Source organism: Leptosomus discolor, chromosome 3 (genome assembly GCF_034619465.1).
Source record: "Leptosomus discolor isolate bLepDis1 chromosome 3, bLepDis1.hap2, whole genome shotgun sequence".
NCBI classification, from domain to species: Eukaryota; Metazoa; Chordata; class Aves; order Leptosomiformes; family Leptosomidae; genus Leptosomus; species Leptosomus discolor.
Window position 1 is genome coordinate 77,427,575 of NC_141393.1, and position 121,896 is coordinate 77,549,470.

Consider the following 121,896-nt stretch of genomic DNA (forward strand, 5'->3'; position numbering starts at 1 on the left):
ATTCAGAGACCTTACTGAGGTCAAAAGGTAGAAGACAGTTTGCATAAATCTCAATGTAATTCCTCTGAATTCTCTGTGAGTGCAATTCTTCAGGCAGATTATTGCCACACTATTGTCTCTCAATAGTATATGTGTGTATATGTATGTACACACTCTCCTCCAATTATATTAAATTCTCTGCCTACAAAGTTAGCACAGACTGTCAGCTACGATGGTTTAGACCCACATCTGCCACCACATAGTACTGCACATCCTACTACAACTAACTTCAGTGTGCGTGTACCTCTAGGCAGGCTGCTGCGCCAGTCATGTTGACACAGGCGGGAGAAATCCATTTGCAATTGTTTGTACCCACAGTCATCATGACAACACCGCAGCACTTTATGTTCAGAGTCAGGCTGAAACACAGCCGTCTTTACCCTGTGGAGTTAAAGTCTTTCAGAAAAACATCAACACAAGGACACATACCAAGTTACTGCTAATGGAGTGGCTGAAAGGGGTCACAGAAAGGAGGTCCTGCAGATCAAAGAATCGAAGGACACTTGCAAGACAGCCAAGAACAGATCAAAACAAGACAGACTTCTGGCAACGATGAGGCTACTTGTCAATACTACAGGGCACATGCAGAATCCCCTCCCAGCTGAGGCACAGTACATAGGTCACTGAGGACTCCTAAACTGATGGCGGCTGGGAAGGAAAATCTCAACTGCTACTCCGTTCCCAGATGAACACAAGAGCCAGAGGCAGTCTAAACTTTAGGAAATACTTTGTTGAGTGCATTTTGCTGAGACGGGTTCCACTGCACGTTGGGGCAGGGGGGAACGTTTCATAGCACTGCATCCTACCACAGGAGAAAGCACAGGCCACAGCACTCTGTCCCAGTATTTTAACATGTGTATTTGATGGCATTTTAGCAGGGTATCTCAGGTTGCACAACATACTAACAGGCAGGAGTGATTCTTTTGGGAGAGCATGATGTAGCAGTGATTTTCATTCACATGAGAATTCACAAAAGCAAAGAGGTATCAGCATGGCAGGAGCAAGAGGCTGAGAACACTTACCCCTCCTGTTCAAAGCATTTTCGTGCAGAACTGTATTTTAGCATATTTGCCAAAGACACAAAATGGAATTTTACAAAACATGTTTTCTAATGGTGGTAACATTACAAGGCAGAACTGCCCTGCCATTTGCTCTAGAGGAGACAGCTATGCTTTTTCTGTACCTCAGGGGAACTAGTCTGGCAAATTATTTCATCTGTATCTTTTTGTGCTTTGACATCTAAACAAACATCCTTCCAGCTTCCTTGGCACAAAAAAGGTAATAAATCCTTCAGAATTGCTACCTACACTATTATCAACCCTGTTAGCACAAACTACTAAGTCCTTCCCACCCTTGTTCTCCCACTTAAGCCCTCCACAGCTCTTAATGCCAGACTCCCCTGAACAGCCACACACAAGCGTACGTAGGTACATCATATGAAGACACAAGGAGTAAATTTTATTTCAAATACAAGTTTCAAGAGAAGAGATATTAAAAAACAAGATTTCCAGCCTCAACACTTGGAAAAACCCATAAGGACTGTAGTTCAAATACAAGATTTTTTTATTTTTTTTTTTTTTTTTAGTTTGCGATGGAAATTGGAAAGAGTGAAAACCATCTGCTACTTTCAGTCTCTTGTGGACCCTGTATTGAATGATGCAACGTCTTGCCTTCCAGAGCTTCAAAAACTGTGCAGGGATCTGCAGGGGAAGCTGAGAGGGGGAAGGAAGAAACGAGACTGAAGGTGGCCCCAAAGTCTGAGAGCCAGACAACTCAGCACGGACGAGTCCCTGGACCTGCCCAGCAGGCAGTGAAGTGACTCAGCAGGACCACACGGCAGCCACACAGCGATCAGCCCGAGTGCTCAACAGCTCGCTGCAGAGAGCCTCACTGTGAGCCAGGACTCGGTGGAAAATAACAGCAAGAAGGAGCTCATGAACAAAGACTACTTGGCTTGAGACCATGCTCCAGGGAGAGGGACTCTGCTTCTCCATGCTGCAGCCCCCCGGCACTGGAAGCAGCCGGCCCCAGCATTTCTGCCTCCTGCAAGCCTGAGCCCCTGGCACCACTCAAAGCACCTCCAGTGCCTCAACCCACATGTTGGTGCCTACTGCCACAGCTGGCCTGGAGTCTCTGCAGAAGGCCAAGCTGAAAGTCAGTTACACAGTGGCACAGATGTAAATATATTTTTTTTTCCTAAGCACTGGCATATTCCTGAACACTGTAACTAAACATGAACCCCCAAACTATTTATTTCCAACTTCCATCATTTAAACTGCTGCTGATTTGACTCAAACATTTGCACTTGTATCCCAAACCTTTCACAAAAGTTGTAATAATTCCATTCAATAAAACTAAACAAATAACTTTGTGTAGGTGCATAAACATATACATATGTATACTTGCGAAAAGGTGCCAATGTTTCATTCAAGTTCCACAAAAATCAGGCTTCCTAAAATGAGGCTGGAGTTATCAAACGCTAAACAAAACATGGAAATTTATTAAAAGATATTTACAGATCATTCCAAGTCATCATCCCTGACATTGTTAACTGTATCTGATAGCCTGTGGAAACATCAATGAGAAAAAATACTCAAATATTTATTATATATTTAATAAATATTTATATAATATATATTATATATTTAATAAATCATTTATATTTATTAACATTCTATTTAAGACAACACTAAACAAAAGCTAACTTTTTACTGAAATATATCATGAAGTTTATGAAAAATGTCAATTAAGAACTCAGATTACATCCCCATTATCTTTTGAACTTTAATAATATTTGATTACAATATAAATAGAGTATAAAAAAATTAAGTCAAAAGTCTAATAAACCCACACACAACCTTTTTACGCAGAAAAAGTTGTAGAAAATAACTCGCATACCAAACGTGAAAATAAAATTTTCATATGTAACAAAAACATTTATGATTTCATAAGAATACTCAAGAAATATTATTCCAAAGTGCTGTCTTGAAACATTCCTGATGTTTTCATTAAATAACTTAATAAAACATTACAGAATACATACCATAGCCACATCTCCAGAAGTCACTAAAATCGGCTCCTGTGCTCACAGCAAGTGCCCTCAGTCAGTATAGTTTTGACAAGGCTGTCTCACCATCTGCTTGCAGAGCCTTACCCTCTCCAGACCTTAGTCCCCTAATTCTTGTCACAGGCCAAAATCATCCTTCCCCAAGCCCCCAACTCACATTATTATTCTGCAGCAGCGTAGATACTCACAGGTTTTCTTTCCATGATTGAAATCAGCAACAAGCAATTAAGGCTTGCTGGATGGATTAGATGATCAGTGTGTCCCAGAATAACAGGGGTCATGACCAACACTCATACCCATGGTGGCCAGGGCAATAAACCCATAAACAAGACCATGCTGGACCCCAGCTTCATGACCCTTCCGTGACAAAGAAATAGGTCTTCAATCAAGGAGGACTTTCCTTTTAATGCTTAAAAGCTGGAGCTTCACTGTCACAACGCAACAGGGAATAGCTCGCTAAGCCCCAAATAGCTCTCAGTGTTTACAGCCAACAACCCACATGAGCAGCAGGGCACCTACATGACACTAACCACAGGAGTCAGCCAGCCATCGCAGCCATGGGCTGAGGAAGGTCTCGGGGCGGTGGCACTCCCCTGCTCCAAATACCTCTGGGCAGCCTCAGGGGTGGGCTGGCAGATGCTGGCAGCGGGGCTGCAGGGCGGCCTCTGGGAGGAGAGGCTGGGGCGGCTCCGTGCCGGGCACAGCCGGGTCCACAACAGCCCCACCGCAGGGTCCAGCTGAGCCCCTCAGCCAAGGTGGTGGGGCCTCTGTGGAACACATATTTAAGAAAAGGCAAAACACTGCCTGGCAGTGGGACAAAAAGTGTGAGAAAAAGCCTTGCAACCACCAAGGTCACAGAAGGAAGGAAGGGGAGAAGTTGCTCCAGGCACCAGAGCGGGTATGACACTGCAGCCCACAGAGGGAGCAGGTGGAGATGCCCCGACAGAAACTGCAGCTCATAGAGAGCCTGTGGAGGAGCAGGGAGAAGAGGGAGGAGGAAGGACCAGCAGAGACAAGCTGTTATGGACTCACTGTAACCTCCTATCCACCACACATCACTCAGTGCGTTAATTTCCTGTATTTCTCACCATCCAAGTCTACTTTAATTGGCAAGGGATTAATATTCCTCAAACTTAATTAGTTTTCCCATTATGTTAATTGGTACATGATCTGGTCTTTATCTCAACCTACAAGCATTTTCATCCTACTTCCTCACCTTGTCCTGTTCACAGGGGGAGTGAGTGAGCAGCTGGGAGGGCGTTTGGCTGCAGTACAAGGTCAACCCCACACATCTCTAGGAAAACTGTCTCTATGATCTGATGTTCTGCAACCACTACCTGTTTGCAGTAGCTCTACAGAGCTAAACATTTGCTGAAAAACCCTCCAATGCTATGTGATGCTTGTTGCATGAATCCAGATACAATACCATGACAAGGAACAATACCATGACAAGGAGGACAGCTGGATAACACTGTCTCTCTCCCCCCATCTCAACCTCCTGTTGTTGTGATGGGGCAACTGCCAGGGCTGCTGCAAAACTTGCGTAGTGCTTGCAAAGGGACTACCTCGCAAAGCCATAGCCACCTCTCAGTGGAATTTCAAGTACACATCCACAAGCCTCTGTATTTGCTTCAGCCAGTCTTGCATCACGCTGTTTTAGTCATGCTGAAAGTAGGACCAGCGAGTCAATCAAAAAGAGCTAGTGCTCAGGGGATAACAAAGGAGGAATCATATGAATTTATGAGATTCCAGCGTATGCAAACACAACAGCTTGCGGGTGGCAGTGGGGCGGAGGGACAGGACGGCATAACACAAAGATCAGGAGAAGGGTAAGACACCAGTTAAGAATACCAAGCACTTACTATAGGAAGCCCTACTACCTGAAAAGAAATACTGACTATAGTAGGGCTGGGGTTTGTTTGTTTGTTTCTGGCCGCATGTATTCTCATCTGTCCACACAAACCACAAGAATTCAGTATGAAACAGGCTGCCAAGTTCCAGCAGCTCTGGAAGCTCACGCTTCCCTTTCCTCATGCATGGACAGTGCACAGAGCTGCACTTAGCATGCTGAGCCAAATTTAGTGCATCAGGGGGGCAGTTCTGTCTGAAATGACTTATCAAATTAGAATGTTATTTAAGCCAACAAAACTAGGATCTTAAAAGATAAAAAATTTAAAAATGTATCTGTAGCTCTAACTTCAAAAGTATCACAGTGTTGAAGTGGACCTCAAGAAATAGGCAACTATACATACATCATTCCTGACAAATACCTGCCTAATCCAGCCTAAAAAAACCTTCAGGAAAAGCTCCACCACCTTTTCACGGGTGACAAGGTTCCTCTCTGCTTGGAGAGGAATGGTCCTCTGGGCAGAAGTCGGAGCCAATTAAAAAATGATAAAACAAGACAGACAGTGAACACATGTAAATACTCATTGTACAAATAAAGTCAGGCAATTATAATACAGTGATGACTGAAAACATCACACAGGGGGAATTATCCTGACACAAAGATGCTTTACTAGTCAGTTCAACTAAGCCTTGAGCCCAAATTATACTTGCACTGGTTCCTGTGCTATTTATTCATATTGTGCACACTGACCCTTTCCTAAACTTTAATCTTTCCTTGAAAGCACTAGTAAATCTTATTCAACCCAGTTATCTCCACCTCAGCCATGGGGCTAAGACAGCTTGCTTGCTTCACTTGATGTCATTCTCATTTATTTTTGCATTCCCATCAGCCCTCAGAGAGACTCATGGGCAGCCCCTGGCAAATTGCTCAATCTTTCCTCTTCCCTATGCCAACATTTTAAAGGTTCCCTTTGATCTTAGCTGCAAGCCTAGGACGACTAAACCTCACCAGACTAGCAGAAGCTACAAAAATAAATCACAAGTTTTTTCATTGCTTCATTGTCCTCAAGGACCCTTCACATTTTCTGGACTGTATCTTCTCATAGCCACTCTTTCAGCTCTACTTAGTTTCCAGTTCCAGCCCTGTTCAGTATAACCCTGAATTCTGACAGGAAATCAAATGGGTAAACATAAGTACACTTGTTAAAAAAAAATTAAATATTTACACACACACAACTCACTCTCATTCTTTAGTCACAAATAATATGTCTTCCCTGACTAAATTAACACATCTTTCAATATCTTTATAATAAAACAAATTAAAGCCCCAACCCAAATACCTTCTGATTTTATAGCCAGATCATATTTCTGTTGTGGATGCTTTGCTTAGGTAAAGATGTCTTACATTTAGTTTGCACTACAGTTATTAAATCATGCAGTGGGTTTTTTTCTTATGCTTCTCTAGATATTAAACCAAGGAGAATAGATGGATGAAGGCAGATTTCAGCCTCCGGTGATTTGATTTATATTTGGATACGTTATTATTTTTAGCTATACAGAGTCATGAGTTGTAAGTATTCTGAAAATCAAATTAGAAACAGATATATGTTTAGGAGAAATCAGATGAAACTTTTTGCTCCAATACGAGAAATAAAATCCAAGACAGCTACCAAACTGGCATGAGCTTTAAAACAATGGGATTCATACAAATTTTACTACTAAAATTTTTACAGTTTTAAAATGCAGACATAGAAGAAAATTTTCTTTCTTCTCATTGATATCCTGCAGCTGCCTTTTGCAATTTATGCACACTAAACACTTTTTGTGCTCCTGAATTAAGAAGAAATTAAGAACTATTTTCCTGAGGTCTTGATTTCTAATAGATGTGGTTTTATATGCATATGAACTAGCTAAGTAGTGAGAGATATTAAGTCTACAGACATAAAGGTGTGAGCCCAAACTAGCTGGAGAGGGGAACTGGGGATTACAGCAGGGCCCATCCCACAGGACCTGACAAGGTAGCATGAAACACCTTGCTGTGTTTCCTATATCCTTCTCCCAATAAATTCCAGTTGTCTGCTGCTGAAGACATGATACGAGCCTAGACAAACCTTTCATACTATTTAGTATGGTGGTAACGGTGGTCTTACAAGTAATGAAAATAAATAGAAGCCAGGAGTGATGGAAATACTTTTATCTTCAAGTCCCTATTGGTGTCCCAAGTTCCTTCCTCTCTCTGTCTTAGGTATAACTATTCTTAAACTATGGGCATACATATAACATATTGTTAGTTATACCAGTTTATAAAGCATGCATAAATACACAGTTGCTGGAAAATATGAGTACTTTTATACAACCAGCTCCACAGATGAAGGCATATTTGTAAAAAAACCACAAAAGACTAAAAAATAAGATACAGCCTCTTTTTACCTACCTCTATGAGAGCAGGGCAGCTCTGAGGATAGCAGCCAGCTTTAAGCATGACCCCCATCCATCAGGTACGTTCATGACGATGAGGCAGGCCTGAGGCCAAGCTTGGTGGTCAATCCACAGGTTAGGATCAGACACAATCTAGAGATTGCCAGACAGACCCACAGTGACAGGACAGCTCTGCCACCAAGCCAGGAAGGCCATGCATGGGCCAGTGTCCACATCAGCAAGGTCTATGGACAAGGACAAGTATAGCTGGGCTAAGCTAGATAACAGCACTCCTACAGCACCACTCAAAAAGAGAGTGGTGGCCCAGGCCTGAGCTGAAATAGGGCTCCTGGGCCCATGGGCAGGGCTGGAAGGCCCCAGGTGAGACTCAACAGGGCCACTAAGACCTATCAGTCCCTCTGGGCACCTGACAGGCGGTTCCCTGAAATTAGGGGCATGCTGCCTTGTTGAAGCTCACTATCTGAAGAAGCACATCATTCATCCTGAAGAACTACAGCCAGTGAGGAGTAAATCTTAATCTGTTATCAGCGCTCCCATTCATCACGGTATCATTAAAGGAAATAAAAAAATCAATCTTTAGTGAAAATGGGGAAAATGAAGTTACTTATATCTCTCAGTCTGCCTAAATCCTTTCTCCATGACAATTTAGTAGCTCCTAATTATTAACAATTAGCTGTTAATATTTAGGAGGTTTTTTCCCCCCTAGTATTTTTGCGGAGAGTATTTTGCTCAGAAGGCAGCACAGCACTCAGTAAAAAAGGAAAAGGAAAATGAAATGGCTCTTTCTAACAGGACAGGTTTCCACTGAACTCATTCTACACCACTACTCAATGTATTGTACAAATTAGACAGGGATTTTCTTATCTACAAGACATTCAGAATGCAGGCAAGATTGTGCTCATGTATAAATGGAAAAAAGAAAAAACCCACAAGTCATCTCAACCCAAGGAGAATCAATCTCTTCCAGAATCAATTAGGTCTCTGCAAAGGCAATTGCTTTACAGCAACCAGAAAACCAATAAAATTCAGAGAAAATTCCTACTGGCAGGTATCTCTAATAAACACACCTCTCATATATGTTCAGATAGCTGAGGTTGTTTATACTATCTTCCATCCAAGCAGCAATTTCTCCACTACTGTGTTTTTCCTTGTTACTGGGCTTGGCTGTCAGCAGAGTTTACTTTCAACTGGTTTAAAATTAAAAAAAATAAAAAGGAAAAAAAAAAGAAAAGAAGGGCAAATGTAACATGGCCACTATTCAACATATAGTGATTCCTGCCCTGTTTCTAGCAAAGCACACGTTTGTAGCAGTGACCCACTGGAGCCAGAGAATAAAGGTCACCTTCTTATTAAGAGTCTTGCGTGTTTTCTGAGCCCTGGTGTTGAAGCTATTTGGAAAGACTGCAAATGGTGAGCTACCACAGCAAAGAAGAAAGGAGGAATAATTTGAAAACCGAGTCCAAACTCCCTTAGCACAATGGCCTATCCTTAATCCCTCACATAATTTCATTTGATTTGAGCATAATATAATCTGGCCTTTCAAATACTTTTTAAAATTAATTTTCTTCCTGTTTCCTATTTTTTAATCTCCACAGCAGACAAACTTTTTGAACATTAGGAGGGAGCAGTCTAACCTATACAAGCATTACCACCACTCAGCATTTTAAATCCGTAGAGTCTGGAGCAATTAACTCAGAGTAACAGTTTATTTCACAGTGTTTTGGAAATGGCACACTGTGCAGACAGTTTCACAGCTCATCAGTTTTAGAACATTTTATAAACAAGTGCTTGTAATTTAAGATCAGTTATGTTCTAACTCATGTATGATTTTCTAATGAAGTCAAATGATGAAATAATCATTTAAAAGATATTTTTAATTCCCGGTTAGGAAACCAGTAGTAAATTTAGAAACTCTTAACACGTTTCCAACAGTTCTTCTTTCTTTAGTGCTTTTGGCTTATTACTGAAGGCAGGTTTTTCTTTATCTGCAAAATACTGTTGTGTCTGAAAGTGATGGGTCAAAAATGGAAGAAAATTCATTTTGGTTGGATGTTTAAATCTCCAAACATATAGTATTAGGTTAACATATTTTTTAATTCTGCATAGCCCTTTTTTAATAGACAGTATTTATTACCAGCACACTTCTGATTGAAACTAACATTTATTTCTTTTTAAGTTCACACATATTATTGGCCAGTTGTATTTTAGCCTGGCTATACTCATATCTTGGGTTAGCACAAAGCAAACAAATTGTCTGCATGCAAAATTCAGTGCAAGGTTGTCCTAGTTTTAACACAGTTGGAGGACAGATATAACAAATGACTCAGGGATATTCTGAGTAGTGGTAAACAGAAGATAACTGCTAGTGCATGAACAAAGCCATTACTTCCCTGGTCCCCTATAATTTGATCTAAAAATTAAAATGGGATAATTACCATATGACTCTTTTGTCAACGTCAGAATTAAAAGTGTTAAGACTATTTTTAGTCTTAGGGCTACTTTTTTCTTGTCAGTTTATGTTCAAAACAACTGTATACTCAAATTCTCACTTCTGGAGTTTACGAATATCTTCTGGTGGTAGCCAATAGTGCTTATTTGCATGGACAAAGGGCCCACAAAGACTATGTCTGTATCTTTTAGAGCATTCCCTGCAAAGTAGCTACCCCATTTAACATCCACGCACGAAAAGATGTTGAGCCTTTGCTACAAATGGGTTCCTCAACTCAGACCTGTGGAATGGCTTAAACAGCCACATCTTTTGCAGGCATTAAAATCACCCTGCAGCAGCAGTTACACAACATTTGGCTGTGAAATGATGAGTAATATCAAGAGAAAGCCTCTAAGGTGTTGAAAAATGGAGTGGCAGTGCTTAGGAGGCAGCAGGGTTTGAGATGGTCAGTGCATGCTGCCCACCCTTAAATTACGAGCTGATACAAGATTCAGAAAGGAATTGTGGCCATATCCCCTTTCCATTCCCTAAGGCAAGTTCCATTGCACATTAGAGTAGAGGAGCCAAGATTGTTGGAGCTCTTCATGTGACCTTCTAGCATGCCAAGCAGAAGAAAAGAATAGATGTAAAAAAAATAGGAAAGGGCTAAAAATCAACTGTTAAATGACACAATGTGAGTTAAAATTAAAAAGAAAAAAAAAAACAACACACATTTGTGGGCCATGGATAAAAACTAGAGCCTTTGCCTTTAAGGCTGGGCTCTCTAGACTAACATAAGAGAGTCAGTGAAGAAAAGTTATAAAGAAAAGATGTGCTCACAGGCATAGCCCTACAAGAATTATGAACAATTAAATCCCACATGTAACTTACCTGGTTCCAAGTTTCCCTACAAATCCCAAGTGTGGAGGATCTCCCTGGGATATTATCTGCACAAACTTTTCAAGAGACTAAAGGATCCACTCCAATGGACTGTTACTTCAGTCCTGTGGAACAAACTAGCTATGTTTACCTCTTCACCTTTTAAAAAGATGCTGTTACAAACCGGGCATTCCTTCTGCTATTTGCTTCTTTGCCACTGCCAGTGTCACAAAGTTGGCAACATGGCAGAGAAGAGCAGCTTTGGTTCATTTGTCTTCATCACTTTTTCCTGTTTGTAGAAAGGGTTGCTATGCGAGTGTGTAAGCGTAACAGATTAGATTTTTGACAAGATGCAATCTCATGGAGAGAGAGGCTTAAAGTTCAATTACAGTTAAAGTTTAGCTTGCTTTCAGAACCCCTGAAGTTTACATCAGTCCTAAACAATACCTCTAAAAGCACTTGATGGAGAAATTGTGCCATGTGTCTTTCTATTCTCATCAAATCTTAAAGCCAAGGCAGGAAGAAAGAAGACTTAGCTCCAAAGATCCACACAGTAAAAGAACACCTAAAATTATGTACAAGTCTTTTGTTCTTTTTGTAGCCAGTAAAAATCAAAATTTACTCTGTTTCCTAAGAATAACCCAGATTGACATTGTGATATGGTCAGAAAGAGACCAACCCATCAACCAAAAGACCAAGCAGTGGTTTACACAACCACTGAAATTTTCACTTTGTTGAGTATTCTTCATCCGTATTTCTAAAGCATCAGTGCTCTGTTAATCTGATCACTGCACGCTTTATAGGCCTTCACCACTGGACACAAGGCCCCCATCACCTATTCTTGCTGTTGATGCAATTCTGTCTCAAAAGACTCATGCAAACACGAACACAAGGGCTTTGTTGTGAAGAAGACCTTAACATCCGTGTGATGCAGCTGAAGAGCTTTATACCTAACGACAGGATCCACTGAGCCATGATGAGCTCTGCATATAGGAAGTCCTCAGGTTGCAAAACCCTCTTGCCACATACTGCAGAAGAACTAAGGGAAGCTGATGTGTTTCACTTGCAAAAGAATACTCATGCAACAGTAAGGCAAGATGGAAGAAGTTTCAGAAAACATCCAATAATTTTGTTGCAGAGCTTGAAAGTAGAATTCTAAGAGTAAAATCCTGGAGACAGGGATGAGACATGAGACGGGGACTAACTGAGACCCCCGTATGTACTAACATAATGAAATCACAGCTTTTTTCCTGGGTGAGTGCTTTGGGGAACAGATGCTTACAACATTTCTAACCTGCCTGCAGGCTGATGGCTGACCTCCACGCAGGGCTAATGTAGAGGAGTAATGGCTATTGCTCCTTATAAGAACGTGCTTTTGGTCTGGGTCCTGTTTAGCCAAATGCCACAAACTCCACAATGAAGGAAGTCACACCACCTCCTGCAGCACTGGAGATTCAGCAGAGGCCCTTGAGGGACAGCCTCACAATTCAAGCCGAGCTCTTGTCTCAAATTTACCTATGAGCACAGGACTAAATACACCATAGGGCATATACCAAGGATGTACAGCTCAATGACTCTGCACCAGGCTTACAGTGCAGCTAAAGCTTGCTTTAATCTGTGTCGTATCACAGCAGGCTCCAAGGGACTGCGTACCACCCAAGCACAGACAAACTCACTGAGTGGGCTACAGACTTCTCTATGTCTCTCTGATCACGAGTTGAGCTGCAGACTCCAAAGCCATTCCCAGAATACGGCAGTGACTTTAACAGACTGGCTCAAATCCTAGCCTGTCAGTTCAGATCCGACTGGGTCATTATTAATTTATTAAGTAACAAAGAGTATGTCCAAAGCGTTAGTGGGTGCTGAAGCAGGCATCCATGCCATGCTGTTAGTTATTAACACTATCTGTGGCAGACAGAAACTGAAACAAGATCCTGTCTCAGGCAGGTGCTGCTGGGTAGCAGTGTTTGCCCTATCCCCACAGACACTGGCTTGCTGAATATTTAAGTGTCATGTACTCGTAACTAGCAGGAAATATTTTTTTAAAGGAAAGTTTAATTACTTTCATATAAAACAACAACACCTCACATTTTCTCTAGCTGCGAGTAATTTTGATTAGGAAAAAACAGCCAACCCTTTTACTGCTTGCATAATTAAAGAATCATACTGTTCTTCCTGTGGTTTTTCTTGCTTATGATTCTCCATTGTAATCCATTAAGTGTTACGGTATTAGCAGGGCTTTAACATACCAGATTTAATCAACAGTACTTCTCATACATCAGCATTTGTGCTCAGAGAACTGTACATTAAACAGTGTTTTTAGTGAATTATCTGACCTTTCCCTCTCAAGTCTGCACCTCATAATTACAACTTTCCTTGTTTTGGTATAAAATATTGGCAAGGTCAAACCCTGCCACAGCACTTGCAAATTTCCTCAAGAGGCTCACAGAAATGGCCTATCTGCTTGTACAAACCATGACTGCAAATGTGTTTGGATTATCTACATATTTTGTATTCATGAGGTTTACAGTTCTAGCTTGCAGACAGGAAAATTGCTTTCATTTTTTTGTAAGTCTCTGAGCAGAAGGCAAATAAAAAACATAATATGCTTACTACCACACACGGTTCTTTAAACTCCTGCTACATTTCCCCTGACAATTCCTTTTCTATCAGTCCTCCTGTCCTGGAGTATCTCCCTGAAATTTGCTGACATGGCAACAAAGGACATCTTCCGGATGACGTCTTTTAAAATTAATTCTAAAGAACATTTGTTTCTTCTCTTGTACCTAAAAGCAACTGGACTTCTTTCCTGGGTCAGAGAGAAACAAACAATGTGAATAAATGGTTCTCATCTTCAACACAATGGGTAGTTTTATCAAACTGTAACATTGAAGTCTAAATATTGAGCCCTGCTCTCATCTCACAGTCATCGGGACAGTAGGATCTGACCAAATGCATTGTTATTGACAAACAATGCACTTCTCCACTTAAACTGATACAGGCTCCGATCAATACAGTAGAGCTTCATGGAGTGTGCATCATGGACCTACTTCCACAAAAACATAGAAGAAAATGTGGCCTAAAAAATACACCACAAATAGCTCAGCAGTTAGGGCATTCAAACAGGCCGTGGCACACCCCCAAGTGTCCATCCCATTCTGGAGCAACTAGAGAGTACACATAAGGTCTGTAACATCGCCGGTTTGCTCCTGCAGTTTGAGCATGACTGAAGTCTGGGGGAAACACTTCCAGTCCTACCAATGGATCTGGGGCAGTCTTCAAGAGTGTAACCAACCACCAGCACCCCCAGCACGCATAAATGTTGTTTGTTCCCTTCTCTGAAAACTAGATGGGAGGCAGAGGTAAAAAAGCAAACTTCAGTCTCACTGGCTGGCACTTTACTCACTGCACCTTATGTCTGTGTCACACCCGCACCTCACCTGCCCTCTGCACCCCCAGCCTATGACCACACACTCCTCTCCAGGCCTTTCATCAGGAAAACAGCAAAATGGCATTGGAGGTTTTGAAAGTTTTCCTTCTTATACTATGATTCAGCTTCTCTCATCTCATTTCCAGGTAGTTCAATTTTGGCTGGGCAAAGGTTTTTCAAACCTAAAGTCTACTACAGGAGCCTGTAACATTGTTTTTCTTCCTAAAATCTGCATAGCCAGTTTCATCTAGGAGAAGATTCTTCTGCTGTGATTAAGAATACTGAAATCCCCATCCTTCTCCTTCATTTTGTGTCTTCATTTCATATTCTAGCTCTAAATACCTGACCTGAATTTCAGTAGGATGCTAGCATGACTCTGGGGCTCCCTGAGGAACAAGGGGGTATTTCAACCCTGCCCCATCACTGCTTCTGGAATGCTAATATTTTTTGCTGTGTGTATTCCAGTCCATTTGATTATTACATCCACCATTATGAGGTGCAAAATCCAGGACATAATGCAGAATACAGTTGGCACATTTGCACTTAAGAGAATATCATATATACTAGAGTCAATCTCACACCCAGCTGGAATTTTAACAGCTTTTCCTCCATGAAAAGATTTCAATAACATTCATTTTGTCCCTCCATGACTTACATCAATAATCATGTTTTAATAAAAGAGAGTGCCTGTTTAAAAGACAGTAAAGGGAAGCTGTTTTCTTGATTTAGTTTACAATTTGGAAAGGCTTCAATAAATACAGTACAACAAGTGCTGAAGCAAAATGGATTAAAAAAGAGGCCTTCTTTCCATAAAACGCAGAACAACATTTACAGATGTATGTCCACAGCACACAGTACTAACAACCGGGTAAGGACAACAGTCTGTCCGACATCATCTCCGATACAATTTGTTCCCTTTGCAGCTTAAAATCTCAGTAGACGAAGCAAAAGAAATTATTGTCTCCTGCTGCCAACCATTAGTGTTTCGGCCCAGTCAGGCAGCAAAGGAAGATTTTTTCTAAAGCTGTAACAGCAGGTGGGTGAGGAGTATGTTTGTCCTGGATGCAAAGTGAAAAATGAAGTTACATGTAGCCATGTTCACTGACTGCTGCCATTGCCACCAGAGAAGGCAAGCTGCAAGCTGCCTGGCTCTTCTCCTCTAAACAGTTCTAAGGAGCCTGGTATCTAGAAAAGGTCCACAAAGGGGACGCTCTGGCAGCTCCATGAACAAGATTTAGAGGAGCCACCTGAAGGGCAGCAAGCCCACACTATCAGCACACAGCAGCACTGCCGCCTGTCCCCCCACCAGCCAGTGCAAAGGACAGCCAGGAATTTCCCACAAGCTGCTGTCACAGCTTTGATATTCAGAGCAGACACAGCCAGAGAAGATGCTGAGAAACAGGCTCCAGGGATGACCAAAAATGCTGAGTTTTGAAAGATGAGAGAGAAAGAAATAGTGAGGATCAAGGGTAACAGAGAAGGCGTTGGAACGATAAGACAACCTGGAATTTGACCATTAAAATAGTTGTTAAAAGCAGTGAAGTGCAAATTTGGTGAAGCAAGGCTGCAAAAGACATGTTCAGCAGAGATTCAGGAAGAACAGAGGAATGGGTTGCATAAATCATTCTCAGATATATGGAAGCAAAAGCATGGGAAGACGTGAGAAAAATGTGAAAATTTGTTCCTAATCCAAACTAATTTCTTTTAGTGTGAAATGCAAACCTGTTGAATGCTGACGGGAAGGAGATAATCAAACAGGTTTTTTCTTTAAGAAAAAACTTCTACTACAGCTTCCTTGCAACTCAGTGGGAAGCATTTGAACAAGACAAACCAACACACATGGGTCACTTCTCAGCAGAGCAAATGAACTCACAAATCTTTATGCACTGGGTAGATTGCTGTCTGTACCTGAGCTACCTAATCTGAAGCTCATTCAAGCACCTCCATGCTGCACTGCAGTCAGTTACTACAGTATTAGCATAACCAAAGTATGGGAAATAGGAGCCTTTGCGGGTACCTGGACACCTTCAAATCCAGAAGGCTTGCCATCTTCCCACGAATCTGTTGTACAGGCTACTGTACTTCATAGAACTGTTTTGGGGGAGATGAAAAAAAGCTATTTGTTGTCATAGAAACAGCAGGACTTCGTGCTACTGTGCAGGCTGATATGTGAGGATATTATTGTTTGGCCTTTCTCCAGGCAACCAGATTGAGAAACGCTAAAAAGCTTTAAAAAAAGCCCCTGAAATTTTGCCAAACCATCAGATCTACAATTTCCACAAACACATTCAAATATTTACCAATTGTGGGTAAATTGGAAAAGCCCCGGGTATGGGAAACACTGTTGAAAAAAATATGACCCCAAAACCCAAGCAAGCAATGGACATCTTGTACGGCTACAGGAAATGTCCAAAAATCTGTAATCAGTTATGAAGAGGCAATTAAAACAACAGCCAATTGTCTTCAGTTCCCACCACTTAGCTGAGTCTAATATTTTAAAAGCCTATAGTTAGCATGGTAATTAAGGTTAATACTGCAAAAGCAGATATCCCAAGGGCTTAACAGCTGCCAAAGAGCACCACTAACTGAGGCGAAGGTAAGGTGTTTATGACTTTTCCTTTACTTTATGTTCTTTAACTGAGGAATAAACAGTGTCAGTAAGTCATCAAACAGAATGCATAGTAGGGACCAAACCTTCTGACACTCCAGGTTAACAGCTGTGTTCCCCTGACAGCTCCAAATTTATACCCAAGTTACAATTCGTAGGCCACAGAAATATAGGGCAATTGGAAGTGGTTTAGATCGTCTCATTTACTTTGGACAAAAGATGTTTTCTTTTACTGGAACATCTTTTTTTTTTTCCTTATAATTTTTTCCTAAGATACCTTCATCCTCTACTTGCAGAGCAGTATTTCTTGGTTATGACAGAGTGGAAAGACAATTCTGAAGGTGTTATTAGTTCATAGAAAAGGTGGATTTTTTAACTATTTGATTTGACAAAAGAGTGAGTATGACGAGGATAGATTATGCAAATGTTTAGCTGTATGCTGGGCACAGGTGGGCAAAAAAAAAAGCAGTTTAGAGTATAAAGCTGATGTCTTAATCCATCTGCACTGAAACTTCCCATTCTTATCACAACAGTCCAATTTTCTCTCCATCTGTTCCAAATAGTTCAAAACCCTGTCCCATTTAGCACAGAAATCACCGCTACCTTGCTGGAAGCCAGACAAAATGATGCAAACGGCTTTACGTGTCCTATGTGAATTAAAAAAAATAGCCCTATGGCTTGCAAACAGCCTGTCTCTGTCATGCAGGCATGACATCACCTGACATCTATGAGTTAACATCCAACTGTTCTATTGCCCCATAAAAATATTCTCTGTTTTTCTTACTGAAGGAATCTGCTTCTATTACAGAATACATCTTACTCTTCTCCCGTCTCCACAGAAACAGTCCAAATGCCTTAGGAATTGTAAACATGCAATTATTCAACTTTCAGCTCTCTCAGGCTATGAAACTGGATGGACGTGACACTAAACTGAGCCATGAGGAAAGTAAAACAAAATTGCTGGAGGATCGGTTCGGGTGGGAGTGCTTTTCTTACATTTAATGTCTAATTTCTCCTTGGACAACAGCCTAGGGCTGCAGCCAGCCAAGCAGCCTCCTCCTACTCCAGATCCAGCATCCATCCTCTATTCCAGCTTCCTTTTGTGGGTTCAGGCCCTTCAATTCAACTGAACTGCCAGCTCCAGGAGCAATCTAATGCGATGCAGGAGGGCATAAGCCTTTGGGAAAAGAATAGCATGTGAAAGACAAAATTGTCAGTAAAGGGCTGGTAATTTACACTGTAATTGTTTTTGTATTATGTGTATAATTACATGAAATGGAACAGCAGGGTAAATGAAAAGAAAAAGCTGCCATTTTCTGGATTCTCCTTACTTCATTGACTATTCAGACTGATGCCACCTGTTAGAGCCCAACAAAAGAGAGGAACTGAGAAGCCCATGGTGATACTATTTCTGACCTAACCATAATCACACAGTGACTTTTAGGCTACACTCCCCTTCAATAGCAATCCTGTGTGACCACCAGCTGTGGAAAATCCAGCCCAAGCCCTTTTCCATTCCCTCCATATTCTGAATAAGTACTTTTGAAAGACAAGGACAAAGGGAGTCTGATTAGATATGCCACTTTTTTCCAAGGAAGAAGAAGTCATGACTTTCAAAGCCCATGAGTTTGGGCTATACACTCGATCAGCAAAATAATCCACCTGTCAAAGCCTCTGATTATCCAAGCAGGGTAGTGTTGGATCCTCTGCTGCCTCTATAGTTATTCATTGATTTAGACTGCAGTTCTTCACTGGGCTGCACCTAGACAGAGATGTTTGTGACTGGAATTTGTAGGCATTACGATGATATAGTGACACCATCATGCAGACAAACATGGCAAAGTCCATTGGTTTTGGAACAATCCCTCATTTACCAATATTATAACAACAGCTATTAACTGACGTGACACACTTTTACTTCGCAGAAACTCACAGAATTATTTTAATGTGATAAAATATAGTTCGATCTGGAGTCCCCAGACACCACTTGGAGATGTGGAATGCAGTGAAAACACAACCTTATCACATCTAGTCATTTAAAGAGCTGTAAGTCAAGTATCTTTCTTCTTTTTGAGATATCTTTGTTAGCTAAAAATCTAACAGGAAATTCAGGTCTGTTTCAAATACATAAAATAATGACATGGGCATTCTTATACTGACTTAGGTCCCAGAAATGATAGGACGTGCCCATTTCAGGACATAGGAAGCAAACTACAATGACATAGTAAAAATCATAGTGCTCACATTGTGTGCATTTGTGCCACAGCTGAATATGAGAAAATGGCAAATTTATTCAGGTGAACACTTCTTCAGAATATTTTCCCAAACCTAAAAGCAAATTCTTGAAGGTTGCACAGTCTTCTCATTACATGACAGGAAAATTAAGGTGGTCTGTATACAAAAGACAAGGAGTCAGACTGAGACATGAGCAGCAGCTATCGCTGGGCTGAAGTGACCCTCTGAAATTTCTCTGCATGACAATTGCAGGCCTGTGAAATCCCTGAAGAGGGGCGTTCCCTGGATGGGGAATCAGTTTTCTGCAGGAAGCAAATTAATTTCGTTGCAAGACTGACATCCTCCCACTCTCCCAGAAGCTCCAGATTCTGTGTTGGAAGATACCAGGGCATGTTATAACGGTCAGTCTGGTGAGATATTGAAAAGGCAGGTCAGATAAATTGCTTATAACTAACCAAACCGAAATTCTCGGATCCAGAGATTACTCAGATTTTGCTTCAGGAAGGAAGGAACGGGTGTCCAAGGGAGAAGCATATGCTGTGCCTGGGTCACGCGATGAGTGCTGCAGTACCAGCTGGAAGAAATCTGGCAAGAAACTTGTGGATAACCAGAATCTGCAGCTAAGGAAAAATAAAGACCTTGAACAATACAGAACACTGACAGCAGATATAATTTCCCCCTCCTTATGTATCATTTATAAATTGCTAGAAAATTACAGTACTAACCAAAGAGGGAAAAACTGGAAAGAAAATAGCTGATGTCATAAGAGTAAGGTTAAATATACCAAGAAAGTAAGGATAAAAAAATAGATGATGCTAAAGCATCAACTGAAAAGCTGATGTTGCAAATTTTGGCTCTTGTTTGTCTGCTGTTTTATGAAAAGCTTGTTTTGATTTTATTTCTTCTTCTTCTTACAGATTCATAATTTATTACTGCAATATATAAAACTTGCTGCTCGTGTTTTTACAGTGGAACTTTCCTTTACAAATATTACAGAGGTTGGAAAAGGCATATTTATCTGCCCTCTGCTGGAAACACACAGCAAAAGCACAGCACTGTCAGCACTGTTTTACCTGCACAGTCCAAAAGTTATTCCCCCTCCCCAGATGGAAGACAAACTTCATCATGGATTCAGCAGTTACACGCAGGCTGGATTTTGTTTAATGTACCTAGTCAAAATAAACTTTGTCTTATTTGTCCAGTATTGACTTCGCTCTACTATATAAATGCTGGGGTCTAATCTAATCCCACTTAAACTGGAGTAAATAAAAAGTATCTCTGTGCAAATCAAGGGAATTATATTACTACAAAACTGTCTAAATGAAAGCTGAATTATAGTGTTAGAAACGTACTTGGTAAAATACGGATTGCCACATTCACAGATAGAGGCACTTTATATATACTGTGTCCATGTCTGTGGAAATACAGTACTGATCCAAGTCGATGAAATCTTAAGTCATCTGAAATTTAAAAAAAAAAAAAAATGTTGCCAGAAATCTGATTATTATTCAACAGAATTTTTAAAAAACTTTCTGCAGACACTGTCTGTGTCTGAGCCCTCCCAGCTTGTTCACAAGAGCTTGCCACGTACACATTACAGGATCATCAGGAATGACTGATTGACTTAAAGACGAAGTGAAGACCACGAGAGGGCTCAACAAAACCCCATTCAGAAAGGAACTGATGCTACTAATCAAAACCAGGCACAGACAGGCCTATGCCACAACTAGGACAGTGAGGAAGCAAAGGGCCTGCCAAAACCACTAAAGATGTCCAGTCCCATTACCCATTACTTCGTTTACCATTACCAGTGACCTGCTTGGTAGATGAGGGGAAGGCTGTGGATGTTGTCTACCTGGATGTTAGTAAAGCCTTTGACTGTTTCCCCCAGCATTCTCCTGGAGAAACTGCCTGCTCCTGCCTTGGACAGGTGTACTCTTTGCTGGGGAAAAAACTGGCTGGACGGCCAGGCCCAAAGAGCTGTGGTGGATGGAGTTCAACCCAGCTGGCGGCCGATCACAGGCGCTGTTCCCCAGGGCTCAGCACTGGGGCCAGTTCTGTTTAGTATCTTTATCAGTGATCTGGGTGAGGGGATCGAGTGCACCCCCAGTAAGTTTGCAGATGACGCCAAGCTGGACGGGAGTGTTGATCTGCTTGATGGCAGGGAGGCTCTGCAGAGGGACCTGGACAGGCTGGATCGATGGGCTGAGGGCAACTGCATGAGGTTCAACAAGGCCAAGTGCCAGGTCCTGCACTTGGGCCACAACAACCCCATGTAGCACTACAGGCTTGGGGATGAGTGGCTGGAAAGCTGCCCGGCAGAAAGGGACCTGGGGGTGCTGGTCAACAGCTGGCTGAACATGAGCCAGCAGTGTGCCCAGGTGGCCAAGAAGGCCAACAGCATCCTGGCCTGTATCAGCAAGGGTGTGGCCAGCAGGAGCAGGGAGGTGATCGTGCCCCTGTGCTCAGCACTGGTGAGGCCGCACCTCGAATGCTGTGTGCAGTTTTGGGCACTTGTGCAGTTTTGTCACTACAAGAAGGGCAACTTGTGGGCAGTTTTGTTACTACAAGAAGGACACTGAGGTGCTGGAGCGGGTCCAGAGAAGGGCAACGGAACTGGTGAAGGGTCTAGAGCACACGTCTGATGAGGAGCAGCTGAGGGATCTGGGGTTGTTCAGCCTGGAGAAGAGGAGGCTGAGGGGAGACCTTATCGCTCTCTACAACTGCCTGAAAGGAGGTTGTAGCGAGGTGGGTGTTGGTCTCTTCTCCCAAGTATCAAGTGATGAGAGGAAATGGCCTCAAGTTGTGCCAGGGAAGGTTTAGATCAGACATCAGGAAAAAATTTCTTCACCAAAACGGTTGTCAAGCATTGGAACAGGCTGCCCAGGGAAGTGGTTGAGTCACCATCCCTGGAGGTGTTTAAAAGATGAGTAGATGTGGTGCTTAGTGACTGGTTTAGTGGTGGGCTTGGCAGTGTTAGGTTAATGGTTGGACTCAATGACCTTAAAGGTATTTTCCAACCTTAACAACTCCATGATTCTACAATTCTTCTGAAATCATTCCTCCCTATAACCAACAGTACCAGAAAATATTATTTTTCCTTAAGCATTTGCTTCTATTTTCTTGAATTCCATCAGTTGATTTAGCTTTTTTTTTCCTTTTTTATTTCCCCAGGAAGACTCATACAAGGATTGAAGCGTCTGAGTGAAACATGCATTTTTCCAGCAGTTCTGCAATAACTTATTAGTGATGGCAGTCACAAGTCAGAGATTTTCTTACTACTTTTTTAACCCAGATCCAGCTGTGATATCTGACATCAGCCTAACCCAGAATTCTAGCTAACATACAGGAAAAAGCATCATTAGTTAAAACTGACAAAAACAACGCACTAATTAGCATGCAGATTGTATTCTAAAAATCACACTGCTTCTTTTGCCTGCTCTGCATTTAGCTCATCTCCTCCTATAAGCTGATTCAGACCAGTCAAACCTCAAAGAGCCCAGATGTTTTTCCAAAGTCAGCCTTTAGGATTATAAGGCATATATGCAGCATTGCTCTTTGTGCTTCACTATATATGCATTTTACATTAATTTGGTAAGTCCACGGTAGCAGATCCTCGGCACTCAGAAGGTGTACATTATCATAAAGAAAAATGCAAAAATACTGCACTGGCCATCATGCAGCACTTTTTCTGGGCTTGGCTTGGCTTCAGGCTCGTGAAAGGCTTCACCTTTTGTGGTTTTTTTCTTACTGGTGGAAAATGACATCATATTAAAAACTAACACAACTGTCTCCTAATCTTATTGCTTTACGTGATGCTTTGATTCTGCTAGTCTTACACCCATAAAATAATTTTTTTTTTTCCAATTGCTTTCCTCAAAGAAACATTTCGCCCCCCGTGGAGGCTCCGACTGAATTGCATCCTATGGGCTTCACTTTCATAACAAAACTTACACTAGAGAAACATAGGATGGTAAAGCCATTTAAATAAAACATTAGCCTGTCCTCTTCTACCTTTCATGCTGTTATTATAAATTAATTTTTAATCAGTTCCTACCCCAGATACATTCCTCCTTTAAACATACACTTACCACGTACTGTTAAAAGCATTTCTAAAAGGGCAGTTTAAACGCAGTGCCAAAGCTGCTCCTCAGAAGCCCTCTAATTCACATTTATCTCTGGTATCAGCTTCAGCCACGATGCTCTTCCTTTTTACAAGCTTCTAGATGTGTATTTGAGCTGTGCTTTGGATTACAATCCATTTCTGCTTTCAGGGCTTGCTGAAAGAGATTCTGTATTAAACAGCAGGCTTTCAAAGCTGCAAAGAGCAGTCAGGAATCCATCTACCACACATACTTCAGAAAGTTCCTCCTAACATTTTATTTGTTTTAAAACATGTAAGTATCAAAAAAACCCAACAGCTAGCTACACTGCTATAAAGTTTCGTCCTGCTCTGTATGACTGAAGCTTTCTGTTACAAAAAAAGGAGAGGATGAGGTGCAGGATTTGTAATACATAACTGAAAAATGACAAAACATACAGCCAACACTGCTTAGCAATTGCCTTTTCATTGTAAATTCTCCTGCTGTTTCTCATTTGCCAGACTTTAAGCATTCTGCCTTCATTTACCACAAGGCTGCCTGCATCAGACTAAGGGGTTTTTGGGGGGGAAAAAAAAAGAAGAAAAGAAACAAACAAACAAACAAAACCCATCGAAACAAACAAATGCAAAACCACCTTTCTCATCACTGCAAATCTGTCACTTTACTGGGAAGTTCTCACATGTCTACCTTTGAAGTGGGTCCAGCTGAGAAGTACACTTTTGTTATGCTTTGTCACCACCAAAATCTGACTAAATTCTCCCAGAATCTTAACCAATGCTAGATCAGTAAAAATTTAATGGACTTTGGGAGCTCAATTATCTGAGGAGTCTCTCCCACTGAGCACGTTCCAGCCCTTCATACCAGGCACTGAAACCATAAACACACCAGCCTACAGACAAGGCTGCAACACCCGAGGTGGGACTTTGCAGGAGTCTCTTGGTAAAGTCAAGGGTCCCCTGTGGTGCAAGAGGTACGCTGGGCTTTCTGACTTCTTGAGTGGCTGCAGCTTTAACATTACATCGAGGTAGCCTTTATCATGTAATTGCACAACACAAGACAGCAGTATAAGACGCCCGAAAACATACACACACTTTGCAAAAGCATCCTACACTGTCACTACTTTCACTACCAGGTCAACTTCGAACTTAAAGCTTTAAAACCTTGCCATAAAAATGAACACTAACAAAATGAAACATTTCAGGTTAACAACTGTTTCAGAGCAGCAAAACCCCCTACTGAGCCTTTCGATACTGCAGGCTGTAGAATACACAAATCAGCAGCACACGTGCGTGTCCGTCTGCGCGCATTAACGCTACAGACACACGTGAATTCCGCACAGACAAAACCCTGCACACAAGTGACACGTCCTGCAGCAGATCTCCTCGCCTTTGGGGAGTTTTTTCCCCTCTTTTAGTCTATAACAGTGTAAATGTATTAACCACCAGGATGTAATGCAAACCCTGTCTCTTTCTCTGCAGCCAGGCAGGACATGACTGATGGGTGAGGCTCAGCAGAAGATACGGGGTTTAGTGGGGATTTATTCCATTAGGACAATGCTGTGAAGTGCTCGGTAAGAGTGTGTATTATGGCAGTACATTTCTAGGTTACTGCCAAGGGTATCTGGGCCCATCAAACTACATAAATAAATTGCAACAGGCGTCCAACATCTGACTTGATAATTTTGGACCAAAGTGACCACACGAGGTTTGCAGGCTGATTGCATCCAGGAGGGGAATGAAGGAAATTTTTCTTTTAAGTAAGTGACTGAGGCAGAAGTCATACCCTTTCAATTCATGATCAGCTGACGAAAACTGATGGCACAGCATACAACCAAGCATCATTAATCCCAGCCAGTTACTTATCTCCAGTGCATGCCCTGTAGTTTAACCGTTATTGCTGTTCTAAAAGGAAAATTAAATAAAACCCAGAGGGATATGGATTTTTGTAATGGCTTATACAGCTTCAGTTGACACAAGCCCCGTGCAGGATATTTCTAGAGACTTAACATCTTACAGATGAAACCATAGATGTTAGGGTTGGATATATCTGCTATGCCATCTGTTCTATTTCATTGTCAAGGCAAAACTGTTCCTACTGCATATTTATTTGAATTTTACATTAGTTTTAAATATTCCAGTGGATGGAGCTTTCACTATACCCCCGGGGAGGCTGGACTCACTACAGAATACTTTTCACTGGCAAGACATTTTTCCTGGTGTTCAGCTTAAACTTCCCCTTTTTAATTTCATCCTATGACCGTCATCATCCTCTATTTTTGCATGTGCACATTTCCATGTTTCACACAGGGAAGAGAAGAAGTACACATCAAGGACTGTTATGTAAATAGGTCTTAAAAGAGTAAAGAGTGCATGGAGGGTCTCTGAGAAAACAGCATCTACTCTCCTTCTAGAGAATGTCAGGACAGTGAAGTCTTATATTTCTCAGGCATGGGCTATAATTATTGCAGCGTTATCCAAAATTTCTAGTCTAGACAACGGTTTCAGGACACCAACTGTTTCCTTCATCCATATGAAAGCAGCAGCATCTTGTTTCTAGGCCAGAAGCTCTGCAAAGACACAGCAGGCAACGTACCTCCGGTTTCCCTCTGTTTCTGGAGGATGGAGCTGGGGAGGCTGCAGAGACAGAGGAGAGCTGGATGCAGTCCCTCAGTCATCAGCCAACCTTGACACAGCACAGACTAACACCTGACCCGGTGTCACACTTTCCACCTGATGCTCAGGCAGGTTCAGAACCACACAGCGAGCCTAACGTAATTGCTAGTCTGTGCGAAACTCTCAGGCTAGCATTTTAGCGTACCCTTTTTGGGTTTGATTGTGACATGTCAATATTCCTTGAATTTGGAATGCTGGTAGAAAGATGCTGTGTACAGGATTTTGTACCGCTCTGTAGCTACACTGACTACACTTTGCTCTCCTCAAAACTGATTAAGATCTGGCATCTTCAATGCTTTTCTTCACCGTTTGCCTTTAGCACCTTTCTCTATGCATAGGTTGCTCTCCAATGCAGAGACTGTCTGTTCTGTAATTACATTAAGAACAAGGGGGCTTTGCACTTAATCAGCCTCCTACACCCTTACTAACTTGGAGATTAGGTTAATTGAAGTTAATCAAAGTTAATACACTACAAAATTCAATGGCTATTTTCACCCTGGTTTTAATAAGAGTAGAAGAACCCTTTGATGTATTTAAATCTCATTGAACTTGTGTATCTAAGTAACATTTAAAAGCAACTTGTTCGTAATTGATCACTTTTCTACATAGCTTGAGGTTGGGGGGTTTTGTAGTTTGTTTTGTTTGGTTTTTTTTTTCCAGCAGACGAAGCTGACAAATTTAATTTCAGAAAATTTCACTACAAATTGCCATGTTCACTATTTCTCACTGTTTCCAGTGGGCACATTACTTGTTTTCAAGGAAGACAGTGGCCTGTAGCAACACTGAGAAATATAATTAGCAGAGGCATAAAGTTGATCTCTATATATACTTTAACAGTTTACCACTGCATCTACGTACCATATACAGAGTCTCCATAAAAATCCTAGGAGTCTGGGACAGTTATTGTCTCCAGTGAGATTCCATGAGTTTCAGTGGCACTTTCTGGCTAATCCACAAATAGATTCGCAGTCACAGCCCCACAGGTCATTTATAAAAACTATGGTCTCGACTTTTCTATTGCCTTTACAAACAAAAACCTGGTAACAGCGTCCTCTCCTCTGTTCACACCTCCCTCTCTTCCTATTTCAGAATAGTCAGAATTACAGAAACATTAAATACCGTAACTCCAAGAACAGAAGCCTGAAAGCTTCCCCTATAAACATTTTATGAGCTGTCACCTATTTTAAATCCTTTCGCTGTGTGCGTTTGATTTTTGCAGCACACTGCTTGCTTTGCCAAAGCACCCGCGGGACCAAGGCACGGCGCTACACGATCCCTTGCCCGTAGCACCAGCGGCCCTCGGTTACCGGGCCGGGAGAAGGAAAGGTCCTGCCCCCTCCTGCCCGAGGCCCGGCCGCCCCTTCCCCGCCAGAGCCGAGGCCCAGCCCGGCGGCCCCGCGGCAGGCCGCTCCCGGCCCGGCGGGCAGGGCCGCTAGGGGGCGGTGGCGCCCCGCCGGCGGGAAGCAGCCGCCCGGCAGCGGCCTGGGGCCGCGCTGCAGCAGCCCCTGTCACGACTCCGGGGGAGCGCGGCCGCAGCCCAAGGGGTCCCCGCGGGCTCTCTCGGACGTCGCTGGGCGCTGGCGAGGGCCTGAAGCGCTCCCGCCCCCGCACGGTTCCCTCGACTCCAGCACCCGGCCGGTCCGACAGCGCGGCGGGCCCCGGCCGCGGCCCCGCGGGGTCACCCCGGGAGGTCAGGCCGCTCGCCCCCGTCACTGCCGTCATGGCGAGTTTGTGTGAGACAGCAGGGCTACAGCCCCCAAGATCTATAAGTGATGGTAACTCGGGAGTGAAGCAATTCACCCAGTAATCCCTTGTTACCCGATTGCACGTTGCCGAATCATGGGCTCCGTAGTTCTTTCTTTTGGCCTGGGTGTATAAATCGGCCGGTTGGTACGTCAGTGAGGGCAAGCTAAGCCCTGCTTCTAGACAGAACTCGGGAGGATAAACCAGGGGTACCACAGCGAGGGGACACGGACCGCTGACAACTGTTTGAGGCTGGCGGGAAAATGAACTGTCAGGGTGGGACCGTCTTCCTCCCCTCCCCAGGGCGGCAATGCACTTTTCTTCTACTTTGCCCCCCAACCCAGGCCGCAAGCATCCCTGCCGGGCAGCTCTTCAGCCCTGCAGAGCCGGCGCTTCGTAATGCACAATGAGAAGCGGAGCGGACTGGGAGAAGCCGAGGGTGAGCGCGGGCAGGTGGCGAAGGTGAGAGGAACAGGAAGATCCTGGAGCAGTGGGGTTTTCCAGGGTCCCGGAGGAGCCCTGTCCCTAACCTGGTTGCCGTGGGAGCACTGAGGTGTCAGGGGAGCTGAAATGGTTGCGTGGGGCAGGCAGAGAGCACACGACCGTAGGAAAACACGTTCCATTGCCCTCAGCAGACACAGAGGAATGTGGTTTTAAATTACATTTTGGGGCGTAAACCAAAGACAACAGGAAAAGTTCCCGTTTGCTAAGTTGCCATAAGCTGAGGTGATTGAACAAATTCTCTGTGATCTTTACAGGTAACGGGCTGCAAGCAAAGTACCAAACATGAGAGACAATCCACTTGTACTAGCACAGAATTTCCTACGTTTTCACCAGTTAAGTACCAAAACAAACCAGACAACCCTTTAAGAGAGCATCTGTACACCAATCCAAATGCAGACAGGAACACTTCTGCTTTTATTAGAAAACTGCCCCCATTAAGTAACCAAAATTTCTCATTCACCTGAACTGACATTTGTAACAGCTTTGGATAAGCTGATGAAAAATCTGCGACATTTGGAACAATCCTGTATACTCTCGTCACTATTGTTTGTTAATGGGGTCAAACTCATTAATTTTTAAAGACAGTTCTAAAACTAGGAGCATAGTGTCTTCACAGAGACATTGTTATTTGGTGTGCACAATGCTATCTGTTCAAAGCTGCAAGACCTTTTAGTTTATTCTTCAAACGTTTATATACAGGCTCACATACAAATATTACACAATTAAAGAAAGTCCAGAGGGAAAAAATAAAAATCACTGGAGGTCTAGGAAAAAAATATCGCTGAGGAACGATTACATTAATTGGGATCAGTTAGTCTGAAGACTAAGAGAATGAGGTAGCAGCCTGCTAGATTTTAAATGCATCGAAATTTTCCACAAGTGCAAATGGAAGACTGACCTCTGTAGGCAGAGTAGATGGAATAAGAAGTGATGGACTTAAATTGCAAAACCAGAATTTTAGGGATTCTAGCGGTAAGGGTAGCAAAGTCTAGGATGGATGGCCTGAAGAACTTGCAAGTCTTCACCCACAAAGATCTTTACAAACAAGTTTAAAATGTTTCTAGGATGACCTTGCATACTCACCATGACAGAAGGTACAATACATCGGATGACTTTTCTGTCATCTTTTCTGTTACATGATTTTATGCAACACTAAGATTTTTGTGATATTGCAAGTCTCACAATACACAAGTTTGGAGTTCATGCTGCCTGGTTCCTGATGGAACACACAGCAGTGTTTCCCCTGTGTCCAGTCACACTATAACCCCCTGGGAACACTCATTTCTCACGGACTTTTGCCATTTCTCCTTCCGCGTCTGCCAGAATCGAGAAAGGCAGAGGCGGGTTCCAAAAAAGGGAAAGAAAAACAGCAGCCAGGTTCCAGAAATCACTTATGTGTAAGAACGAGCAAAAACTCAACAGACTCAGAAGTGGTCCATTCTCCCCAAAATCTGAGTTTCAAACAAAGGTGCCAGCACATTCTTGGAGATTAAAGAAAACTAAAATGTATTAATTAGATACTCCCATCGCTCACATGATATGTCAAGACTTGAGACAGAAAAATTCCATCCGGCACAGAAAGAGGGTGCAGATGCCCTTGACCCACAGGAAAACCTTCAACTTCACCTCCTAAACTGCCATCAGGTTACGCGTTCAATCTCCTACAAGGTGCGAGCTGGGAGCACCCTGGACTCACCTTGTTTTATCTTTTTTAAGGTACATGGAAGGAAGAGCACATCTTAGCAGTGATCACCCAGACCTCATTAGAAACAATGGTTTCATATGTAAAATACAATAATTTGTCTATTTTTAAAAATCCTCTAATTCTGCAGAGAAGCGCACTCTAGTTCTGTGGGTAACATGGGAAGTTCACCTCAGAGCCTGTCCTGACCAAGCAGCTCTCTCTTCTGATCTCTCATAACTTTCAGCTCCCCAGCAGTCCCCTGCCCCCCCTGATCCACCCATTCTTCTGGTTATGATTTTGGGCAAGTTAACTGAGTTAGCAGAGACTGAGTTAGCTCAGGACTTCATTATTAAGTACTAGTACTTTCAGAGAAAGAAGCACGCCGTTTGCAGTGCATGTCCTGTACCATAAATTCGGGCAAATGTTATTTCACCAAATACCTCCATGACTATGACATGAATTCCACTTCATGGAGAGAAATAAACACCCGCACAGCCGCCATTCACTCATTTTGCACTATTCTGGATTCTCAAGAATGAGTGAACAGAACAGTTTATTTTCTGCTGATGCAGACTTTCTGGGTTTGCTCGAATAAACATTCAACCGTGCCTGGCAGGGTGGGGCTGAAGTTCGGTTTTTCTAAACATCTCATATTGTCATTCTGAAACTTAGAGGCGTGATCAACTCTGCAGGATTTCCCTTTCAAGCTGGGAGCAACAACTGAGCCAGCATGCAAGGAGCAGCACAGGAAAAATTAAGAAGTGCAACAATCATTCATTTTTCACCACAGTCCCAACACCACTGCCGTGCAAACTGGTGGTAAATCTTCCACTGACAGCAAGAGTTCAGGGTCTGACCTGGAGCCAGTGTCGGTGTATTAGGCTGTGACCGCTGAGAGGGTCAGATGCAGGTCTGGTGCAAGTGGGCTGAACTTCTAACAACTCTGACAGAATTTCCACCACCTTTGGCCAAGACCAAATTTGATCTTAGGATAGGATCTGCATTAAATGAGTATCGTTCCTGTACAACTCTTGCCATCTCCTTTCTGCTTTATGACACCTTCCATTAATAGTCTCTTTGCTAATTAACTGTTGTATAATACAAAGACTAAGCAAATGTGCCTTTTAGAGACCAACCAGCAGGATCCTGTGACCTACTACTGAGCAAGGAGCAATGGGGAATGATGCCCTGCTTAAAAAAAAACAAAACAAAACAAAACAACAAAACAAATCACTTCAGAAAAGCAAGATAAAAAGCATGAATTTTCATCCTTCTCCAGAGAGGACAAGTAAACAGTGTAATTTCAGCTTCCCCAGCACTTTACATATAAAAGGTCTCTTTTGAAATACAGACAGGAACCACAAACGGAACTGTAGTAATGTCTCTGCAATGAAAACAATTCTGGTTCCATCTGCATGCCTGGGGGCAGATAAATTAGAGTATCTAGGGCTGGCAGGATGCAAGACAGATCAAGTCCAGACACCAGCTAGCCCTGTTAGCACTGCTGAAACTAGTAAGCCACACAAAATACGGTACATTAGCTTAGGCTGCCTTGTGGTTACTCAGCTACTACAGCTTTCAGGCTCAGATGACCAGGTCAAAGCACAGAGGAGATGTGCCTGCACTTGACGTACCTTCCATGTGAAAGGTAAATTAAAGTCAAACACGAACCTCCAGAAACATGTAGCTACACATGGAAACAAGAAGGACAGCCTGTTCTTCTGGTCTCCTTTGCTTTTCATCTCACTTATTCTTCCAAACTTCACCTTTGGGAACTCGAATAAATTCACAGGATACTGTTTTCAAGATTGCTAGGACCAAGGCAGACACAAGTCCGAGCCTTTTTCCTAAATCACTCTCCAGGTCACGCTCATTTAACTCAAATGCAAACGCACACACAGCCATTCAGAGCGAGGAGTCAAAAGCAAAGGACAGTGTTTACATTCTCCTCTCACGTATCATCAGCGACAGAAACTGCTGTACCTCAACCACAACTGGTCAAACAGGCCAGACATTTCTTTGTAATGGACACAGCAGTAACATACAACCTGCACCAGTGTGACTGAACCCCAGAGCATGGTTCCAACAACACGAGAAATCTGTTCATGAACCCCTTATTCATCATATTGGTGCCCATCTCTGTTAGATGAAAAATTTCTTTAAATTGCAGGGCTTGTCTGAGTCCTCCACTGCCTCCACCTTCATCTAAAATTCCAAGTCTATCAGCAGAGTATTACCAACCTTTAAGGGCTGGCAATTTAAAGAGGGTATATCCAGGGCAGCATGCTGCGTGCCAAAGAGGGTCACAGTCACAGACCAAAACCAGCTCAGCAGCCAGCTACACTGGGGTAGAACCGAGCAGAAGCCTAAGACATGTTTGTTTCCACCTTCCCATAAGGAGTTCGTATTTTGACATCCTTTCCACTCCTACAGCACAACAAATTCCAGGGATTACAGCGTTACCTGAATCTTGCAAGCTTTTTAAATTCAATGCAAAGTACATAGCAGACATAAAATGTTTGAACAACTTCGTTCATTATGTCACCAAACCTCTGAGCATGTTAAAGTCACCATTGTACTACCTCCAAAACCCAGGCGGACATGGACCTGCTTGATGAATCCAGGCAATGCTCTCAAGTGACGAGCTTTTTTCAGTTCCCTGGCTCTGAATAGGAGGTCTCATGCATGCAATTGTATCAGTGAAAATCCTGCTTCTGGTTTGCAGGAACTCCTCCACTTTCAGTTTCATTAAATTACGGCCAAATTGTGATCACTATGAGGAAACAGAGATAAGGCATTGCAGTTGATTGATAGACAGGGGAGGGGGGAACTCATACCAGTGGTTAGACTGCCATTATTTTGTGGTTAATATTGTTTCTTTTCTGACTCATTGTATTGTAATAATGGCATTCATTTAGAAGGGAAGAAGTTTTATTAGGTTGATTTCCCATAACAGAAACAGGGTAGAGGCCACACACAAGGCTAAGGCTGCAAGTGGCACATATCAAAATGCCTTTAAACACAGCTAAAAATGCTTTGCTATTTGTTCCACTTTGCTCTGAAGAGCCATACTAACCTCATTTCATGCAGGGACACAGTCAAACAGGACAAAAAGCATGACCTCTAAGAATACTTAGGCATTCTCTAGTGTACCTGAGCGGATTTGTTTGTTTGCAGTCCCTTCTATCCCTGTAAATAAATGCTTTGATGAAAGGAACAAGTCCCAAGGAAACTTCTTCAGGAATAAAGATCAAAACTCTGGTTATTTTAGCAACAAAGTATCTGCATAAACCCACACAAGATCCACAGAGGCCAGTGTGAAGGCTGCTGGTTAAGGGGTGTGAGAAAGCTGGATCCTCTGCCTGAATAAGCATTAACTTGTATCATAATTCCCAAGGTGTCAAGCTGGGGCGGCACCAACCTGTTCTGTGCCTAATAACCTGTCCCCAAAAGGCTGCCCACAGGTGGATCACAGACAATGCTTGTGTAAGTTTGGAGGACTACAGTAAAGGCAAGTCTGAAATAAGCACTTTGTCTATGGTCTGTGCCACAGCTTTTGCACTTGTGCTCAGTGGATCTTATAATTAAACTCCAGCTACCAAACTTTGTTAGTTTGGGCTTTAATTCCACATAGTATCATCAGTAGATGTACAGAGAGTTCTCACCACACTTCAGCTGGGGAAGTATCTCGCAGCCATGCATACTTACAGGAGCACGCAAACACACCACAGCTACTGTAGGCCTGTACACCGTTCCCACACAAACACCACAGCCCCCCATACTGCAAGGGAAGAAATCAGCCTAGACCCAAGGTCCTCCTTCCTCTTGGACACAACACCCAAGACACACTGCCCTGCCTCACCCAGCTTCCCTGTGCTGGGCCTCAGCCCTGCCTGCTCTCCCTCCTTACCACCCAGGGGCACAGGTTTCCCCCCGACTGCCCTGAACCTCAAGCAGAGGCTTCCTCACCTCCCTCCCGGCAGCACCCACCATGAGCGTGGCAGGGCTGTGGGCTCTCTGGCAGGCCCTTGGCCATACCACCTCATACAGCCAGCTGCAGAGCCAGTGCTGCTTCGGCTAAATGAAAATAAAAGTAAAAATCAAGACTTCAACAAAAATCCTTTCATAAACAATCCAAGATCTGCAACGCACTTTTGCCAAAAAGAACCCCCAAACCCAAAAAACTCCTGGTTGCTTTCACATCGCGCCAGCAGCTCGCCCAGGGTTGAGCTGTCAGGCGGAGCTGGAGGGCCCGGGGTGGAGGGGACACACTTCGCTGCCACCCGAGGAGCGGCCGGGCCGCGGGCAGCTCTGGCCGGGCCGCGGGCAGCTCTGGCCGGGCCGCGGGCAGCTCTGGCCGGGCCGCGGGCAGCTCTGGCCGGGCCGCGGGCAGCTCTGGCCGGGCCGCGGGCAGCTCTGGCCGGGCCGCGGGCAGCTCTGGCCGGGCCGCGGGCAGCTCTGGCCGGGCCGCGGGCAGCTCTGGCCGGGCCGCGGGCAGCTCTGGCCGGGCCTCAGCCTCCTCAAGGCAGACCTGCCCCTCTCAACCCGCCTGTTTCCTCACCGCACTTTAAAGGCGCTGTAAGGTGGGCGATTCGGTCCTCCTGGTGAAACAATCAGCGGTAAATAGACGTGCTTAAGTACTTGCCAACAAAAACTCTGTGAAGGCCTGGGCTGCTTTACAGCTGCTGCGCGTGAGATTCTCACCTTTAAGGTTCAGGCTTAACACCCGTTAACCCAGGACTCACAAGAGGCTGAGCGGCATTTCACGCTTTCCGAGTCGCTGGTTTAACCTTTCGAGAGCTGCGAGCGCCGGCGGGGGTGGGAGGGGGGGGGTGGTTAGCGGGGGGCCCTCCGGCGGGCAGGGGCACCTGCGCCGCGGGGCCCGCCAGCTTCCCTCCGCGATACAGCACACGCTCTTTATTCGTTTACCTATTACCAAGATAGATGTGTTTTTCAGTGTGGTGGGGGTTTTTTTGCCTTTTTTGAGGGTTTGGGGGTTTTTTTGTTGTTGTTGTTGTTCCCCCGCTGCCGCGCCCGCCGAGCTGGGGGCTCCCCTCCCCGCGGTGCCGCCGGTCGTGTGGGACCCGCCGTGCCACCCGTCCTGGCTGCAGAGGCGGCCGCTGCCCGCAGCTCGGCACCGGCAACAAACCCAGACAGACCACGGCGGGAGGGAAGCGGCGGGGAAGGGAAACGCGGCGCAGGAAGAGCCGGGTCGGGCCGCGGCGGCAGGAAAACCTGGGGGAGCGCAGGAACAGCACACAGGAAGGGGGCCGGGGCCGAGGGCAGCCGGAGCGGTTTCAGTGGCCTCGAAAAGGGCCTGGGGAGGAAGAGGGGGTGGGTTTTGCCTCAGAATAAGCAGCTCGGAGCCATTCGTAATCTCTCTGACGGCTGAGAGCCGTCGTTGCCCGAAGGCGGCGGGGGCGGGTGAGGGGCGCCCAGAGCCGCACGCCCCCCACAGCGGGCCGTGCCCGCCCGCCGCCATCTTGTGGCGGGTCGTGGTGGGCGGCCGCGGCGGGGGGGGGGGGTCGCGGGTTCGTGTGCGGGAGTCGTGCTTCGTGAAAGAAATATAAGGAAAAATCCCAAACCCTTAATTATACTCTGAAATACTGAGATGCTTTGAGTCTTCAAACGGCAAAGTTAAGGTAAATCCTAATCTGAGAGGCTTCACATGTTTTAACTGGTTCTGGTTTCTATAGGCAGAGTCTGCTTTCTTTGTCTGGAGTTTTAAAGTTTTCTTTCTGTGTCACCCAGCACACTTCCATAGCGTAGCTGCTAGGCTGAGTATTGTGTTTCCCCATTCTCGTCCCTCTGGTGGGAAAAGGCTTTGCTCACTGAGCCTTTTATGTTCGTTCATCCTATTAAAGCGCCTTGCTTTGTTGTCCTCTGAACCCTCTGTAATGCCTCTGCATTTTTCAGCAAGTCTAGTGAAAAGCAAAACTTCACCCTGTATCATTGCAGAGCCCTGGCTAGAGCCACTTCCACTGATGAACCATTTCAAGTTAAAAGATTCAGTATTCCTTCACTATCACCTCAATTGTGCAGACAAGTTCCTCTCCCTCACGCCTACGTTATTCATTAGAAAAATATAACACAACCACTTTTGTATGGGAAACGGACAGCCTCTGAGATGAAAGATCATCTCAAAAGATTTCCTCAAGCAACATTTGCAATATGACTTATAATAAAAACAGTGAGAGCGCTGATAAAATGCAAAACATAATTACTTTCTATGATCAGAAAAAATAGTTAACACCTTTTGGAAGAATTGTAGGGTGCTTTGAAATAATGTATCTGTGCCAGTGTGAAAGAGTTGTTCAAAAGGTGCATTGATCAAATGACCCTGATCAGAGGGAGAAACTACCCGCTAGCTACAAGCAATTTCTTGCCTTGCACCTAAACCAGCAGTAGAAGTGCAAGTTGTGATGGAAATAAAAAACATCTAAAAGTGCCCAGTGTTTGGGGAACGGCTCACATGGGGTGTTTTTGTGCAACAGGCATCCGAATGGTCACCAGATTAGAAGAAATCGTTAGACCATAGTTTTGTCTTCCCTGAAAGGAAGAAAGATAATAATGCAGAGTTTGGCAAGTTGTTTTTCAATAATAGCACCTCTTCAGAATGTGTTTTTCAGCCAAGAACTCGATCCTTCTTCCAACCATGAGGACAGAGTTGCACATACTGCTAGAAATTTTTTTTTCTCCCACTTTACAGTAACTGTGATACAGCAGCATCCAGCTCATCAAAGCACAAGGAAATACTGCAAGTAGCTGGACAGACCATCCCCCATATTCAAAATGCCACAGATATCAGTCTTTTGAATAGTACCACAAAATTCAAAATATTCTGTTGTAAACACCCTTATGTATATATTTTATATATATATATCTATATCTTTGTGGGAATTCACGAGACGTTGCCCAGAGGTGCTCAGGAAAGAATTGCCATCTAAGGACAGAGTTCACAAGTGAAATCCTTAGCTTTGTGTCTGTATTACTAGAGAGGATTCCTTCCCCTCACGTGGAAAATACCAGACCGTAGTCCAGCCTCCCCTCCGCCATCCCAAGTTGTCCCTGAAACCTGTTCTCTCGTACACTCTCAGTTGCAGTCTTGTGCCCAATCCAGTTTTCACATCATGAAAATTGTTACTGCACTTTCTCTGTAACCATATAATTCTATTTCTATTGCTTACAGCAATTCACGTCCCCACCTTCACATCATACAACTGTAGGTGCTTAATATGGGCAAGAATTTGTCTCAGACAGTATTCCAACCATTTCTTAACCCAGTGTTTATTCAGTGATTTCCCTTTAGCCTGTGTTTTCCAGGTGTTCATTAGTTATCAAAAATTACGCAGTCTGTATGTTGAGCCTGCTTTTAGCTCAGAAGGGTGATTCTGAATAAACAGCGCAAATGCTACATGCACATGTTAATATTTAATGTGGCTTCGGTCACATGCATTTCCAATGAGCCGTTTTGATGTATAGTTATTGTACCATGTATTTAAAAGTGGAGCTTCTCCAAGCAATCACTCAGAAAAGCTCAAAATAAATATTGGCCTTTGTGTCAGGTTTCCATTATGCGACTACTAAACCAGGCTGGGTGGAAGGTTCACAGAGGGTTGATGGGGCTTTGTCAGCTCTGCTTTATTAGGACTTTTCCATGCCGGAGCATTCCTGGGTGTGGCTGATGGGATTTCCTGCCTTTTTGTCCCGTGAAGGTAGCACGGAGGGTCCAAGTGCAAGGAAACGGTTCCTGCTTCGCTCCCGTATGAGATTTTTCGGCAGGGAAGAGAGCTGGCCGTGCAGAGCGTTGCTTGGGGGGATTGTTTGGATACTGCTGTGGTTGATAGAAGGTCTCAGAATCTGTGGATGAGCAGGGGGGACACAAGGAATGTGTCACCCTGTTCCTGAAGGCAAGGGGTCCTTAACATTGTAACTCTCTTCATTGGGTCACATAAGTCTACGCTAATTATGTTCCCAACTTAAAAAAAAAACCAAAACCCACACTTTTTTTTGGTGTTAATATCTTAATTTATGTTAGATGCTTGAGTTTCGGGTCTCTCATTTCAGCAGAAAACTTGTAATGGAACATTGTACCACATGTTCTTATATCTGGCTCCTGTGTGCTGAGTGAATTTGATTACTGTTAATTGTCATAGAAAATCCTGTGCATAGAGTAGTAACTGAAGGGAGAGGTCTTGGCTCTATGTGCTTCTTGCAGACGGTGTAAAAAAAAATAAGGTTCTATCAGAATAAATTAGATGATACCGAGTGAGCAAGCTCTTTGCATCTGTAAATGCAAAAATGGGATTAGGAAGTTTTATCATTAGATGGATTTTTTGTTTGTTTGTTTCGTAAATCCTTGAAGGTTCAGTTGTAGTTGGGTTAATTTCATTTTCCAAGAAAAACTATATGGGGAATTATTGAAATACAATAGATGTTTTCCTGGGGAATTTCAGAACCCCATAAATGACAAAGCCTGTCCTTGGAGAATTTCCAGCATTTCAGAGCTGAGTAGGTCACATAGCTCTGGTCTGCATATCCACATTTTTGGATGCTTTGTCAATCTGACCCTTTTTACAACATCTGATAATGCCTCAGCCCATACAAAATGCAATCGGTGTTGAGATTTTCCAGGCCAAATTAGGAATTAGGAAATGTTACCATTGGGTAATCCCTGTATTTCTTAGTTGACAGAGTAAGCAAAGGGTGGATAACAGCATTTTTACGTTTTTAGGTCCCCTAGCTTTGGCCCTGGCTGCCTGCATTGTACAGCAAGCCCAAGGTTTGTTCCTGCTGAGCTGTCTGTAGGGCCTTCTGGCTGCAGCCCCTCTGTTGCCCAATATACATCCAGCTATACCTGGGTCTCACACAGTCAGGGAGTTGCCAGGGGAGCAACAGACAGATTGTGTGATCGGTTTCCATCCCTGTTCTACTCCTTACACTGGAAGAGCAGCTAGGGAATAGAATATACATCAAAGGGCCAGGTTACTCTGGATAATTCAGGCTATTTTATTTCACTTAGACATTTGGTATAATGCACCTTTTCAGTTCTCGGTTCATTTTCTCTGCCCATTTGTCACACGGCCAAACACGGGACAAAGCCGCCCGCCCCCTGGGTGCACCCAGAAGGCAGCCCGGGGCCGGGAAGGGTGCTTTCTGCCTTGCACCCTTCAAAACCTCCTGGTAACACATGTCCGTGGCCAAGGAGCTGCAGAGTTCCCCCATAGGAAGCGAAGAGCAGTACAAACGGCCTGTCTCTCATTTTTTTTCAAGCAGGAACCCTTACTTTTATTATTGTTATTATTTTATTACAGTTATTGTTCCCTGCCTGAATCTTGTCTACATGCATAGATGTGGCCTGTCTATGGAGGAAACAGATTTCAGTCGTCATGATGAAGAGCGTAGGAAATGCTTCCCATGGCCCAGTGCCACGCTCTGGCGTTTGCATTTCTGCTGTTGCGTGAATTACGTCGGGCTTTGAGTTCCCTACCAAAGCCGGGCTCCCACCACACGGTCACCTCCACAGGGGAAACAGTCATTTCCCGCAAAGGCCCGCAGGGCAGTTAGATGGGATAGATAAGCGAGGGGTACAGAAACACGGGCAAAGCGAAGGGAAGTGACTCACCTGTGGGCTATCAGCTCCGAGTGCAGAAAGGCGTCACGAGAGGCCAGTGACACAGCCATGCTGTGACATAGCTCATCCTTTGTCACGGGGTCTCAGACCCATGTGGGACAAACAACCTTAATGCCCCTAAGGCTTCAGGAGTGGAAGGGCCCTTGTCCTTTGGATGAAAACAGCCCTACAAATTCGGAGGTCCCCGTACATTGCCTTTATTTACTCACCAGTAGCACATCAAGGGCTTAACTTGGACTTTCATGGTTTATATACACTTGGTGCTCTGCACAGAAGTGACTTTATTCCTGGGACAAAGCAGCGCTTTCCCTCCTGACTGTCAGTACCCAGCATAAACCATCCCTGCCCAAATGAAGGCCTGAGCCAAAAGAGACTTTATCTGGTGCGCAAATACAGATTGGACATTTTTTCCAGCCCTGCTCAGGTCACTAATTAAAAGCCTAGGAAGTGAGCACACATGAAATCATTCCTTCCGTACAGGCAGACAGATGGAGAGAATTTCCAGCCTGTTTCCACTCTTTTGTCTTCAGGGCATTTTTGGAATTTCCTTCAGGAAGTGAGGTTATGACCCAGAGCCTTCCTCAGTGAGTCGGCTCTCGTTTCCCACAGTACGCCTCGCACAGCGATGACATACAGTACGAGAAGGTGAGGTTTATCTTCACGCTCCAACTGCATCCTGTACGAGCTCCACGGAACTTAAAAGTAGTACTGAGAGGGAATGGCCGCAAGAGAGGAAATGGAAGCCAAGCCTTTGGAAGAAGCGGGACCTATTCAGCTATGCTGCCATGGTGGACCCGACGGAGCTGCAGCGGTTACGTAGCTGAGGCCACCATTCTGCGTTTTAGAAACTTCCTTGATGTTTGCAGTCAGCTAAGAATTAAACTTAGGAATTATGTTAGTGATACAAGTGAATTATTTCACTTACTCTGCTCTAGGCAGTCATGGTAAAACTGTCAGGCACCTCTCTTCGGTAGCTATTGGAGAACAAGCGCTACTGTAGAGGTTCTTTTAATGGCATTTCATTGATACAGCACGTGCTGATGAAAAAATATATTCTAGCATTCATTTTGTATTTTACATGACCCCATAAGTGGCTTTATGCATCTCATGTCCCCACAGAACTGGCTTAATCCCAGCATGTACTGAAATCAAGGAATTACTTCATGGACTTCCGTCACCAAGAAACCACACCTGGCATGAAACCTTCGCAACAGTACAAAACTACTAGTAATCTGATAACAGGATCTTTAAAAAAATCAGTTTATTAATGTTTAGAAGTCGATAAAGCTATGTGCAAATTGAACAATAAAAGTCAGAAACATTTTAAATACTATTTTTTAAACCAGAAAAAACCCCAACAGTTTAATTGCACTGGAAATTTTACTACAAAGGCAATACATTTTCTTTACAAAATACCACTTCTAGGAATTGCCAATAACTGTAAATCAGTCGATTGCTCTCAGCTATCCCAGATATACCACTTTTGTTATAGTAATACTCTAGGCGCATGAAGACTCCTGCATCTTATTAACGTATTTACATTGTACACATTCAACCCCATTAGCACAGGTTAGAAAAATAGAGGAGTAAAAATGATGCTGTAAAACAAATACATTCAATTTAACGACAGGTACTCCTTCCATGAACTGATAAAATACAGACATCTTCGCTGTAATTATAAACATTAATAAAATGTGCCAAAATGTATTGCATTTTGTTATGGAAGTGCATTTAGCTATAGTCATTTCACTTCAACTTTTATTTGTCTGAAAATCAAGGTACTCTCTTCAGATTTTCCCAACGACCTTTACCTTTGGGAGGACTATGACCTGACACTGAAATGCCCCTTCAGTTTGTCACTCTTCTTCACTTAGGCAAAAATCCCGCCATTGTCAACAGTATCTCAGACTATTGGATTTACTTTCCGTCATCTTAAAAAGAAATGACCTTTAGTTCTACCTTGCATTTGTCATGATAACGCGGTTTATTTAATGCTATAGAATAACAAGGCAATCAACGTATGGGGCCAAATGCTGCTCAGAGCTACTCCACAAAATCTGACGCAGCCAATGGAATTGTGCAGGTGACAATAACTGCAGAGTCCGGCTCACCGTCCTCAAATGTAATACGGACCGAGAGCAAAAATTCGTGGCTATGATCTTGCTAAGTAAGACCCCAACAGCCTCAGACTCTGCAAATAAAACCTTATGACTTAACTAAAAACTCTGGAAAGTGATGCCCAGTTATGGTTGTACATGGTCTGAGCTCTATTTTGTGTGATCTCTGTCCTTGTTTTGTGCTAAACAAACAGTTCTGACCAGCTATACCAGAGCCACCACCAAATTCAGTACAGAAAGATCTTTGTGTCAGTGGTTTGCTGCAAGTAAAGGAGAAATAACTTCACATTCTTCTCACATGGGAAAAAAAAAAAAAAAAAAAAAAAAGATTCATTCTGCCTCTCCCTCCTCCCCCTCTCTCTTTCTCTCACACACACCAGGCATCATTTCACCAAGGCATCAGTCTTTCAGAGTTACTAAGGAGATTTCAGGATATGAATGCGCCTGACAATCCTGAGCTGCCTCAGTGCAAAGACAAAACATGCTCCAGGGAAAAAAGATTTTCAAGCCAGAACAGTCTGTCCCATTTCTTGAACTCCAGCCTCGCAAGTGCACCGTTTGCCTCGTTAGAACTAATGCTACTTGCTCACTCAGCCCAACGCTGCCGCCGTGAGCAGGAGGCGTCTCAGCTCCCCGATTGCAGGGGAAGGCTCTGAAACACACCCCCACGGTTACTCCTAAGAAGATGAGGTAACATTGCCCGAAGACATGATAGTTTCAGGACGGTCGCCTTCCTCCTTCTGTGGGTGGGAGGAGTTGTCAGACTTACTCCGGCTGAACTCCATCCCTCCGATGATCGGCCTCTTGAATTTAGTCCCAGAGTCTGCTGGGGGACATTTGCAGCAGCACAGAATCTTGATGAAAGCCCGCCGCATCTCTTTGTTTGTCAAGGTGTAGATGATAGGGTTCGTGGCTGAATTGAGCACGGCCAGTACTAAGAAATACTCTGCTTTATAGAGGATCGGGCAGGTCTTCACTTTACACCCCACATCCAGTAAAAGCAGGATGAACAAGGGAGCCCAGCAGGCGATGAAGGCACTCAGGACTATGATCACCGTCTTGAGCAAGGCTAGTGACTTTTCTGAGCTCCTCGTAGCTTTGGTAATGTTTTTCCGAAATGTCAGCCTGCGGCTCCTAGTCCTCACCATGGAGTAGATCCTGCAATAGAGGACCACGATGGAGAGCAAAAGGCCGGTGAAAACAGTGGTGCAAAAGAGAATATAGTGCTTGTGGTAGAGAGGCAGCACGGTGGAGCAGTTGGACAAGAGGCTGATGCAGTTCCAGCCTATAATCGGGAGTCCCCCGAGTATCACGGAGATAACCCAGCAAGCACTGATCAGCAAGAAGGAGCGGAAGCTGTTGCTGCCATTGTGGAGTTTCATCTTCAACATGGTGATGTATCTCTCAATGGCAATGGCCAACAAGCTGAACACAGAAGCTGACAAGGCAACAAACATGCTGCCTTCTCGTACAAACCACTGGGAGGGGGTAAGGCTATAGGTTTTGTGTCCAGATAGCAGGAGGTTGGCAGTGTAAGCCACACCAGCCAGCAAGTCTGAAAGAGCCAAGTTCCCAATGAAATAGTACATGGGTCTGTGGAACTTCTTGGTTTTCCAGATGGTTAGCAAGACAAAAATGTTCTCTAAGATTATAAAGCAGCAAATGATGATAAAAACCACCGACGTCACTTTTATCCCACTGTCCGCATTCTCATTGAGCTTTCCCGTGTAATTATAGTGCTCTTTGATGACATAGTTGACATCAGTGTTGGCGAGGTTGCTGACGACCTTCAGCGGGGCGGTGGTGCCGGAGCTCATGGTGCCCAGCTGGGCGCCGCTTCCCCAGCGGCCACCGGACGGTGACGCTGAGCGCAAACCCGGTGGCTGCCCCGCAGCTCCCTGGCCCCGCAGCCCGGCTGGCTCTGCTGCACAGCCTCACAAACGTCGGCCCTGCGGACAAGAGGCACAACGCCCAGAGTTAAAAGAAGGCAGGCGAACACGCAGCAAATGATAAACGGTTTAGGATAATCTGCTCGTTTAATTGTATGTCAGAGTCACAAATGTATTCACACAGGAATCGGTTTCACTCAGCTTCTAAAATACATTTAAAAGATGGTTAAGCGCATTCAGTGGGTAAAGCTAACACAGACAAAAAAGTTCTGCCCTGCAGAGCTGCACAGGTACACTGAGGTCAGCAAGGGCTGCACTACTGGACTTCTTCCGAGGCGAAAGACCTCAGAGCTCCCCAGCAAGAAGTTCTAGTGTATCTTTTCCCTCAGTAGGAAACACACCTTATAATACAACAGCGGAGATTTAGAAAGGGAAAGCGCTTGATTTGATTTAACTGCACATGCATGAAAGCCCGCACGGAAGCTACCTGACAGGAGACCTGTGTTAATAAAGCCCGACTGCGCTTTGGAAGAGGGCAGTTATGCAATTTACTGATGCCATCTCAAACAGTGGTGAATTCACTGATGGGTATATAATCAAGAGATCACCCTAAAGCTGTAAACAGGAAAGGGGTGCCCTTGGTAAATAAAAGTAAGAACGTGCTTTACAAAACCCAGAGCAGTCAAAAGTTCAGAAAATCAAGAAAAACATGTAAAGAAGGTAGATAGAAGCCCGTTCTGTGGGTGTGAAACAAAGAATGGCAAAAAAAAGCGCCTTGCATTGAATAATTAGCATTGCAAGCTTTTGAGACGGGCACGATTAAGGAATACAGAGAGAGGAAACTCCCTTTACATGCAAACGTTTTCTAGTGGGCATTTAGAGAGAATTAAAGACATGAAAGCGCGCACGAGAAGAGGAGCAGGCAGAGCTGCTACACTGCAGCCTAAGCGGGGCAAAGCAGGGGGTGCGAGGCCGGTGGGCACGGCTGCCCGCACCGCTCCCGGGCTCCAGCCCGCACCGCTCCTGTCCCGCGCCCCGCACCGCTCCGGTCCCGCACCCCTCACCGCTCCAGCGCGCACCGCTCCGGTCCCGCACCGCTCCCCGGCTCCATCCCGCACCGCCTCCGCGGCACCAGCCCCCTCGCCTCTGGGGTTTCGGGAGCTGCGGGGGGACGCGCCGGGGGGTGAGCCGCGGCGCTGGTGCTCCGCGGGGGCGGCCCCAGGCGGGGTGCGGTGCGGTGCGGTGCGGTGCGGTGCGCGGCCGCGGCTCCCCGAGCCTTACCTCGCTCAAGCGCGGCGCGGAGCCCACATGGGCCCTGCGCATCTTGCGTGCCCGCGGAGCGACTCCAGCGGCCGGGCCGGGGGCTCGGTGGTTTTAATGTTTCTGCGGCTGCTGCTCCCCACCCCGTTTCCGACGATTCCCTTTAACTCCTCCCTGCTCGCCGCAGCGAGACCTGCACGCCCCGCCGCCGGCCGGGGCATCCCCGCCCCGCCCCGGCCCGTCCCGTCCCGTCCCTCCGCGGCCCTGCCCACCGGGCAGCGAGCAGCCGCGGGCGCTGCTGTGCCGGGGACCCCACGGGCCCGCGGAAGAAAGAGGGGCCGAGGCGGGAAGCCCGGGAAAGCGTGAGGCGGGGAGCCCCCGGGCGGGAGCCGCCTCGCCCTGCCCGGCCGCGGGGGCGGGGGGACGCCCCGGGGCGGCTCAGCCCTGCCTGCGCCGGGCGCCGCTGCCGGGAGGTGTCGGCGGGACCCGGCCGGGGGCGGGGGGGCTGCACCCAGGTGGGGCCGCGCAGAGGTGGGCGTCTGACCTGGGGGGGCCCGCAGCCGGGCAGGGGGTCACCGCACGGGGGGGCCTGCGGCCTGCCGGGGCGCGGGGGGACTCGCCGGCGGCTCCCCCAGAGCACGCACCGGCCCCCGGGAAGGCCCAGGTCAGCACCGGCCCGTGGGGGGCCCACTTCGTGGCGCTGGCAAACAGGAGCCCGTGGTGGTGGTCCCACGTGCAAAATACGGCTTTGAACGTTCAGAGACGCTGGGAGGCACCTCCATGTTTGAAAAGACGAAGAAAAGTTTTACATTCCTTTTTTTAAAACAAAGCTGGCAATGACAACTACTGACAGGGGTAACAGTGCTATTACACAGAGCCTGAGAAAGAAGGGAGTTCAGGTTTTACTCCTTCTCCCTTCAGACTTTTAAAAAACCACACCTCAGTGCACGTGAAATGCTCATTCTGGCGGTAATCTACCATTGCGCTCACTGCAGAACTTGTCCTTTTCCTTCCTCGCTCTGTTCTCTTTAACTCCAAATTGAAACGCAAAAGGAATATCCAGAGCTCAATATATTCCGTCTTTTAGTTCATAGCACTGCACCAGTCATGAGCAGCAGCAGTTGTTGTGGGCAAACAGCTTTCTTCTGAAGGACGGCAGGAGTAACTCTACCCTCAGGAAGAGAGTCCCTCACTTATTTATGCTAATAGTCATGCTTCAATTGCTCCACGCCTCTCCCAGAATGACTCAGATAAATTACACTGGCGAACAGACATTTACTCTTCCACCACAAAGCTAGAAACTTGAGAAGATGTTTAGCCTCCTGAGGGCCTGGGGGGGAAACACGGCCGTTAAATTACAACTGTCAGAAAAGGCACGTAAGATAAATCACACTTGAGGTTGACATATGCATCCCCTGCAACTGCCTGACATACCCTAGATATTTCAAGCTTTCCCCCTTATTTAGCTAATTTATAGAAAATACTAAATAAAAGTGTATTCGTTAGGCATTTTCCTCTAGGAAATAATTCTCGCATAATGTTAAGCAAGAGGAACATATTAAAGGAACATGCTTAATTAAAGGACAGAATGACTCAGGGTGTCAGTAGTCAACATGTGCAGGCTTTCATGTTTAGGTTATTGGTTAACCAACTGAGAGGGCTCCAACTCAGAGATGTGACATCCAACAAATTACCTGTCAGAAGTGGCGTAAAATACCTGGGCAACTTCAGTTCCACACCAAACAGCTGGGTATTTGTATCACAGAAAGCATCATTAATATTAGATGACCACACACACTTCTTGCCCTTGACATCTCAGCAGAGAGGAAGCTGAAATACACCTTCACTCCTCTCAGGCCAACGAAGCTGGACCTGCTGGATTTGCACTAAAAACCTCAGAGATGCCACGTTAACGCGGCTCGGCTGCGCAGGTTGTAGCCTGCTTGCGAGGGCTGCAGCACAAACAGAGGTAAATTCAGGTAAATTCAGCCAACTTGACCAAAAGCGTGCTTGCGAGGTGCCTTACGCCAGGGCTATACCCCCTCCCCACCAACAGAACAAGGGCTCTTTTCTCGGCACCTCCCCAGCCGCCAGGCCCGGCCTTACGGAAGCTTGTGCCTCCGTGCACCACAGAAATCCAGGGGGTGTTCAGCTCCTTTGAGAACTCCCCCTGGAAGCGCCTACAGTCAGAACGAGGAGAAAGGACAGCACAGCGTTATTCACGCGCCGTTTCAGAGATAACCAGAACGCAGGTCTCGGTGGAACGCCAGGAGGAGGCTGCACGCATCAGGACACCAAACGGATCCGTAAGAGCTGCCTGACCTGCGTAAACTGGTTAAAACACTGTTTCAGAAGAGGAGACTGAGGGGTGACCTCATCAATGGTTATAAATACGTAAAGGGCGAGTGTCAGGAGGATGGAGCCGGGCTCTGCTCAGTGATGGCCAGTGACAGGACAAGGGGCAATGGGTACAAGCTGGAGCACAGGAGGTTCCAAATTTACATAAGGAAAAACTTTTTCACTGTGAGGGTGACAGAGCCCTGGAACAGGCTGCCCAGGGAGGGTGTGGAGTCTCCTTCTCTGGAGTCATTCAGAACCCGCCTGGATGTGTTCCTGTGTGACCTGCTCTGGGTGGTCCTGCTCTGGCAGGGGGGTTGGAGTGGATGACCTTTCAAGGTCCCTTCCAACCCCTCACATTCTGTGATTCTGCAACACGTCCACAAGCAGAGAGAGGCAGACACTTGAGCTTTTAGGACAAGCAGAAACTCACGTTTTAGGGTCTGGCACTAAAAAAAAAACCCCACATTTGAACATTGGCTGCCTGTGACAACCAACGTTCTTGTGGAACTTCCTACCAGAACTTAGTGTATAGGGGTTTCAGAAACCCGGCTAGTCACAGGGCAATTTTCTTGCAGGAAAATGCTTTGATCTTGTCAGAAAAGACGATGTGAGCTGGGTTATTCCCAAAGCCTGCAGACTAATAGATGGGCGGGCTCTGACCCCGCCAGAAGCCCGTGCTGCCTTAGTGCGAGCACTGCTGGGCAACTCACGGCTGCATCAGAGGAGTGTCTGAACATCATCCATCTTGAAAAGATACAGAAAATCCCTGCAAGACAGATTAGCAAAGGGTTTTTCTCTGACACATTACTCTTCTGCACCTTCAAAAGACCTTTATCTGTATAAAGCAACAAGTACTTTTATTCATCCCGACACAGCTTGCGCCACAAACCAGAGCCTGTCATCCCTGCTGTGCTGGGTCAAGACAAGGGATCCTTGAAACGGTGCCAGCAGAGCAGGTTTGCTCACCAAGAAGGTACCAAGAGCGGCCTGCAGATTCCCTCAAAATTCTCATGACTAGAAAAAAGGTAAAAAACAGTGTAAAAAGTCAGATTCATATTTCTGCTGCAACCCTGGAGCAAATATTCCACGTTTTGAATAACTTCAAGGTTTACATGCATTGTAGCAGGCTCTTATCTGTGCCTTTCAGTAACGAATAATTTTCAAAATCTGTACGGAAAAAACCCAAAGTCATTGTATCAAATGGGTTGACGTGACACCCTAAATGAAGGACACGCAGGCAGGAGAAACCCCATTATAATATTGTGAGACAGCTCAGCCCGTGCTGGGAGAGGATGCCCCAAAGTTCCGAGAACGCAGAGAACGCGCTGAAAGCAAGCGTTCCTGCGTCTGTAAGAAAGCCACAGAGAGAAGAGTAAACTGAATTATTTTATTAACTTGTCAACAGTAAATACAAGCCATTGATACTGATTTTTGATTATTGATTGGCATTTATTAGGAACTCTGAGTACCCAAGAGAACAATTTAGATTTACTGTTCAGTTTAAAGTGAATCAACGTCTCAGCTGCATCACTTCTGCAGTAGAGAACAATCTGGTTTAAAATTATCCTTTCCAGAGCGGATAGGTTAGATGGATTAATTTTCTGTTGATATTCATAGCGTTCAAAAATTCCATATCTTCTTCCCTTAGATTAAAATCAAAAACCTGGTTTGGAGAAAAAAAAAAAAGAAGTGAAGAGAACATTGCGGAGACGAATGCACACACATTTGTTTAGTGTTGGTGTTCTAGGATTTAGGTGATCTGTTTTTACTTTATGCTCCTGATACTGATAACTAATGAATATTAATGAAATGTCCTTTTCTCTTTTAAGAGGCTATTGTAACAAGCTTGCTGCGTTCGTTTTTTGTGAGAATTTGTACTTTATTCTTAGATCACCAAGCTGTAAAAGCTTAAGTCCAAGTGGAAAGAATTGAAACAGCTGAGAAAGTGACATGCAATAGTTTTACTGGCTATCCTTGCACCCATGAACATACCTAACCATGATATATGGGTTTTTGTATGTATTAAAATACAGCAGAAGTTCTGCAGTAATGAACTGTCAAATGCAGCATTAGAAAACTTTCTGAAGGTTCATTTTTTTATACCAGTCAACTAAAGTCCTACTGTACGTTTTCTTCCAGGGTAAACTGAAGACATTAATGGACACGGTAACTGAACTTAACAGGCTATTCTGGAGAAACAGACGTCTCAGCTGGGAAATCTGCAATTATTTGGCAGATTACAGATATTACCTATCGGTAACGCTGGGGGGGCGGGGAGGGGGGAGCAGTAAAATAACTATTTCCTGAAAAAAAAAACCAAACCAAAACGGCCTGTGATAGTTTTTCAGATTAATCAAACGTTCTTATATCTGGTTTATAAGGCATTCATGATAATCATGCAAAACATCTCACAAACCATGGGATATAAAATAGCCGGCTGCTGCTTCATTAATATAAAGAGTCCATTAAATACATATTTTTCAACATCAGGAAAGTGAATTTGCACCACAGGGTCTGTATGACCTTGACAGCCATGTTTCAGATTGATCTTCCACCACCTTTATACTGCACCCAAAGCAAGTGATTTACTGCAACTTCATCTTGGCAACATTATATTTATGGATATGCAACGGGATGAATCCAGGTAATGAAGAACTACTAGGAAAGAATGAATTCATAGAAAAAAAGAAAACCAAAACCACCCAACAATCTCTGCTCTCCTTGGTACCAGAAAACTGTGAAAGTAATTGTACATTCCCCCGCCTTCCAGATTTCCCAGCCAAGTTATGAACCTGGCACTAGTTCATGATACTGGAATTTTGAAGCCTCATCTAGAAAGGCCTGGAAATCTGTTTTTCTGAATTTAAAAAAATACAGCAATCACGAATAGGATGATAACGCTGCGAACGCAGTCCTGAATTTCCCATGAGTAGCTCAGCTACAGAGCGGTTCTCCGAGGGCACTGGCTAGCAAAGCCGCGCTCAAATACTCCTCCTGGGCACAGCGCCCGAGATGGGCCCGACGGGCCTGTGCAGAGCTGCTCAGGGAAGCCCGTCCCCTAACGCTGGCCACGCCTACGGTGGTTTACAGGGTGGTAAGTGCTGTATCACTGGGAAGCAGTATCAGCATCCCCGATTTAAATGCCATTCAGGCTTTGTGCCCTCCCCGCCCCCGGCCCCTGCGATGGGTCCTGGCAAGTTTTGGAGATAGTACTCACGCCCTGGTCCCTCAGAAGTCACTGCTGTTCTGCCATGGCCTGGCAGATGTCATTAGCCCTAGGTGATGCTGCAGATGGACAAGCAGCCATCCACAAAGACAAATCGTAAGGCCGCATCATTTACATCGTAAACATAACCCAGGCTCACCACAAGGCAGTGCAAATACTCAATGTTTTTTCTTTCAAAAGTGCCAACATCCTAACGGAGGTTGCAGAAAGCGCCAAAAGATGAAGTTCGCAAAGAGACCCCCAGCACAGCCCCAGGAAAAATTGCCAGCAGGTTGGCTTGTCGCTTATTTTTACCCAAGGCACTAGAGTGAGAGAGGAGCTTCGGAGCTTTGGGAGGGGGGTGGCAATGTGGCAAGAGTTAACTGCTTGGATGCAATTAGGGTCAGCGAGAGCTGCTCCACCTTTGTCCCCATTTTCAAAAACGTGGGGTTAACGTCAGCTTTCCTGTCAGAACGGTTCGGCACAGCTATTTTAAAAAGCAAATCAGATGGTGTTAACCACAGGGCAAAAAGAAGGGTGAATACTATGCAGTCTGCTTGGCTCAGGGGATTTGTGAACTTACTAGTATTACAGTTTCTTTATTACACATGCTAGTCAGAAAAAGAATGTCTGGAAAGTTATGTTGGGGTCAAGTGCGGCAGAAACACTTCTGCAGCCTGATTAAAAAAGATTCTCCTGAAGTATGCACTTTACAAAGCCATTCCCGCTATTTCCAGTCAAACATTCTGAGGTGCCTTCTCCTCCAGTAATACAAAAGATGAAATTCAGAAATAGGCAAGAGGAGGAGAGAGGGACCCACTCACAGTCAGACAGGAAGCTACTTGGCTGCACAGAAAATGGCCTCACCCTTTCCACTAAACTTTCAGTTTATTTTTTTTTCCTTTCCTTATTTGTTGCAAGAGAGTTCCCTTCCATTACCAGTCACAGCCCTCCTGCAAAGGCAGCTGATTGCCCTTAGGTAGATAACACTGATAAATTGTATCTTATTTTAAATAATGGTTTATCTCAACTGGAAAGGAGTGCCCCGATCAGTCACCACCATAAACCACCTACGTAATATGGAAGAAAAGGTGCCTTCAATTTTCAGGTGTATTCCCTGGTCCTATTGGCAAGGTGATGGGTTACACGGATAAAATGGATGCATTGCTGTATCTTAAAAATGGTCCTGGTAGAAAGGTGAAAATGTTTTCTCTAGAGAAAGCGTGTCTTACAGAAATACAGACAAGAGGAGGAATTTCAGCCCTGGGGAAGAATATGCATATAATTCCAAGAATTCACTTGAGGGGTGAATTCCGAGTTTAAAAAAAAAAAATTAAAAAAAAATCTTAAAAAATGAGCACCTCCAAGGTGACTGACCAAAGAAGAAATAAAAAATGGAGTCAAACTTGCTGATTTTGTATGTTCAGCACTTTTATATCCTTTTGGTCTTTTAGGTTCTGCTCCTATTACAGAACATCACCCCTCACTGCTACCCTCAAAATCTCACTGCTGCTCACTTTCCGATTTCTTACTAGTTGTCTTCTTTCTTTAGGCTCTGATCAAAGTTGTTGGTACTTTAGAAACGTTCATTCAGAGGAGGTGATGTGGACTAAGTTTTCTTTTTAAGCTTGGCTGCCAAAAAATACCTACCACATCTGTAACATCAATTTAGTTGGAGAAAGGAGCTCAAAAGATGAATCCACTGAGTCTGTCTTTCCCGCTGCAACCTGATGGAAAGGAGGATTTGCTCCAGGATTCTAAACCAGCTAATGCAGCGTAACACTCGTGAATGCCACGTTCAAAGGAAGAGGGCTCCAGGGGTACAGCCCAAGCACACAGGAGGTAAGAGGGCTCCAGTCTCTTGGGGCAGTTTCAGCTTCTAGCAGAAAACAATCGCTATAAGCGATGGCACAACGCGCAAAACTGCCCCTCACACCTGGGAGAAAGATTGCACAGGTCAGCTGAGTCCTGACACTTAAAAAAAGCTTATATTGCCTCAAATTACGCTTGACTTCATACATAGTTAAATTAAACTATTCCGTAGATCTAAAGCCACTACGTGGTAGCAGAAGATTTGCTAGGAAAGATTACCAAAAAAAATCCAAACAAAACACACCCAGAAAGAAGTCCTGAACCAACAGTAACTGAGCCTGAAGGCAGTTAGGAGAGTAAGTATCAGATTAAAACTGTAACTTGCCACAACTGCTCCTTAAGAAGAACACTTTTTCACTAACGCTGTTCTGGTTATTCCTGTCGTTGCTCATTCTACTGCTTAGATACCATGATCTAGATCAGAGAACGCAGTGGCTTGACTTCCTAGCAAAAGCAGATGCAGACACAAAACCGACTGTAAAATCTCTCTGTCAGAGGGAACAATGAAAGACACCAGCGAATTAGGAAGCCATCCTCACTGTAGCCTAAAGTCATCCACGTGGGGATCAGCAAGAAAATCTGGGTGAGTTCTGTTTAGCTCAGAACAGGGAGGCAATCGGTCAGAAATAAGCGCAGAAAAACCAGAGCTGTTCTGACCAACGTGGGACTTCGAGCCACGTAGCTCGTCCTGACACTGTTCTGGTCATACTGGAGGTAGGGTTTGCCAGCCTACGTAAAGATTTGGGTCACTTTGTATGCATAGTGGGTGTTGGAAATAGTATGTTGATGTGATGCCTCTTTCTTTAGAGAGAACTAGAGGTAAAACTCGCAACTTCTCTTTTGCAGTTTCTGAGAAAGTCTTCACTGCCAAAAAGTCACATTGAGTGAACATACCATAATACCTCAATACCACAGTAACAGTTTTTTTTTTTTTTCCATTGCTAAGGTATTCTTCTATAAAGGGACTTTCAAAAGCAGGATTAGCTGATGATCACTGGTAGAAAGGTTTTGGTTTATTTCTGGGCAATCTTTCCAATTTTCACTTAGTCATTGCCATCATTTTCTGCAAAAGCTAAAAAAAGCCTATGAATTATCTTAATTTTATAAATAAGCCTTTCTTCTTGGAGCTATTGAATCCCTCATCACAACAGTTAGGCCAGGTACATGGCTGTTCTTAGGCACCTCAAGTGGCATTCCCAGGCACTGAAGCACCCCAACCTTCAGGCCACACTAGAAAATAACCCCCCTGCGGAGACTGTGTATCTTTCCTGGAACAGTACCTCAGCGAGCACAGCATTTCATACAGCATCTCGTATTTTAAAATAATAAAGAATACATTAAGGATTCCAGAGGCAAATCTAGACACATTTTCGCAGAAATGTTTAAAACCAGCCAATTATTCTGAGGAGCCGTTATCAAAAGGTAAGTCTGTCTGTATTTTAGCGGAGCTGTATAGAAGCTCTACTTTGAGGACAAACAATGCAGGCTAGAATATACGATTGCTGCAAGTCACTTCTTGATAAAAAACGAAGGAGCTTTGTTTCACGATAGGACTAAAGCAGAACAGCACTGGGAAAACTGCCTCAGGAAGTCCACACACAATATAAATCATAGTCAGATTTTCCATACCTTTCTAGACACAGGAACTCCTAAAATATCAAACCAATGTGACCAGAGGTTGAATACTCAGCTGATAAGACTCTGCAGACATATTTCTCAAAACAGATCTGTAAACTACATATATATCTGTACCTATCCCTCTCTCTATAGAAATACTTTGTAAGAAAATCTGAGGAACAGTATGTTGTCTTAACGAGATTTCCTAGACAAATCCAAAATGAAAGCTAAACTAATTCCCACTAAAAGCTACACAAAACTCACCAGAATTTCCAATAAGAGAAAGAGATCAGTAATAACAGAGACGCCTCTTCAGCTCTCAGAGCTTGCTGCTCAACTCTTAGCCGTGCAGACAGTTTATGTGCACATGGATGTCTCTGGAAAGATTTCTACTTTGTGATTTCTACAGGCTGGTAAATAACATGAACGAACTCTCTGGGTCAATGCCATTATCATGCAACAATATGCATAAAACTTTCCTTGGTGATGCTCAGATGTTGCTTATTACAGTGGGATTATATTTTTGATGGAGATTTGCAGTATATAACACAGTATAAGCACTGTAATAATAACGGTATTAACTTTTTTCCACCCAGCTTTTTCTTTTTCATACATTGCAACCCTCTAACAAAGTACTTGAGAAATTATTTCATGCTTAACATCTGTGTTGTACACCAGTAGGCAGCATTTTTTCTTTCATTTTTAAAGAAGGGCTATCTCTTCCTGCTCTTTGATTAACTGGCCTGCTGCAGGGTCAACGGCACAAACAGGTGGCTTTGCACAGGCTTCAATGAACTACGGACCGGGATTTGAGACGGAAATCTAAGATCTCTGCACAAAAGCGCTACCCTCAAAAATATCTTTTGTCTGTTGTCAATGTGAAGGATGTCAAATTGGTTGTCATTAATAGCAGCCATTAATACAATAATTACTGTAACCTCCCCTGAGTTTCAAATGCACTGATCACTGACAAAGGGAAAAGCTCAAACCTTCATTCACAGAATAAGGCTTGGGTCCCAGGAAACATGTCTCCCATCATGCATTCCATTCAGAATTTCAACATCATCTTCTGCTATTGTAAAATCAAACACCTACGGGAATGCATACACAGTTAACATCATGAACACAGAAAGAAATCAGGAGTGTTTCTGTTATTCAAACTGACCAAGATTTATTTGAATATGAGGCAGATTTTTTCTATATTTTTCCTTCTGGGAATTATTCTTACATTTTGTCATAGACAAATATTCCATTAAGCTGACAGGTTCCACTGGGTCCTCTGCTCCTTTTGTGACTCAATTTTGCCTGTAGACTCTGCCAAGATGGTTTTGTAGCACTCTGGCCCGAGGCAAGGGTCCAAGACAACGGTAGTACCAAAGCTAGTTTGGACAGCACTCTGTATCGTCACTGCCACAGGTGGATGAATACCCTGACTGCAAGCCCTCTGCAAACCTGAGCTCAAACCACCCGCCTTCACGCACAGGTTCTTACCGCCACCGACTCCTGCTGTGGTGGGACCTGCGACACGAATGATGGTGTCAGTGATTTCTTAGCAGGTGTCTTATTCAGACGTTATCACTTCAGGACTGGATTTGCTTTAAGTTGGTCTGTTGTCTTTGCCAGAGCTCCTCCACACTCAACAAAAAGATCCTGTGGAGCCTGAACTGCTGCCAAATGAGCTCCTCCCATCCTGCATTATCCAGCAGTCACTGTCTGCTGGAATGACCCTTGTAGTCAAGCCTCAATGCTCAAGCTTTTTAAAGCTAAACCAGGGACCAGTCACAGAACTAGAAATACTATATATTATATTATATACTGAGGGCTTAACAAGGTCCATGCTTTCACTAACTTGACTAGAGGTGGGAGAGACTCAGGCCAACACACTGGCATGGGGAAAAGAAAAAAAAAAAAAGGGAGCTGTGATAAGCAACATTCGGTAACCACGCCAGTTCTCCCCCCCTCTCCATCCTGAGCATTTTAGGTTTCGCTGCAATGTGTTCCCTCAGTTGTGTGAAATGAATCGTCGGGGCCATAGAGTAAACGCTGTAAAAACCAGAATTAATTTCGGTTTAATATCATTGGGGAAAATAAAATAAAAGTATTAAGGAAAGATTTTTAACCTGGTTTTGTTCTCTGATCTGGTTCACAATACAGTACCACAGAAGGCAGTGTGCATGTCAGAATAAATAGTCGAGGCAGGAGCTATGTAAACAGGCACAGCCACCAGGAGAAACCCTCATTGCATGTATGCTGATCTACACCCACACACGCACGCACACGCAGTGATTTAACTAGCAGACCGAAGTTTCCTATCTGCCTGCAGAGTTTCTTCCTGATTTGCCAAACAGTTCATACCCCTACGATATTTTTGGAAGTAACAATAAGGTTGTTGTGGTTTCCCCTCCCCCAAAGACAGCACATTTTAGATTAGAGAAATGGAGAGAATAATGAAGTAACAAATTAAAAACATTTGGCATGAAAAGGAAACAAAGAAAGGGTGGGGGGCATCATGCTGCCAATCTTCATTTGTTCCCCACTTCTCTTTGTCCACCCCCTTCATGCTGGGACCTTCTCTGCAAGTGGAGTAGAAGGAAGAAGGCAGAGGAAGAGGCAGCTCTGGCAGGACTGTGATTTCCTTCGGTCTCTATCTGGGGTATCCCCAAGAGCGTTCCACAGCTTTCACATGGCGTTATGCACAACGTGCAAACTCCTTCCATTTGACCCATGTGCCTGTCACAAGAATGACCTCACCATTACAGGTCAGAATGTTCTACAACCAACCAAGTAATAAATAAAAAAAATAGTAATAAAAATAAACTCAGAGGTCTTTCTATGGATATCTTTTTTATACACAGCGATTAGCTCTCCAGTTGATTTCTGACATTTGTGAATTACGGTTTCCTACTACATTGTAGTAATTTTATAGTACTATAATTTGCCAGTTTCACCCGAGTTGCCCAAATATAAAACTGGTATAGGAAAATGGGCAGGCAAACCAGAGCATTGAAATCAGTAATTCGGATGTTAGTCAGGCTCGAGTGCGTAACCAAATCTTACCTTGCAGTTTTCCTCTATCCTTTCTGCTTTCGTGGACTTTGGAATAGTGACAATCCCATTCTGAAAAACACAATGCTTCTCATCATTAACATTTATATAGTTTCAAAGAAAATGATCTCTACATTCCTCATGTCTTCTGATATTTTAATTTCATTTTTTCCAAAGGGCACTGACATTTCTATTTGCTATTTTTAATTGCAGTTACATACACTGCATTAAACTCCAACACAGATGATGTGGTTTATATCAGCTTAATACACTATTTCACTGCCTATTACTTCGTGTTAAGTGACAGAAATGGAATGAGGCCCCATACTGCTTGTACCATTTAGTTTGAAAATATCTCTTTTTATTAGTGGTTCTTTTTATTGTCTAAAATCAGATTATCTGCATATTTTAAATATTGCCATGCTTTGTGTACAACATTTCAAGTTTCCAGTACAGCACAGTTAGTCCATGTGACATGAACATATTGAAAGGAAAAATATTTTCTCCGTTAATTCTGGTTTGATGCACAAAACCCAAACTATTTGCATTTTTTTCCCCGAGTCAGGAGACACATTTTTATTACCCCTCTCCATTACCTGTATACTCCAGCGTATGCAAATCTGTGCTGGAGTTCTGCCATATTTCTTTGCCAGCTGAATGACACTAGGATGAGTGAGTGCTTCACCTTTGGCTAAAGGACAATAGCCTTCAAAAACAATACCTCTGCTCCTGCAATAATCGACCAGCTCCTGAGGTCTTTGGAAAGGGTGGTATTCGACCTTAGGTAAACAGAAATAAACTTTTATGAAAAATCATGAGAGTGCATTTTGTAGAAAACATCAGTGATAAATGAAAAAAAAAAAAAAAAATCTTTTCCTTCTTGTTTTCAAAATTCAACATGAGTGAAGTGACTGCTTCTGGGAGACATGCAAGTTACCAGTTTTAGAAGACATGAAGGTTGTTAATCCACAAGTATCTTGCCATTAATTGAGACGATAGTTTACTACATACGTTATGCTTCCCCCAGAAGTAAGGTGGTGGAGCAGTTGTCTGCCCTACCTGCAGCTGGGCTCGCACTCCTGTTCTGTGTTTGACAAATACATGCAAACGCATACTGGAAGTCAGCATCAGGTCATTTTTATTGGTGATTTGAGACTACCTTCCCTTCCCCAGATCTGCCTCCTTTCCTGTTTCTTTACTAATGATCTTTGGGTTGCAGGGGCACGGGGAGGGGGCTGGGCAGGGACTGGGTTTTCAAGAGACCAACCAGAACAATTTGCTTGGGGTGAGGGCCTGCCCTCGGAAGCAGAGCCTGTTGGCATGGATTGTATGTGGAAAACCCCGTACTCCCAACAGTTTATGCAGGGGAGCAATTGTGCCGTGGAACGAAGTGTGAAGGAGACCCTTTGTAGGAAGGAAGATCACAAATTGCCAAGAACCAGTTAAAAGAGGAAAAGCTATAAAGACGTCGTTGGAAGCAAAAGGAAACAGAAGTTATTGGAAAGTACGGACTCAGAAGAGCCATGTATTCTGGCATGTAGCAAAAGCCAAGAGAACCTCTGTAATTTTCCTTAATATGTTATTTAAATAAGTATTTCAAGTTTGTACACTGTAAGCAGCATACCTTCCTCTGCATTCAGATGCAAATGGGCAGAGTTTTCTTTTATAAAATACACAATCATGTGATGTATTTTTGTGACGGGCTGTCAGCGCTGTTCCCGTGATCTAACTCTTGCGCATTTTGAAGAAAAACACTCTTCTGAACAATTACCTCAACACATGGAATCTGGAAAATTTCTTCTGCCACGAAGAGGACAAATGAACATTTCCTGTTTCTCATCTTTAGTACATGTTGTCTTTTCGGACAACAATAGTCGGGAACAATAGGCTGGCAGTCATTCAAAATGCGCTAAGAAAAAACTGTGCCCCTCGAAGGCTGGGCTGAGTCAGCCTAAAGCTGCTGTGATCTAAATTACTAGGTGGACTCGGAACACGGTTCAAGCAGCAGACACATCCATGTCTTCAACCTTTGATGTTTCTTGACCTTTGAGCAGCCTTTGTATTTCATGTTTATGTGTGGAAGACCAGTGTTTAGGTCAGACAGTCATTCACTTGTTTGCACCTGAGCTGACGAGAAAATATTCTCCTTGCTTTTATGCAGAACTTCGAGGAGGAAAAAAGAAAGAGCAGGCAGGGTGTATTACTCGATTATTACAATAGTAACAAGCAATTTTAGTAGATTTTCATTACACTAAGCGTAACAAATAACATAGCCTAGAAAATATGAAGTAAACAATGAAGTATTTTGGATCAAATGCTGAAAAAACCTGCAGTATCCCTACGGCATCAGGTGACTCATTCAGCACTTACTACTCATACAACTGCAAGCAGAATTTACCTGCTGGTCTAATAAGATTTCTAGGCAGCACAGTTCCAGGTTACACCAGAAATATTTAAAGCAAAACCAGCATGCTCAGATGTCACCTGCCTGCTTCTTCACAAGCGGAACACACAGCAACAGCTGCTTCCCACCTGGGAAGATTATACACTTTGTGCCTTTCCCTGAGATCAAGACGCTCCCAAATTTTGTGAACTGAATTTCAGCACATGCAGTTGTGTGTTGGTAGCAGCAAGTATTTTTCTGCTTAAATGTATTGCTAAAATAATCAAATGCATAAAATCAGCCCTTTTGACTTTATTTTTCTTGTGAAAACTTTCTGGAAGGTTCTAGCAGCACCTGAATGCAAGGGACTAGCATCCTGGGCTAGAAGAGGCACAGGGTGAGTGGCCAGCATGTGCTTCCCCTCAAAATAACAATTCCTACTTCCTGGCTTACCCCACCCTTGCTATTTTAGTCACCAAACTTTTCTCAGGCGAGGGCTGTCCATCAAACAGTGGTAGAGGAAGATCTTGATCTTTTCTGGCACTCTACCCCGAGTGATTTGTGCATAAAACCTGCCATTCCTTTAACAAAACAGTTTGCAGTTCACACCACAGAACTCTTCACAGCTGCTGCTTGGTCAGCCACAGGGCAGCTCTAAGTAAGTGCTGGTTTTTATGACAGTCATAGCGTAAGGGGGAAAAGTTGAGCCTAACAACAGTCATGACACACGGACCTAGAAAGTCCTACCTCAGGTGATGGTATGTATGCAAAAGCCTGACACTCTCCAGTCTGCTGTGGGTTCTTTTCACCCGGTAAAGTTCTCCTGCATCTGGACTCCAGTCAGTTTCTTAATGGGAATGCAGAGTCTCGCAATTATTTCTCTTTATAAAACTGAAATTTAAGTCTAGAAATGTTTTCTCTACAGAGGAGCAGTTCAGGTGAGTTTATAAACAAAGGGGTTGTTTCCTAACACCTCAAAATACTAAAATACATTTCTACCTTGTACAAAGTTACGTAATAGAGCTCACTATTAATGGCAATATTAACAACATTACTAAATCTCTCTGAGGTCATTATACAGTAATTTGCACTTCTATAAAGTAGAAAAAATACTGAAGAGCATTCCTAGACGGAATTCTGAGAGGAACAGTTTATATTTGGTTTCAGTGTATCGCTTTATTAAGTGAAACATATATATTAATTAAATTCTTATAAAATGTAATTTTTTTTCCCCTAGTGAGTGACAGGCATAAGAGCCTTCAAAAAAATTTCAAAGGCTTCCTTGAGCCTAAATCCAAACGTACTACTGCCAAGTCAATTACAAACTCTGGAATACAAACCTGTAACAACTTCATGATGCAGGAATAAAATATTTATCACCATTTTACATGGTGTTTGACTGTATTTTTAACAGTAGATTGTCATTTTAAAAGGTGCTTGCTTACTACTACTAAATACCTTCACAATACTGCATTCTTGGAAACGCAGGCCCTTCCTACTTCTTTAAAAGCCACGATGATACTGTTTTTTCCAGGAACCAAGAGAGGCAGTATGTACAACTTGGTTTGTAGAACTGAAGCATTGCTTACTCCCTAGTTTGCAAAGACTATAAAAGCCTAATAAGGAATCTTCTTTTCCCTGCCTTCCCACTTCCTCCTCTTCACAGAAAAAAAAAACAACCCAAAACTTTCAATTTTAATATCACAAGAACTGTTGGAATTGTACGAACACCCTAAATTCTTTACGCAAATTTAACACAGCTAAGAGAGAAATGATTTTTCTCCACTTGTTTAATATTTAGAGTTTGTATACAATGATTGTTTGCCAATGTTTTGTACTTAGGAACAAGGCCATTGAAGGAATACGCTATTTTAGGCATAAATATAGCACAGATCTTTTGTATTATAAATTCTGGACAGTGAAATAAGAATTCAGTATAACGCTTCCATACCAAATTCAAATTTAGCAATTCATTAGTTATCTGATAATGCTTACGTAATGTCACCATCAGACTCAGCAACTCTGCAATGTTAAGCAAGAAACAGAATAAATACCCTTTTGAGGACAACCTGAACTATGGTTTATAAGATTCCTTAACTCTAAAAAGTCTAAATTAACGCTACAACAAAACTGTTTGAAGTGGAGCAGTTTGCAGTGGCATGGATATTTCATTGTATTTTTATTTTTAATTTGGAACAATGCTCTGCACCACCTTAAAGAAACAACTGACTACAGCAGGGGCACCCTCCCACTTCCCAGTATCACCACCATCTCAACTATTTGTCTCCTCTCTTGGCAGCCACAGAAGAAGAGATGCCGTCAAATAGTATCAAGAAACAACTTTTCTCCATTAGCACTACTGACACAGTAAGACTGGTAACGTTTTGACGTTGTGGGTAAGTGCAAATTTCAAAACAAATCCAAGATTACATTTTTTTTTTCCTTGCAGTGATTTAGTAGGACACCGAAAGGCTATTCTCATTTAACAGACAGTAACAACTTAGGCCAAACTCCAGTAAGCCTTTGAAGATGGCTATTTCTGAAAAGGAGGCACAATTGAACCTTGACAAACTCACCAATTCTTAAACAGCCATCAACAGACATGTTTCAATGGCTTATTTTTAATATTTAAATTTAAATATTTCATATGGTTTTACATTAATTTAACATTACTCATAATTGTCCTTTAGTAACCTTTCGTCTAGTGGACAGCAAAAGTCAGAGATGTCAGGGTCTGACAGTCACATTCTGAGCAACCTTTTTTGTGGCTGTTGATGACATGAAACCACAAACAGCTGCCAGAAATCCTCAGCACCTGTACAAGGGGAAAAGCACACACCTGCACATCACCCATTCCAGTTCCCAGTTCTATGTCAGCATAAGCACACTTTCACTGGCAGGCGGTGGTAGGAACGGGAGCATGAACTCCCGAGCACAGCTGTGGGCAGAAAACTGCAACAAGGGACTAGTTGTCAGTGCCCTGGAAGCCTGCCGGTATGTAGGTGGCCAGTTTTTATCTGCCTAGGGCAGCAAAAAAATTTTGCCAGGGCTCTCACAGCACCTTCCTAAATGGTGAATTTAATGTGATCCTGAAACGTGAATAGGAAATAAGGGGGGGAGCAAGGGAAACAGCACTCTTGCACAGATATGTAATCACCTGAGGCTTGCGGTGTTGCTTAGAGGAATTATATATGGTATTTGAACACAGGCTCTCCAAAACCTTGTTGACTCTGGAGATGCTGAGGGTTCAGCCTCCTTGAATTTTATTTCTGAAGTTTTATCATCAAAAATGGGCACATGGACCATTTGTTTGTGCCTTAAAACCAGCCACAAACAAGTAGCCTGGGAGAAACTGGGAATAAGAAAGGAAGAAGACTTCCCCCCTCCTCCCTGCGTCAGGTCGTCTTCCTGAACGGTTTTCAATACGTATACAGAAATGAAAGAGAAGAAATCGTATGACTAAAGCTAGTTTGGGTGTAGTCTTTCAGGCGTAGGTGTGAGGAGGAGATTGTTAACCAAAAAAAACCCCAAAGTAAAACCCCAAACCCAGATACTTTAAATATATTTATCCACTCACTTGATTAACATGTGGAGTAATCACACAGTCTTCCTTCAGTTGCTCAAGATGACTGATAAGAAAGTTGCTTACACCAATTGATCTACACAGACCTAATGAGAAACAGAACAAAAAAAAAAAGGTTTGGGACAATCCTAGGTATTTGGGAGGAAGATCTGAGAAATATCACTTTCAGGAGACCACATGATTGTATGCATCATTTCTGTATAGCAAAATACTGCAAAGAAACACCAAAAACCAGCACTGAAATCTAGTCTGACAGCATTATCTGAAAGCATGGTTCGTCACAGTCACACTAGGAAATCATTTTATAATCTAAACACACTGGAAACTCCCCAGTGTATAAAAACTCCAGGCTAAATTCTGGGAAAGGCTAATGCCATATAAGCAAAGAACAATTGGACTCCACCAGAATGAAAAGAAGGAAATGGTGTTCCGAGCAGCTTGCCAAAACTAAAGAAAAGTGGAACATTTGCTGAAGACTAATAAGGTGTGAGCAATACAACACAAGGACACGCAGCCCAAATGAACTATGTGGCCCTGCTTGTATTTCTGTTAGATCATTATGAGACGTCACGCAAAACTCCGTATAAAAACTTCAGTTACGCGAGCAGTACCTAACAAGAATGGAGACGCTAAAAAACCGTAGCTGGACTTCTCAGCTCCTGCTGACATGGAAATAAAGTTAAATGGCACACAGGCGACACGAAGGTTATTTTTGTAAATAAGCCTTAAGCAGGCACGCACACGTGTAAGTTACGTGCTGACAGTCCTGAACTCAGACCTCTTCCTTCCAACCTCAGATGCGATAAAGCACAACTCCCAACACTGGCCTGCCACCACACCTCAACCCTGACTCATCTTTGATCCTTTGGTCCTTATTCTGGGCTAAACGCAGTCAATAGGGAAACCAGCCGTCATCAGGCTAGCAGGGGCCTGAGGTGGGCTGTGGATTCTGTGGACTGTGAATCAGTCCCGTTTCTCCGGTATGCGAGCTCTGTCTGATCGACTTGATCTGCATTTCAATCTCGAACTCTGCAGATGGAAAGTCGGTCTCAAGATGTGCAAACACAGAAGTCCAGTCGCTGTTGGTAATCCAGTATTTGGGGCAATTCTATACAACATATATGCATATGCTTATCTATATACATGCACACAAACAGCTATAGCAAAACAGAAAGGAATTAAGCTAAAAGTTATACTGTTATTTTTTCAGAAAAAAAAAGTAAGGCATTGGGCAATTTCAGCCATTTGATGTCAAAGGAATGACTTCTGGACTGAAATTGCCCTCATTCCACAGTTAGATCTTTCTTGAGGTCAGCAGGGAACTATGTGGAGCTGCCTTGATTTGAAGTTGGAATACAGAAACATAAAAAACACTTATTAATGCAGCTGAGACATGAATACATTAAAAGGAAGAATTTCCCTTGTAGCAAAACCTAAAAAAAATGTTGGAAAAAAATGTACTAAGTACTTATTGCTAAAATGCATATGTTTTATGTATATTAAAAAAATAACTCACAAGTAGCCTATAAATTGGCTTATGAAAATATGTGCTATAAGTTTACAAAGTATCTTGGATTTGCCCCTTAGGTTTACCTGGACAAAACAAAGAAATTAAGTTTTTCTAGTCTTCTAGGAAATTCTCTAAATGAAGTTAGTTTATTGCTAATTATTATAAACAGATTGTTAAAACTCTGAAAAAAATCAGTTTTGCATTAGGAAAGCCACTAACCGTATAAATACAGATGATTTGACTGCCATGCTGCTTTCCCATGTTTCAGCAGCACAAGCAGGTAAGATGCACAGCAGCAAAACCTGCGCACAAACTATCCCTTTTTAATGTGGTTTCTTTTATAGAATATAAAAAGGAGAAAAAAGAATCCATTAGCAACTAAAAATGCTAGGCAGCTTCCCTTTACAGAAATTATCATTGTACAACTTAATTAGGTTATACCCTACACTACAGCGATTTGCATAATTCGTATGTAATCTGCCAGAAGGAGCAAAACCTGAGCTTTTGACTTCCACTGACAAACAACCCTGGAGTGTCAACACCAATAAATCATGATGCCAAAGAAGGCAGAAAAACACTCGCAGTTTTAACACAATGGTGAACCAAAATATTATACTCCATTGTTGAAAGCTAAGGAGTTACAAAAAACATGCTGTTACTGCCCTTGAAGAATAAAGCTTTTATTTCAGGCTGAAATAAAACAAAACTCAATCACAGACGTGACAGATGAAACGGCTTATTAAACTTGTCCACTTCCACAGAAAGCTTCCATTTTTTTCCCCGAGAGTACACTTTTAAGATGTTTTGCTTCTAGCATGCTTCTCATATGAGACTTTGAAGTCTGTTCCATAGTCCCACTGCATTCACTGAGAAGTTTTTGTTAGTTTTGTTTCCCATCAAGAAATTTCAATCAGTTATGTTTTGTTTTAAAAGTCATCTGAGTCCTCCTACTAAAATCATTCTTACGGCATTCCTGTGTTTAGAGTGATGTCATACAGAGAAAGCTAAATTCAAAATTGCCAAGAAAGTAAACATCTTCCCAGACAGAGAAACAATAATTAGAATTTCAATGGTTTTGTGGAACCAGCATTGTATATATATATATATTTTTTTAAGGGAATACAATGAAAATACTTCATTTTCATTAACTCACATACTCAGTTTTGGCAAAGTTAGACCCTTCGTTTTAACTTCATTCTCTGTTTTTAGTTACAGTCTAATAATGAAAGTTAAAGTGTTTTGACTTTTGTATTAAATTACAATCTAAAATACAATAAATAAATAAACAATTGCACGGCCTGACTGTATTAAAAATCTTATTTCAAGGCACAGTCAATGCATGGTGGAAACACGAATTCAAAACACTGGAATTTCCTGAAAAATAGAGTCTAAATTTCAAATGAACAATCAATGGATTCTACTCTAGAGCGCTGCTTTCATCTGACTGATGGAAGATTAACACAGTTACTCTGTATTGTCCAAACCTGGGAAAGACTGCCTTAAAGCAGGAGATTGTACAGAGTTATTTCCACATTTACATCTGCTGGATTATTTTGTAAGAACGAAGAATTAGAAAATGATGGAGAAGAAAATGAAGGTCTGGTTAGCTCCTGGGCCTTACCCAACAGACCAACACTTATGACTACGTCTATGAAACAAGACTCATTAAATGATCACACATCAGCAGTAGAAACAAAAAAAATTACATATTAAGGGACTTGCGTAAAAAGGTCCTGACTCATTGCCTTGAAACAACCAGTGTGGGGGGGCACATTCCGTTATATTTCCTCTCTCACAGAGCTCCGACAGAAGTAGGTTCACCAGAGTTTGTGCCACAGGTCTCAAAACCACCAGAATGCTCTTGGAAAGGGGGAGTGGGAAGCGTTTATTTTCAAGTTAATACCTGTTTACTATGCTTAAAAATCCAATTTCAGACAATTCAGGCACAATTCACGCCTTGGCTGTTGTGACAGCAGCTGGTTTTAAAGCCTATACTTCTTTTTAACTTAGTTTAACTAGTCCTGAAGTTCAGGTCTTCCGAGGTAAAAGTTTGCAATGTGCTAGCTGCAACCCCTCTAGAAAGTACAGTTTTAAAATACACATTTATACTGCCTTATTTACAGAGTCACAGAGCTTTGACTCGGGGAGAGAAAGCACCCTCCTTATCTGCTTGAGGAAACCAGTGGTTTGGCCTCTAAGAAGCAGATTTTGACAAAGTGCCAGGTGCAATAAACAAAGAGTTTGCAATTCCCCATTAGCTCCCAAAGCTTATTGAGGCTTTGTCCTGCTCCTTGCGACTCTGCCTTCACAGGCCTGAAGGAAAACTTGGCAGCGATGCTTCTTTTATGCATGCTAAAAATTGACTGACCACAGTGGTGGAACAGAAATTTTCACCCAGCTTTGAAAAACTATTACGAAACTCTGCAAGACACATTGGAAAACATATTGGCAAAATAATGGTTGATTATAATGGGAAAAAAATTAGTACCTTTTCTATCCTACACAAAAAAATCTTGGCCTCCACCACATCAGTAATTTCACCACACTGTATTACTCCCAGCTGCTGTGAAGCAATACATGATGCTGATGGACTGGTTTGCAATGTAATTGCATTATTAAGCTTAAAGCATTTTTTATGGAAACCTAGAGAATGATTGGGTATTTTTTCCTTTACTTAGAATAATACTAAATTATACCACATTTAACGGGCACTGTTAGTCTTACAGCAAAAAAGCATAAATATACTGGCTTGGCACCACAACATTGTTTCAGTACAATAGTGAGCCTTATCTTTCTCTAGCACTACCACAGACTTTTATCAAACTCCTAAATACCCTCTGGAATATTAAATGTACAAAGTTGAGATCAAAAAGGTTTTATAAACGACAAAATTGGATACTGAGTTTGTGGAGCCAGTTTTCCTCCCCCTCCCTGCTGCTCCACATGAGTCAGAGCAAGGGAGAATTCCCACGTCCAGCGAACAGTGCCCATTCTGTTACATCTTCTATTCAGGCCACAGAATAAAAACACAAATGGATCCACTTTTCACAAGAGGTCAACTGCAGTAACTGTATCTTTATTAAAGGAGGTTACACAGGTTGGAAAGGTCCACATTCCCTCCGATACGCATGCTAAGAGCTTCTCTGTGGATAAAACCATACAAGATCTGATTTCAGCACAGCTTGCTAAATCAAAGCTGCAGGCCGAGTGTGCCCCACACGCAGATGGCAAGCCAAAGCCTTGATAAATAATGCAGATGACTCTTAGACAGAACCAGTAAGGAATTAAGTTCTAAATCTATGAAGTAACACTCGTTCTCATTTCACATAAAAAACATAGACACCAAAAGGCTGTGTCCTGTCTAAGACACACAGGAAGACTGTGTCAAAATTGAAAACACAAAAATCATGCTTCCTTTGCCAAAGGATTTCTTTTTATCGTATTCATTATTCATCCATTATTTTTTATCCTATTCACAGTATAAATACTTATTTGCCTTAAAATTACTTTCCTGCTACTACAATTTCATGACCATTACTCTTCTTCCGGATCACCTGTGAATCATGATAAACTGTGAGAACAGGAGAGAAGGCATGAGTACAAGTCAAATTGTCAACTTCTCTGACTGAAAACTCACTGTAATAAACATCCAGTCTACACAACTGGCTAACTAAATAGCATAATACAGCAACACTGGCTTAATATATCCTCTCTCTTTGACCCCGGCTGCTCATTGTCACTTCCATGCAACTCTGTCTTAGTTACGTTGGCGTATTTTTTTTTTCCCTCGAGTTGACATTACTAACCAGATCAGATTACCAAAAATCCACCAAAACGGCTGTTTGTCTGGTTGCTTTCAAAACTGAATCGCTGCCCTCGTACTCTTAGAGATTTTCCCGTCTCTTATGCCAGTTTTAAGCATGTAGAATCATACTGGGAACAGAACACAGGTTTAAAAAAAAGGCTGAAAATACGTTTATTTCTAGAACATTCTGCAGCTGCTCACAAACAGTCGGGCAATCAAAACTGCAAAAGCCACGTGGTACCGCATCAGTCCCGCTATACCTGAAGTCAATATTGCCACGGCACACTACGTTGTGAAAATGTGATCAGAGTTATCAGTGACTCAGCTAACTGCTTAAAGGCATTAGAATATGTGCCCTTAAAACCAGCAGTTTGAAAGTATTATGGAGAGCACATAGATTCCAAATAGTTTGTCCCCCTCATAACTAGGATGGCACAGTTTCCTGAAGTGGGATAACTTCTGGACTTCCCTGTCAGGGGAGATAATGATTCCCAGCTGGTACGAGTAGCAGCAACCTGACGTCAGGAAAGCAATAATGATTTGCAATAGCCAAGAATCTAGGGCTTAAATTCAACATATGCAAAACCGATAAATGATGCCTTTTCCCAAAATCCTGTACCTTATTTATCGAGACAAAAACTTATTTCAGACAAGGACTTTCCTTTGAAATGCATTTCAGCATTGCTTTCTTCCCCAGAGTGCTTGTGTTCACACTGGGACCTCTAGGCACTTCCGTATGGGTACACAAATGCGTACACTTGTTTTAAGCTAAGCAAAAAGATTTACCTAAATTTTTGACAAAAAGGATTCACTTGCTAGTAGGAAAAGCACAAAACTGCAATAAATCATACAACAAAGAAGCCTGAGGGCTTTTTTTTTCCTACATGTAGAATTAGCCATGAAGTCCTTAAAATTAAAAAAGAAAAAAAGAATAAAAAAGGAAAAAGCAAAACATAACAAATTAGGATAGACATTCATGCAAGTTTAGATTTGTTCCCATTTTTACATCTGCACCAAAATGACTTATTCTATGGCAATTTCTTATTCTTAAATAAGATACTGCACATTATGAAGATTTCTTTATGATCTTCAATGTAAATATGTGTAGTCTTTTTCTTTTTTGCATACGTCTTTAATTGCTGTCTTATCTGATCAACAGGGTGTGGTGCAACCAACATCCTCACCAACTGCAACCACCTTCAACCCATGAAAACACATCTCTGAACTGTGTTTCTGATAATAACAAGCCCATAAGACATCTTCATCTTTATAGACAGAATACTACAGCCAATGTGAAAAAGACGTATTGCTAGGAAAGTTAGTTACTTGCTTTTAGTTACTAAAACTTCAGTTCAACTTATGTACACGCATTCACATACGGCTTCTACCAACATGAACACTCTTGAGACAAACGTTTTGTGGAGCTGTAACACAAATGTGTTTGAATTGCCAGCTGTTCATCATTTGACAATATAAGCATAGAGTTAAAGTCATTTTTCAGTAGAATAAAAGCAGAATGTGTCATCTAGGAAAGGATGTGCACAAAATTTAGTCCACCTACACAAAAAACTATTTAGTTTACTGAACCCTCAACTTGTACTTTTAAGAGCTGATAGAGACTTTGTAATAGGGCTTGTAGCAACAGGACAAGGGGTAACAGCTTTAAAGTAGAAGAGGGGAGATTCAGACTAGCTATACGGAAGATATTTTTTACAATGAGGGTGGTGAAACACTGGCACGGGCTGCCCAGGAAGGTGGTACATGCCCCATCCCTGGCAACATTCAAGGTCAGGTTGGATGGGGCTCTGAGCAACCTGACCTAGTTGAAGATGTCCCTGCTCACTGCAGGGGGGTTGGACTAGATGACCTTTAAAGGTCCCTTCCAGTCTAAACTATTCTGTGATTCTGCGTAAACAATTTCTGTTACTTTATGGGACTCTCTTCAAATCATGTTAGTTTAGTAATCTTCATGTATATTAATGAAATAATTGTAATTATTTTGAAGAGCATTTCTCTATGCTTCACAAAATCCTATGTTAACACATTAAGGAGTATCTGTTGTGAGCATGAGTATTTCATGTCAGCATAAACTGCACTGCTTACACTAAAAAGATAAGCAAAAAATTTTACTCTTAGTAAAATGGCACTGAGTCCCAGTGGGATCTGAACCCAGAACAACCGCCACGTTACTACTCTTGCCAGCTTCAGGCAAAAGCTGGCTGGGGGCCCTCATTCTTCCCAGCATTTTTACATGGAGGGACAAGTAATCATGTGCATGTGTGTATGAAAAGCTTGCCAAGATGATGGGCTAGCCACAATGCCAAAATCAAGGTCATTAAAGCCACTGCATATGGAAGGGGTCATTTTGCTAGGAACAGACCAATTACCAGTGAGCATATATAATGACTATTCACGATGTCAAAGCAGCTTGCCACACTGCTTTCATCTGCCAGCAGACAAATGCCTATACAAGAATGTTGCAGCTGTCAAGGGAATATTTGACTCAATGTATGTACCTTGGAATGGGTTCTGTAGGCAGTCTGGCCTCTGTCCTGAGGTACTGGAGAGGATAATTCCACAAAATGACAATGTACGAGACCACAAAAATTCAAACCATAGCCTTGATATTACAAGAATCCTAGTTGATTTCAGCTGTTACAACAGAAAAACCAGTTATTATACACAAATGTCTCACTGACCAAAATTAAGAATTTTTTTTTTTCCTCCCTTTCCCTCAGAACTGTTTATCCCATAGTTCTTTAAAGGAAAACATGTATGCAGGCTGTTGAACAAACACATACATCTAGAATTCTCTGCCTCTCAACACTGCAGTACAGATAACAGGCTTCTTTACTCTGACTATGACCTTAAGACAGATGCACATACAGCGATAGTCGCCCGGCTCCTGTGAAACAGCTCCAAACAAACTGGAGCAGACTAACAAGTCACAGCAGATTAAAAAAATAAAAAAATGCTACACTCTCAGACATAACAGCATCTAAAGAAACTAATTCTTGAAACTGTAAGGTTGTCCTCAGCTAGTAGAAATCCCTTTAACAATAAGATCTCTCCTGCTATGAATAAAGGTTGGTCTATCAGAAGTCTCCCAGTTTTTAGCGCAGGTAGTGCCTTTATCCTACACTGTCAGGTACATACTACGATTCTAAAAACATCAAAGAAAACAATAGTTATCATCTGCCACTCATTTGTTCCTAATTCTCAACATAAAGAAGCTGCAATGACTGAGCAGTGGAAATCACTGCAGCTCCTCAGGAGCTTTTCCATTAGAAAAATCTTCCGATCACTTAGGCTGATGACCAAGACCAGGTGCAGAATTCTGATCCCCAAGCTACCACAAGAGATAGCACAATTCGCCCTGGAAGCAAGGCTGGGCCTAAATGCACGCAAATCCCAGGGTTTAAAGACTTATGGCAGACAACAGAGTAAGATAAATTAGAAATCTCTGCACTGGATCCTTTCTTCACCAGCATGTGAATGTCTCATGAATCAAGCAGTATTATAACTGATTAATATGATGAATAAGTGTTCTGATATACTTCTGTGTGTAATTCTGTGACATCCTGTGATATACTTTCTGCAGTATTTGGGGAAATGTACATACAATTTATAAGCTTTGGTTCATGTTATGGAACGATACAATTGCTATAGGTTTGTATACCACTGTAAGTACGTACATACTTCTGTTGGCCAGGACTGTATGACATTTTTCCCTGGAAAGATATTAAGGGAAACCAGCAAATTTAATGACTGGGCTCTAGCTATACAACTGGAATACTAAAAAAGCAAAGTAAAAGTATAACCTTGCCTTGTTTGTAGGAAGAGAGGACAAAAGGTAAAAATATACAAATTTCAGGTTAAAGAGAGAAAGACGCTGGTAGGACTTTTAATGGACTCCAAGAAACATACTGAAGCATTTAGCCAGGAGAAAATAAAAGATAAGCATGCTTAGCCAAAGGTTTGCCCTTGAGCTACAGATACAGGACCATGTTCCAGACACAACCCAGAGGGACTGAAACGCCTGAAGCGGGTAAAACTTTCAGGGTGTGTGACTTTAACATGGCTAATAGATGTATTATGTCATACTGTTACAGTAAAGGATAACAGTGGCTTCAGAATACCTACGAGTGTTTTTGGGTATGCTCTCTTATCTGTCACCGTCTGTCTCATGAAAAATCTCAAGAGAAATGCCCAGGATTCTGGGAAGTTGTTTTTAACCTGAAGTGAGTTCTTGAGAAAGCTGCTCAGTTGCGTTAGTTGAACAGTGGATTCATGCACAAGGGTGAGAGTGCTAAAATATGAAACCTTTCAAGTGTGTTCCTGAGACCCCAGCCTTGGGGCAGCAACCAGATTCTGTTTAGTTTCCAAAGACATAAAGCACTGGATCCAAGGAGTACAGCCCAAAATTTCAGTATGGTAAATAATCAGCTGGGGATCTCTAACAAATACTATGCAGATTCTGATTTTAAATTGTTCATGTTTCTGGCTCAAATCGTATCAGGGCAAGAGATTCTTTTGAAAAATGGTGACCTCAAATTCCTTTTGATGAAATACAACAACAGTATAGTGGTAAGCCACAGGGCGGATTTTTCAGTGATAGCAAAGGCGCTCTCGTCACCTGAATCTATTATTTTCTATTTATGAGAACATTCTGATGTTACAGCTAAACTCCAAACCTTCATTAAAAGTACATATAGGAAGCACTACTAAGCAGTCAAGGATTAAGAAACAGTTAACTTAAGGATGCCCACACATCTCTGTGAATGCACGTCTACCAGTTTACATACCAATCTCACTGGCACGTGCTGCATTCAAATAACAGTAAACCTGCTATTTCTTCTACACCAGAGGTACTCAGTTTACTAAAACTGGACTCATTGTAATCTGAGGAGTCTTGTTTAACTTTGTATGCAAGTTTTCTGCTCCCTAAAAAATTTATTTTAATCATTTTGACAACTAATTCAGATTTTTTTTTTTTTTTTTAACCTGTCACACAGAGTTTTTATTATCTGGGGGCAGAGTCTCACAAACGAGTACATGCTGACCTGGACAGGGGCACAGACCCACAACCTCTGGTCTCAGTTAGCTGGGTGAGAAGATACTCCACGCCAGAAGCTCTGCAAGTTGTGCTAATGCAGCCCTGTGTCTCAGCTGCTATGTGCTGGCTCTCAGATGAACCTCGTTGAATCTAGCTTTGTAGACATGACAAAAAAAAACCCCAAACAACTCTCTCAAAGCTACAAATGTAGATGCAGTTGGGATTTTTCTTGTGTCAATTTGTGACCATTGTGACCAATGTAAAACTTAAGACAATCTTAAAAAAATCTGCACTAAAGACTTTTGCAGTCTTGGGTACTAACGGTTTATTTACCCTCCTCCTAGGGCAATCAATTATAACAATAAAAAGACTATTAATAATTTACATTATTTTAAAATGTTGCTTGCCCTAGGTAAGTGGAATTTTGCAGAACAAATATTAACCTGGATTTAAACTGAAGTTGAAAGAATGAGATTTTCAAATATCTGCACTCAAACAACCTGTGAATACAGACAAGTGATTAAAGAAAATCTTATTAACTTCAGCCAGACCAAAGACTTATGTCAATATTGAGATCTTTTAACCATCTCCTAAGTCTCTTGCAGATAGATTTGCATTATCAGTCCCACAACAGAAAATGATTTTTTCCCCCATGGAGAACAGTGTTTGTCACCGCACTTTCAGACTCTTCGGTGTGGACACAGGTAGTTGCTAAGCCCACTGGCAAGCTGAACAATGTCAATATTTCCTTTCTGAACTGACTGCAGAAGCACATTATTTGTTTAAATGGTCAATCCTTAAATGTGAAGCTTTTAGTTTCTATTAATGTTTTTTTCCAGAATAAGCATTTCCTAAAAAAAAACCCAAAAAACCAGTAATGGGATTGCAAACAGGAACCAATGACTACCTGAACCAATGCCAGGTTCAGAGAAGACAAAGAACTCAGCTGTTTAGTACAGAATTCACGATTTTCCCCCAATAAATGAAGATTATTTTTTTTTCCTCAAGTAAGGATTTTGACCAAATCCTTTATTCAATTCATACCAAGGCTGACATGTTGCTCACATACCACATAGCAAGTCACATAAAGATATGCAGCAAGTGTTTAATCTTCAGTGGAAAGTCTAGTGGTTAACCATGCAAACAAATTATTTAACATTTTCCTCAGGAAAATGCATTTCCATCTCCAGAGCGGTTAACATTTGTGTATCATTTCAGTAACACATGGTTGTGGTCAGGACATCCAGAGTCTGTATCTCTTAGAGCAAAAATGTGGAGGTTAATGTTCTAAGGCACTTGATTCAACCAGACTAATAAATTTTCCTTCCCCTGTAGATGATCTAACTGACGTAATTTAGACAACCGGAGCTGGAAAACTTATGCTCAGCTAAATGAATCATGAGTCTACCAAATGCTTAAATTCAGAAAGAGACCGAGGGTAACAACATGCAAATTGACAAAACTGTTGAAGAATTGCAATTGCAAGAAAAATAAATATAACACAGGAAGTCTGTAAAGAGGTATCACGCATAGGAATAAAAAATAAAAGTAATTTTTCCTCTGCCTATGAGTCCAGCGATGGTATTTCCAGTGTCTTACTGGAAGACCACTAAAGAGCTCACAGTCTTTCCCATTAGGAAGATACAGAGAGAAAGAGAGTTGTGTAAGACAGGAAAGATGACAACACACTTGCAAAACCAGAATAAAACTAATAGGACAGGAATAATAATAGAAGGTGAAAATACAAGCTGTTTGCAGCAAATTAGGATGGCATACCTAGGCACAAATGACATGGGCTAACTTTAATACTCATCCGAAAAAAACTTCTCAATGGAAAGATGAAGCACTTTGTCGAATAACGCATCTTTAGACTTAAAAGTCATTGATGCTTTGAAATATTAGGTTGGTGTAGTGTTTCTTTAAAAGCGGAATGTTGTAATCCCTTACACGGCAGAAAACACTTTTTGCAACTTCCTTTATGCTTAATATAAAAGCAAGAACAAAAGATGCATCGCAGATAATTTACTTCTGCGTTTCCAGAGGCAGACCAAAAGTAACTGAAGGGCTGAAGCGTAAGAGAACAGGTTTACTCACTGCTCTGATAAAACTGGCAGCGGCACACAGCTTGTAGTTGCCATTGTCCAACTCTCCCGCTACAACCACTATTTCAGTAACTTGGGGTTAGTGTCCAACTCTCCCGCTACAACCACTATTTCAGTAACTTGGGGTTAGTGGATAGACTACTTAATCCAAGAAGTCTTCTCCTTGTCTGTGGAACGCCTCTGAAGCTGTAAAAAGGGTGGTCCACATTGCCCAAGAACTTCATGACAGGATCTTCTCTTACAACACAATTTCTAATAAAGCTGCACACTTCAGGAGCAAAATCCTCTTCTTAAATCTACACGATAAATTTTGATGGGGGCAGTCTGCTCTTCCTATTGCTATGAACGTAAACTGAAGTTTGAAGTTTGCACCACCAATTAAATTGACAGTTATATCAGAAGTTGAGAGAGTAGCTGCCTCCTTTGAATTTTTTTTTTCCCAAAAGTCAGTACCAAAGAATCTGCAGTTAATTATTTGTTCCTCATCCAGCCATTTTGTAACGAACTCCATCATTAACCACACGGGCAGAATTTGGTAATGTTTTATTTATACACAACACAAAGCTCTCATTTAACTTACCCAATGCTAATGCTGCAATTTCAAAAGAGATTCACACAACTTGCACACTCAAACCCCACTGAAATAGGAGCATCCAGTTCACATTGAGTACCTGAACAGCTCTCACTATGAATTCCCCAAATCCCCAAACGAACTATAACTCCTTCTGCTGAGACTGGTTTTCATTGTTACATCACCTTTCTCATACAGCTCTTCCATCGCTCTCCAGGTTTCAGCTCGGACCTCGCGATTGCTTTTACCCGGAACATGCGCCTCAGGCCAGTGAATTAAATAAAGATCTAAAAAAGAAACAGAATCAGATTACACATTAAAGTGTCCAAAAAAAAAAAAAAAAAAAAAAAAATCAAACCATGTGAAACAGCGTTATTCACCCATAACGGTCCCTAACACATTATCACCAACATAGCACCATTACTACTCCGTGATCATTACTGTGTACTTCCATTTAGTTTTAAACCACAAAATCTACAACATTTCATTAACAAGTAAAGGTAGCAGAGGTTGCACATGTGCCACAGGCTTAGGTCACTGTAATTGGAATTTCATGGTCACACATGCACTTAATAAACTTTCAACACATAACAAGCCCCATTTAAACCAAAGGGATTTTGGTCACTGGAATCAAGACTGGACTACTGCTACAAGTCTTCAAGTTTATGGAAGATAAATATGTTTGGCAGTTCTATGGATATTTTCTACAGCCTCAGCAGTGGGTTGAGTTTTTTCCTTTCTAAAGAATGCTTCCATTTATGAGTTTCTGTTGAAAAATTAAAGCATATTCTTCCATGCAGTGTTTTTGCTCTGATTCTGTGGCAGCACTTGTGATATTTTTTAAAGCATTTTTAAAAATATTATTTTAATGGAACAAAACTATGCTTTACTACATTTCATGAAATGTCAGCACAATTTCAAACACAATTAAGATTTACTGCTGATGAAATGATCCAAGCAGCTACTGAAACTGGCTGTCTCAGGAAAGCAATTTTTTGTGTGTTGTCTCCATGCAAGAAAAGACTATCCTTCCACTGAAAAAGGAAGCATTTCCAACATAAATTAAAAATGAGAAATTTACATCTATGGGACTCATGAGTTCCGAAGCAGATTACCTAAATTTCAAAAATGATAGGATCTGTAATTTCTTTACACGTTTGTAGACACTGCTAGACATTCTGAAGGAGAAACTTAGGAGATACTTTGAAAACAATTAAATTTCTACTTAAATTCTAGCTGCAGATTAAATAGGTAAATGCAGGCATCCCAGTGAAAGAGGTGTTGGTCTTTGCCACAGACATTAGTCTGACACAAAACAGGAAAAGGAAATAAATGCATGACCGAGATGTGCATCATTGACTGTGCTTTATAATATTCCTTTTTTGGTAGTTCAAAGATAGAGTTAAGAAATAAAAAAATAGACTCGTTTACAATGAGCAGAGGTTTTTGTTCTTTGAATGCATCACACCGTTCATTTACAGCATGTCTTTCTGAAAACACAGATCCCCTCTCATAATTTTTTTTGTTCACATTTAAGGATTGCACTAACGATTACTATACCACTGGGCTGGTTATTAGCTTTCTACCTCTATAAACACAAATTAAATCTCTATTTAAAAGGGAAAAGTAACATGAAATTCACAGTAATACACCAGTTCCCATTTGGGTACATCCCCAACACTGTTAAAGAGTGTATTTTGCTTACACTAAGAATCTAATTAGAACAGTACAGAATTTTGTACAGTAAGATACATTACAGATGTATCAAGGAAAAAAAAAAATTTTGGGTGTATCACAAAAATCATGAGCTAAATGTGCACTTTCTGATATCAGTAACCCATCAGTCTTTTAAACACAATCGCTCAGACGAGGAAATATCACTCATAAATCCAGATGCTGAAAATCATTATGTCCGTCACATTTAAAGAGAAAGTTGCTGATTCTCTGCCCTTATATACCTAAATCTACCCACAATTTAGAAAAGAGTAAAAAACCACATGCAGTCTTGTTCACCACTGATCTGCAAATTACTTCTCTAATTGCTCTGAAGAAAGAAGTGGTATTTATTAAGAACAAATACAAACATATGGTATTGGTATAAATAACAATTTCCATGACATTTAAGTGAAAACTAATATTGGGATATTCATTACAGCATTTGGTAGGGTTATGTTCAAAGCTCAGGACTACTCTAGTTCTGTTGTCAATAAAGTCTCTTAAAATTGCCACTGATTTATATCAGATGCAATCCCAAGGACTAGCATTAGGAATTGCTAATATCAAGCATTCATTTTTGATCCAAAATCATATATGCCACGGCGGTATTTACTGCATAGAGACTGCCATGTTTTAATTTAATCTTTTGTGCTTGGATAAAGCAAATGTCATATAGAAGTAGGCATAAATTTACCTCACGTAAAAATGGATTAATTATGTATCCTTAATTGCTGCTTATTATGTCCTCCAAATCAGACTAATAAGAACTGCTTAACTACACAGAAACATGTCATATAGCATCAACAAAGAAATAATCATCTCCTTCAGCAGAATTTAATGAAAAGCTACTTTTCCAAAAGCCTGAATATTCAGTTAGACATCACAGCTTGCAAACCTTCACAGAAAGAGCTACATCATGGATTTCCACATACAAAGATGCTTTGTACTCAGCCCAAGAAACTGAAGCACTCTCAGAAGAATGACTTTTAACAGATTTGATAACGGAAAGATCTCTGGCCTTGGGTATTTAAAAAAATGCAATACATCACCCTTCTCTGTATTAGTGCCCAAGGCCTCTTCAGTGCAAACATCATTAGCTGTTGGTCCTTTATTTTAGAAAGGTGTTATCAGGTACATGATATCCATGTATTCCTAGTATGTTTATTTTAATTTAGGCTTTTTGTTGAATTAAAAATTACTTCACAGTTCGAAATATACACATTTAGGGCTAGAAAGTATCTGTTGGATCACACAGTGCAGTCCTCCTGACTGCAAGAACAGTTTGTGAAAGATGTGGGGCACAGGTACCTTATCTCCCAGATAAGGAGCAGAATGGTCTTTCTGGCAGTCATGCACAAACCACCCCAGCACAGCTAGAAGCAGAAGGAATACAGTGTACCCTGCAATGAGCAATGGAGCTGCCACTCAAGTTAGATAAACTAAGCATAGTTCATTTTAAGTTAGGATCTGCTTACTTCTGCTGCATCTGTTAGAAAACATTCCGTAATACCTGTAGGCCAATAAAACCAGTAAGAACCTCATAAACCAAGGTTTACGATTTCATCTTCATTTGTACACACATTCACACCTACATACTTTCCTTTACTTAAAATACTGCCCCTCCTGGGGGATTACAAGAACACAAACACTCTTATTTTCATTTTGGAGGCAAGAAATTAGTTTTACATTATTTATCAAAATAGCTTAAGGTTCTAGTAATCAAAAAACGTGTAACTTTACCACCAGAGGTTTTTAAGAACAGACTACATTTTTACTTGTTGAGAATGATGGGGTTGTACCTTGTAGTGTGGGATAGATTAATCAATACTTTGAGATGCCTCTGACCGTATTTTTTTCAAAAATAATCTTAACTCAAAACAAAACAACCCCAATGACTCACAGTATCAGGATGCACTTGAGAAAGAAGACAAAAGCTTCCAAACATTCACGATCAAATTTTGCATTTACCAACTTTTTAAAGCATCCTTTACAGACATTCAAGCTGTAGTGCTGTAGCGGTAAGCAATGGCCTGAACTTCAAATGTCAAAATACAGCGCTACAGGAAAACTAAAATTAACATGTGAACTACTTTCACACAGACATTTAGAGTGGCTTATTACTTCTTAGTGGTTGCAGCACCTACAATCAACACAGCTAAGAGTGTTACTTAAGATTAACTCAAAAGCACAGAGACATTTTACACATTTAAAAGCCAACAGCACGTTATCATGGAAATAAAAGTTTGCAATTCTACTCAAATTCCAAATACTGTATTAAAAAAAAAAAAAGGTCAAAATTCACTAAAACAAACCTAGTTTTGAAGAACAAGCCCTGGCTCATATCAAACCTAAAAGCAAAAGTATATTTTTTTAATGTTTTGCACAGTTATCTTAATGCAATGATTGCATTTCCCCTGCTTTTCTCAATCGTCACTGCACTTCGTATGTACATAACGGATTTTTCTCTCTCACCCAATTTTTTTTGGTGGTGTTTTTTATTCTATTGGAACAAGGATCAATGTGAAGCAACCTCCAAAATGTTCTGAATTAAGAGACAATCTGAACTGGGTGTATTATCATAATTCACGTGACTCATGTTACACTGAATATGCAGACAGAACCTTTGTCCGACTCCGGTTGGGGATTTGCGATAGGTTAGATTTGCCTGAACGTGATAGACTCGGAACAGTCAAAAGGAAAATAAAATGGTTTATGAATTCGGTAACCCACAAATCACATTCAAGAAGCAGTTACTTTGGAGGTTTGATCCAAATCCCACGGAATGTATTCTGCTACTGCCAAACCTGTAAGATTTACTGCCATTTCATACTGGTTTACTGTGACTGCTAGTTGAGGACCGCATTTAGAAAATGCAAGGAGCAGAATATCTGTTACAACCACTGGCCACAAATGACAGAAATTTCCAGCTTCTCATGGATATATAATCTACTGATTCAAATAAAAATCCTGGAACACTGCTCTCCTAATACCACTTGCCTGAAAAGCGTTTATCGAAAAGGTTTCATAACAGTATTTTACATGGAACACTTTCTCTTAAAAAGCTGCAACTGCTTTCAACAGTTTCTCTGTTTCAGCAGCTGGCATTCTATATATTGCTAACGCACAGATTTATCAATTCCTGTTAGATTATCTCCCAAGTCTCTAATTCAGTCTGCATGGATGGACTGCATAGCCCACAGGGATCCTCAAGAAAATGAACAGGATCGTCCTCGGAAGAAAGAGCTTAACTGCACATCTAACTGCCAGGGCTGCTACAGCTTTTTCTGTTTGCAGTCTTGTGAATGCCTAACTTTCCCTCCAACATAAAGGTCTAACATAGAATCATAGAATAGAATCACAGAATGGTTTGGGTTGGAAGGGACCTCAAAGATCATCTAGTTTCAATCCCCCTGCCATGACAGGGACACCTTCCACTAGACAAGGTTGCTCAAGGCTCCATCCAACCCGGTCTTGAACAGTTCCGGGGAGGGGGCATCACAGATATATTATTCAGGATCTTTCAGTTTTTCTATATGAACCATGTATCTTTATGGAAATGCAGCAACCCCCCACATATTTGGTTAATATTGTACCATAAAATCAGGAAATTTGGATTTAGGTACATTTCACATACCTTTATTTCACATTCTTATTTCACAGAAAAACTGCCGGCTTTAACACATGCGTGTAACTAAAAGAATTTACTTTCCTAAAAAAAACCTCGGACACAAATTGCTCTGTTAGTACCAGATCTTTTCTTGTCATGGATTTCATGCCCTCTCTATTGTATAGACTGGCCAGCAGAAAAGGGACACAAAATGCAGGCAGGAATGAAGACAGAGCTAGGATATCTAAGCTTGGTTCTACAAGCTTATAACCATATTTTCAAACCAACCTTCTGCATTGCAGTTACTTCTGTCAGACTTGTGGTAAGCCTCCATTTCCAACAAAAAGCTCTTACTCTAAGCATTCTTTAAACACTTGAAAAGTTCACGTTTCAAGATATTGCCACTTTTTGCTTGAAAATCCTTCCAATAGCACCTTCCTGCTGAGTGCTTTCAGACAGGGGGTACAGGACTCCCTAAAGCATGATGCTTTATATGAACCCATGAATACCAACATATATTACACCTCCTCTAAGGGTCTACTTCACCAGCATATATAGCACTAAACATAGAACTCCACCTTATCTCTTTCAATGAGTGCAGATCATACTATGCTTAACAAAAGTGGTCTGTGGAGTTGATCCAACAGAGATTAAACTCAAGCAGCCAAAACCGTTTACCCCACTTGCCATCCCATCCTTCTTGCAGAGGTCACCATCCTCATTGACAGACCAGTGAATTGCATGTGAAGTATTTCCTAAGCCATCACAGTTTGCAAATCATCAAGTTAAAGCAAGCGGAAGCCAGCATTGATTTAGGGCACTATGTCAGACTAAGTGGCGGTGCAGGAAAAGCTTTATAAATTTTTCAGACATCTCCACATCAGTGGAAGAAAGGTGAGAAAGGAGGGAAGATGGGTGAGGGTATCAAAAAAAAAAAACAACCCAAAACACCCAACAAAAAAACAAAAGGAGGAAAAAACCCATCTGGTATGGAAGCACATTGCACAGGCAGTTGTAATACTCCTTAAACTGTCTCAGTAATATAAGCAAAAGAAGTCTGAGCTGAACCTATCTGACAAACTGAAGTTCTGTTTATGCCAGTCCAAGGATTCACTCACATGGTGACAGTATTTGTGCATTTCTTGCTCTCAGATGTTTTTTTCCTTGTTTCATATATTGCTGCTAAGCAGAAATACTAAGTGGAGTATTTGTGTGAGCACCTACTTTAATCAGTCTACTACCTGAGAAAATAAAAGCAAATCACAGTACTAAAAATCACCAAAAATTATTTCCTGGAAGTGAGTCAAGTTTTCTGCTCATCAACATTCAGCACCAGCGCCACAGCAAGCAGAAGGAAAAAAGAAAGCAAATACAAAACATAACAAGCAGAAAGCAGAAAGGAAGACACATGTTATCTCTTAATTTAGAGGAGAAAGTCAGGGCCTGAAACATTTTTATGAAAGCCTCCTTGAAGTGCCCTGTATTTGCACAGGACAGACAAAGGGAGATTTGAATTCATTTTGCATTATTCTGTACCTGTGCAGGAAGTTAAGGGATACACTTCCAGAAATACTGGAGCCAAAGATGTGCACGTAAATATCTCGGTCTTTAACAGATACAGGGGTTTTCTACCTTCATCTTGCAAAGTACCCAAGCAAAACCAATATATACAGCACACAGCTGCCACAAAAGCTGTTCACTTCCTTACTGAAGTTTATTTATTGGTAACAGGGGGACAGTCTGAGGAAAGAGAAACAAAATGAGGGTTTTCAGGACACTGACAGATAACGTCTGATGGTTAGGTCAATTATTCCTTGATTATCAGCACAAACACTATCTCCACCAGTGTCATTTTATTACTTTAAATTCATCTTACTCTACCTCCACTTTCTTTTCATTGCTCCAGCTAGCGAAGAAGCAGGAAAAGCATTTTTAAAAATGTCATGTTTATTTTTATGAAGTACCTCCTCTCCTATGACCTGTTGCAAAGAATCAATTGGCATCATTATTGCAGCTCTTTGCTGCCTGTCTAATGAGGGAGTAACAATATCACATCTTCGACTATGAGAAGTTTATGATCGGAGTAAGTTTAAAAGTGCCTAAGTCTAATTCACTGTTAGATTTAGTCTTCTAAAGTCTTGTAGACACTTTTAAAATTTTCCCCAAAGTATATTGCATCAGACAGACCAAACCAAAGGCAGTTATTCAGAATTTTTAACACACCTACAAAATAAGCTTGAGAAAGGACTCCCATTCCTTGAGATATAACAGACCACAGAAGTTAAGTCATTTTTGTCACCCTGTTACCAATAGATTATTGTAAAGTTCATGAATCCTTGTTTCATAGGTTTCAGGTGTTTTTAGCAAAATACATAAAACTCATGACTTGTTTTAAAGCATTGGCAACAAGGAAGTATGTGCAATTATATGCATGTGAACTTCCTAGAGAACAAACAGAACAAGAAATCTGCAAATGTGTAAATAAAGGCAGAATTTTATTTCTGTGATCTATCCATACTACATCTTTTTTTCAGGAATTCATTCATCTTTGCAAATACTCACACAGAAGGTGCAATAAATGAATAATAAATAAAAATATATAAAATAAATAATCAATCTATGTAAAGATTCATACCAAGATACTCAACACCGAGTCTTTCACATGACTCCAAGCAGGCTTTTTTCGTGCTTTCATAGCCATAATCACTATGCCACAGTTTGGTAGTTATCCACAGGTCCTCTCGCTTCACACCACTCTCTTTGATGGCTTTCTGGAGGAGAGATTCACAGCCATATCTTTTTGCTGTGTCAATATGACGAATGCCACATTTTTGTAATGCGTGGACCACAGCATCATGGGAATAGCCACCTTGATGGGAAGTACCTAAACAAACAAAATCAGAAGTGAATTGTCAGCAGTGAATTCTGAGGGACGTATTTTATCATTCTTTTTAATTTTTGTTTTTATCTTTTTGTGTATTGTCACAGAATCCTCTTATATAATTTTCATTTCCTAACAGTAAAGAAATGGGAACTGACAGATCTCTAGGCTGGGAAAACACATAAAGTGCTAAAATGTTGATGCTGATCACAAATAACTCCACCAAAATGAAATATCAACAGCTTTTAACCGTAAAGAAGTGATTTCAGAAGTCAGGCTGAAGACCATTAAAGAGAAAACACATACTTCGTGGAAAATTAGTATATGGCACTTATTTTCATACATGAGCTCAATATTTACAGTTTAAAATATTAACAATAAGAAATAAAATATAACTCAAAAAGCAATTTACTTTGCAGAAAGCATATCCTGAAACCTCTGCTCTGCTGAACTGGTAGCTTCAAGTTATTATTGCATTGTACAACCCCAAACTGGGCCATACCACAGGTGCAATTCACATAATGTCAAGCTCAGCAGTAACCGAAACAATGGAATCCTACACAAGAGTTACAGACCAGGCATACAGGGATTTTCAGCAACAAAGTCCTGTAACTCTCATTGTGTAGGTATTCACTGGATGTGTATTTTGCATGTCAAGAGGACGGAAGGAGGAGGAGACTCAGCAGGAAAGGCAACCAGCAGGAGGACTGTCAGATAAAGAACTGGTTGAGAGCAAGGGGGATGATGTTTCTACTTACCCTTTCCTGTTAGTTGTTTTTCCTGCCATGAGCCCCTCACCCATCCACCCTCACTCACACACTTCCCACAAACAGTATTTTCTGCAGTTTGTTGGAGGAAATGCTCAGCCAGTTCCAGCCAGCTACCAAAGCCACCTTCAAAGATGATGATCAGTACTTAAAGGCCCCAATGCCACCAACGACAGTCGGCATGTGACATGGCTACGCCGCTAACTTCAGAAGGGCCCTGTGCAGTCGTGAGGGCCGACAGCAACAGGGCCTTCCGCCACTGCTGCATCTAAATACATAAAGGACATCAGGTCAAGGAAGAATAACGTAAAGTGAAATTTGTATCTGCTGTTAACTTTCTCGTTCCCTCCAAACACAGTATTTCTTCTAGATCAAACGCTACCTGCAGATTCGGATATTAAGAAGTGCATACGGCCACCCAGACTGACAGAAAAAGGAAACACGTGAAAACACACAGAGTTACCTTAGACTTCCATAACCGAGCTGGAGAGAGCACCCACGGCAGTCTGCATGACTCTCACGGACATCGTAACAATGCGTGCGAGAACAAGGAGAACTTAGAAAAGTCCTACTCGTACGTAAGCCAGGTTCTCCTAAAGGCTTATCGTTTTTGTTCATTCCTAATCTTAGCAGGAAAGCCAATGATACCAATAATCTTGCTCAACACTTCAAGCCATTTAAAATAAAACATGGTCTGGTATCAGACATGTACACCTGAGGATCATGACATTCTGCTGATCACAACAGGATAATCCCCACTTTATGACCTTCAACATGTGGAGTATTAAATTCTTTATTTATGTTCATGGGTTTTAGAGTGATGAAATTATAACGCTGTATTTATACAATTTGACATGCGTACCATAAGTATTTTCCCTCCCAAATGTAAACAAACTTTCAATGTTTTCAAAGTCAAAACTTTAAAACTTTTTTTCTCCGTAGCCACTGTTTATGGTTAACACCTGGCTTAACTTCCAAGTCATCTAGAAAGAGATGTCCGTATAACTTGTTTTACATCAAAATAAGTCAAGCTACATCAACATACATTTTCAAAATAGCTGCTATTTCAAACTCTTCAGGAATGTTTAAGAATTTTAGGAAAATTCAATGCCGCTATATTGCAACTATGGGCAAAGAATATATACACAAATATTACATTATTCAGATCCTAAAGGAATTTTATTAAAGAATTATATAACTACCATAGAAAAATTACTATACTTTTTCACAACAATCCCTTCACTTTTAATAAGCTGGTATTGGTGCCAAACAAATGAGGTTGTAACTATTGTGTCTGTTTCTGGCTGAATGGTCATTTCTAAGCACAGAATGAATGGAGTTCATTTAGAGGTCTTGCAAATGGACTCGGACTCTTTTCATGCATAATGGAGTTCAGTAAGAACATTTAGGACAAACAACTTTTTTTTTTTTTAAATTAACCCTTTTAACTTAAACGGAGAGAGTGGGAAAGAAGGAAAATTCAGAATAATTTTGTTATTGTTCCCCACTCAGTGATGGTAAGCACACTTGTTTCACAGGAAATAAAGAGATCAAGATCAGTCTGGAGGGAATGATCTCAATTTCTATGCCTAAAAATGAACTACAACAGTCCTGATGCACTAAATAATAACTAAAAAGAAAAGGTAACAACAATTTAATATTACCACTTTGCAAGCCAACTTAATAATGAACAAAGGTTTCTAAGTTAATTGCGCCACTAACCTAAAAGTTTCTAGACTTTAGAAATCACAGTTCTCTTGTGTTTACTCATGTGATTAAATATGTTACAATTCATAGATGCAGAAGGGTGACAAAAGAAAGTGGAGTGACTTAAATTTCAATTTTTGTACATTTTAAATCCAGACTTAACATTATGTGAACACACTAACATTCTTATATGTTTGGGATTACCTTCTGTTCACAGAGATGTAATTCGCACTGTACATGTATATTTAACAACAAAATCCAATCTCACATTTAAAACTAATATGAACTAGCACCTATTCCATTCCCTTGCTGTTTCTAAAAATATTGAATTAACACATTTTTATTCCTGAATTCTCTGATAAAAAGTAGGAATTCCTTTTAATAAATGAAGTAAAATACAGATAAGTCTGGAAAAGCTCCCTGGTTTTTTAGGTAGTATTTTAACTTGTTTTTCTAGGGGACTAGCACTGTTCTCTCACTAACTGAACTAACCCTAATTTGAAAGATCTGAAGATGTCTGAGATAATTACATTCCTTCAGATTTTGTGAGATTTGGTGGTTGGGAGGTGCAAGGATATTGCAGTGGAAACATGGATAGGTCAAAGGACACAAATCCATTGAAAACTAGGCTTAATTAGTCACATTGTTCTTTTTGTCATGATTACTCATCGCTTTCTTGATAGCCCGAAGAACACTGCTATCAAAACTGGGATGAGAAACATGCTCTGGCAAGCCATAAAAAGTTCCAAAGATTATTAGGAATGCAGAATCCTGTTCACAACGCAGTTGCTACAGGAGGAAAAGAGGCAAAACAAACAACACACACAAAAAGCCCACCAAAAAAAACAGCCAGGCAGCCACCCCCCCTCCCCAACAAGACAAAATCAACAACATCCCCACCCCCTCCCAAACACCAAAATGTAAACCAGCTAACAAACCAAACGGCTACCCCCTTCCCCCCCAGTTTTATGCACCATCTCAGCTGACTCTCGGCCTCATTAAACTTTCTGTTCTCCTTCACGGAAGCTGTAAACTACAAATAAGAGATCCAAAGCACCAACAGTTTTTCAAAACAGAATCAGGACCTACTTTCTCTCCCTGCTTTCTCCCTCCCTTTGTGGAGGAGTGAGTCTTCATGTTCTTTGTCAAATGTGAAAGCATTATTTATCTGAATATATAAAAATGTTCTGTGACATGAATAACTTCGGCTACTTGAAATCAATGGAATCACTTACATGGGAAGAGTTCCTGTTAGTGAAAGCACAGCCAGGATATTTAGAGATCTACCAGAGATTAATGATCTTCTGACATCAGTACTCACTACTAAATTAAAACAGTTGACAAAATACCTACAAAAATGCCCATTCCTTTGCTGATTTTTTTTTTTACCTTCAAGTAATCACTTGAGAAAAGAACTCTCAAAAGCAAAAGCTCAAACATCCTTTTATCATGTTTACATACTCAATGTCTATATATGGTATTGTATAGCATAATAAGCTTGAAATACCTTGTTCTACTAGTTTCATCTCAATTATTTCAACATTACATCAACATTGGGTCCACAGAATGCATCTTATGAATACATTAAAGTTTTTTGGTGTCAGTACAGTTTGATTTCACTAATTACCTCACGAGCAAATTTGACGATAAAACATGTTGCAAATACATAGAGCAAGTAACATATAACACATTCCAAGGTTTATTGCTAATCCATTCGCAAAACCACATGGCCCTTCTATGGAACGGCTCAAGGACAGACAACTCTCACCTGCTGTCCCTGCTTACTGTCTTACCTCCTCCTTCACCTACTTCTGTATTCGTACAATCCTCTGACAAGCTGATTCAGACTGTTAAACGGCCAAAAAAGTGTATAGCTTTGGAACGATTCATGAACCCGAATAACTCGCCAAAGGGGAAAACCCACTGCATTTCAGGCAAGGGATGGGGCAAGAAAAAGTTTCCCCTTTAGCAGCAGTAAATTAGCAAAAATAATTTGATATATTCTGTGTTTTTATGAACATTAAAATAAAATTAAAAAACCCAAACAAATCACAGTTGTGTTCAAGCCAAACGATCAGAAAGACCTTCTCCACAAACTTGTCTCCTGGAGCCTTTCTTTCCATTACGTTCCGCAGCACCATCCCTAAAGCTGCTCTCAGACAACCAGATAATGTCACACTAACTTTCTATAACCACAGCATTAGAACCCAGGTGTTCTTACTGCTATATATTGGCACAGCTTTTACTTAACAGGGTCAGTTACGCTGAAAATCATATAGAGCAGCACATGACAAAGTATTCACAGCAGCCTCTCTTCTGTAGAGCACAGGGCTCTCCTCTGCAGCAGGTGAAATCAAAGTCAAGCTCATTAGGAAGCTATTACACCCCACAATTTTCATAAAGCGACTGCAGAGTATTTCAAGTTATGGGATCCAAACTTAATCACAATCACTTTTACAAAATAACTTGGGCATTTTACTCAGAGTCCAAGAGTGGCATCTAATGTACACATAATGGAGCAGCTGCCCTTGCAGGAACAGAACCTATAGAGACGATGGGCTTCTAGAAGAACTGGCAGGACAACGTCACCGATACTTGTATTATATAACCAATGTTTGGGTCAGAACTAAAGCCACACACAGGTTTATCTAAAACTCACCCATTTAAAGCCATCTAAGCTGCATAAAAGTTGCAGGAAATTGCATTTTGTGAGGCCACAACACAAAAATCCCAACGCACTGCTGCAACTCCAATGAACAGGTGCTGACAGAGGTGGTTGTGCACAAACACGGAGCAACGTGAGCTACAGGAGCTGAAGCACGTGCATGAATTTGCTTCTGCAAACCTCAAAGGGCAGCGAGGACCACCCTGCCAGCACCACAGCAAGGCAGGTACTTCCATACTGTAACAGCATACTGTACAACTGGTGTAAGAAGATTCACCAGAGAACTCCCGGTAGAGGTCTTTGCTGCATTTACACACATTTTATGGCATTACAGCTGTGCTGTATGGATGCAGTATTTTCATGTTCCTAAATAATATCACTATGCTAATGAAGCACTGTTAACAGACCCGGCCTATGTAAAGTCTAGAGATTACACCATGCAGTTTCTCTTGCCTCTGTAAAAGCTTTGTGGACTACAGATATTACTTATATATAAATATATAAGCTTTATTTTGGTAATGCTTCTCTTTTCTTTTTTTGCTAAATATGATCCACTACTTAGAGCAAAGGGTCACTCTGGGACTGTTTTTCTCCCACGTGACTCAGAATAAGCTCACAGAATTCAATAACATAAGGAAGAAAAGCAGGCAAGTATGATTTTAAACTCTGCAATCCTACTCAGGCAACTCTACACAGGCACCAAGGAACAGAATGCAGGAATACAGCCTTGCTGCAATGCGAAAGGGTAGGAGAGAGCCATTACGTGTTTATTATGTATCCAGGGAAAGGGAAGCCAGAATTGCTGGTTTTCTCTCTTCCTGAGAGGAAGGAAGAAATGGCAATGAGCCATTGTTGACAGAGGCACTCTATTCCCTCCATCCCAAAGAGGCTCTGACTGTAAAGGATATTCAGATCATCTACTGTAAAATGACTGTACATCTCTGATCACTGACCCATCATTTATCTAGTCAGAACTTCAGAAAAGGAGGTATAAAAGCAACTTCTCAGAATGCGTCTCACAACAAACCAGAACATCTGCAAGTAGCATCTATCATCAGTGGGATGTTACGGCTCTGATATGGCACCAATTCACTAATGAATTTTTGGCAGCAAAAATACACTATCACCCAAAAAATGCAAATATTTTTTCTGTAGGAGTAGAGATTTCCACTGGAAAGTGCCAGCTATTTAAATTAGCTGTTGTATACAAATATTTTTATCATGCAGATCTCAATTGAATTTATAGGCAAGGACAACTCTGGAAAGTGACCTATAGATTCGAAAGGCAATTATGAACGTGTAATCCACGTAGAAATTTCATAAGCAGAGCAGCACACATTTATTTTAAATGCCTTTACAGACAGATTGCCAAATCTTGAAGCCTTTTCTTTCACTCCACACTTTCCCACCGCCGTGAGAACTATTTCTCATTAACAACCAAATTGGTTTCAGATGCTCTGCTATAAGATGTTACCTTAGAAACCATTTGGTAAAAGACTGTGGCTTCCTTCCATAGAAATCTCAAGCAGTGAAAAGGCAGATTTTCTGGCATAAATCAAATCCAATTTCTAGGGTTCACTAAACCTTTTCTCCTCAGAATAATGTTTTGTGACTAGATCTTAGCAGTTAATAGTGCACGAAGAATTGCTGGTGTGAACCAGTTTTAAATTATTTTCATTCTATTCCCTTTGTTAACTCAATTGAAATTACTTCCAGTGCTTATCATACCTTGATAGAACTTTTAACTTCATAACTAATAAGGATATGTGCTATCTACAGCAAAAAAATAGATTGAGTAAAAGTATTCATTTTAAACACCAACCACCCCCCCCCCATACCTCTCCTTAAACTACTCTCCCTGATAAAGATTACATTAATTAACAACATTAGACATTTGGCAATACTTCACATAAAATGAGACAGACCTGTGACAACTTTTGCCTCCTCCAAACAACTTGCACAAAAAAAAGAACAAACAAACAAGCAAAAAAAAAATTAAGCCCATACTCTGTACTTAAGTAGGACATTATTATACTCATTCCTGCTGTGAAAGTTTGACTTAAAAATAATTTGTAAATATGTAAATAATTTACAGTTAAGCAGAATCAACACACAGTTAAGTAGAGGGACAGCAATTTTAAAGTGTAGTTGACCATGAGACCAATAATTCAAAACCACTTACAATACGGTAAAGATTGTATTATAGAAAAAATTATAGGGAGAACTGCAATTTATAGTGACTTGTAGCTTACAACATGGAAATGCATGTACAATAACTCATCATGGTAAGACCCTAATTCAACATGACATTCAAGCTGATGGCTAATTTTTGACATTACCCTTTCTACCTACCACACTACTCACAGAACAAGTGCAATTGTGAATCATGACAAGATCCTACTCCTACGATATCATGTGGGACTGCAAGGTCTGAGGCTTGCCGTGTCCCACTGCCAGCTCATTGCGTTCATGAGTTCAAAGGACAGCAGCAACCCAGCCATCCGTAGCGCAAACGCAAACTGAACAATGAAGAATGTTTCTGAGCAATGCTTTTTTTCTTCTCCACATCATCTAAGAATTTAAAAACGTATTTTCTCCAGTTTTCCAAGACAAACAACCTTTCCCGTAGCCCCTCCTCTCACACTGCACATTCAGCCTTAGAATAGCACGTATTAGAATGCAAAGCACTCCCATTCAGGCGTTAAGCCTGGGGAACAGACATCACAGTTATGAAACTGCTGTAAAGCCACAAAGATGGCTTTCCCCTTTCTCTCCCCTCTCCCCTGTAATGAACATTTTGTATCACTCTCTGTGCTGAATATACTTGCCATAAACATTAGAAGAACTGATTAGGAGAAAGTTTAGCACTCAGTCCCTCCCTCCTGGGATGGAGGCATGAGGAACTACTGCAATTTAGGTTAGAGCAGCATGTGACATCACCACTCAATGCTGCCAGAGCTTGCTAGGGAGCTCTGGCAAAGAAAAAAGGTATGATGACTAAGATCTGCTACATGAAGGCTGAAAGATAGAAGTCAGCTTTCCTTTTCTTCCTCTGCAAAGCTTGGTATCATTTGTCTACATTACAGAAACATGGTGAAAGACACCAGGGCTTGCTGCTCTATTCATTTCAAACTGGTTCATCTAGTGGGCAACGAAGCTTGTAACATTTAAAAGTATTAATGGCAACAGGAAATTTAAAAGCATACATGTAAAGTGCCTCTGCTTATACCAATAAAGGCTTTGATTATTGAACAGTGACAGAAGCCTAAATGTGTATTTTATTACTTAGACTTAGTGATGGACATTTGAAGTTCATCTGTATCACATCAGCAACACGGTGATTACCAGATTCCAGCATGAGAAAGGAAGATATCATTCTACTATTAAATTACAGTTCATATGTCAAAATATAAGTAAGGTGAAAACCCCAGTAAAAATATAAAAAGCTGACCTCATAGATCCGTAGGTGCACAGAGAGCGCAAAGACAAAGCAGCAATTTCCCCTGAAACAAAAATTATTTCTGCACTGTGTACACTCTGACTTAAGCAAAAACTGGCCCAGGATTTTGCCCCAGATGCATTTACTAGTACCCTTTAAAGCAACATTTGTACAGCATCTGGTCTTTTTTAAGAAACAAAACACCCGCAGACTGGAAGTAGGTGAAGTTAGAAGAAATCAAGGAAGGCAGGAGCTCAGCAGGTTTAGTCAGGTTAGGAGAGGATACAGCTTTGTTCCACTGTCTACAAATATACAGCTGCCTGGGCTATGGCCACATTTTGTACATGAGAGAAGTTAAATATCTGGAGGCCCTCAAAGCTCAAGTACAACTTCTCAAGGTCAGATCTACTGAAACGGTGGATGAATTGAGACAGAAAGATTTATAGATGTGGCATTTTGTTCATCACAAGAGGCTATTAAGGCAACTTGGTAACCATGGGTGAGAAGCAAAGTCCCGACAGAATAAAAAAAAACGGTTGAGACCTAAAACAAAGGGAAGAAATAAACAGCCGATTCTTATTACTGGGTAAGATTAATAGGGGGGAGTGCCATAGGTCTTGGTATCGGGACCACTGTTCCATAAATTTCCTGAAGAACTGAAGCCATGAAGAAACAAGAGCCATGAATAAAAAAAAGGCAGTAACAGTAGAGAATGACAAAAAGTGAATGCTTGATTCTGCTGCCACTGAATTGAAAAGCAAAATCTCATTTGATTCCAATCCCAACAGCACTGTCTCTTTTGTGATCACAGCTAAATTTAAGGCTCAACATAAGCAACTCTAGGATTAATAATTAATAAGTAGGTAACTGGATTAGTAACACATAATGGAAGGAAATATTAAAACACATGCACTCAGTAATAAGATTCAAGTTATATGTAGCATTTTGACCAAAAAAACCTCCAACACAACCTGATGTAATGGAAGTGGAGTAATCTGATTCTATTTTTCATCAGAAAAATCCCATTTGTTGTGAAAAGAACCAGGAACAATAGAAGTAGTCTTGTGTGGCTGCAATGCAAATGATGCAATGTCTTAACGCAATCAGCGAAGTCAGTAAAAACTTACTTTTACGACTTATTTACTTAGATAAAGCTACAGCTGAATATCAGGAATCTTATCTATGGAACACCCTGAATCATGGACAGAGAGATTTTAATGGTTTCCCTTGAATATGGTGGGATTCTACGTGTGTGTCTGTCTGTATTATTTTACCATGTTACTAGTGCAACTTACTGACAAATGCAGTAAAAATTCAATTTAAGCAAGACAATAGTGCTATAAATTAACGGACATCACATTATATATTGGGATAGATTTTTATTCCTCCCAGGCTTTGGCTATTCGACTAGAAGCTGCCCACAGCAGAACCTGTGTGCTTTCCCAGTTACAGTGCCTAGCATAATGGCACCGTCCATTCTTCAATGATCTTCTGTAAAGAACATCATTACTACTAATAAAATACTCACTGTGTGTGACATGGCTAAGGCACTATGAGTATAAAGACTTGATTATTTTGTTTAGTAATTGGCCTGTCCTGCAGCCCCTTCCCAAACCAGCATGCAATTAATTTTATACTTTAATAGGAAGGGATCATTAGAGAACATTTTATCTCATCAAACTGCTATTAATTCTAGCTACCCCAAGGATTACATAGAAAGCAACTTCACGTGAAAACATTCTATGACTTTTTGGTATCTCCAACACATGCTTGTGTTTTTTGAAAACCGAAAACCACCCCAAAACCTAACACAAATTCCCCTCTTCTAATGGGAACATAACTACCATAGCAAGGGGATGAAGATAGTTTCACCAGAGAGCCACAAGGAGCCTTAAGAGTTATCTGTAATTGGTGTTTTGGGGACCTTTTGCAATAGGGCAATAATCATTTTTTAAAAATAGAATAAAGCATTTGGACAAGTGTGTTCGTAAAGTTCATGAACAAATATAATACTTTTTACCACTACGAGACTTTATCAAGTTCCCTTCATATCACAAAGCCTTCCAACAAAGAGCGATGCCATGCTGAATTTAACTATTTAGCACATGACCTTGAAAAAGCTTCCTAATATTTCACTTACAGGAAGAAAAGCCCTCGTGCTACCGTGTTATATCCAAATGTTTTAACGGGTGGCATGTTTACCCCCCAGACTTAAAAAAATAAAAGGAAAAAAAAAAAATATGAAGTGACACACTTTGTAAGGGGGAGCTTCCTACTTAACAGGAGTAAGCGTAAACAGTACAAACAGTATGCATTTTTCTTCCAAAGCCTGAGGAGGATGATATTGTGCTTGCCATTTGGACGAGTGATCCTTTTTTGAGGATGCTGCTTTAGATAAGCATCAAGTATCCAGCAGTTAAATTAAGACAATGTAAGAACACACAATTCCCTACTATAGCACAATGACTCACAAGTGTGCGATTCTCAGATGCACATAGCTCCTATGAAATCGTGTAACTACACCAACTTCCAAACAGAGTCATTTTATATCAGTTTTTCGCCCTGCATTTCAAAAACACTAATAAAATAAGTCTTGCAAATATGGAAAGAGATTATAGCTAACTTATTAGCAAGATAATGAATGTATTCATTTCCTAAAGCAATCTAAAGCCATTATGGGGTGATGTACTCTCTGGGGCAAAGCGTCACACTTGTATCAATTGGCCAAAATGCCAATTCATTTTAGACTTAAGCCTACTCTAGTTGAAAGCAGCCTTTGTAATGAAAATTATCATTGACCGTAAACATGCCTGACCCTCCACATATGAATAATATTGGCTAACACAATTGTTAGAATCGAACCGTAAGAAATCTAAGGTCATCGACAATTTTTATAAACATACAATAAACAAGATGCAGATTATTTTTATTTGTTAATTAAAACTTTAGCTATACAGCATATTTCTAACACAAAGCTGAGCTGCCTTATAACAATTGGTAGTTGTCTCTGGAAAGTCAGCTTGTTTTACCATTGCTAGTAGACGTGTCTTTCCCTGGACACGAGACAGATTCAACAACAGTATGAATATGCATCTAAGTAAATACAGAATTTTGGATGTACAGAATTTGGCACGTTACTCCAAGTAACCTTTCAGACTGACCATAAGTTTTGCATGCTAGGTAGCCTTCTCTGGTGTACAAATACATCCTTCTCACTAGAGATGTTAATGGCAATGGATCCACCTCCCCAAGAACAGTCTGTGTAAGCGAGCACAGAGTGTCACAAAGAACGGTAACCTAATGAAAGATCACTTCACCTCCTGCCTTTCCTTCTCCCCTTCTGCATCAAACTTTGAGAAACTTATCAAACTTCTATACAAATTCGGAAGCCAAAGCAGCTGTGACATGGAAACCCATTAAAAAAAAAGAAAACCCAGTTACAAAAACACCACAACACATTTGACAACTGAAGCTTGAACAGGAAGAACAGCTATTTTTGACAGAATGCTATCCTAGGCTGCTGTTGCACTCTCTGTCTCTCTCTCGTAACATCCTCTGGCCAAGAAACACATTACATGTCTCCTACTCCAGCTCTCGGCTGCTACAAAGGGGGTTTCATCCCTTGGAATTAACTTGCATACCTATCTGAGCTGCCTTCCAGTGGACATGACTGGATAGCTGCAACCATCTTAACACAGCATATTTATCTCTGAAGCTTTTAGAAAGGTTATCTAGCAACAGAGGCAACGTACATATCTGTCCTCTCAAAAACAACTTTTCATAGATAATAATTACGTCTGCATGTTTAAAGGGATAAGAAATGACAAAGAAACAACCAAATCTTAAATCCTGCAGAAAATGCATGCTCATCGAAGAAAGTTCTCCTCTACTTCACAGTCAATCCAGGTTTCTGCACTGCAAACATTAGTTAAGGCTGTAACAAAAACAAGCCATTAATTTGTAAAGGAGTAGTTAAGCAGGAACACCTAGCATAGATAAAGATCCCATTGTGTATGGCTGCTTATCATGGTATTTATAGCTTGACCACAAAAGCAAGTGTGGTGAGCCTTGAGCTTTCCCCATCCTCCTCCTCCTTTTCTTAAATCTGCAGTGTTTTGCAGCATCTATTAAAGATCTCTTAAAGTTACCTGGCTGGTTCCTATCTATTAAAAGATCCTCAAAAAGCTGCAGAGCGTGTAAGCAACACGTCAAGTGTTACGCTAGCAACACAAGAGCAGGCAAGTGAAGTCAAGGAACCAAATCTTGCTGTTCATGACAGCACTGTAAGTCAAGAGAAGCTCCTTGAAATCCATACTTGACAGAAGTTATTGGGCCAGAAAATTTCAAATTAGTTCTCTTGATCTTATATGTTACTATCCATCTACTGTGGCTTGAGTTCAGGCTTGACAATCAACTACTCAATATTTACTAATACAACGAAAGGACAGCAAGCAGTGTGCTATTTGGTAGAGTACAAAGGAGTCTTTCTGCCTGTCTACTTTCTAGTCATCTTATTCTTCCAACGCCCTAAGAAATGTATTGCAACCTCCAATAAAAAAAAGGTGGTTCTGTAGATAATCTGAAACAACGGACAACAGACAACTGATCCCATTCTCTAAGACTATTCACAATTTTTTTCTTTTTATAAAAAAATCTCCAAGGAATTAAATTGGCAAAGCGTCACAGGTTAAAACAGCCAACCAACATCCACTTCCTCCCCCCCCCCCCCCAAAAAGGCAAAAGGGAAAAAAACAGTACTTTTGAACAGCACAGGCCTTTTTGCACATTATATAGTGACTGTGTAAGGGACAGCTGCATCAAGGATCCTTAAGGTTAGTAGATACTAAAATGGCAGATTCATATATTGGGCATACACATACCACATGTTTATGAACATGTGTATGCACATCAATACATGGTAAAAACAATTATCAACATTTTGTAGACTTTAAATTCTTTTTGTTTTTAAAATCTTTTGGCTGATGATGCCGAGTTGCTAAGACTTTTTAAACGATAGGTGCAACTCAAATGACCTTGGGTACTTTGAAACAAGCATTACAAGCTCTATCTATTCACTTACTGTTTCTGGATGAAAAAATAGCCCTATTAAAATCAAAGGCCAGCTATTGACTCAGCTGGCTTAATACACTCTAAAATCCACAGCTCCACTTTTGCCCTCCTCTATACTAATGAAAATGCCAAATAATTGCTCTGAAGTCAGTATACACTCATAGGATAAAGATGAAAAGAGCATAAGGATCATTTTATTCTATAGCTTAGCTTGATACTTCTGTGACCGATTACTCCAGTGTCACAGACAAAGGACGTAAGTGCCTTGGAGTTGTACATTTATGTAAAATAATGAAAAATCTGCGATACTGATACCATGATAAAACTGCATCATGAAGATTGATTGGGAAGGACATACACGTTTTAGAATGTGTTATGAATGAAAGAGGCTTCTGGAAAGACTCTTAAGACAGGAAGAGATGCTCAAATACTGTGCCAAAAGAATCTGAGGCTTTCATCAAGAGATAAATTAACTCCTTACTTTTGCAAGAAATAAAAGCTAAATAATGTCAACTATATAAAAAGGCAACTGTTCAAAAAACTCCCAGAAAGATGTGGTCAAGCATGCAATGGTCATTGGTACGTGTACGGCAGGTGTTTGCCTCTTTGTGGCATACCTTCCAGGCACTCCGCTACAACCCCCATTTTGAGAGGGTTAATGGCCTCTTTATCAGTTACGTGTACAGCATGGACAGTGCTCTGACACCACAGAATTACTGGTATTAACCTTCCTCTGCTCACACAGTCCTACGCTGATTTGGAAAAATGGCCTTTAACCATTTAATAGTTGGGCTCTTTTGAACTGTTAGCAAATCCACCAATTAGATGGATTTGGAATTCAGGTCAGTATAAGCCCTATATTCCCATGTACCACTAAAAGGAGTATTCTGCTGCAAGCCAGCCTTGAGTCTATACCATCCACAGTGCCGTAAAAAAAAAAAAAAAAAAAAAAAAAATCCTTTTCCCCTTTTGTCAAAGAGCTGAGGGAAAATAAACACTTTCCTGGCCTTATGAGAAAAAAAAAGAACAACAACAAGGAAAAAAAATAAATAATCCTTTCAAATTTCACCAACACTTTCATACCTGAGTTCTCACTGCAGAAGCGTATTCTGGTTAGCCTGTAATCTTGCTACAACTGAATGCAACAGCTTTCCTGAACTATCACTAGCATTAATTCAGACAACTAACATGGTCTTATAAAGACTTCTACCCTCCCTCCACGTTCACATTTTAGAAAACAAATTCTTTAAGGGTGTAACCAATTTTATTGCAGAACTTCTCAGTGCACAATTGATAATAAAATTAAATGTAAAATGTAAAAAAGTTGATTTCCCTTTTCATTTTCGTATTTTCAAGCAGATTTTTTTTTTTCTCCTAAAAACTTGTTAAAAATGCCATACACATTTGTATGAGTAACAGCCAAAACCATGCAGTTGTTAAACTTCAATACAGTATCACCACACCTTGGATTTCAATAAGGGGCCAAAAAAAACCCAATCACACACCAGCTCCCGATGGGCTGCCAGGGTGTAAGAGCACCTGGACCCTTCCAACGCACACACCCAGGCCATGTGCCACCAGGCACAGGCCTCCGACACTCGCGAAGCTCAGATTCCCACACGGGCCTTCCACTGCAACAGCTGCAGCTGACTAAAAAGAACTTCCAAAAAAGATTAATTCAGGCAAAGTCTGCTCCCAAGCCTCGTAAGAAAAAAAAAAAAAAAAAAAAAAAAAAAAAAGCACCAAACCGCCAAACCACCGAACGATACCTCGGGGATGCGGAGGCGAGAGCGGTACGCCCAGGCAGAGGCACCTGTTCCCGCCCGCCCGCCCTGCTGCAGGAGCAGCCCCAGCAGGTCCCGTGTGGCAGCAACAAACTCGCCTCTAGAGCAGCGCAAGGCCTGCCCTGCCCAGCCCAGCCCAGCCCAGCCCAGCCCAGCCCGCCTCAGCAGCCGCCTCAAGCCCCGAACCCCGGAGGCGAGCCCGGGTGTGGGCCCGCGGCGGGACGGAGCCCGGCCCGGCCCGACCCTGACCCCCGCCACCTCACGGCGCCTCTCAGAGGGGGGCTCCCCGGCGGGAGCGTGGGGCAGGCCCGCCACCGGGCGCGGCACTTACCGAGCCCCAGCACCGGGATGCGCCGGCCGTTAGCGAGCGGCACCGCGGGGCAGCCGCCCGCCCCACCCCCCTCCGCCGCGGCCATGCTGAGCGCCCGCCACCCGCGCGCGCCCCCCGCCGCGAGGGACTACAGCTCCCGGCAGCCCCTGCGGCCGCCGCAAAGCGCGGAGGGGGGGCGTGGCCGCAGGCGGCGGCGCGGCCGGCGGGAGGCAGGTGGGAGACGGGCCGGGGCTGGGGGGGGCGTGAGGCGGGAGGGAGAGAGGGAGAAGGGGGTGGGTGGGCGTCCTGGCGTGAAGAGACGGGTGGCGGGAGCGGGGAGACGTGGGGCGAGGTCGCGGTGGGGCGTCCCGGCTGATCCCCGTTTCCCTCCCGTGATAGGTGGCTCTGGCGGCGGCGGCGGCGGCTTCGGGCCTGGTGGCTCTGGCGGCGGCGCGCAAGCATGCTGTACCTGGTGGGGCTGGGCTTGGGCGATGCCGAGGACATCACAGTGAAGGGGCTGGAGGCGGTGAGGCGGTGCCGCAGGGTGTACCTGGAGGCCTACACGTCCGTCCTGACGGTGGGCAAGGAAGCGCTGGTAGGTCTGGCCGCTGGCCCCGAGGAGGGGGCTGGGGCTGCCGGGGCAGTCCGGTCAGCAGGAGGAACGCCGGGTGCCTGTGCTCGGAAAAAACACACACGTGGCCTTCACAGGCTATGTTTTATAGGAGAAATCCTTTCGCTGCCTTGTGAGAAAACTAGAACGAAAATAAAATTTTCCTGCTTACAAGTATTTACGCTAGTTTTCATTTCAAATTCTAACGGCATCCGGAGATCCTGAAATATTGGAGAACTTGGTTAGAAAAACGTCTGATCTGTTTAAAAACAAAAAAAAATCAACAAAAGAGGTACCAGAAAAAAACATGTTTTGGAGCTTTGAACCTCTGAATCACCCTGGGGTGTTACGGTGTGCCTGCTGGGAGTAACCATCTCACGTTTTCATGTCTCCTTGTGGGCCAAGCTGTCTCACCATATTGCAGCTTCCACAACATACACAGCTCAGTCAGAGATGGGCTGTTGAACAACATGGAGATAAGCTTTTTGTTAGTAAACACTCCTTAGGGAAGAGGACAGTAGTAAAAACATACAAATTATAACTCTGATGGGTTCACTGGCCACAGGAAGATAAAGTTTAATGTTGAAATAATACTAAAAAAACGTGTTTACCTACCCACAGAACAGGGATCTCTCCTCTGAATAAGCTGTGCAGTACTATACAGGGATGCTGTCTGGGTCTTGGGTGCTGTATAGCCATAATGTACTTGTATGCATACCTGTATGTACATATACAGCACGTGAGACTTCTAGCTTGTAGTCAGCATTATGTGGTTTCCAGATACAAGCTAGGCTAGCATATTTGGGGACATCTCTAGTATGTCTGCTGTATTTTGAAATGAAGATATACTCCATGTTTTTCTGTTGGTTTTTTTTTCAGTACACTGAAGCAATCTGAATTGAAATTAATCCATTTAAAACAAAATTTGTTGTTGTTGTTGTTGTTGTATAGTTAGAAAAATGCAAAGTAGAAATTATACTGGATATTTTTACTTTGAAAAATCTACACTTAACTGATTTAAGTCCTTTGGAAGCCTTGAAGTCCCAAAGATGAGGTAATTGGGAAAAGCAATCAATAAAAACAAAGTAAAAGATGCTGTCTGACCCGAAACTGCCTAAGAGGGACTATAGGAATTAAATCACCAAGTGTTGATAATACAGCGCAGTTTACATACAAGTGACAATGCTGAATGGTTTATTTTGTAATCTGAAGGTCAGTCTCTCCTAACAACACGAAAAGTTATGGGAAAGCTCTCGAGAGGTAAAGAACAGATTCTTTCCTGCAGGGATTTCTAGAAATCCGCCTGATGCTTTTAAAATCAGATCTCAAAATTCAAATGACATGACTTGCTCAGTTTATCCTGTTGGCCTAAAACGTGTATGAAAATCTATCTGATGTTGGCCTTCTAAATTGTCCCTCAATGGGTGAAAGATCTATTTGGACCCAGTGACCTCCCAGTGGATCTACATTTCAGTTTTTGACAAGAGAGTCCTTTTTAGATATTCTCTAATTAACGAGCTTTGACTCGCACTGTGGAGCACTCTCGAAGCACGCAGACAGATCCCGTTCGCTGACAACGGACTGGAAGGTGTGCGTCTGGGGGTGCACCTGGTAGGCCCGGGTGCGCACTCGCCTGCAGCACTGCGCTGGAGTTAGTCTGGTCCGACGGGAAACCCACCCGCACGGGCGCAGCGTTGTTACCGAGTTCTCCGCACCGAGTGCTTCGCCGTGCCGGTCAGCTCTGGTTGGGCTGTGCGACTGGCTAACGTGCCTCTTGTGTAAGATACCGAATGAAAACAAACGGGTTGTCCGAGTTTGCTGTAGTTTGTTTAGTATCAGCAGTACTCCAGCCGCCAGCTGTTCTGAATCACAGATACAAGATGGCTTACACATTTATTTGGTCCCCTTGCTGTCGAATCTGTAGTTGCAGTCTGCTTCACAAGGAAAATAATATCCTCGTTTTACAGAGGTACTTACCCAGAAATGGTGAGGAAGTCATCTTTAGGAAAAGGAACCGGGGGCAGTAACAGAGGTCCCGTATTTACTACTCTAGCTGTGGGATGGTTTTCTTTATGGAAGCACTACTCTGCTTCCCTACAAGTATGATGGTTCTCTCATCAGTTCGCTATTCTGTGTGGACAAAGATGAAGCTACCACTGAAGTCACAGAAGTCAGAGGAAAATCTTTCTGGACCATAACTGACTTAATAGTTTTATCAATTTGTTAATATTTGTAATACCACACAAATTTTCTGAATACTGTTTATAACAAACCCACCTTTTTTGGTCTATTCCCTGGAAAAAAAACTTTATCTGGTCATGTAAAGAGCATGTAAAATGTATGGTGACACATGACTTAGAGACAGATATGTTCATGATAGTCATATAACATGTTCTAGAACTAACCGAAGTTTTACTACACGTGAGGCTGATTCTGGAAAAAAAAGGCATTTAAAACATACAAAGAGACATGATGATTACTGAGCTGATGAAGGACACGGTCAAATACGTGCTTACCTGTATACACAGTAACGTATTTCTTACAGAGAACTGAAGGTGAAGGATGAGTATGAAATCATTCCTTAGATGTGGTTAGTTACAGTATACTAAGGGAAAACCCAAAAAGCTAGGATTTGGTATAGCTAGTGTCGTATTTGTGTCTGGTTTGATGTCAGTATTATAACTAACCTGAGCAGTTAGGCTCAGACTTGGGAGAGGGGATGCCCTAAGTAGGATGACTGGTTAAATTAACTATGCCTAGAGCCCACCCAGGTCCCCTCAGTGTGCGGGTGCGATTGAGCTACTTCTGGAGCAGGTCCTTGACTGACACAAAAGGCATAAAAAACCAAGGCAGTGTCAGAATCATGTGCTTGACTAATTTTTGTCAACTCGGGAGCTGCTTTACGGGAAGCTCAGGTGTTCTTGCAAGGGGAGGCAGGGTTCTTTGAGACATGGGTCAGACTGCTGGGGAGAATAATAGAGTTGGCCGTTCCAGTGTCCATTGTCTCTGTTCCTGAGTGAGCACCCAGAGAAATACAAAAACACCCCTAAGTGTCTTATTTTGGTGTTTCTTATTAACTTCAATTTCTAGGAAGAGTTTTATGGGAAAGAATTGATTTTGGCTGACCGAGAAACAGTGGAACAAGAAGCCGATAGCATTTTAAAAGAAGCTGATGTTTGTGATGTCGCATTTCTGGTAGTTGGTGATCCGTTTGGGTAAGACAAGGCAACCTTTTAATTATTGCTGTAGTTTGATCACTCTTTTTTTTCAACAGGAAGGAGTCATACTCCCTAACTGTAATTCTTCATGAAACTGATTTTCAGACCAGAAGCACTTTTTATGTCTTTGTATGGGTTTTTTTACTGCATTAAAAATATACATGCAATTGTCTACACTTTATCTTGCTTTGGAGATTCCTTGCTCAGATATCCCTTATAGAGAGGAATGTAGACCCTCCAGGATGTATAAATCTTTCCTTCAGCAGTCACTTATCATTTCATTCTCCATGCTAGCTTTTATAGAGAACATTTTGTTCCAGGTTTTATCTGCTAACAGAAGAAATGCTAGGATATCACAAAACTAAAAGAAATGCGCTGTGTTTTGAAAGAGTATTCTTTTAGTTGCTATTTGTACTTACAGACTGCAGCTCTTATGCTCAGTTGTTTCAGAATGAATACTGATTTTTGGTTGTACAGTGCCTCTGCTTTGATATATGCTAGGTTTTAAAATCACTTAGGTCATTATAAGTGTCTTCTCATTTTGGTTTATTAAGCCTTTTGTTTCCTCTTTTTTTATTCCTGCTGAAAAGTATAGTCTTTTTCTGTCACCAGAAGGATCTCCTTCTGTCTTTTCAGTCAGGCATCATCAATCTGTAATGTCAAGTCGTACAGAAGAGCTTTTAGTCTCCAGCTGGTGATTCAAGATTTATACCACCGTGTTAAGGGGCACCAGAAAAATCGAATCACTGAGCACCCTATTTGTGAGTGAAAAAATAGAGAGAGTTTATGAAAAAGAGGAACAGTGTGCGCATCTGTCAAAAGCGGATAATTTATGTAAATACAGGTGGAAGGGAACTGGCAAGAGAATATTATATTAAACTTAGGGGCAGATGATGCTGTATTTCAGAAATATTAATTATACTTTCAATGCACGTTAACATTAAAATTAGGATTCGTGTACAGTGTAGAGCCACGTTACCTGTACCCTTGTGCTCTGATCCAGTGACTGTTGTAAGTAAGTACACAAAATGAAAGAAAAGCAACCTACGTGAATTGAAATGTAATTGCTACTTGTAAGCGGTATCTTGATCTGCCTCAGGTATCGTTAGTTTCAGTGTCTAAATTCTTCAATTCTGATTAACACACTACATCATGGTAGAAAACTACCCTTTTTTTGAATGAGTTGCTTCCCTCTAAATGTTTGTTCTTAGCTCTTAACATTGAAGCTAGAACTGCTCCTGTGCCCACATAGAGCCCTAAGGATTTAGGGGTTTGTGAGGTTACTAGGAAAGAGTACAGAATGTTTCTGTCCTAAGAGAAGCCATATGGGAGGAGGATAGAAGCCATGTGAGTGCAGCTGATCGTAGAGTTTCAAGTATATTCGCAGGTAAGAAGAGTATTTGGCAGCCTCAGGAAACCCCGGGTGTTGGTGATTAATGGTTAAGGTGATAAAACAAGCTGTGTCCCTGTCCTCCTCCCCACTGCTGTTCACTGCAAGTTTGTATCTGCATATGTGGTAACAGCTATGGATGTGCTAGCAGGAACCTGACAATTTTAGGAGTATACTGGAAAGCCCACCTTCATCTAGCCTGGTACTAACATTCGTGTTAATACCACCCATAAAACCTAAAATCTGTATCAGCGACAGAAAATACTAGTACAGCTCTGGGTGCAGAGAGCCGACTCCATGAAGCCTTTGCTGGTATTAGTGGAGTGCTCATGAGGGCACTTCTGCTTTTAGCTACAGTCATTATGGACAGAGCTGTTGGGAGAAAATACTGGCTGGAGCAAATTTCAGTGAATAAAGCCAGCTGATCCCTTGGTCCGTATTAGCATAACCACAGAGTCCTCCAGTACTCCCTGTCCTATGTACGTGAAGGGAATAATACAAGGCCATAAAACTAGTCCCCTCTTTTAGAGCAGGCGTTCTTAAATCACCTTTGCTTGTGGAAGTCAGGAGCATAGTTTCTTCACTAACCAAAGTGTTGGCTTAGATTACTGCATTCTCCTAGGTCTGGGAGCCTGTTTGTATCAGGGTCTGCGATTTCCCAAATTCAGACTCCCCTATTCTTTTTCCTCCAGTGAAATTGATTTCTTTTTTAAATGATTGATCCTTACAGTCTTGCCAGCTGCTGCCACATTTGTGTTGCGGTCTGAAGCACCTGATCTCCTGGTTGGTGCTGGTCAGACATGCAGTGTCAAAATTATCGGACTAAAAATCAGGGGAATTCTGTTTGGGTAACTGAACCAGACCAGCGTGAAAGCAGACTTCCTATTTAATTATTCTGATTGGCATATGCTACTTCTTTCTTTGCTTCCTTCTTTGAAATGGCCACGCAGAAATCTGTGTACGTCTTGGGAATGAGATGGCTAAGGCCATTGTTCAGGTTTGCTACGTTTAGGCAAGGGGTAGGTGCATTTTCATATTTCACATGGAAAACAGAGTGCCCAGCATGTATGTAAGAGGATGTGCAAGCAAGATACGTACATAAACATGGTTGCAGTTCAAAGATTTGCTGGATCTTTATATCCTAGAAGGACTCTAATCCCCACTGCGTTAACTACAAGCCCAATAATTCTTGCACCGGTCACTGCAAGGTGTTTATTGAGCGTTAGATCTGGAGCCAAATTTAGCTCAGTTCTAAGCATAACTACAATGTTCTTAATTATTTCAGCATAAACTTGATCACTCAAACTTAGACATTGTTAATTTCAGTAATTTGGCTTAAATGCAAAAGTCGATATGGTCTAAGGACTGCTTGCAGTTTACCTCAGTGTCTTCAAGGTTCTTGTCTGAGTGTGTTGCTTTCCTGGCATGCACTGCTGCAGATGGGAAAGGCCTGGCTGGGCCGCGAGTAAGGAAATATTGGAGTTTGTTGAAGTCTCTATGGCAAATAGAGTTGACCTTCTCAGTTCAACAGATGTCCAACAGACACCTGCAGAAGACAAAGGATAAAGGGAACTTTCCTTTTCAAGTACTTGTCAAAGCTACTTTAAAAAGTAACAATTGTGTTGGTGTTACAGTTTGAATGATGCCAGAACGCTGCAAAGAACCGTAACATGCTGAGGATGCCTGTATTTTGAGCTAGGGAAGATGACATATGGAAGCCTTATTGGAGTTTTTACTTTCCCAGAACAATCAGTGAAGTTATTATTGCCTTTTGGCACCTTTGCATTGCCTGAGTTGTGAAGGGTTTAATTTTACTTTCAAAACAAACTATAATGCTAGTAACACTTGGTCGCTTTATCTTTTCAATCTTTAATTTCTTTCTTTTCTTAACACAGGGCCACGACACACAGTGATTTAGTACTACGTGCAGTAAAATTGGGGATTCCATACAAGGTCATTCATAATGCTTCAATAATGAATGCAGTGGGCTGCTGTGGTTTACAGGTAACATTTCCGTATACATGCTGTTCCAGAACTGCTAAACTTAGAAGCGGTGAGATCTTCTACTGCTGTAGCAGTGCATGTTGCAATCTGAAGTTTGAAGATCTGTAGCAATTGTATACTTCTGTTGTCTGAATTTGTTAACACTTCCTTTTCAGTGTGCTACATGTCAGCAAAAGTCCCTTCTGATCAGCACTTGTGAAAATGAACAGTAACACTTCTATTCTCTGCTCTAACTTCCCTCTGCCCCAGGAAACTTTGATATTTAAGTTATTTTACAAATAAAGCATGTTGGCTTCCTTCTACTACTGATGGTCACCTGATAAGTTTATTCTTAAATTGGGTTGTTATCCTGTTGAGAAATATGCTGGTCTTGTCATAAAAGGAATACACGCGTAAGCCTGTCTATGTGCCCAACGCAGATCATAACTAATTCCAGAATCTTGTATATGATGCATTCTTTCTCTCTGAGGTTGACTTGTCTTCACTTTCTGCCCATCTGCCGAGAGAGAAAGGATTTGCCTAGCCAAGGACTAGAAGAACAAATGACGGTTTCTGTGCTTCTTGAATGGCTAAAGTAGAAAAGGTCTAGTGTCCACCAAAAAAATACTTCACTACTTCCTTCTACAGATGTATAAGTCCATTATTACTTTTCCTGCGTGAAAAATGTTACAGCAGTGTATGTGTCATAACTAATCACATATAAATTAGCTGAAGCTTCCCCCTCTTGTTTTCATTCATTACTTTAACATAGAACCTGCCCTCTCAAGGTTCAGAATAGTTCCCTGTGTATGGGAGCCTCTAAACCAAGCTCCCACTTCACCAAAACCAAAAGCAAGCACAGGAGTATGGATGTACTACAGGCAGAAGTTGAGGGTTTGACCAATAAGCTTTCACCTCTGAAGGAGGCAGCGTTCCTTCCTAGCTTAACGTGAAAGAACACTATTTTTTAAAATTTCAACAAACAATTGACACCTTCAAAATGACACTGACAAACTCCAATTGCCTTATTTCAGTGCAGCCCAGCAGCCCAGCTGCAGTAAGCTGGGTGTTGTCTCTGGCTTTGATCACATCTGAACAGCTTAGAAATGTGAGAGCCCTGTCTGACGGGGCAGTTCAGCGGCCGGTGCGTTGACACCTGTTCGGAGCTGGGGATGCTGAAGGGAATGCAGCACAGCGTTCACGTTCTTTAGCATTCTTTCCGTGAGCACTTTCTTCGTGATACCTGCCTATTGCTGTAAGACTTGGGCAAAATGATCTTTTAGGCAGGAAACAGGTTCCTCGGTGTCTAAAACCTACGTTTACAGCAGACAGATGGCAGCTGTCGCATGACTGCACTTGCTGGGGCGGGTGGCACAAGAGTTGAGGCTGAGGCTCACCCTTTCCCCTTTTGGCTTCGTGGTGGTGCAAAGCTTGCTTCTGCTGTCATGCTGTTGACAAGTAGGTTCTGCTGCCCGCTACCTTTTTACTGTTCTTTTATGTTCATTAGGAAGGAAGATGCAAGGCTCATATTCCCAGAGAGAACAGGGGACTAAGTTTGGTGAGGTTGCTTCCCACGCAACTCCAGCTAGGCATAGCAAGGAGGAGTGCAGAGCTTCTAGGTTAATTGAAAAAAAGAGCAGAAAACTAACTGGGAATATATTGCAAAGAGTCCATAAGGTTCGTCACGTATGCAGAGTTCTGGAGATTAGTTTACTATTTTCTTACCCCACGCTGAAGGGAACAGACCATGAAGGGAATGCGATGTTACTCACTCTGGCATTAGTCCCCTCTTCCATTCTGGCTTGGGAGGGGCTGCCTTCTCATAAGTCAACATTCCTGTTGTTGTATAAAGCATTTTAGGAAATAGTGATCATATTGTATTACCGGTCAGGGTATCACCAGCTGTTTGTTTAACTCTTTGTTGCTCCTTACAGGCATAAACAGCAAGTGAGGGGTATCTTACGAAAAAGCAGCCTGTGATTTAATTAGAGTTGCGGTGGAAGTTTATAATTTCTTTCAACAGTGTTTATGTTCCCAGCTGTCTCCTGCCATCAATTTAGTTTTGGAGTTACTGTGTTTCAAATTGCAAAGTTGCTGTCAAGTATAGCAGGGATTCCTCTTTTGCCTCACCACAGAAAAGGCTTGGCTTTTTTTCTTGTTTTAATCTGATTGTGATACAAAACCTCTTTCTTTCTTACTAGAGAAAAACAGGAAACACCTTTATACGCTGTACTGAAGGCCATGTGCGTAGCGAGCTGTAACTGCTGATTAGGCCCTCGGTGAAATGCAACTACAGCCCAGTCTGTTCACAAAAGAACATGGCTCTTGTCATCAGAGCAATGTTTCTATGCAGCCAACAACATTCTGGTAGTTGTGAAGTTTTCCTGTACAATAGTGAGTTACTGAAGTCAGTAGGGCGTTAGTGATGATTTGTCACCTTCAATTCTTAGATATATTTCTTGCCAAATTGGAAAGAAGGGTGAATATCTAGTTTCAAATACTTTTTAAAAATTTTTTTACTGTCTTGCCCATTTAACAGAATCATGCAGCTGGTTTGAAGGCTGCACAGGTGAAGCTTGTATTTCTTCAAAGAACAGGTTTTTTTTCAGTTTTGAAAATTAAACTTTTTTTGGAGCTCTCACAGATTGCTATAATGAGCTACAGCTATTGAAAGCAGAGGATAGTGTAACTTAGCAAAGTATTATTCTGACTGGGCACAAGGCTCGATGACTTGCTGTGGCTCCCTCTTTTACAGTCTCCTTGATGTGCTTTGCTGTGCCAGATTTTATTTTTTCCCAAGGCTGAAGAACATCTTTTCTCCCCAAAACAAATGAATACGGCCAGCGGGGAGAAGGCAGGAAGAGTGCCCCTGTGTGAGTGCCTCTTAGCACGTTCTCCGCAGGTTCACCTCTCCTGTCTGGAATCTGACGTGTTGGTGTGTCGGTCACTGACTCCTGTTGTAGTGGAGAACAACCACCAGTGAAGAAAGTCATGCAGTTTGGTGTCTGTGCACCCTGCCAGGGAAGTCAGGGAGCGGGAACAGAAGTCCCTGGGGGAAGGCCAGAATTCTCAGAGAGCACTTCTGGTGGTGGTGACTAGAGAGACAGTTCAGCTTTCCTCAGCAGCAGCTGCACTGTAGTTCCGTAGCTTTGGAAAGCTCAGTATTTTAGGTAACAGGCTTACCTCTGTTCTGCCACTGCTCAGCTGCCCTGTGAGGAAGGCATTGCCCTGGCTCTATTCGACCGGGATGCATCATTGCAAGCTGAGAACAAAGGGAGAGCCCAGCCTGACTTCCATGGCTTTATCTATACCCACACAGTTTTTCAGAGTAGGACTGATTGATTGTTAAGGATTTTAGCCCTACAATAAAGAAGCAGAAAACTCAGGATCTCCAATTTACACCTTTTTCCTTCCTTCCTAATCTGCATGACGTCTGGGTTAGTTTGGGAAGGTCACTGGCCAGAGTGGCGCTCCAAGGGCGGAATTCTCTCTGACTCAGTTCTGGTAATGTATCTTTGAGGTAGCGGTATGGATGGTCAAACGCGTGAGGAACACTCTGCATCACACTGACCTGTGATGCACATGAAGGAATGATGCAACTTGAAATGGCTTGAAACAATGGCATTACTGTAAAAAAGGAGGATTGGGAACTAAATTGCAAAGCTGGAGGCAGGCCGTGGGATGAGACAAAAGACTAAAATGAGCCAGTCATTTCTGGGAGAGTGGTGTTGCTAGTTTTGAAAGCATTTACTTTACATTTTGGTAGGGTAGCTAGGAAAAAAACATGCCATGGCAAAGACCTGCCTTTCTTTTGAGACTACCCACTTTCCACCTGAATAGCTTCAGAACAAACATCTGCGCGTCCCCTTGTTTCTTTCAGTGACTCATCTCAATATTTTTTTGTTTGCAGTCCAGTTAATTCTTGTAAGACAATTACAGTTATAAAATAGTTTTTGTCTTTTTGCTGCTAGCTGATCACTGAAGTGTAAAAGCAGTGCTAACTCTTATTTTTGAGTCTTTACTGAACAGGTGAGTACATTTTCAGTGTCAAGTAGAAAAACATTACTAATAGATAAGGAAGCTGAAGGATGCTGTTGTTACTTGCTGTGCTCACAGTCAAATAGAAAACCTGTAGCTGCAGGAGCGGAACCTTAAGGGTTCCACCCTCCCTCTGTGCCCTAATCTTCAAAAATACTCTTTGTTCTAATAGGAGGGGCTCTATGCAAAATGTTTTTTTATTCACTGACAGTGAAAAAAAAACCCTGTTTTCCACCACTAGTTGGTTTTCTCACTTACTACCAGCTTCTGAGCCTTTTAGAAGTTGGTATTGGCTTCTCAAACCAATTAAAGGTTAAATCAGTGCAAGTGGCACTACTTCATTACTCACAATTGCTGTTCAACTTAGTGCGTTTGTCACCAGCAAATGTGACCCAGAAACATCCATTTAATCAGAATAGATTTTTTTTTTTTCTCCATTCAGATATCTTCATTTCAGATTAGTAACCCAAGTGACCCGGGTGGGAGGGAATCATTGTTTGATAGCGCTGGCAAGAGCCTTAGGAGGTTGTTAAAGATAAGGTGACATTACTTTGGAGGGAAAATCCCCTCCTGTTTAAATTTGCTTGGAGTTTCAAAGTCTTTTCATAGCTGAATTTCGTTCTGCTTGTGGAGTGGCTGTTTCCCAACTGCTAATACAGGAGGCAGCCAAGAGAAAAACGTGTTCTTCCCTTCAGCTGCTTTTATGTGATTTGTCCCAGCTGCCTCCTGAAGACTGCGGTCACGTGCCGTGGGCTTCCCTCAGCCAAACATCATTTTCTTCGCAGTTCCTTTCTCTCTTGTATGTACTAAGGGGACTGGGCATTTTTGGGACAGCTGAGCCAATCTGTTGGCTTGCAGTACAAAAAGGAGTCACAGCCCCGTGTGAGTGAATGGTAGAAACTTTCAGTTTTCATGTGAAGGCTCTCGTGAGGCATTCAAAGTTGCTAAAGGTCTGTGGTACTAAATAAGATGATAGTGTAAAGGGCTAGAGCTAGGCTTGGGGTTGTTTCATGTGACCAATTACAAGCAAAAACGAAGCTTGACCGATTCTTGCTACCTCTTTGTTGATGATTGTCCTACTTTCTAAGCTGTTCTCTGGCAACAACGTATAATATAAAGAACAGTAGGAGCCCTTTAATCTGATATATGTGGTCTGGAGGGTTGTTAACTTGTTATGGAGGATAAGGGGAAAAATTGTGACTTGTTCCTTTTTTTGAGGATGAATGTTGCATAGCATCATGTCAAAACTTTTATGACAAATAAACCAAAAAGTGTCTTAGCTTTTCTGTGTATGTTCATCGGGATTTATCAAGAAGCAACGTGGGATAGTGCAAGGTGCTCTATGGTCTCCAAATTCCATTGGGGAATAGCCTTAGGGGAAAAAGCCTTTTGGTGTCTGTCAGTGGGATGTGATCAGGCTGCGCAGTGTCTTCATTTGCAGAACGCACCTGTCCTGTGAGAACTATCTGCAGTGTCACCTGGGACCATCTCAACACAGAACATAGCTGAGTAGCATTTCAGCCCTACAGGGTTTACAGGCGTTTCCGTGTGCATACAGGTTCCAGGCCTGACAGGTGTAATGGTAAGAGCCCTCTTTCTTCTCCCCCTGCCATGTGTCCAGTTCTGGAGCTGTTTGAAATTTTGGGAGAGGAGGTAGGCTCGTAAGTGCAGAACTGCTTTGTCACCATTGCAGCTGATACAACAATAATTCTCAGAAAGATGCTATAAAAATAAATGTCTGCATTTTGAAATGTTTACTTCTCGGTTTCTCTGCAGCTGTTGCCCTACTGACCTTTAATATTATTTTGCATCTTGTCTCCTGCTTGCTTTAGTACTTTTTAGAGGGGATGGGGGAATCTTCCTTTTTTAATTTCCCTATTTTCAGTCTCAGCTTGTTTCTTCTTTTTATGCCCTATATTTTTGTGGTGATTAGCCACACCAGTATTTTAAGTGTGGACTGTTGATCTGGACAGTTTCAGGTGTCCAATGTCATTCACGTGTGTGGCCATTAACAAAGTTGCTCCGTAGTTTCATTGAAATTTCATTTGCATGCAGGCTTTCCAAGCTGAGATCATGGTACCGCACTTTTACTTTCATAGTTTATCCTGGCCTCTCAATTAGCAATCAATTCTGCTTATATAAACAACAAGTAAAATAAGAAATATCATCAACAGAAGGGTTAAAAATACTAACTGAAAACAGGCACCTCAGTACCAAAAGTTGTCAGACATTCTTTCATGCTATGTGTGTAAATAAAACAGGAAGTTATAGCTTCTTCTGGGGTGATGAAAGGGAGAGTTGAAGAACAGCTTTCTGCAGTATTTTGTGAGAGGCAGAAAACTCGAGCAGACAGAGCATTGCCTCGGAGCAGAGAGTTCTGGCTTCCTTTCCTGACTTCAGCTATTGCATTGCAAAATTTAAGTGCACGAAGTTTTGCTTAAGCCAATTACTACTTGGGGGGGGGGGGGGGAGGGGTATTTCCAAAGACTGAGGTCTTTCAAAATGACCTTTTGAAATTTTTCTGTGAAGTTTTTGAGCATTAGGGAGAAGGTAAGAAGGTTAGTTTCCAAGCTGAGGGCACGAAATGTCTGTCCAACCATTTCACTGAGCCCCTTTGAAATTCTGGCGCTTTTGTGCCTGAGCAGAATGCAGGCACTCTAACAAATCTGATGATTAGTGCAAGTGTGATGCTTGAGATGTTTTAGCTTGTACAGAACAGATCTTGCCCACTCCTAACCCCCAGCTGCTTAATGTAGAGTGCAGCACACAGAAGACCGCTGTGAAACTTCATTTGCTGTTGCCTCTCTTTAAAGCTGTGCCAGCAACCGTACAGCACGGTCGTTTCACTGAAAATATACAGAGCTCCTCATTGTCTTATTACACTGCTGCTTAACAATCTCAAAGCATGACATTAATCCTTAGCTCTGTTGTAGTACACCTTGGTTAACAAACATGCGTCACAGTTTTAGTCCAATGACAAGCGTGATTTCTGGATTTTGGGGCCCTATTCAGTCTTTTACGGTTGGTGGAAAGAATCTTTTTTAATTGCGGTGGGTTCTGTCTCTAGTGGACCTGCTGTTCTCTGTAACTGATGAACCCTTAGGAGAGCAATGGAATTTTTGGTATTTACTGCTCTGTCTGCAGCAAGGCTTATCTTGAAAGTCTGATACTTGGTGCTAGATTTCAAGAGGTGGAAATCAGAACGCAGCACAGGAAGCTGTGTTAGGAACAAATGGGATCTGCATGAGGTACAGGGAGAGAGTTAGGAATGTCATTCTGGTACACCTCTGTGTTGCTGCGTTAATGCAGGATTGCTGTGCTGGAAGAGCAGTGCCTGTGTTTGCATAAATGTCACACCTCAGCAGAGATCAAAGGCTGGATGAGAAAGAAACGCTAGTGCCTGTAGAAGTGCCTGTGAGGTAATCGGTTACAAGCAGTCAAGCACTGTAGGGGTATCCATCTACTGCTTCTGTTTCACAGCATTCACAGACTGTTGGTGTACCAGAAGGTTTCCAAAGCAGTATTTTCCCCTCTTTACAGTAAAAACATGTATGCATTAATGGTAGGAAATCCGTTCTTTAGAAGTTGAGTTAGTAGGGGGGGTGTAAGTTGCAAAGGCATTTTTAGGAGTTAATAAAATACGTCCCATTCCATCTCGTTGGTGTAGAAGGTACTTCTGTGCTGTCCAGGTGCTGAGAAAACAAGTGTGTTTTTTTGAGACTATAAGTACCGTGTTCTATGGTACCAATACTTGGTGCAGATATTCTGAAGTTATTTCTACTGAATAGACAGGCCGTTTCTGCCAAAAACGTTTTATCCTTTTTTGACATTCAGACTTCAGTTTTAATGCGAAACCCGGTAAACAAAGGACAGACTCAGTGAATCTGACTGGCAGTGCGTGCACAAAAAGGGTAACTTGCTTAACTTCTTGTTGGCAAAGATGATGGAGAATCTTTGTAACGATCAATGGAAAAGAGAAAAATAACAATCAGAACAAGTGCTGTAGGGTATCAAGTTGAAAGACCAACTTGTTTTTAATATGTGGCAGAGTGGTTTAAAAGATCTGATTCCCAGCGAAATACTTCTCAGTAACATTTTTCCCATTCCTGCACATCCTTTTCTTTGCTAAAAGGGAAAGGTGGATGTTTCACTCCCTCCGGTTATCAAAATGCCAAAGGGACTGGGATAAGGTTTGAGGTTAATTGAGGCCACTTTCTGTACTGAAGGAGGGCTGCTGCCCTTCGGGAAATGACTGCAGTGGCTTTCAGGTGGCAGATGGTCAGCTAGTTAGTTAGGCTGGTACCGGGCGTTTCAGCAGTTGTTGGTGACTGAGGGTATACGACCATTGAGGTTAAAGGTTAACTTGCTCCCAGGAGCTCTAACAGTGAAGGGGAGAAAGAGAAACTCCTTGTTCCGATAGTTTTTCTTCAGATCTGGTACAAAATGGAAAGAGTTTTAGCTAGCCACATGAAAAATAAGCAAAACATTGCTTGTTTTTTTTTTTTTTCTTGTTTCTAGAACACAGCCTTGAAGTAGTTAACAGGTTACATCAGGAGCAATTCATTTGGTTCAACCTATATTTAGTTTACTGGATGAACCTTTAGGTTGTGAAATGTACGCTGTGTGTTCTTGTTCTTCTGCTAGAATGAAATATTTAAAAGAGGAAATGTTTTCAGTAATATTCCAGGAATCTTTGAATAAACTCTGTTCCTATCAGCATGAATGGTTAAAATTTGAGCTTTTGGCCCCTTGAAAACAAACGTGTTTCTACTTTGATTAAAATTCTGCTCTGCCAGCATAAAGGAGTTAAAACCGCAACCTCATGCCACAGTAAAATAAGTAGGTGGAGGGGAATCCCCAGATGGCACAGAGCTGCCAGAGCTGCTTCTGCATAGGGTCCTCTTCTTTGCTACCAGCGCACCCAGTGCCTCCTGTCGTGGGCTTGGAAAAGCAGTTCTTCCTTCCAGGTTTACAGAGAAAGCAGGGCAGTTAGTCCATATAGCCATTGTTTCTCTGGTGGGCTTGAGCAGACAGAATGTTGGCAAACTAAAATCCATCTGGGATGGCCCCATTCCGGAGCCGAATTGACCAAAATTGATGCATCGTTTTGCCCTTTTTCAAGTTGCTTATGAAAACCTCCAAGCCAAGTGCTGCCTTAGGATTTCTGCTTTTGCATCACTGGAAATGGTTGGCAAGACTGTTGCTTCAAATGTCTGCACCGAGGTTAGGGGCTTCCCGTAATAAATAGCGTTAAGACTGAGAATAAAATCAATGTGTTTGACATAGAGTCTGCTGGCAATATTCTTCTGGCCATAGGGGCATAAAAAATGTTGCACTTCTGCGCTCTGTGCACAACCTGCCCCTGCATTCAGATCATCATATCCACTCTTTAGACCTTTTGCATGGTACAGCTTTCATCTGCAGGGGAGTGCTGTCTTGATACGAATTCTACGGTATCAGGAGAATCAAAATATTGTAAGTGTCATGGCATTCTTAGAGTTGCCTAGCCTTATCCAAAATAAGAAACAATAAGTACTAATCTTCATGCTTGTCTTACAAAGTTTTGCCTTTAAAAGGACTTCAGAATTAAGTAACAAAGAATAGAAGGTAGATCGAGAGTTAGTCAATATACATTGAAAAGGGGAATACAGAGATAGATAAAAACTTTACAGGTAATTCACTAGTCGTTCTTTAACAGGCTTTACTGTTTGGAGAGTAGAAGAACAAGAGCACATCTCTGTTATGAAGAAGAAAAAGCAGTTCAGTAATTACAGATTTTGTTAAAAAGAAAGGAGGGAATGCAAAGGAATGCACTAGAGCTGGTCAAGAGATACAGAGAAGCAAGGGGCAGCTTTCTTAAAAGGAAGCGTTATTTTTAATGCAGTGTTTTGGTGTGTATTTATGAAAGACCAAACCTAAGCACCTTGTAGGAGAGTACTCTGCCTGTGGTACAAAACTTCTTCACTAACTAGGCTCAGGACTTTCAGTGTTGCCAGTTGCTCATGACTTTCATAGCATTTTTTTGTATGCGCTACTATTTATTTTTTTTCTTATTGTGTACAAGTGTTATTGTATTTGCTTTGTTTTACAGTTGTACAATTTTGGAGAGACAGTTTCTATAGTTTTCTGGACAGATACATGGAAGCCAGAGAGCTTTTTTGACAAGATGGAGAAGAACAGGCAGAACGGAATGCACACACTGTGCTTACTTGGTAAGCAGCAGCTCCCCCGGTTCCTTAGCTACCGTCTTCCGCAGTGTCCAGAAACAACAGTGATAGGCACGAGACAACGTCTGTGATGATCAGACAAATGTTCTTAGCTAACATGTGTCTTTGAAAATATACCAAAAACTGGAATGTTAGTGTATGTGTACTTAAAGTCAGCTCAGCCGTTGTTCATGCTACAGCGGCCAGGGATTTCTTAATTCCTCTTCAAAAAATCCATAGGAAACGATGCCTTTGTAGAAGTCAAAGAGGAGCAGGAGGCCCATATTTGATCTAAAGATCAGTGTGACTTTCAGCTAGCTCAAGCTCAGATTGCAGTGACTAGCAGCTATCTTTTATGGACTTAAACAGGTTAGAGCTCAACACGTTTGACTTTCTGGGGAGCTGAGTCGTATATTTAACCTCATTTCTGTTTTGTAAGATGATATTCCCTTTCCTGAGTGACCTCATCTAAGAATGTTTTGGCAAAAGGTGATTGTCACATGAGAAGCTTCGGTGCTGTAAAAAATCCTTGCTGATCACGGAGCTGGAAGGGAATACTGCTCCCACCTGAGCCCTGTCCCCAGGCTCTCCCCTGGTGCTCTCTGATCTTTGTCCTACCCCACAGTCCTCAGCTGAAAGGCACTTTCTGAGTGACTCTACTAGTCTGGGGAACTCCTTCAAGGTTATGGATCTGCCTGCATATAAACAATAAGGCACTTGCATATTTGTAGATAGAATTATATACCTTTCTGTATCGTTTCTCAGAAACAGCTGGGGTCTCTCAGTGCTAAATAAATTAATATTTTAAGTAAAAACAAATTCTGTGGTAACTGGAGGAATCCTGAGCAGGAAACAATTTAAATGTGTAAGCATCACTGCACATCGAACTTTCCAGTGCCTTGAAAGTTGTTTGTTTTCAAAATCGGCTAAAAATCAGAACTGTGGTCACTTGTTTTAAAGAAGGATGACTTCACAAGTGTTTTAACAGGGATTATTACAAGTATAATAATGTTAAAGTATTCTTTAGATAGTGTGTATCATAATTTCTACAATCTCCTTTTTATGTTTAATTTTTTACACAGTAGTGAAAAGTTCTGAATCCCATTGAAATTTAAATCTCCTGTTTCAGGGACAGCTGTGGTACCTGCATCTAATTGTAGCTCACAGCTGAAAACTACCGATTTCCCAGTTAACTGTTCCCTTAATACTACCTGTCATTCTGGTCTATGTATTGATTGTTTATCCAACTAGACTAGGTTACCGGGTAGGCAGCTGTGCCACCAAAAGGTTAGTGCCGACAAACTTGTGAATTCCAAGTGACTTCGCGGACATACAAGCAACTTGGTAAACTGTGTACTAATCATCTCGCAGCTTTGCGTTTCAAACCCTTTTCTTCAGAGAGACTTTGGTTTCAGAGCTGTTTGTATAACTTAAGCAATATTTTTTTTAAAAATCAAGATTAAAAACGTATCCAGCTTTCACTATGATACTATTTGGGGGGCATTTGAGCATGGATAACGTTGGATTGCCTCTTGGAGAGATTGCGGTCCATCAGAGTTTCGTAAAATTGCAGATGCAGAGTCTTACCTGACCCCTTCTCTATTTCATTTTTGCCCATATCCTTTTTTTTTTTTCCCTGTACAGAAGATTGTTCTAAATTTTGATTGGGACAGGAAGGAAGTGTTAACGAAAGTCAGGTTCCTGCACGGCCATGATGTAATCACTGTCGATCAGTCATACTTGCTTTACCTTTTGTGACCGCAATGTACTCGTAATTTAAGAGTAGTCCCGGTGATACCCTGGTGTGCGTAAACATGTGGCATTGAGCTGTCGTATGGTAAATATGCCTGCCACTTGGATGCTCAGCAGTACTCGTATTCATCTACGTTGCTCTGAGATCTGTGACACTTGCCCTTCTTTGGGTAAAACCACATGCATAACATCACTGTACTTTGCGATTAATGAAGCAGCAGAATGTGATCCGTGTTCCTTTTCCCTGTAACAGCCAAAATGTTGTTATAAAGTTTATAGAATCTGCTGCTTAAATTAAGCTTTACCTACATAGAAAACGAAGTGGGCAGTTTGTAGGGAACCTGTGTTTTAATACCCGTTCTGTTTCTACAGATATTAAAGTGAAGGAGCAGTCTCTGGAGAATCTAATGAAGTGAGTCACTGTTTTGAAAATACATAGACACACACACACAGTGTATCTACAAAGGGGTTTTTGTGCAAGGAACAAAGCACTTTGCCCATAGTCCAGCACTGAACTTACCTGCCTTCTCCTCTCGTACTTCTCAGCGCCCACAGCCTTTTTGTTTCTTACAAGAAGTTGAACTTTGTTGTTCGTTACAATAGGACCTGGCTTTATTTCAGTAACTGAATGAAGTTGCAGCAGGGCATGATGTTTTTTTTTAACTGTTTCTGTGAGAAGCATTAAGTCAGAACGGGGCAAGTTGTCTGCTTGGCAAATGAAGTGTTATTTTACTACTGTTCTGTCCCGTCCTGAAACAGATTAATAGCTGAAGCAGCGTTCTGAATTCATTCTTCCTTACGCTGGCTAGAAGCGGTGTGAAGTGCTGCATACATACCACCCTTTGTGATCAGCTAAATAAGCAACGTATAGAAAATGCTCTTAAGTTCATTTGACTGTATTCAAAAAAGCTCTTGCCACATCTTAATCATCTCTCTGCAGTCTGTATGTTTTGACAGCAGCGAACAGAAATGGTTACTTTATACGCATTCTGTAACTCTGGTCTAAATTAAACATTTGTGAAGTCTCACAGTATCATTGAGGTTTGTTTATTCTGGAGTTTCAAAATAAAATCTGTTTGACTGAATCCACAGTTGGCAAAGAAAGCAGCATTTCATTTAAGAATATATTTCTAGCCTGTAATCATCTGTCTACAGGGCATTTGACAGAAAAACAGTAGTTGGCCCTTAAATTTAAGTCTAATGCAGCTTTCAGGAGTAGCTGCAGAACCTGCATATTGCTTCCAGCAGCTGAATTTGCTTTTAAAACTCAAATGATCTGCCAGCTGTAGGCCCTGCTGTTTCACAGGTGTGGTGAGAGCACAAGAGACTTCTGTCTTCCTTACAAATCCCACTCTTGTCTAATAGGCCCAGCCTGAAAGCCTGGGCCTCTGTAAGTTCAATTTGCTGGTCTAGAGGTTTCTTGAAATAAACTGTAAGAACGCTAGGGGTAATGAAATGAAGTTTCTCTACTTTTCCTTCCCTGCAGAGGAAGGAAGATTTACGAGCCACCACGCTACATGAGTGTGAATCAAGCTGCAGAACAGCTTCTTGCCATTATTCAAAACAGGAGGCTTCAGGGAGAAGAACCAGGTACTTCACTGTGATGTTTCTGTCTGCTACTGCCCCTCTCAAGTCACACTGAGGGATGAGCCTCTGAGCTCTACTCCCTTCCTCTCGATCTTAAGCACTTTCTTGCTCTGCAGTGGAACTGGGCTGCCTTAAATCCCGGTCATGAGATGGCTTTGGCAGAGCTTGGACACAGTGTTGTTCAGTGAGCAGCGATGAACGTGCGCTAGTGGCTCCTGGGGGTTTAGCCAAAGCCTCAGTTTGGTAACCCTGCACTGTTTCCAGCCATCTTTAACTGTGAGCTCTTTGATCCTGGAGTTGCAGGAGGCAGAAGGATTCTGAGCATTTTAGATCAGCCAAGCTTCAAAAATCTCTGCTACTTTTTGTTTAGACTGGTCACCCTCTGCTCTACATGAATACCAGCACGAATCTAGGTTAACCCAACGATGCAGAACTGCGATTTCGACCTTGAATTCTTAACACTAGTGAAGAGCAAACTGTGAAAGATGTTCATTGAGACCAAGGGTGAAATCACAGCAGCTATAAAGATAACTCGGTTGTGTCACAGGGGAAAAAAAAAATAAATCTTTCTAATAGAAATTCATCTGGCTCTAGTGCTTTTTAAAGTTCATTAAATACTGTTAAAATGAAAATCCTTTCACTTTATCCTTTGTATAGAATGTGCAGCAGTTTCCTCAATGTGAGCACAATTCCTGAATGGATTTCATATTCTACTCCTGATGCCTTCCCCTTCTTGCTTATAAACATCCCTAAGACACAGCTTTATTTTCTTTCAGGAACAAGCTTCTGTCTAGGCCACTCTGTGATTCATTAATTGGGAGCTTTAAGAAAGCAGTATCAAAGTTTAAGCATTTTGAGTACTTTTTCCTTTATGACAGGACCATTAGTCAGTAAATTAAGCATTTAATCTTCTTTCTTCCAGGAATTACTGAAGACACAATTTGTGTTGGCCTCGCACGTGTGGGTGCTGCGGATCAGAAGATTGCTTCAGGCACGCTGCAGCAGATGTCCACAGTGGAGTTAGGCGGTCCACTACACTCCTTGATTGTTGCAGGCACTATGCATCCTCTGGAATTAGAAATGCTTAAGCTTTTTTCTGTAGATAGTTCCAGTTTTGAAAATAATGAACTTCAAAGGACCACTTAAATAAAAAGGAGGAATTTAAAATTTTATTCCATCTTTAATTTCATGACAGCGTAACGTTATTCCTGTGAATATTTAGAGCTTGCCTAAGTGGAGTTAAATTACATATTGCTTCAAGAGACAACACTGTAGGAACATGGACCTGCTTTTCCCTGAGGCTACAAACTGCAGCCGCTTATATCAGCTTCTACCACGTAGACACCTCCAGAAACCTTTAAACCTTAAAAGCCCTTTGTCAGAGTCGGTTCATTGTCATCTGCATCGGTCTTAGGTTGATGCCTCAGGTAGGAAGTGCAAGCAGAGAACTGGAGAAGTGTACAGACACCTGGGTGGCATCACTCCTGCTGTAGGACAT

The 121,896-nt window shown here is 42.0% G+C and overlaps 3 protein-coding genes across 4 annotated transcripts; 1 reads left to right on the forward strand and 2 right to left on the reverse strand.

The window, feature by feature from the left end:
- Positions 1-41,893: 41,893 nt before the first annotated feature.
- On the reverse strand, positions 41,894-43,248 carry S1PR1 (sphingosine-1-phosphate receptor 1). Its single transcript, XM_009960148.2, has one exon. The coding sequence runs from the start codon at positions 43,245-43,247 to the stop codon at positions 42,108-42,110; it is 1,140 nt and encodes a 379-aa protein (XP_009958450.1). The 5' UTR covers position 43,248; the 3' UTR covers positions 41,894-42,107.
- A 5,107-nt stretch (positions 43,249-48,355) lies between these two features.
- On the reverse strand, positions 48,356-99,720 carry LOC104351473 (putative oxidoreductase ZK1290.5). The gene is made up of 8 exons (XM_086463292.1): positions 99,636-99,720; positions 83,627-83,875; positions 75,854-75,955; positions 62,619-62,710; positions 57,255-57,437; positions 56,671-56,730; positions 54,603-54,704; positions 48,356-48,582 (listed from the first exon to the last, which is right to left on the reverse strand). Exons 1-7 carry the CDS (start codon positions 99,718-99,720, stop codon positions 54,609-54,611), a joined length of 867 nt encoding a protein of 288 aa, XP_086319418.1. The 3' UTR covers positions 48,356-48,582; positions 54,603-54,608.
- Positions 99,721-100,067: 347 nt separating this feature from the next.
- On the forward strand, positions 100,068-121,597 carry DPH5 (diphthamide biosynthesis 5). 2 transcript variants are annotated; one of them, XM_086462711.1, is made up of 9 exons: positions 100,068-100,209; positions 103,315-103,439; positions 106,728-106,836; position 107,709; positions 115,976-116,076; positions 116,945-117,065; positions 119,184-119,223; positions 120,298-120,401; positions 121,321-121,597. In XM_086462711.1, exons 1-9 carry the CDS (start codon positions 100,075-100,077, stop codon positions 121,542-121,544), a joined length of 960 nt encoding a protein of 319 aa, XP_086318837.1. In that variant the 5' UTR covers positions 100,068-100,074; the 3' UTR covers positions 121,545-121,597. The 2 variants fall into 2 exon arrangements, with proteins under 2 accessions (XP_086318837.1, XP_009960057.2); XM_009961755.2 differs by lacking the exons at position 107,709; positions 115,976-116,076.
- The last annotated feature ends 299 nt before the right edge of the window (positions 121,598-121,896 follow it).

Bases quoted from the DNA above. Each gene is read 5' to 3' on its own strand.
- S1PR1 (XM_009960148.2), bottom strand. From the start codon at position 43,247: ATGAGCTCCGGCACCACCGCCCCGCTGAAGGTCGTCAGCAACCTCGCC.
- LOC104351473 (XM_086463292.1), bottom strand. From the start codon at position 99,720: ATGGCCGCGGCGGAGGGGGGTGGGGCGGGCGGCTGCCCCGCGGTGCCG. The intron at 56,731-57,254 runs GTAATGGAGAGG...TGTGTTTTTCAG, and splicing joins GCATACGCTGGAGTATACAG to AATGGGATTGTCACTATTCC. The intron at 54,705-56,670 runs GTAAGATTTGGT...GCATTCCCGTAG, and splicing joins GGATAGAGGAAAACTGCAAG to GTGTTTGATTTTACAATAGC.
- DPH5 (XM_086462711.1), top strand. From the start codon at position 100,075: ATGCTGTACCTGGTGGGGCTGGGCTTGGGCGATGCCGAGGACATCACA. The intron at 100,210-103,314 runs GTAGGTCTGGCC...TTCAATTTCTAG, and splicing joins CGGTGGGCAAGGAAGCGCTG to GAAGAGTTTTATGGGAAAGA. The intron at 119,224-120,297 runs GTGAGTCACTGT...CCTTCCCTGCAG, and splicing joins TCTCTGGAGAATCTAATGAA to AGGAAGGAAGATTTACGAGC.